At 42.7% G+C, this 144,179-nt stretch overlaps 1 protein-coding gene across 13 annotated transcripts; it reads left to right on the forward strand.

Annotated features, from left to right (window-relative positions):
- The first annotated feature begins 481 nt into the window (after window positions 1-481).
- Window positions 482-87,134, forward strand: pcbp4 (poly(rC) binding protein 4). Of its 13 annotated transcripts, none has more exons than XM_059944461.1 (16): window positions 482-625; window positions 22,338-22,433; window positions 48,618-48,780; window positions 60,495-60,561; window positions 64,491-64,605; window positions 65,515-65,538; window positions 65,648-65,680; window positions 66,917-67,033; window positions 67,943-68,074; window positions 69,733-69,861; window positions 71,336-71,410; window positions 73,746-73,787; window positions 74,913-74,988; window positions 75,715-75,767; window positions 81,056-81,225; window positions 83,341-87,134. In XM_059944461.1, exons 4-16 carry the CDS (start codon window positions 60,551-60,553, stop codon window positions 83,651-83,653), a joined length of 1,290 nt encoding a protein of 429 aa, XP_059800444.1. In that variant the 5' UTR covers window positions 482-625; window positions 22,338-22,433; window positions 48,618-48,780; window positions 60,495-60,550; the 3' UTR covers window positions 83,654-87,134. The 13 variants fall into 13 exon arrangements, 12 of the variants coding, with proteins under 12 accessions (XP_059800444.1, XP_059800443.1, XP_059800442.1 ...); XM_059944460.1 differs by having other exon boundaries at window positions 60,498-60,561; XM_059944459.1 differs by lacking the exon at window positions 48,618-48,780.
- The last annotated feature ends 57,045 nt before the right edge of the window (window positions 87,135-144,179 follow it).

The raw sequence follows: 144,179 nt of genomic DNA on the forward strand, positions 1-144,179 counted from the left end.
CACGAACGCATATAGCAAGGCTGCAGGTCAGCTCGGACGCTGGGTCTGGTGCAGAGAGTGATTCACTTCGAAATACCCGAACTGTCATTTACAAGGAATCAGGGATTGGATCTGGGAAACTAGAGGTGGACATATATTTGCAAACACAGCCTCGACCCCCAATACAGAGGGGTGTTGTCACACAGAGACCATACACACGCACACAAACACATGGATGTCCATACACTCACGCACACAACACGCAAACCACACTCATGCACACACACACGGTGCACACACGTACACGTACACACGGGTATTTATGTGTACACACACACATCCCTCCCTTTGCATGACACAATTTCACATCGAGTACAGCAACCGCTCTGGTTGCGGGAGAATGGGGATAGTTCGGGGGCGCGCAGGGGTAAAGGGGTATGTCCCTTTAAGTCGTGGGGGAGGGAATTATTGCGGCAGGTGCAGCCTCCGGCTCCCGGCTCGTTCCTGGTGCAGCAGCCGCTCGGCCGCCGATTGGCTGAACGCCGTCAACAGCGGATAAATTGCGAAGGGACGGCAGCGCGGAGACAGGCGTTGTGGAGAGAGCGCTCACTGCTTCTGGAACCCTTTCGGGTGCTGCAGTTTTGCGGTAAGTGCCCCAGTCCGGATGACCCTGACACTCACTCTCTCACATCCCTAACCTCCCCTCCATCTCGCTGATTTCCCCCCACTCGGTCCGACCGGGCACGTATTTCCACTTCCTGCGTGGCACCTTTTGTCATACACTGTCTGTCTTCGCTACCCCGCTCCCTGTTGTATCGCCCCTCGCCCTCCTGCGTCTCCTAGGGCGCGTGTGCGACAGAGGGATTGTATGCTCAGAATTTGCCCCCGATAGATTGATGTGTATGTGTACACAGGAAGACTTCCCCCAATTTACCGGCTCTCAGCCGGCCGGGGGAGTTGAAGTTGCGCTTCGGTTGTTCTACAGTTGAAGGACAAAGGATCTTCTGGCTGAGTGTAGGACCAGGCTTGGTTCTGCTATCTGCTCCCTGCAAATGATCATCCTGGAAAACAATGTGACCATTTGGGAGAGGGACGGAAGGCGAATTATTTCAGATTTTTGTATTTGCGATACCTGTTAGTTTGACGCGACTTACTGTTTAATTAGGACTGATGGTCAAACTGATGTTAAGGTCGCTACAGGTTAGATTATAGTTTGGACACCTCACTGTGTTATGAAAGAACTGTCGGGTAGATGTGCTTAAGCCTATTTGCAGTTAAGTTTTTTTTTGCTTTCATGTTGTCACCTACATCATTAATATAACCGATAATGTCATTAATGTGGCAAGCTTACCAACGACACTAAAATTGATTGGATAGTCAAGTCACTTTTTATTGTCATTTCGACCATAACTGCTGGTACAGTACACAGTAAAAAATGAGACAACGTTTTTCAGGACCATGGTGCTACATGGAACAATACAAAAACTACTCTGAACTATGTAAAACAACACCAAAAAACTACACTAGACAACAGACCTACCCAGGACTGCATAAAGTGCACAAAACAGTGCAGGCATTACAATAAATAATAGAAAAGACAATAGGCACAGTAGAGGACAATCAGTTGGTGTCAGTACAGACTCTGGGTACTGAGGAGTCTGATGGCTTGGGGGAAGTGGAGAAGGTGATCTAAGATTACAACAGGATCTTGATCAACTGGGCCAGGGGTCTGAGGAATGGCAGATGGAGCTAATTGGGATAATTGCAGAGCTGTTGCATTTTTGTTAGAACAAACCAGGGCAGGATTGGCACAGTAAATGTTAAGACCATGGACAGTACTGCAGAATGGAGTTGGGGAATGGATACAATTCTTTGGAAGTGGAGACGTGGGTAAGATGGAGGTGAAGGAGCTGGTAGGCGCATGCCTCCAGAGGTTGGGATATTGAGTATGGGAATTTGGACATCATGTTACAGCTGTTCAAAATGTTGCTGTGGAAGTTGTGGCAAGGCAAGGGTTAAGATAATGTCCATGCAAAAGTAAAGTAAGTTTTTAGAAAGGTCTTTGAAGATCATAGCTTCTGTTCGCACAGCAGGGGCCTGGAGCCACGGGAGCCAACTAATGGATAATTACTTCAAAGTATCATTGGTTGTTAGCTTGTAGTGTCCATTGACTTTAACACCTCCATTGATCTTGCAAATAAGGAATTTGAACACTGGCAAGGTTACCACATAGTCAATATCTATAACTGCTTATGGCATTCTCGGTTCAGGCTTCAGAACAATGTAGTGACAAGGGGGCCATGCTGTTCTCCTTGTGCACAAGTGAAATAAAGTGCGGTTGAGGAGTTCAGTTAATTGGCGACAACATTGCTAAGACCCATTGTGAAGGACTGGGTAGAGTTCTAGCTGCCCTGCTGTAGGAAAGGTGTCATTAAACTGGAGAGGCCCAAAAGAAAGGTGTGTGAGGATGTTGCCAGGATCAGAGGATTTAAGTTGTAATGATCAGCTGACTTCCATCCTGCACATCCCCCCCCCCCCAGAATCCTTAGAGGCTTAGGGCTGACCTGATCAAAGTTCAAAGTAAATTTATTATCAAAGTACCTATGTCACCATATGCCACCTTGAGATTCATTTTCTGTGTGAAAGTGTAGAAGTATTTAAAAATATATATAAACATTTATAAAATCATGAAGGGTGCAGATAAGGTAAATGATTGTAGTTTTCTCCCCAGGGTAGGGGAGTCCAAACCTGCAAGGCATAGGCTTAACGTGAGAGGAGAAAGGTTTTAAAAGGACTTGAGGAGCAACCTTTTCTACAGAGTTGTGAGTTTATGGTGTGTGTTGTCAGAGGTGTGTACAGTTGTATTTAAAAGGCATTTGGATGGTTCCAAGGGTAGAGAAGATTGGATATGGGCCAATGTGTACAGATGGGACTATCGCAGTTGAGCAGCTTGAGTGAGCTGGGCCATAGGGCCCCGTTTCATGTTGTATATTGCTGTGACTTTGTGCTGTCACAGAGTTATAAAATGATGGAATTGTTGGACTGAGGGGGTTATGTCAGTTGGAAATGCCAACCTTGACTGTTACCAGGCCAGATCCAACTGAGAATCAGGTGCCAGATGAAATAGTCGATACTACTTTCTTGTTTCTATGCTTTTAAATACTCTAAGAAATGAGTGAATGGCCTGCTGGCCTTTGCCTGGAGAATGGGGACATGGTAGTGTAGCAGTTAGCACATCATCTGACAGTGTTTAGCCAGCAATTAATGATCAGGGTTCAAAGCCACTGCTGCCTGTGATCATGTGGGTTTCCTCTGGGTGCTCCAGTTTCCATCCACAGCCCAAAGACATATGGTTAGGGTTAACGAATTGTGGACATGCTATGTTGGCACTGGAAGCCTAGCGATGGTTGTGGACTCTCAGCACAATCTTCACTGCTGTGTTTAGACACAGATGACACATTTCACTGTATGTGATGATGTACACATGATGAATAATGCTTATCTCTTTATCCCAGGGTGGTCTTGGCATTTCCAGTCACTCCTGTGTCTGACAGCCAGCCTGGTATTCAGGCAGCTGATGAAGAACATCTCCATGATGCCTGATCTCTGGGGTTCAGGAAACCAGGCCTGCCTACCTATTCCAAGAAAGGAGAGAGGTTGGGGATTCAATTCCCAGTTGAGAGACGAGAATATTTAAAAACAAATGTAGACTGTCTTCTTGGTACTGCACTAAAGACGTGCTGCACTGATTCATGCTATGTTGGGATAAAGTTTTGCATCAGCTGGATGTAAGTGATGACAGCAAAGGTGGAGCATTGGTATCTTGGCTGATGTTTGCTATATGTAAATCCTTTGTGCAGCGTTGCATAATTTGGTCGCTTCATACTGCTCTCTGTGATTTATGTTGGCTGCGAGATGGCTTCAGCACTTCCTGCCTAAAAAAATAGTGATTATCTCTTTATGTACTTCAGGTATTCTGGGATTTAAGCCTGAAGCATCACGAGTAGCATCTGTGTGCTGCTGAGTACAAGATCAAATACTCGCTGTACAGAATGGATGCTTTGACATGTCATGCAATAACTTGTGCATTGGAGTATAATTTATCTGACATTTCCAAGTGCCAGACTTGATTGTATAGTGTTGAGGTGTTATCAGCTTGCACGGCTAAACCAGAATGTTGTAAGCTGTGTTCCGTGACTCGTTTATAAAATGTGAGGAATTGTACTCACACGATGAGAGATTAAGCTGAACCTGAAGGGGTTTCCTGCCACTTTAAAGAAGAGTACTACACCAACATAGAAAATTGAACACTACAGCACAGTACCAGCCCTTTGGCCCACAATGCAGTGCCAACCTTTTAACCTACTCTAAGATTAATCTAACCCTTTTCTCTTCTACATAGCCCTCCATTTTTCTACCATCAGGTGCCTATCTAAGAGGTTCTTAAATTCCCTGAATGTATCTGCTTCTACCAGCACCCAACAGGGAGCTCCACACACTCACCACACTCTGGTTTTTATATATTAAAAAAAGTCCTTCTGACACCCTCACTATACTTTCCACCGATCACCTTAAAATAATGCCCCCTTTTATTAGCCCTAGAAAAGTGAGTGGATAGCCAGAAACAATCTATTGCTCCTTAACACCTTGTACACCTCAATCAAAGGTGAGGGGTTCTTCAGCGTGGAGCAGATTGATCAGATGCGTGTCTTAGTTTGTCTGCAAGCCTTGTTTAATTTATCTCAGAAGTAATTATCTTGTTGTGGAGAGCTGTGGAGTGTTTCTGGGATAAAGGTGCTTTATCCAGGAAAGACCCAGATGCTAGTAAATTGTTGGGAGGTATCATTAACATCTTGCTTGCTGCAATGGTTTTGATGTGGATGCATTGTCAAAATGACCTGCCAGTCTTGTACAACGGAGGGAGGTTGGGGTCTGGGGCTTTGGCTAATTCTTTTCTCCTCCACTGAAGTTGTGTTGGGCTAGAACTGGAGGTCGTAGGTGAAAGGGAAAATATTTAAGGGAGCCTCTTCACATGGCAGACAGTGAGAGAATGGAATGAGTTGCCAGGAGAGGTGGCGGATGTGAGTTTGAGAAGGTTGGATATGTACATGGATGAACAGTCAATAAGGTGCAGGTTGACGGGTCTAGGCAAGCATAGTTGGGCATGGAGTAGATGTGCCAAAGGGCCTGTTTCTGTGCTCTAATGCTCAGCCTCTTATGTTTGGAGTAATGATGGAATGTGTCCTTTCGGAGGCTCCTGTCCTGTTTCATTAGCCTGACATTATTTACTGTGTTGTCTGTGGAGTTCAGTCTTCCTCAATATGAGTGTTACCTGTGGATTGCTTTAGAGATGACAATGGTGTGGGGGGGGGGTGCATGGTTACTTGCCCATCTTTTTGTGGATGGGTAGCTTCGTTCAGGGGTGTGAATGCCCCCAGCCGTAATGCAAAGTGAAAGCAGTACATGCTACTCCGCTTTACATTTGGAAGGCCAGCCTTCACTGGAACCATCAAGGTTTTAATTGGATTGAAGTGTTAATCAGTCGGTGGGCTTTCATCACTGACAGACTTCTGAACCAGGGAATATCTGATTCCAGGAAGGAAAAGGATGCTCATTTTCATAAAGCACTTCTGGGTCTAACCATGAGATATAGGAACAGTATTAGGCCATTTGACCCATTGAATCTCCATCATTCAACCATAGCTGATTTTATTCCCCCCTCAACCCTGTTCTCCTTAATCAAGAACTATCAGCCTCCACTTTAAACATTCCAATAACTTGCCCTCCTCAGCCACCCTTGGCAATAAATTCCACAGATTTGCCACCTTTGAGTTAAAGAAATTTCTCCTTTATCTCTGTTCTAAAGCTGCAACATTTGTGTAATTGGACCTGGACCATTTTTTTTGTGTGACTGTATTTTACAGATATTTGATAGATGTGCTTGCTATTTTGTGTGTGCCTTATATTGTGTGTGAATGTTGGTACTGTGTTATGCACCTTGGTTCTGGAGTAACGCAGTTTTGTTTGGCTGCATTCATGTATGGCTGAATGACAGGTAAATTTTAATTTTAAAGGGATGTCCTTGTATTCTGATGCTGTGCCCTCTAGTCAGACTTTTCCGCTATAGGAAAAAACCCACTCCATGTTTGCTCTATCTTGGCTTTTCAATACTCGGTAGCTTTCAATGAGATTCCCCCACCCCCCCAACCCCCCGATTCTAAGCTCCAGTGAGTACAGGCTCTGTTCCTCCTATGTTAACCCAAGGGTCTACTTCTGTGCTTTATTACTCTCGCTATCTAAATGGAGAGGGTCTGCAAGGTTCAACATGGTGGAACATCTGGATATATGCATGCTGTGACTCGAGTGTGGGAAATAACTAGATTTGTGAGGTGGTTAAAGAACATGGGAGGCAAAGGGACAGCACATTTGAACTAACTAATAGGACTGGGGAGCACCCCAGGTCTGTGGCAGTGCTGAACTGTTTGGCAGAGGTAATTTGCAGGTTACCGGAGACGCATTCGGCAGTCCAAGGCCTGAATTTGACCTGGGATAAGATCCAAGGACCCTGGACAGTGTCTCCAATGTTATATAATGTTTTCGAAACGGCTTCTTCCACTCTGCCATCAGGTTTCTCAATAGTCCATGAATGCTACTTCACTGTTTTGATCTTTTTACACCATTTGTATTTAATTTTATGTATTTATGACAGTAACTTGGTAATTTTTTTAACTGTGTAACACTGTACTGCTGCCGCAAAACAACAGATTTCAAGGCATATGTCAGTGATAATAAACCCGATTCCGGTTCACTTTTCAGTCTCAGTATGTGCAGCTGCAACTAGTAAATCGCATTAAGATGCAGAGGGAGGCATGTAATTTGGCCCATTGGGTTTCTGCTAGCTCCCTGAGAGCAATTCCATCAGTTTCTCTCATTTCCTTACAGTCCTGCAACTTGGTCTTTCTCTCCTATGTCGATCCAACTCCCTTTTGAGGGATGTGGTGGGTTGCTGATCTCGCTCCCTGGTCTCTGCAGTCTCGTATATTTCCCTTCTGATTCTCTCACCACCAAGGGGTAATTTGCAGCAGCCACTTAACCAACCCATTCATCTTTGGTACGTGGGTAGAAACCAGGACACCAGAAGAAATGCATACGGTCGCAGGATGAATGTGCAGATTCCATGTGGACCGTGCTAGAGGTCAGAATCAACCCTAGGATGGGCTGAATGGCCTAATTCTGCTCCTTTGTATTGTGGTGCTGTGAGGCAGCAGCACTAACTGCTGCACCACTTGGTCATTTTATTGTCTGCTGTTGTAATTTTTGGAGCATTGCTGCCAATTTGCAGAGAGATTTGCAGTGCTGGATAATCTGAGTGCCAATTGTTGGCAGTGTCACTGGGGAGAACATTTCATTTGTATAATGGAAATATTGGCAAGGAGTTTTTGGCATCCTTGGTTGAGTGTATGCGAAAGACTGTATTTACAATCCCTTCAGTATTACTCAAAGTCAAAGTAAATTCATTATCAAAGTACACACTGAGATTCAGTTTGCCGCAGACAAACACAGGAAGATAAAGAAATGCAACTGAATTTATGGAAAAACACTACATAAACATGGACTGACAAATTATCAATGTGCAAAAGAAGACAAACTGAGCAAATAAAAATGAATGTTACTGAGAACACAAGTTGTAGGGTCCTTGAAAGTAAGTCTGTAGGTTGTGGAATCAGTTCAGATTTGTGGTGAGTGAAATTATTCGTGCCATTTCTGGAACGTAATGGCTGCAGGGTAATAACTGTTCCTGAACCTGATGACGTGGGATGATAATCCAACCCCCCCCCCCCCCAGTATATTGACAGTGACGGTGAATGTCAGGGGTGATATTTGACTCCCCCAGTATATTTACAGTGACGGTGAATGTCAGGGGTGGTAATCCCCCCCCAGTATATTGACATTTCCTGCACCTCCTGCCCAATGGTAGTAGCAAGAAACATGGCCTGAATGCTGGGGGTGCCCCGATGATGGATGCTGCTCCTTGTAAGTGTGTTCAATGGTGGGGAGAGCTTTGCCTGTGATGGACTCTGGTGCCCGTCTAGGTTTGGTGCCCAAGTGGGACAAGAACCCACCGCATTCTTTCTGATCCAGAAGCAAGTGAAGTGCCACTGAGTCACAGCTGAAGCAGTTAAGTGACTCCTGTTAAATGCTGCCTTTCTCTGCAGGGAGATTTTTTTTTAATGCAGAGAGGGAGAGGCTCCAATACAAAGGCCTTTTGGTGAAGAAATGTCTTCAGACAGTCATAATGCTTGACATTTTGAGGGTTGAAGCCTTTATATGTGCAGCTCTAATCAAAACGTCCTGCAAGCCGCCTCCTTAACCAGAGGGTCCTGACCAATGCTAGCTGGAGGGTGTGGCCAATTACGAAAGGTCAGCAGTTTGGAACAGAATGTGTGGGATTGATTGTGAAGAAGTTGCTTGTAATCACCAACAATGCAATGTGCTCAATGGTCCACTGTGAGTTGTAATTTGCAGGTCACAAGGGCACCCAGCTCCTACCTCCTGCACCTCACCACAAGGCTTTGCATTCATATCCTTTCCAGACTAATCCATTGCTTGGTGGGAACTGTGTATGGAGGACTGATTTACCTGACGATAAAACATTAGCAGGAGCAGTGAATGCCCTGGCATTAGGACCGGGCAGAAAATAGTACCCAAGGAAGGCTGCTGTTTGTTGAGTTGTGGTCAGGGCCTTGCAGGCCTGCTGCAGGGTCAGGATGCCTGAACCTGCAATTCAGAATGTTTACAGCTCAGAAGGAGGCCATTTGACCCGTGAGTCCCACTGGTTCCCCATAGAAACATTCCAGTTAGCCCCACCCCACCCAGCAGACTCTTTCCTTCCAACAAGGAGCTGATTGCTGGTCTTCTCTGCCATGTTCTCCAGATTGACCATGTGTGCTTTGTTTAAAACCAGAATTGGCTGCATCAGCCAATCTCCTTTGTTCTGTCTTCGAAGATAGATGGCCTGTTTTGGGTTTGGAAGAATCTGTGTGCGGGTGGGACAGGAGCCATGAAAAGTTATTGGCAAGTATGATTCAAGGCAGAAAATCCCAAGGCATTCTGTACACACAAGAGCAAGAGGATAACTAGGAAGCAGGACCACTCAAGGATAAAGTAGGGAACACGTATTTTTTAGGTGGAGGATGTGGGGGAGGCCCGAAATGAGTACTTTGCATCAGTATTTACCAACGACAAGGATGTGGCGGGTAGCCAGATCTGTGTGTAGTGTGCTAATTTGCTAGGGTATTTTGAAATAATGAAGGTGGTGGATAGATGCTTTATTGATCCCAAAGGAAATTAGTGTCACAGTAGCATTCCAAGTGCACAGATGCACAAGTCTACAAATATTAGAAGAGAAATAAGAAAGAATAAAGATAAGTTTCCTCAAACAGTCATCTCTTCCCCGGCTCATTATATAGCCTGGTGGCTGAGGGTAAGGATGGCCTTGTACCGTGCTCTTTGGAGTAATGCAAGTGCTGCTCTGTTCAGTCAAGGTGGCATGCAGAGTGTGAGAAACATTGTTCGATTTGTCAGGATTTTCCGTAGGGTCTTTGTTCTACCACAGCCTCCAGTATGTCGAATTTGACTCCTATAACAGAGCCATCCTTTCTAATCAGTTTATTGGGCCTGTTGGCATCACCCAGCACCCCACCGCATAGAAGATGCAGCTTTCTTGAAGAAAAGCACCATAGATTGAGTGGACAGCCAGGGACTTTTTCCAAGGGCAGAAATGGCTTGTACAAGTAGATGTAATGTGATTGGATGGAAGTGTAGAGGGGGAATGTCAGAGGTAAGTTTGTGGTAGAGACAGATACATTAAGGATATTTATGAAACACTTGAATGATTGAAAATTGGAGTGTTGTGGGCAGGAGGAAAGGGTTAGATTGATCATGGAGATGGTTAAAAGGTTGGTACACAGTGTAGGCTGAAGAGCTGGCACCATGCTGTGGTGTCCTATGTTCGATGATCTGGCCTTGTTTTGCTGCTTGGTACGTTCTGCTTTGTTGTTCTGCCAAGCATTGTGGACATTCTGTGTTGGCACCAGATTGTGTGGCATCACTCGCAGGCTGCCCCTGGCATATTCTTGGGTTATATTGATTGTTAATGCAAATGTTGCATTTTACTGTGTCAGAATTGGGTTTAGTATCACTGACGTATGTCATGAAATTTATTTTGAGGCAGCAATACAGTGCAATACATAACATTATTAATTACAATAAATATTAATTAAGCAAAAGTCATGTTTTGATATACATGTGATAAATTAATTTGAAACTCCTGGGCCATGGTCACCGGGGGGATTTGTTCCTTTGTTACCCTCCTGACTCTAATGTACTTCAAACCTTTTGGGATTCTCCTTACCAAGGTCTTTTCATGGTCCCTTTTGACCGTTTTTTTAAAAATTTTCTCCTATTTCCCCTGTAAGCTTTGACTTTTTCCAATACCAGTTACCTATCCTTGACGTGCATCTCTTTTCCTTGGTTGATATCTTTTTTTTTTCCCATTCACGGTTACCCTTTTTTTGCCTCTCACCTTTATTTAAAAACCTGCCAACTCTGAACTCCATTTTGCTCCTTCTTACCAAATGCTGTCCTTATTCCCCTCTTCAGCCCCCCCCTCCACCTCTCCCACCGGCAGCTGTTCCCAATCTACCCCCAATCCACCCCCAATCCAGGTGTAGGCACTAACTCAGGGACCTAATTTGCCTTTCCCTACCTCTACCATGAAGCTAGCTGTTCTTTGGTCAAGTTCTTAAACAGTTCCTCTACAGACACTTCAATTACGGTCCAGTGCATCCCCCTCCCTGCTGAATGCATTTTACAAATTCCAGTCCATCTAAGCCTCCTTTAAGGCTTTTTGATTTAATTTTGCAGAGTTAAAATCTTTCAACCACAACCTGTTGCTTTTACGCCCTTCTGTGATGTGCTACCTGTCTGTTCAGATCCCCGTTGACTATTGGTATACCCTGTTGAAGTAATAACAGCCAAGCCAATTCATTGTCAAAAGTACATGCATGTCACTATATACTATTCATTTTCTGTTGGCATTTATGGGGAAAATAAATACAGCAGAATTTCTGGGGGAGAAAAGCATACGTAAACAAAGACTGACAAACAACCAATATCTAGTGCTTATTCTGGATTTCTACTGTAGAGCCTTGCTGGCTGATCCCTTCAGGATTCTTCCCAGAATACTATGGTTAATGGTCTCCCTGATCAACAAAACATTTTTTTTTGCTACCTCTCTGAAGCCTCTATCTTCTGGTATATTGAGCTGCTAGTTCTGCCCCTTCCTTGAACCACGTTTCTGAGATTGCAGCAATATCATAATCCTGTGTACAGATCCACTTGCTCAGCTCATCCGTCTTAATTGTAAGGCTCCTTGCATTAAAGTAAATGTCGTTAAGCTGACAGGCCCTCGTGCATCCCTGCCCATCTTTCGCTGCTGCTCCTACTGGGTTTCTCTGTTCTATTTTATAGTCAAATGAACAGTGGTAGTTTTCTGCAGTGGGGTTGAGCAGGGAATTCCATGGTTTGGCCATAGCGACAATGGATGCATGTTCACATTGGATGGGGTGTGTGTGGCAGTAAGAGTCTTAACTTGTCTGCTCATTGAAAGTTGCTCCCCCATGGGATTGGCCTGTGTAAGGGGCAATACAGGCCTGGCAGACGGTGGCGGTGTGCTACGGTAAAGAGGGCCTGGGTGCACACTTTAGATGAGTATTTGCCACTGTATGTTTAGCCCTCCCCATACTGAGAACATTTACAAGGACCACTGGCACAAGAAAGTGGCATCCATCATTATGGACCCCCAGTATCAGGCCATGTTCACTTCTCACTGATGTCATTAGGCAGGGATACAGGGACCTTGCACCCAACACCAAGTTCTGTAATAACCAATACCCTGCAAGCATCAGGCTGGATAACTTCACTCGTCTCAATTCTGAACTGTTTCAACAAACTACAGACTCTCCTTCAATGACTCGTGTTCTCAGTTTTACCTATTTTTGCACACTAGTTCTCAGTCAGTCTGTGTTTATGTATAGTTCTTCATAAATTCTTAATGAAGGGTCTCAATCCAAAATGTTGACTTGTCAGTCCTTTCACAGATGTTGCCTAAACCGAGTTTCTATAGCACTCCATGTGTGTTAGTGTTCAAAAATTCTATTGTATTTCCTTATTTTCCTGTGAATTCCCGCAGGAAAATGAATTTCAAGGCAATATATGATGATGTATGTATACACGCTTTGATAATTTTCTTTTGGAAGTTTCCTGGCACTTTTGTGGTACAAACGTTACTTGCTACTTAGACCATGTTACGTAGGAGGAGCTGTGCTATTGATGTGTGTTACATTGCACAATTGTCAGCAGGCCTTTCCATTTCTGACCTTGCGATGGGAGAAAGTTCATTGAGGAAGCAGCTGAAGATGGTTGGATCTTGGACACTGCCTTGCAGTACTCTTGTAGTGATATTCTTGCGATGGAATGATTGACTTCCAACCAAAACCATCTTCTAAGCAGTAACTCCAAGCGCTGGACTGTACTCACTTTGCTGCCCATTGTTTTACAAGGGTTCCGCGTGCCCCACTCGATCAGATCCTGTCTTGACACTGAGAGCAGTCGCTCTTGGCTGACTTGTTCAGGTGTGATCTCGTTTCTGAATCCAGAAATGCATTTTGTGTAATTTGTTAGCTGTGGGCTTATTCAGGTGCGTCCATGGTGAGCTGTTTCTGTTTAACATCCATGTAGTTTTCACCCAACTCCTTGGGTTCTGTATCACTCTGACTTTCTTGTCAGCAAACTCGGAAATACTGGCTGTGCTGGCAGGGATTACTAGAGGCAGCAACCGTGGGGTTTGTACCAGCTTCCTTCTCTTTCCTTGTTATTGGTTCAATTGTGTTAAGTCCGATGACCCATTTTGGCTCTTAAACCCTTCGTGCCCTCTGCTCGGGCTTTTGAACAAAGGACTGACTGACTATACCATTTACTGAAAAGCAGTAGTGTTTGCTCACCATAACTTGTAATTCATTAAGATGCAGCGCAGAATAGCCCCTTTCCGGTCATTTGAGCTGTGCCACCCAGCAATTTGCCTGATTTACCCCTAGCCTAGTCATGGGACTATTTACACGGTGCATGGGAGGAAATCGAAGCACCCGGAGGAAACCCACGCGGTCATGGGGATAACGTACAAACTCCTTGCGGACAGTGGCTGGAATTTGACCCGGGTCACTGGTACTGTGGTGTTGTGCTGACCACCATGCTATCATTAGCTCTGGCCCTGGACAGAACAGAGGAACACTCTTTATCTTGGGGCTGGGGAGGGTGGCTGTGGAAGGAGGTTGTGCTTCAGGCAGGCTGCCTTGTTCACAACCCATCTGATGTGTAGATGGAAGGATTCTGCAGGGATTATTTAAACTCTGGTGATAAAGGTCCCTGGTGAGTTGAAAGAAGCAGCCATCTCCAAAAACAAAATAGATTGGTGGTAAATCTCACCAACATGCTTTCTGAGCTTTAAAGGTTAGAGCAAGCTGTTGAAGGTTGTAGAACAGACCTCAGACCTGGCATAAAACCCATGGTTTACCAGGCACCAGTGATCCCTGCCCTCCTTCCTTGAATAGCAACTGTCATCCTCACTCAGCTGACGATTCAATGCCACTCCATGCACAAGAAGGCAAAAATAGTGGAGTAGTCTTCATAGGTTGGTTCATTCTGTTCAGAAATCTTGATGGTAGTGAGGAAGAAGCTATTCCTAAAATGTTGAGTGTTTGTCTTCAGCCTGCTGTAACTCTGTGATGGTAGTATTGAGAGAGCACGCCCTGGGTGGTGGACGTCCTTGATAATGGATGATGCCTTTTGAAGCTGTCTTCGATGGTGGAGAAACTACTGTCAATGTAGCTGGATGAGTTTACAACCCTTTTAGCTTCTGATCCTGTGCAGTGACCCCTCAATTCCTTGAGCATTTTGTGTGCATTACTCTGTTTCCAGGAGCTTCAGAATCTGGAGTTGATGAAAGTGACTTGTCTTCTTGAACCTCTGTAGTCCGTCTGGTGGAAGTGCCCTTGAATGCAGGAAATTGTGACTGGATGGATGGGCACCATGGTTAGCATAGACTTGTTGGGCTGAAGGGCCTGTACTATGGCTCTATGATTGCTCTAAGTGGTGAATGAGATGTTGAGAACTTTAACCATGCATTGGGAGAACAGAAAAGCCATGTAAGCAGAGGAGCATACTGCTTCAGGAATGACTTGCCTTCCCTGCTCAGCACCTACCCTCTGTTTGGAAGGGTCAGTGGTTCCCTTATCAGCCAACGCAGTGGAGACAGATTGTCCTCAAACCCGCGAGGTTGAGAAGGGCAGACAAGTGTCTCTGCGGGTCTTTGAAAACTCTGTGATTGTTGAATTTGAACGCCGCTACTCATCGTGAGCCAGTGTCAGCCAATTGCTGCCCTGTTGCTATCGGTGACATACAGTCTCAGCTGGAGTCAGACTGAACTGTAAAGTGATCTGCACCTGTCACATTGCCTGTCATGACCTGGGAACATTTTTACAACCAAAAAGTAGCCCAAGGATGGCCTGCCGAATGTTGTGCAATGCTATAAGCAAATGCTAACAATAAAATCCAGGGCAGTTTGAGGAAAAACTTCACCCCTAAGCTGAATCAGCAATGACCTGTTAAGGGTTGGGTGCAGGTGAGGCCGAAAAGAGTCGGAGGGTACAGTTGTGGGTAATCATGACAAATGTGTGAAATTTGTTGTTTTGAGGCAGTGGTACAGTACAATACATAAAATGACTAAGTTACAAAACAAGTAGAGCAAAAATAGTGAGTTTGAGTTCGTGGACTGTTTAGAAATTTGATGGCAGAGGTGAGGAAGTTATTCTTAATCTTGAGTGTGTGTCCTCAGGCTTCTGTACCTCCTCTGGCAGTAATGAAAGAGGGCATATCCGGGGTGGTGGGCATCCTTGGTGATGGATGCTACCTTGTTTTGAGGCATTATCTTTTCAAGATGGCCTTGATGATGGGGAGGCTACTGTCCATGATGGAGCTGACTGGGTTTGCAACCCTCTTGCAGCTTTTTCCGATCCTGCACATTGGCATCAGATGGTGATGCAACCAGTTGGAGGCTCTCCGCAGTAAATCTGCAGAAGCAATTATGAAAATGTGCAGCTTGGATGGTTGGATTGAGTTGTTCTCTGATCTTGGCTATCTACCTGAAAACATTTCATCACCAAGCAAGGAGACATCATCAGTGTGCCCTCTGACTATACATAAAGCCCAAGCACTTGGAGAACACCACACAACCAACAATGCACTGACAATGTCTCCTCACGTAGTAATGAAACGCCTGCAAGTAAATTGCCAGATCAGAGAACAACTCAAACCAGACATCTGTAGAAATTTAGTACAGCAGGGATTGGAGGTTGTTGGATGTAGAATCAGTAAATACTAGCCACAGCCCTGCAGGCATTTCCTCAGATCCACACATTCTCCTGTGAGACCTTTTCCATTTACTTGAAGGAGCATATAGTCTTCCTTCTCATCCAGCTAAATGCCATCATATCAGCTGGGCAGCAGCCCAGCACTCGAGTAGTTGGTTTATTATTGTCACATGTGCTGCGATGCAGTGAAAAACTGTTTTGCATACTGGTCACGCCAAACATAAGTACATCGCCGTGATACAAAGGGAAAAGCAATAATAGAATGCAGAATATAGCTTTACAGTTAGAGAAGGTGCAGTGTGAGTACACAACAAGGTACAAGGGTCACAAGTGAGGTAGAGTGTGAATTTAAGTGTTTGTGTACAAGAGTCTTATAACAGCAGGATAGAAGCTTTCCTAGAGTGTGTTTTCAAGCTTTTGTGCCTTTCACCTGCCGGTCAGGGAGAGAAGAGAAAAATGACCAGTGGGGGCTTGATTGTGGTTCCCAAGGCAATGGGAAGTGCAGACAGACTCTGGAGCTAAGGCTGGTTTTTGTGTTAAGTCCCAGAAATATGAATTATGATTGGAAGGCAGAATTGCAGCAAGTCCCATTTGCAGATTTAGTTTTGACGTTTAAGAGAAATTTGGAGGGGGTATGGAAGGGCTATAGTCCAATAGGACTAAGCAGAATAATAGTTTGGCATGGGCTGAAGGTCCTGTTTCTGGGCTATAGTGCTTTATAACTCTAGATTATGTCTGTAGAAGTGGAAGGATTCTCCACTGCCACTCTCTGTTCTTATTGTTTTTCAGTCTTAACCCGGATTTCTTGATGCCACACAAAAAACAACAAAGTGCTGCAGGGGTTCAGCGGACCAGGCAAGCATCTGTGGAGGGAAGTGTACAGTTGATATCTTGGTTTAAAAATTTTTTTTTGAGATACAGCCAGGAATAGACCCATCCGGCCTTTCCAACTGTGCTGACCAGCAATCCCCCAATTTACCCCTAGCCTAATCACAGGACAGTTCACAATAACCAACTAACCTATCAACCAATAAGTCTTTGGACTATGGAAGGAAACTGGAGCACCAAGAGGAAATCCACACAGTCATGGAGAGAACATATAAACTCGGTCGCTGGTACAGTATAGGGTTGTGCTAACTACTATGCTATCCTGCTGCTCAGACGTCCTTCATCCTGTTGCAGATACTAGACTGTATATACTGGAATGTGGAGTAACATGCAGAGTGCTGAATGAACTCAGTGGATCTCAAACCCAAAATCTCAATGGTTCATTTCCTTCCATAGATCGAAGTCCAAATAAATTCACTATCAACTTGCGTATCCATCACTATTTACTACCTTGAGGTTCAGTTTCTTGCAGGCATTTACAGGAAAATAAAGGGATATAACAGAATCAATGGAAAAACTCTACGTAAAGACTGACAAACAACCAATCTGAAAAAAAGCCAAATTGTGCAAATTTAAAAAATAATAAACTAAGAACTTAAGTTGTAGAGTCTATGGGTTGTGGAATCAGTTCAGAGTTGAGGTGAGTGAAGTTATCCACATCCGTTCAGGATCCTGATGGTTGTAGAGTAATAACTCCTCTTGAATTTGGTAGTTCAGGTCCTAAGGCTTCTCTACCTCCTGCTCGATAGCAGTAGTAAGAACAGAGCATAGCCTGATGATGGAGGTCCTTGATGGGTGTTACTTTCCTGCGGCAGCGTTCCTTACAAATGTTCTCAGTGGTAGGGAGGGCTTTGCCTGGAATGGACCAGGATATATCGGCCTCTTTCTGTAAGCTTCTCCGTTCCTGGGTTTTGGGGTTTCCATAAGGCAATGATGCAACTAGTCAGGGTGCTTTCATCTATAGAAGTTTGTCAATGTTTTAGTAGTTTGGACAGATTCAGCATGTCATCTGAGTAAGAAGAGGCCTGTCATGCCTCCTTTGATGGTACTACTTTGTGATGTGTGTTGCCTGATGTGCTGAGTTCCTCCAATGCTTTGTGTGAGCTCTTTATTCTAGATGCCACACAGTTAAATGCTGCTTTAATGTAAAGGGCAGTCTCTCTCACAACTCTGAAATTTGCTCCTTGGGGCCATGATCAAGCATTCCAGGAGAACCTGCTGAAGACCAGGGATTTGTGTACACATGGGTGTGATGGGCCAGAAGGCCAGTTTCTGTGCTGTGCAAGACTGCCTCAGCAAAAGTCAAGGAAAGGAAATGATGCGTCTATCTGTTCAGCCACTTTAAAGTAGTATTCACCCCAATGAGTCTGGTCTGTGGTTTCGTTTCCTCTATCTCCTTTCCTCTTTCACTCGGCTGGGTTCTACCAGGTGTAAAGGGATTTCACTAAATCTGCTGTCTGCTTGTTCTTCCCAAGGAGCCGAGTCAGGAAAACCTAATGTAAGTTTTTCGGCTTCCTGTCACATTATAAATGGTCCATAAAATCGGCTGCTGGAATTTGCCACTCTCTCAATTTGTGTATGATCCAGGATTATGGAGGATTTGCTCTGCGAACTTCTAAGAATCTTGTTTGACAAACTTTATTTTCCAAACGAGCTGCTCTTAACCCTGACCATGTGGCCGATGGGTGAGGGGCTAATGTATTCTCACAGGGCATCCATGCTGACCAGTAGGGCCCAAACTTGTATTGAACCCATCTGCCAGGTTTTGGCCCCTTGCTACCTATGCTGAAGTAATTCAAATACTGGTCTAGACATTTCTTAAATACCAGCAGCAGCTATGTTTCCACCCACTCTGTCCGGAGTGTATTCCGAGTTTTCACGATTCTCTACATGAAGAAGTTCCCCATTGAATCCCCCTCAATCCTTTGCCCCTTATCCTAAGTCTATGTCCTATAACATTACCTGTCTTGGAGGAAAAGAGGATGATTTTTCACTAAATCTAAATTTGCAGAATATTGAAGCTGAATTTGTGTCTGTGACACTTTCCATTACTTTGCAATCTGTGCACAAAATCAAAAGCAGTAAAATGAAGCAGTGATGTTCTGCATCAAGGATAGGCGCAGAAGGTGAAGAAAGCAGAATGACTTTCTGTTCTGGGTAGTGAGCAACAGTAATGTTCCATCGATTGCACACATTACTCTCCTTCCTTCCTCTGACACCATCTGCTCCATTCCATTTATCTACCCCAGGCTGATCCGCAAAGGCTGCATCTCAGCCCCCTGTTGCTGAGGTGATTTTGCAGGCATGCAGTTGATCCCGAGCTGCTCTGATCACTGATTGCCACCACCCACTTCCTTTCACCATCAGTCGGTGAGGGGGATATTTGGCGGGGGATTTGAGGGGGAATACTTCTGATCTAGGAGGATGCGTGTAATCACGGTCAGCATGGACCTGACTGGCTCCGAAGGGCCTGTTTCTGTGCTTTAATGACTGGTTCAGACATACAGTGCCTAGAAAATATATTCACACCCCTTGGAAATTTTCATGTTTTACAACATTGAATCACAATGCATTTAATTTGGCTCTTTTTGATACTGATCAACAGAAAAAGACCCTTTGTTTAAAAGTGAAAATGGATATCTACAAAGTGATCTAAATTAATTACAAATATATGATCAAATTATTTTGTTTTATATGTATTCACCTGTTTCAAGTCAGTATTTAGTAGATGCACTTTTGGCAGCAATTACACCCTTGAGTCTGTGTGGATAGATCTCTATCAGCTTTGCACATCAGGACACTGCAATTTTCCCCCATTCTTCTTTACAAAATTGCTCCAGCTCTGTCAGATTTTATGGGGAACATGAGTGAACAGCCCTTTTGATGTCCAGCCACAAATTCTCAATTAGATTGAGGTCTGAACTCTGTCTTGGCCAGTCCAGGTCATTAACATTGTCTTTAAGCCTTTCCTGTGTAGCTTTGGCTTGATGCTTGGGATCTTGGTCTTGCTGGAAAACAAATCTCCCAAGTCACAGTTCTCTTGCAGACTGCATCAGGTTTTCCTCCAGGATTTCCCTGAATTTTGCTGCGTTCATTTTACTCTCTACCTTTACAAGCCTTCCAGGCTTTTTGATTGATGCTATTTTAAAAACTGTTTGTTCTAAGCATGGTGTAATAGCCACATAAGTACACGTGACTGGTGCTAGTTAGCAAGTGTTTGGCAACAGACACCTACCTCTATTAGGTGGCATAGTGTATCAAATAAACAGAGGAAATCTTGGCTAATTTCTCGATTACTTTTTGTTCTTTAAGAGTTGTCCCAAATAAGCAGCTGCCCCGATTACCCAATGGCCCAATTGACCAGAATCCACTGTATTTCCAAGTTGGAGTGGTGTAAGGGGAACGCTTCAAACGATCATAAGTAATAGGAGCAGAATTGGGCCAGTCATCCTATTGAGTTTTCTTCGCTATTTGATGGCTGATTTATTATCCCTCTCAATCCCATTCTCCTGGTTTCTCCTTGTAAGCTTTGACACTAATAATCGAGAACCTATCAACCTGCTCTTTAAATGACTTGGCCTCCACAGCCATCTGTGGCAATGAATTCTACAGATTCACCACCCTCTGGCTAAAGAACTCCCCCTCCCCCCCCCCCCCCCCCCAATCTGTTCTAAGGGGATGTCTTTGTATTCTGAGGCTTTATTATCTTATCTTCGACTCTCCCATTATTGGAAACCTCATCTCAACACCCTCTTTATGTGGGAGTGCTCTGACACTTGTTCCTTTGTGGAGTGTGTGAGCTCTGCAGAGCCTGAGAGAGTGACTGCAGTGTGTGTTGTGTGTAGTCATCATTGTGCACCATGGTAGAGGTAATGTATGCTTAGGGTGAATGAAGGACTGTCACCCAGTCTCCTGCACTCTTCCGGGCAACTGCAGAGTATTTGATCAACACACACAAAATGCTGAAGGAACTTAACAGGTCAGGCAGCGTCTGTGAAAAAGAGTTGACGTTTTGGGCCACGACTCTTCATCAAGACTGGAAGAAAAGAGAAGTTAGATCAAGAAGGTAGAGGGGTGGGAGAAAGAAGTACAGGGTGATAGGTGAAATGGGGAGTGGGGAGAAACAAAGTAAAGGGCTGGGAAGCTGATAGGTGAAAGAGATAAAGGGCTGGAGAAGGGGGAATCTGATCAGAGAGGGTAGAATACCATGGAAGAAAGGGAGGGGGAGGAGCACCAGAGGGAGGTGCTGGACAGTTAGGAAAATGCAGTGAAAGAGGGAAACATGAATGTTTGGGGAGGTGGGGGTGTGGGAAGTACCAGAAGTTTGAGAAATTGATGTTCATGCAGTCAGGTTGGAGGCTATCCAGACAGAATATAAGGTGTTGCTCCACCAACCTGAGTGTGGCCTCATTGTGCAGTAGAGGAGGCCATGGACTGATGTGTTGGAATGGAAATGGGAAATAGAATTGAAGCAGGTGGCCACCGGAGATCTGTGTCTTTTGGCGCATGGAGTGTGGGTGCTCAGTGATGTGCTCTCCCAATCTATGTTGGGCCTCACCAATATACAGGGGCCACACTGGGAGCACTGGATACAGTAGATGACCTCAGCAAACTCTCAGGTGAAGTGTTGTCTCGTCTGGAAGGACTGTTTGGGGCCCTGAATAGTAGTAAGGGAGGGAGCAGGTGTAGGGGCACATGTAGTGCTTGTTCTGCTTGCAAGGATAAGTGCCTGGAGGGCGATCAGTGGGGAGGGATGAATGGACAAGGGAGTCGCGTAGGGAGTGATCCCTGTGGAAAGTGTGGTTGGGGCGGGGGGAGGAAGATGTGCTTGGAAATAGGATCTTGTTGGAGATGGTGGAAGTTACAGAGAATTGTGCAAGATATTGGACTACTGGGTACTAGGTACAGACAAGAGGAGCCCCATCCCTGATAGGGTGGTGGGAGGAAGGGTGAGGACAGACATGTGAAATGGAGGAGATGCGAGTGAGGACAGCGTTGATGCTGGAGGAAGGAAAACCCTTTCTTTGAAGAAGGAGGACATCTCATTCATTCTGGTATGAAAAGCCTCATCCTGAGAGCAGATGCAGCGAAGATGGAGGAAGTGAGAGAAGGGAATGGCATTTTTACAAGTGACAGTCTGGGAAGTGGAATAGTCCAGGTAACTGTGAGAATGGGTGGGTTTGTAAAAGATAACAGTAGATAAACTGTCTCCTTAGATGGACAGTGAGATTGGGGAGGGGGGTGGTGTCAGAAGTGGACCAGGTAAATCTGAGGGCAGGGTGGAAGTTGGAGGCAAAGTTAATGATATCGATGAGCTCAACATGAGTGCAGGAAGCAGCACCAATAATGCAGTCGTTGATGTAGCGGAGGAAAAGTTGGGAAGTGATACCAATGTAGGATTGGAACATGGACTGTTCCGTGTAGCCAACAAGTAAGCAGGCATAGCTGGGGCCCATTCCTTTTGTTTGGAGGAAGTGGGAGGAGCTGAAGGAGAAATTATTGAAGGAGAGTTCCTCCAGCATTTTGTGTGTTGCTTGGATATCCAGCCTCTGCAGATTTTCTGGCAGAGTATTTGATGTTGATATCTTTGTGACTAGTGGGAAGTCTGAGGAGAGGCATTTCTTGCAGGCATCCCAGCCTCTAACCTTTTTTTTTGTGTCCATCGATGGATCTAGTGAGTTGATGGGACTAGGTAGAATAATAGGTTGGCATGGACTAGATGGGCTGAAGGGCCTGCTTGTATGCTGTAGATATCCCTTCTATGATGTGACATGGCCTGTTCCCATTTCTGATCCCTTGGTGATGGCAATGCCATTGAAGGTCAGGTAGGTGTTTGGACTCTCCTGTTGGAGATGGTCACTGCCAGCCTTGTGCTATGTAAAGCAAGACATCGAACTAAAGTGGAAGCAACCCCTCCCCCCCCATAATACTCACAACTCTGACTCCTCTCCTGTAACTTGTCCATTCCTTTCTACCCTGCAGCCCAGTTGTCTGTTCTCCTGAGTCCCAACAACTTCCACGTGGAGCCCCCTCAGAATCCGTTGGAAAACCGGCTGCACAGTTACTGGACAGCAACAGGTTGGTGACATAAGGGGATACTAAGGACATTGGTCAGGTAAAACTTTCTGACTCTATTCCAGCTGCTGTTAACTGGGTTACTGTACTAATGGTCCGGCAGTTTATTACTGATCAATTCCATTACTTCCCTATTGAATTGAAATAAGGATAATGGATGTGTACGCAGGTAATGTGGAAATCCCATTAGCCTGCTTTGATTCCATTGGGGATACGAGAGTGCAGATTTTGGCTGAAGCCTCCAGCATGCCATTATATTGAGATGAAAACTAATCTCCTTTGCAGCCTTTTAGCTCTGTAGCCGTGTCTGGCGCAGAGCTTAATCCCGGTTCAGCACAACTAGGATTCTGTGTACACAACCCAGGTTTCCACTGAGGTCCTGCCAAGCCAGGAGTACTTGCAGCCCAATGCCATTTTGCACCCCTAGGTGCTGGCTGTGAACTGCTCAGCATGTAGCAAAAGTTGCTTTTTTAAAAAAAATTACCAAAAATTGTGAAAGGTACCAAGATAAGGGAACCTTGGTGGAGAAGTTGATATTGAGGATTTGTTGAACAAAAAGGAACCATGTGGAAGAGCCAGGAGAAGGAGAGAGACCCTTTGTGTACACTGTGGGTAAGATGGCCCTTATGAATTCCCACCGCAGTCTGTAAGGAGTTTGTATGTTCTCCCTGTGACCATGTGTGTTTTTTCCAGTGCTCCGGTTTCCTCCAGCATTCCAAAGGTATATGGGTGAGTAGGTTAATTAGTCACATGCATGAACTTGGGCATATCAGGCCAAAAGGGCCTGTTACTGTGTCGTACCTCTAAATTTTTTTTAATATAAAAAACTTCTGCCTGGAGCTGATTTTGTTTTTAAAAGAAAATAAATCACCTATTTTTATATTTTATGCTTTTCCTGGCTCAAACCACAAGACTGCCATGCTCATTTAAGGATTCCTGTCAATCTCTAAATTAGCAGGAAGGACACAAAGTACAAATCAATGTAGGGATTAGATCAGATCACTCTCCCCAACACCAATCCACATGTCTCAGCTGCGTCATCTGTGCTGGCTCCCTCCAACTCGGCTGTGTAAAAGAAATGTATAATACCAGACGACATGGCTTGAAGATGGAGGTTGGGGGGGCAGGGAGGAGCTTTAAAGGAGATGTGAGGTTTATTTTTAAAGAGTGATAGGCTTCTTGGATTGTGTGTGGGAGGGAGGAAAGGGACTAGCTTTGCTGTTGTAATTTTGTTGCTTGTAGGGTTTATTTAAAGATACAGAACAGGCCTCTCCGACCCAACAAGCCACACCACCCAGCACTGGCCTAATCACAGGGCAATTTATAATGACCAATTAAACTACCAACAGGTACGCCTTTCGACCCTGGGAGGAAACTGGAGCACCCACAGTAAACATGTGGTCACAGAGAGACCATACAAACTCCTTACAGATGCTGCTGCCAATTGAACTCCCGAGGTCTGATTTCCCCCAGGCTGCAATAGCGTTGCAATAACCGCTTTTCTGTGTAGTTCTGCTGGGCGTCGTGAGCCTGTTATGTTGGCATCAGAAAGTGTGGCGACACTTGTGGGCTGCCCCCAGCATGTCGCTATGTTGTGTTGGTTGTTAACACAAATGATGCATCTCACTGTATGTTTCAACGTGTGCATGATCAACTTGAATCAAGCTGTGCTGCCAGGGATGGTGATGGAAGAAGACTTGATAGTGATGTTTCAGAGGCATTTAAACAGGCACATGAACAAAACAGGGAATTCAGAGGTATGAATGATGTGCAGGGAGGTAGGTGTAGTTTAATTTTGCATCCTGGTTAGTACAGACATTGTGGGCCAAAGGGCCTGTTCATGATCTGTTCTACATGATTCATTTTGATTGATTTTTAACTTGAGTTGGCCACTTTTCAATTGCAGTTTATGGCTGATGGTGTCGAGTCTCGAGTCTGACCTTGTCTCTCAGTCAGTCAGGCTGCGCTCGGTATAAGCCCAAGCCTCGGATTTTTCCCTACTCGCGGCCCTGGAAATATCACTATGATATTTCAATGGGGAGTAGAGAAAGGGTCTGCTGCTGGAGAGTCCCTGTGATGTAACCTGCTCAATCCCAGTGTGCTGATAGTGCATTTACTCGAGTCAGGTGTGATGTGAGTGTGCTACCCTTGCTAAAACACTGAATGCTGGCATCTGGAATGTGTCAGCTGCCCAATTCTCACTCACTCCCTCTTTGCAGAGAGAGCTAGCAGCTGCTTCAAAGCTTGTGTGGTCTCCCTATCCTGGACAAAATATCCCTCTTTTTCAAGGAGCTCATAGCATGGCAACAGGTCCTTTGGATAACTTGTCCATGCCTGGCTGTTGTATCCCCCAAACTAGTCACATTTTTCACTGCTTGACCAATTATTCCTCTAAACCCAAATGTGTACTTATCTAAATGTCTTTAAAATGTGTTGTTGTACCTGCCTCAGCCTGTTCCACTGGTACTTCACGCCATCCTCTCCATTAGGTCCCTTTTCAAATTTTCCACCTCCCTCCTTAACCCTATGCCATCCGGTTTTTAATTGACTTTTATACACTTCCAAGGTCACCCCACAATTTCCTACACTCCAAGAAATGGTCCTTCCCGCTGCCCCAATTGCCAAAGCTTCATGGAAATGGTCAAACTGTAGTTTGTCTTTTCTATACTTTAAGTAACAAATTGTTTTAAAAAGAGAACAGAACAAATTAGAACACTATCAATGTTACTACAGTACTATAACACTAAGTTCCTAATAGTTATCAATGGAGGAATTAATCCAGTGTACACTGCCTTGTTCTTTTCATTGAGTGTAAATGAACACAATCAGCGCAGTTACATAGTATAGATAATGGACTGCCTTCAAACAATGCTTCTGACAATTGCATCCTCCAAATCTTTATTTTCATTGTAATATTCAAAATGATTGTCAATACTTTTGAATCTTTTTTGTGGTCCCTAACTTGTTGAAGTAGTGAAATAATTTTGTTTTCACTTCTGGCTGTTTCTGACATTTGTGAGCCTGAATGCTTGAAACCACAACTGTTTGGAATTGTCTTGCTAATTTCTCACTAACTATCAGTGACAAAAATCACTGCTTTTTGAACAGTTACATGCAACTGACACTATTTGAAAACTGTTCATTGGTGCAGTGTCTAACTGCCAGACAAGTACATGTGACTGATGCTAGTTTAGAAACTGCTCAGCAACAGACTTCTGCCCAAATTAACAGACATAAAACCCAAATACATGAAGGCAATCCTGGCAATATTCTTGATTAGCTTTTGGTCTTTAAGAATTGTTCCAGATAAGTGGCTGCTGATTAACTGATGGCCCAATTAATCAGAATCCACTGTGTACATGTACACACATATAGTATGTATGTGTATTGGGTACCTAATAAAGTGGCCACAGAGTATATTTGTGGTCTTCTGCTGTAGCAGTCCATTCACTTCAAGGTTTGACATGCTTTACATTCAAAGGTGCTTTTCTGCACATCACTATTGTAATGCATGATTCTGAGTTATTGTTTCCTTACTGTCAGCTTGAACTAGTTTGGCCATTCTCCTCAGACCACTCTCATTAACAAGGCATTTTCACTCACAACTGCCACTCACTGGGTGTTTCTTTTTGTGTTTCACACCATTCTCTGTAAACTGTAGAGACACTGTGGAAAATCCCAGGAGATCAGCAGTTTCTGAGATACTCAAACCACCCTATCTGGCACCAACAATCATTCCACAGTCAAAGTCACTTGGATCTCATTTCTTCCCCTTTCTGATGTTTGGACTGAATCTCCTGACCATGTCTGCATGTTCTTGTGCATTGAGTTGCTGCCACATGATTGGCTGATTAGATATTTCAATAACAAACAGGTGTACGTGTTTACTTAATAGATGAGTGGCTGGGGAGGAAGGGTCTTTTGGCTACTTTCTCAGGTAGTGAGAACAGTAATGTAAGAGAGGTTGGTTTTCGTGACACTGGTCTGTATCCACAGCTCTTTGTAATATCTTGTAATTTGGGGCAGAGCAGTTGCCATACAAACCTGTGATGCATCCATATAGGATATTTTCTATGGTGCATCTGTTTTTAAAAATAATGTGGGTCAACAGGGATATGTAGAATTCCCTTAACCTTCTGAGGTAGTAAGGTGCTGATGTTTTCTTGGCTGTGGCTTCTATTTCGTTGGACTAGGACAAGCTATTGTTGATACTTGTACCAAGGACCTTGATACTGTCAACTATCTCCACTTCTGCACCATTGGTACATACAAGGACATGTACTCTACCCAGCTTTCTGAAGTCAATGACCAGTTCTTTTGTGCTGCTGACAGAGGGGAATGTCATTGTCTTGCAATTATGCCACTAAGCTTTCTATCCTCGTGGAACTCCCCCTTGAACAGTGCAATAACAGCACTTTCAGAAAGATCACGGTGGTTCAAGTGGGCAGCTCCCCAGTATCCTTCTGAAGCCAATTGGGGATGAGCACTAAATTTTGTCTTTGTTAGGCATTGAACTGCACACTCTTAAAGTTGGAGAGTCAGTTGGAGAGTCAGTTATAGAGCAGGGGGCTCTGATGAAACTTCCAGAACCTTGTCTGCTTGGTCACAATCCAGATCTATATCACAAACTCAGCTCATCTTGCTGGTGGATTTAAACAAATTTTATTGACAATATCCAATATGGCAGTAGTCAGTCAAATGGTCTCCATCTCAAATACTTTCAAAATTCAATTCTCAGTACAGCAATTTGACCACTTTATGCCACAATAGATGCTTCTTAAATAATTGTGTTCCTTCTAGTAGGAATTGTTTTTCTTGTGAAAGCTGTATATTTGATGCTTTATGCCTGTTATGTTTTTCATTGTAACTCTGTGTACTGGTGCACAATAAGACATGGGAGCAGAATTAGGCCATTCAGCCCATCGAGTCTGCTCTGCCATTCCATCATTTCTGATCCTGGAATCCACTCAACCCCATACATCTGCCTTCTCACCATATCCTTTGATGCCCTAACTGATCAGGAAACAATCAACTTCCGCTTTGAGCACACCCACGGAATTGGCCTCCACCACAGTCTGTGGCTGAGTATTCCACAGATTCACTACTTTCTGGCTTTAAAAAAAAAAAGAAGTAATTCTTCCTTGGCTCTGTTCTAAAAGGTTCCCCCTCAATTTTGAAACTGCCCTCTAGTTCTGGATGCCCCCACCGCAGGAAACATCCTCTCCACGTCCACCCTATCTAGTCCTTTCAACATTTAGTAGGTTTCAATGAGATCCCCATGCATTCTTCTAAATTCCGGTGACTATAGGCCTAAAGTTGCCAAATGTTCCTCATATGTTAACCCTTTCATTCCCAGAATCATCCTTGTGAACCTCCTCTGGACTCTCTCCAATGACAATACATTCTTTCTGAGATATGGGGCCCTAAACTGTTGACAATTCTCCAAGTGTGGCCTGACTAGTCTTATAAAGGCTCAGCATCATCTCCTTGCTTTTGTATTCTATGCCCCTTGAAATACATGCCAACATTGCATAGACTCAACCTGTAAATTAACCTTCTGGGAGTCTTGCATGAGGACTCCTCAGTCCCTCTGCACCTCTGACATTTGAACCTTCTCCCCACTTTGATAATAGACCGCACTATTTTCCTTTTACCAAGATGCATTATCATATTTCCCAACACTATATCTGTATAACATTTTTTTGCCCATTGCCAATAAGTCCTGTTGCAATTGCATTGCTTCCTCATCAATGCCTACCCCTCCACCTATCTTCATATCATCTGCAAACTCTGCCACAAAGCCATCAATTCCATTATCCAAATAATTGACAAACAATATGAAAAGTCACAGTCCCAATACTGACTCCTGAGGAACACCATTGGTTACTGGCAGCCAACTAGAAAAGGCCCCTTTTATTCTCCCTCACTGCTTCCTGCCTGACAGCCATTCCTCTATCCATGCCAGTATCTTTCCTGTAAAACCATGGGATTTTATCTTGTTAAACAGCCTCGTGTGTGGCATCTTATCAAATGCCTTCTGAAAATCCAAGTAAGTGACATCCACTGCCTCTCCTTTGTCCACCTGCTTGTTACTTCCTTGAAGGACTCTAACAGATTTGTCAGGCAAGATTTCCCTCTGCCGAAACCATGCTAACTTGACTTATTTTATCATTAGTCTCCAAGGTGAAACCTCATCCTTAATAATAGATTCTAACACTTTCCCAACCACTGAGGTTGGGCTAACTAGCCTATAGTTTCCTTTCTTTTGCCTTCCTCCGTTCTTAGAGGGGAGTGACATTTGCAATCTTCCAGTCCTCTAGAACCATGCCGGAATCAAGTGATTCTTGAAAGATCATGACCAGTGCATGCATTCTCTTCAGCAACCTCTCTTAGGACTCTGAGGATGTAGTCCATCTGGTCCAGCTGACTTGTCCATCTTTGAGTTTTCCCAGCACTTTTCTTTTGAAATAGCAATGGGACTCGCTCTTGAGACTCGTGGACCTCTGACTTATGGCTCGTGTCTTCCAGAGTGAAGACTGATGCAAAGTAGCCATAAGTTCATCTGCCATTTGTTTGTCCCCATTACTACCTCACCAGCATCATTTTCCAACTCTCACCTCCCTTTTATTCTTTATATAACTGAAAAAACTTTTGGTATCCTGCTTTATATTATTGGCTAGTTTGCCCTCGTATTTCATCTTCTCCCTCTTGTAGCATTTTAGTTGCCTTTTATTGCATTTTAAAAGCTTTCCAATCATCCAACTTCCCACTCACTTTTCCTACCTTGTATGCCCTTTCCTTGGCTTTTATGTAGTCCTTAACTTCCCTTATCAGCCATGGTTACCTACTCCTGAGAACTACTACTTATGTGGGACATCTCTATCCTTCACCTTGTGAACTATTTCCAGAAACTTCAGCCACCTTTCTTCTCCCATCATCCCTGCCAGTATCCTCCTCCAATCTACCTGGGCAAGCTCCTCTCTCATGCCTCCGTAATTTCCTTTTATTCCATTGTGATTCTGATACATGTGACTTGTACATCTCCCTCAAATTGCAGGATGAATTGAATCATATAATGATCATGTCTCCTAAGGGTTCTTTTATATTAAGCTCCCTATTACACCATGCCCTATCTAAGATGGCCATTCCCCAAGTGCTTGAGCCTTAGCTGCTCTAAAAAAACCATCTTGTAGACATTCAACAACTTCCCTCTCTTGGGATCTGACATTAACCTGATTTTCCCAATCCCCTTGCATGTTGAAGTCCCCCATTACAATTGTGTTATTACCTTTATTACATGCCTCTTCCAGCTCCATTTGCAATCTCAACCCCACATCTTGGCTACTATTTGGAGGCATATATATGATACCCATAATGGTTCTTTTCACTCTGCAGTTGCTTAACTCCACCCTCAAAGATTCAACATTCTCTGACCCTATATCACCTCTTTCTAAAGATATAATTCCACCTCTTGCCAACAGAGCCACATCACTGCCTATGCCTTCCTGCCTGTCCTTTCGATACAAACTATATCCTTTGATGTTAAGCTCCCAGCTATGGCCTTCTTTTAGCCATGACTAGGTGATGTCCACGATGTCATACTGACCAATCTCTAATTTCACCACGAGTTTATGCACCTTATTCTGAATGTCACACACATTTAAATACTGTATCTTAAATCTTACATTTTTTGCCTTTTTGAATTTTGCCTGTGTGATACAATTGCTCTGTCTGCATTTGTACCCAGTCATTGGCTTGTCCTTCCTTACATGCATGTTACAGCCATTATCTACTTGTAAACCTGCTGGCTCATCCTCACCCTGTTAAACTGGTTCCCATCCCCTTGCCATTTTGGCTTAAGCTACTCCCAACAGCTTTAGTAAACCTGCCTGCACTTGTGCACTTGACAATAAATTCAACTTTAATTCAATAAATTCAACCTCAAAGGAGCACACTTGAGATGGTATTGGAAGTTTGATCAGTGGGGAATTTTAAAGAGTTGCTTGGAGAAGATTGACGAAATCCAAAAGCTTGTGGCCTGAATTGGTGAGCATCAGGGATAGAGACTGGGTGCAGTTGGAGGATTGAGGGACTTGAGGGTTGGAGATGGGAAGAGGCAAAGCCGTGGCGGATTTAAAACTGAGGGATGTTGGGACTGTCTGCCAGTGAGCCTTGGCAAACACAGTGTGAGTTAGACGAGGGCTGAGGAGATGTGGATGATAAGTTCTGTAAGGGTTCTAAAACAGCCCTCTTAACGAATGTCAGAGGTACAGGGAGCTGAGAATCAAAATTAAGGCATTGAAATCTCCACTATGGATCTGATAGATGATCTGCCTCTCCTTCCAGAGATGAATGGGCTGATTGTTATTGACTGTGTGTCTGGAAACGCCTGACTCAAATAACGGCTGGTGCTAAACTAGTATTTGAAGCTAGGGTGATGTTGAATTTGGTTGACACAGCTGCTATTGTGGGGGTCTGAGTTGGTCTCCAGAATGCAAACGTGGCTAAAATTCATTTTTTTTTTGAAGGGAACTGTATTAAAGCCTGCTTGGGATTTGGGTAACAACAACCTTTTACTAATGTACTTCCTTTAATTTAGCTAGAATGTGGGGTTTTGCAGCTGGGTTACCAAACAAAATCCGACTAGGCAGCAAGAGGGTTTTGGGGACGAGGTGTCTGAAAACAAAGCCGACAGGGGCTAGGAATGGAATTCCAGAACTCTGGGTGGTTAGAGTGTGAGGGTTTAGTTGCACCCGGAGGTGATGAAAGTAGTGAGGCAGGCCCAGGACCCACCCTTTGCACTCCATCCTTCATTCTCTGTTGTAGACCGCAAAAAGTAAATCATCAATCCAGTTGTTATCGCATCACAGCCAGGATGATACAGAGTAAGCACGATGGGCCTTGCTTGTTCTTCGTCTAATAATTCCTACATTATTACAGAACCCCGTAGCCCAGCGTGGCAGCAGCTTTGCTCTAGCTGTACCTACTCAGGAAGTGACTGGTGAACAATGCGCCTTCCTCTTTGTTGCTGCTGCCAATTCAATAGCCTATTTGTTTGGAGATGCAGCATAGCATGCCCTACTGGTCGAATGAGCCTTCGATGTCCAATTATACACGTGGTGATTAACCTGCTAACCCATAAATCTTTGGAATGTGGGAGGAAACCGGAGCATCAGGGGAAGCCCACGTGGTCACAGGGAGAAAGTACAAACACTTGCGGGCAGCAGTGGGAATCGAACCTGAATCGCCGGCACTGTTTAATGTTGTGCTCTTGCAGCGCTACAATGCTGCCCACAAACAGGGAAACTAGAGGGGAAGAACACCCAACTGCCAGGGTTTCAAACTCGTGCCTTCAGTAGTGACTGCAACCTAAACATAGCACCTTAGAATGCTGGCCATCCTGACAATTGTTGTCGAATAGTGTTTAGACCACACTGAACTGTTATCAGTTGTCTCCTATTAAGAATAAAATGTAGAGGTACTGAAATGGTTTCTCAACAACAGACATTGTACACCATCCAGAGCACAAGCCTTGGGTCTTTAAGTCGTTGGCTATAATTAAGAATCAGAATATTTTTATTTATCGAGTACTTAAGAGTTCCTGCACAGATGTATGATGGAGTTTGGAGGGGAAGGGTCAACGTGGCGAGAGATTAATTTCCCAAAGTGTTTCATGAGAGGATTGATTGGGAACCTGAAACTGAATATGGGGCAGGAAATGTAATCATCAATTATGCAGGAGACAAGCATGGAGTGGAGATGAGCAGTCTCCTTGCCGATTACCTAATGCACTGCAGTTAGGGGCCTTCTCTTTCTCCTTCTCCCTCTCTCCCGAGGCTCGTCTGAGAATCAGGAGAGGGGGAGGTGATGGAAAGCAACGAGGAAGGCAGTTTCTTGTTTCATTTCCCCTGTTTATTTCCTATAACGGAAGTGACTTTGAAGTTCTGAACAGAAGAATCTTTTTTACTCTTATAACTCCTTCAGAAATACACAAAGTGTTTATGTAGCTTGGAGTTTTACCATCCTGTGCCCCTCTGTCCTTGCCTGTTGCCCTTTCATTCTGGTCCAGCTGCAGCGGAATCATGTGAATACAATGAGTCAGAGGGTCAGTTCCCAGAGCGGATGTTGTTGTGGTAACACATGCGGCCACTCCAGCACAGCAGATCTGTGGGCCACCGCATGCGCCCTGGGAACAAAGCCCCCCAATTGCTCTATCAGGCGGATGCAACTGAATCCAAGGCAGGTATTTAAGAGTAGCCAGGGTATATTTTACCAGTGTTGTAATTGATGTCATTAAAGGAAAACGTAGATTTGTCTGCTTATTGTCGTCTTTTACTCTGTGGCATCTTGCTATGTGCATATGAACTTCCCTGTTTCCAATGTTAGTCATGGAGCACAACAGCACAGAATAGGCCCTTCAGCCGATCTAATCTGTGCCAACCTGTTACTCTACCTAATCCCATCAACCCACATCCAGACCATACCCCTCCCTTTGATATAATTATCCAGGTTTCTCTCCAGTATTGAAATGGAATAAGGGCAGAAGGACCTGTTTCTGTGCTGTACTGTTCCACGTTAAGGCAAAAGTATGCAAGGGTGAAGCATTGATACACTGCCTTGTTTCTATTGTGTGGCTGAGGCAGCATTGATTCTCTTGCCAGCTGGGAGGGGGTGCTGCTTGGCGGTGACCTTTGTGCTTGGGGCCTGTTGACAACCTGGAATGGTTTGTGTAAAGTGCCATAGTTTTTGGCCCTCGCTCGTGTCTGTGTACACAAACTCTCTGCAGCACCTTCCTCCTCTTGCCACACCCTCCCAGCCAGCCAGGTATCTTTGCCAGTTGTCTGGCTTGCCTCAGTTTCTCTGAGCTTTGAGGCCCTGTGGACGGTTGCGGTTTAAAGCTAGATGGGACAAACCGCCTGATGCAGTCCCCAGGAGTGATTGCCTCTGCCCTGCCCATTGGGTAGAGGTTAACAACATGACAGTGTGGCTGAGTAAGACCAGAGAGAACCCCACCCCCCTCCACCCCTCACCCTACAGTTCTCAGTTCTTCCCTACAACTGAGAAGAACCCCTTAGATTCGTTTAACTCGTTGAAAGCCGTGTCACAGCTAGATAAAGGGCTTTAAGCACATTAACCTTCATAAATCAAAGTATTGAGTACAGGAGATGGGACGTTATGTTGAAGTTGTATAAGACCATTTTTTTGTAAAACTTAATTTGACCTATAAATGTGAGGCCTAAATTGGAGTATTGTGTGTGGTTCTGGTCACCTACAGGAAAGATGTCAATAAGATTATTACACGGAAAATTTACAAGGATGCTGCCAGGGACTTGAGGACCTGAGTTGTAGAGAAATGTTGAATAGGTTACGACTCTATACCTTGGACCATAGGAGAATGAAGGGAGATTTCATAAGGGATGCAACAATCATGAGGGGTATAGATAAATTAAATGCAACCAGGCTTTTTCCACTACAACTACAACTAGACATCATGGATAAAGGAGGAAAGGTAAAAATACTTACTTGGAATCCGAAGAGGAAGTTCTCCACTCAGTGATGAGAACTTGCTACCGGTGGGTGTGGGTTTGATTTCAACACTTAAGAGGAGTTTGTATAAGGAGATGGATAAAGGGGGTATGAAGGGCTATGGTCTGGATATAGGTATATGTGATTAGGCAGAATAATAGTTGAACACGGACTAGATGGGCTGAAGGGCCTGTTTCTGTGGTATAGTGGTTTATGACTCTGATTATGGCCAGGTGCCCATTTCCCTTGCTGTTCAGTGTAACCCCCACCTCCACTATCAACATGAAGTTGACCAATGAGGTGTCTATTGTGAAATCAACTCCTGGTAATACTCTGCAGGTTGGGCAGTATCTGTGAAGAGAGAGGTGGTGAACATGTTGGTTTGATCTTTTACCAGAACAGGCACATTATTGGCCTGATTTTAAAAACATGATTGTCTGGCAGTGTCCGTGAAGAGGAGAAGACAGCTAAGTGGTATCTCTGGGTAGGGGTAGAGAGTGGGCAGGTGCTGTTGTACTGATTTACCCCACTGCCTCTGCTTCCAGCTGCTGGAGCCTGAACACTGTCTCCTTCAACCTCCCTGACAAACTGGGGACATCTGAACACACTGACCCCACAGACAGTATCTGTCCTGGCTCACTGGTGAGCACAGCGGTGTGTGCGTGTGCTCTTGCTCTGGACCCTGGGCCAGCTTCAGGATGGGCTGATGCTGCTAATCCTATTCTGCCTGCACGCTCTCAGTGACCTTTTCTCCCCCTGGAGAAGCATGTTCCCGGAGGGGCAGCGGACAGATGTCTCTGCTATTGTTTGGCTCTGGCTGACAGATGGCCTTGCCTGTGGTGTATTGCAGAGCTCTCTGTTGTTCAGTCACAAGGAGGAGTCTGCTGAACCGTGGCCAGCCCAACATATTGCTGAGGACCTGGCCCCACCTGCCCATCCCAGGGCAGCTGGGGCAATAACACCAGGTGACCATGGGACAGGGACTGAGCAGAGAAATAGTATGTACACAGACCCAGGCAATGCAATTTCAAGTCCTGCATTATTCCCGAGGAAGAGCAGGAAACTCTAGCAGTTACCAGGTGACCTGAGGAACATTCTCCAAAATGCAGGCCATTAGCTGCCAAGAGGAGCAGCTTCATTACAAGCTGGGACTGATTCTTACAGGACTGGCAGTGTATTGGAGTTGTAGAACAAGGAGACAGGCCTCTGGCCCAACATTTATGCTAAACTCTTCCATCTGCTTGCATCCGACGTGGATCCCATCCATGTACCTGTCCAAGTACCTTTCGAATGTTATTGTTGTACCTGCCTCGGCTACTTCTGGCATCTTGTTCTATAAGTTTAGTGTACCCTCTGGGTGAAAACAAACTGCCTCTCAGGTGCTTATGAGGTCTTTTCCTCGCACGTTAAATCTATGACCTCTAGCTTTTGATTCCCTGACCTGGGGGGGGGGGGGGGGGAAGGGTTGATTTTTATAGACCTCTAAGATTTTGTCTCATTCCCCTACATTCTAAGCTAAGAAAGTTCTGGCAAAGTTCTTGGAGTATTGATTACCCTGCTACAAGTGTGGTATTACTTAATGTTTTGTCCAACTGCATCATTCTCTCCCATCTCCTATACTCTGTTCCCCTGAGCAATGAAAGCCTGCGTGCCAGAGGCCACCTTCACCACCCCATCTGCATGTGATGGCACTGTGGAAGTTGCAGCAAGGTTAAGATTGTCCTAGTAAGGATAGTTTACAGGTAGTGTGCAGACAATCCAGGCAAATGAGACCTTTGAAAAACCCTTTGTACAGCATGGGGCTAGAGCCGAGGCAAGATGAGGATGCAGATGGAGGATTCTGAGCTATTATTGGCCTTCAATGTGGAGATTCTATTGGCTAATACCCCTATTATTGTAGTGTGATTGGTGATTGATTATACAAATAAGGAGTTTGAACCTGCACAAGGATACCAATTTATCAGTGTCTGTGTCCAATTAGTGTTCAAACCAGAAGAGTTTGGTGACAGGATTGTTCTTTTGTGTAGAAGTAAATAAAGTGTGAATGAGGAACGAGTGTGAGTTTTCAGTCTAGTTTATCGGTGACGAGTGTTTTTAGGAAATTGTTATTGTACTCCACAGCCCTTCTGTTCTACAATATGCCCTAATGCCTGTTCACTGTTTAAATCCTACCCTGGTTTGACTTCTCAAAATGAAGTACCTGTCACTCTACCTTCCTGATCAAGACCTCCTGGAAGTTTACAGTGCCTTCTCTACTGCCTATTTTGGTTTCATCTGCAAGATGTGAATTAAGAGCAACAAATATTAAGAATAAGGGAAGATTTCTCGGTGTGAGGTGACTCCCCTCCAGGAATCGGTGGCAGTGTATGCTGTCACTGTACACTGGGTATTTACAGAATTGCCCTTTGAAGTGGGCACTTGAAAATGTGTTTTGTGTAATGTATGTGGGAATTTCTCAGGACACATTTGATCTGCTTGCACACTTAATGCAGGAGTTGGTTGGCCAAAATGCCCTGTCCCTGTACTGTTAGACTTTGAAAGAATAGGTCATGTGGGCATCAGGAAGTATTTCTTCAGAAAAGCCACTGAGAATCTGGAACTTCCAACAACATACAAGGAAAACAGCTGGGCTCATGTCTCTAAAAGAGCTCCCTGAATTACTGTGTATGAGGCACCTTCACTTAATCAAATCTCAGCCACCCACATCCAAAATACTAGAACAAGGGTTCCCAACCAGAGTCCAGGACCCCCAGTTAATGGTAGCAGTCCATGGCATAAAAAGGGAAGGGCATCACTGTTCTAGAAAGTGGCTCAGGAATGATTTGAGGGCAGACACTTTGACTGAAATATTCAATGCATCAGAAATTAATTTCATTGACCTTTCATGCCTGTGCCTTCAAGAAAAAACCTTTGCCTTCATTGGTCAGAAAATTGAGTACAGGAGTTGGGAATGTCATGTAACAGCAGTACAAAATTCTGATAAGAGTACTACTGACAGCTCTGGTCACAAGGCTATAGGAAGGATGCCATTAAACTGGAGAGGACAAGATCACTACTGGGATTGGAGTTGCTGGATAGACTGGGATACTTCTCTCTAAGGGGCTGAGGTGTTGTAAAACAATTGACAGTAGCCAATTAACCTACCCGGCTACACGACTCGGATGTGGGAGAACATCTGAGCAATCACAAGAACTTGGAAACTCCACGCACCTGACACAGGAGGTCAAGACTGAGCCAGGCACCCAGGACCTGTGAGACGGCAGAGCTAACTGTGGTACCTCTGCTGGAGCTCCCAGCAAAACAAATTTCTTCCCTTCCCCTCCCCCCCCCCCCCCCCCACCTTATCAACTCCCTTCTCCTTATTCCTACCTAATTGAACCCAGACTTTGTCCATGAAACATCCTCTTAATATGGCTGTTCTTCCACCTCCACCCCAGGGAATCTCTCATCTGGATGGCTACACTTTGGAGTGATGCTCCAGATTGGTTCTGGTTGCCTAAATCTAGGAAGGATGTGGAAGTTTTATATTCTGTGGCTGGTCCGGGCCTGATCTCCTTCCCTGAGTGTGGTCAGCTTGAATGTGATGTCCTACAACAGGTGTTGTATCAGGGCTCTGTATGGGGCTTGACAGGGGTTGAAGTAGATTCTAGGCATCTGTGGTGCCTAGAAGCTAGGGTTGTAGTCTCAGAATAGAGGGTTGGCTGTTCAGGACAGAAATGAGGAGAAATGTCAGCACCACAGGTCCAGATTTGTATCTCTAACCTACAGGGCAGCTAGTAAAGCCATTGACTAGGGCTCAGTTCACACCTTGGGTATGAAGTTTGCCCAGTCTCACTGTAACCTCTTGAGTCTCCGGTGTCACTGTTTCCTCCCTCATCCCAGATTAGTGTAGGTTATCAAGCCAATTGGCTATCAAATTGCTTCTGGTGTGTATTGGAGTGGTAAAGTCAGGAGGAGCTGGGATCAGTGTATGATTAGTGTAAATGGAATAATACAGCATGCGTCATTTGGGACCCCCACCACGCAGGGCTTACCCTCTTCTCATTACTACCATCAGGGAGGAGGTATAGGAGCCTGAAGGCACACTCAATGACTTAGGAACAGCTTCTCCCTCAACAACATCAGATTTCTGAATGGTCTATGAACATTCATTAATGTAAATATCAAATCAAACGACCCTCAAAATCGACGGACCCCAACCGCAGACTCTGGTTCATGAATGCAGTCCCCTTTAAGAAAACAGAAGTGAAGAAGGCGTGCTGAGCTACACGGAAACCTTAGACCCCCCCCCCAACACCCAACTATCCTGCTGGCAAACGTACACTCTCTAGAAAATAAAATTGACGACCTCAGAGCAAGATTTCAGTGCCAGAGAGACAGCAAGGATTGCTGTGCACTTTGCTGCATGAAAACATGGCTCTCCTCTGCCATCTTGGACACAGTGCTGCTTCACCATAAACACAGGTCAGCTGAGTCTTTTAAAGGTAAAGGAATGGAGAGTATGCTTTGTGATTAAATCATCATGGTGCACAGATGTAACAGTGCTGTCTCCAGTCCTGCTCACCTGACCTGGAACAGCTAGTGGTCAAGTGTTGAGGGAGCTTTCTGCTATCATCCTGGTAGTAGTGTACCTCCGGCCAATGTCAGGCAGGGACAGAAGGAGCTAAGCACTGTGATCAACAGCCATGAAACAATGCACCCTGATGCCCTCCCTATCATTGTGGGGGGATTTCACCCAGGCCAGCTTAAAGAAATCTCTGAACTACCACCAACATGTCACCTGTGGAATCGAGGGAGCCAACACATTTGACCATAATCAACATGCAGCCCCAATTTGTTTACCCACATTTGCTCCATCTCCCCAATCTAATACAAACTTTAGGGCTAACAACATTTTTAACCTGACACCCCCAATGTCCATGTGTGGCTAGGGGAGAGAATGCCACAACTCACATTGAATAATTCCATTTCTCATTGCAAATCCTTCCTTCTGATTGCAAATCATTATTTTGGGGACAAGGCCTTGGCATCAATACTGATCCAACCATGGAGTCCTGTGCAGTAGCCACAGTTGTTAACCTGGAACTCTTGACCCTCCAGATCAGTGCAGTTTCCTGTTACTACCAAAACGCAATTCTATCTTGAGACAAATGCTCCTAGGGAAGGAGGAATCATAGGTGGGGCAGAAGGGAAATGAGATTGGAAAGCACTCTGATGGCAGAGAAGCAGTTGCAAATATTGAGTGAGGTAAATAGATCAGTTCTGTGCTTGTGAATTGTGTGTAACCCAATCTTCCAGTCAGTAAAGGGCTGGCACTGCTCCAGGAGCACTCAGGATTCTCTACCAGTTAAAGATTAATGCTCTCGACACTGGTGTAACAGCCCAGTAGAAAAATAATTGGTGCATTAAAAAGATTGCCTGCAGTTTCTTTACCTGCTTTTTTTTTAAAAAGGCATTTAATTTAGTAGTTATAAAAACTGATGAAGATGGCGAGGGGTGGGGGGAGAGCGTATTTATCAGACTGGGTATGAACACTGAAGGTCATTCAAAGGAACCACTAGGAAAATCCTTAATTGTAGTAACAGTGTACAGAAACCCTTCTCCACCCCTAACCAGCTCTTTATGCACTTTTCCATTAATTTGCCCTTCTGTTGGGCATTAGGCAGCTTGCTGCAAACAAGAGCAAGGCCTGTTCGTGGAGGTGGAGATCACCCTCCTGCAGGAAGCAGCGGCACACACAGGAACCACAGAAGCAGCAAGATTTACACAAAGGAGGTTTTACAAAGTGTTTTAAAATATCAGGAGAATGTGGAGGGAAAAAGTGGAATTGAGAGAGTGAATGGGAGGCGTTGAGACCTTGGTAGATGAAGGCACAAATCAGTAACAGCGGAGCAGTTCACTCGGGGATGAGCAAGAGAGCAGAACTGGAAGGGCAGACTCCAGAAGACTGAGGCATCGCTAGTGTGTTGGAATAGTTACCGGTAGGAAGTAACAAAGGCATCACGATGATTTCAATAGCAGATGAACAGACAAATTTCAAATGGACATTCTTAGTGATGGTATTATGTCATCCAGAACTCAGTTTATACCTCAATGGGTAAATTGGTTTGTAATGAGTTGTAATGATATACAGTGGAAAAACTGAAATGCTGATCCATAGGTAATATGGATCATCCCATCAATCAGTCCAGTGAGGTGATGCAAAGAAAAACTATTCACAGAATAAAATGATACAGTTACAGAAGTGCAGTGCAGACAGAGTAAGGTGCAAGGCTATGACGAGGTCAAGAATCCACCTTATTGTATAAAGGGGCCATTCAATAGTCATTAAGTCAGGATAGAAGCTGGCCTGAGTCAATGGATATGGGCTGTCAGTCTTTTGTATTCCCTACCCAATGGGAAAGGGGAAGAGAGAGAGAGTGATTTGGGTCAGTAGGCAGCAGGGACACCCCGATTGTAAATGTGCTCCTTCGACCTCCGAGGGATGGAGTTGATGCCAGGGAATGGCATTTGTGGCAGGAACCCAAGACTATTACTCCAACTTTCCCAAAGTTCTTCTCATTAGCAGTGTTTGTCAGACATCAGGCATGGGAATTGTGAAAGATTGGATAGTGGTCTGGTGAAACTGGATGCCAGGGTACATTGGGAAAATTGTTGCTGAATAATATTTGCGGAGGGCCAAGTGTGTTAATGGAATGATCCAAAGATTTGTTCTTGGAAGAATCTAGGTGGAAAGTGTTATGGATGACATCGCAGCAACCAGTCGATGGACAGGAAAGGAGGCAAATGTGCTTGCTCCAAAGTGGGTGTGGGGAAACGATGGAGAACAAAGTGGTGGACAATGCCAAGAGCAATAGATTGAGAAGGACAGATGCTATTTGACAATGCAGCTTTAATGGGAGCTATTTCAGTTGTGTGAGGGCATGCAACTTTTCAACAAAGTTCTGAAAAATGGTTAAGTTCTGGGCACAAACTTTGGAGGCTGGAACCATTCAAGAATTGGAGGAAGTTGTGGAAGGGATAGCATCAGATGACCCAGTCTAAGAGGGAAGATCAAAGTTCAAAATAAAACTTAACAGAGTACATGCATGTCACCATACGACCCTGAGATTCTTTTTCTGAAGGCACTAGCAAATCTATGTAACAGGAACTATAAGCTGTAAACAAACTGCAAATGCAAATAACAAATAAATAGCATGAAATAACAATATAACAGTCCTTAAATGAATCGAGGGACTGATGGTTGAGGGGTAGTAACCGTTCTTGAACCTGGTGGTGCGAGTCCTGAGGCACCTGTATCTTTTACCTGATGGCAGCAGTGAGAAAAGAGCAAGGCCAGGGTGATGAGGATTTTTGATGATGGGTGCTGCTTTTCCACAGCAATGTTTCATGTGGATGTGTTCAATGGTCGGGAGGGTTTTACCTGTGATGTCCTGGGCTGACCCCTCTACCTTTTGTAGAAGTTTTCTGCTCAAAGACATTGGTGTTCTCATACCAGGCCGTAATGCAGCCAGTCAGCACATTTTCCATCACACATCTATAGAGGTTTGCCAAGGTTTTTGATGACATGCTGAACCTCCACAGACTCCTGAGGAAGTAGAGGCACTGTTGTGATTTCTTTGCAATAATATTTGTATGATGGGTCCAGGACAGGACCTGTGAGATGGTGACACACAGAAATTTAAAGTACTGACCCTCTCCACCTCTGATCCTCTGATTAGTGTTAAAATCTGTTAACTCACCCAGAAAAAGGAGCTGGGAAGCAAGAAATGTTCTTTTGGCTTGGGGTAGAGAGAAGGCTGAGGGAGCTGCTCAAGCACAGGGTATGTCATAGGCAATGGATGAAGGAATTGCAGAAATAAGGCTTTAAAACTGGGCCAGTGAATTAACTAACTCGCCTGTTGAAATGGGAAGAGACTGGGTACTAGGAGACCAAGGTCCCAAGTTCAGCACTGGGTGGTTGTTTATAGTGGAGGAGTTTAAGATGTAAGAAGGAATTATTAGCTTAGATTGACCAAAAAGTTTGGAACAGTTGAAGTTTATTGAAGAATTATTGACAAAATTTGTTTCTCCCCAGATTTTTTTTAAAAAAAATCAGTTTCCTGAAGATTGCAGTGTATCAAGTACAGCCTATAGCTTGTAGCTATCCACCAAGTAGCCATATTATGTGTGGGTCTTGGACCTGAAATGCTAACTCTTGACTGGCTTTTTTTTTGCTGTTTTTACTTCAGATTTCCAGCATCTGCAGTTCATCTGGTTTTCATTAGGTGCGGGTCTGTGTCACTGCTCACATGAACACAGGCCAGGCAAATCTCAGCTGGAGTTTGGTTTCACACTAACTGGACCCACTGAGCTCAAAGTGCAATTCTGTACAAGGTTTCCCCCCCAAAGTAAGAACCAGAAGTAGTAGGCCATTGGCTCTTCATATCTACTTCACTATCCTATCCAATCAAATCACAAAGGATCTTTTACCTCGCCCTTTTCCTACAATATATTCACATCCCATGCTTCAATTGATCAATCTTGAGTTTAAATCCAATGAATCCCCACAGTCTTTTCAGCGGGATAAATCTAAATATTCAAACCCTTTAGGTGAAGAAATTCCCTTGGTCCACCCTGCCAGCTTATTTTAAAAACTATGATCTCTGATTCCAGGCACCCCCTCAGGGGAATCCTGTCCTCAACATCTACTTTTCTCTCCTAGGAGAAGATATAGGAGCTTGATGGCCCAGAGGACAAGGCTCTTTGCTACTGCTTTTAGACTTCTGAACCAGTCACCTCTTTCACATCCCCTTCCCAGTGCAACTGCTCATCTGTTATTGGGACTTTAACATTTCTGTTCACACAATGGTCTTTGCACCATTGTTGTTTTGCATTAGTTGTTGTATTTATTATTACTGTGTATACTGTTTACTCTGTGAGCATGGAATTTCATTGCACCCTGGTGTACACAACAATCAAAGAAGTTAAGTAGCTACTTTGTCAAGCCTTGTGAGAATTTTGTGGAGGTTGACCAGTAACTTTTCAGTCTTTACCAAGCTTGGTGAAACCCACCTGGGTGACAGATAGTCCTATGATATAGAATGTTACAGCACAGTACAGGCCCTTCAGCCCACAATGTTGAGCCAACCTTTAATCCACTAAGATCAATCTGCCCTTCCCTCCTACATAGCCCTCTACTTTCCTATCATCCATGTACCTATTTAAGAGTTTTTAAAAATGCCCCAAATGTATCTGCCTCTGACACCATCCACTCCCACATATTTAAAATTATGCTCCCTTGTCTTAGTCCATTTCTGCCCTGGGAAAAAGTCTTTGGATATCCAATGGATCTATGCTTCTTATCCTCTTTTACATCTCTATCAAGTCACCTCTTATCCTTGGCTCCAGAGAGAGAAGCCCAAGCTCACTCAACCTGTCCTCGTATGATGCTCATACGAAGGAGGCATCCTGGTAAATCTGGTCTAAAACTTCCACATCCTTCCAATAATGAGGTGATCAGAACTGAACCCAATATTCCAAGTGTGGTCTAACCATGGTTTTATAGAATTGAAACATTACCACACAGCTTTCCCCCAACTAATGGAGGCCACCACACCTTTTGTCTTACTATCAACTTCCACCTTACCTGTGAGGGATCTATGGACGTAGGCACCAAAATCCTGCTGTTCCTCTGCACCGAGGATCCTGCCACTAACCTGGAACTCTTGCCTTCAAAGTTGACCAGATACATCTGTTTCATACTGTGAGCCTGCCTAGTGATGGGACTGATAATGCAAGACTCAATCGAGACCTGAAGGAAGTTTGTTCACTTTTCAGGGCATCCTGCAAAGTAGACGAGGCCAAGGGGCCCACTCAGAGCAGGATAGACAGCAGAGGAATGGAATTTCTAGTGGATGAAGAGCAGAGAAGTTGTGAATGAGGAATAGGAAAGGGTGATCTAAACAAAAGGCTGTAGAGGCATAAGATTGAAAGTGCTGGAATCTGGAGCAAAACTGAAGTGATGGAGGTATTATGACAATCAGACATCATTTTGTGGAAGGAAATGGACAAATCCAGATGAAGGATCTTGACCCAAAATGTCAACTGTCCATTTCCCTCCATGGATGCTACCTGACTTGAGTTCCACCATCAGTTTGCTTTGCAAAAGACTGCAGATGCTGGAGATCTGAAACAAAACTAGAAAGTGCCAGAGTTCTCAGGGGTCCTCAACCTGAAATCACAACTCCATTCCTCTCTCCACAGATGCTACCTGACCTGCGGGATAAATACTGGTGTTGTTTGAGGGTTGGGGAATTTAAATAGAGTGGAAAGGACCTTGGTAACAATCTCACAAATGCCTTTAATTGTTAACTTATCGGCAGTTATTTTTAATGCGGAAATTATTTTTGTTCATTTGTGAAACTAGTTGTCATCGCCATCTCCGCACTTGATCTCATGTGTAATTGCCGTGTGGGTGGATGTTAGTAAGACTTGTGCACTAATCCATTGATCTATGGGTGATCTTTGAACAGCCTTTGTTCTGACTACTGAAGGGTTAAGGGGGTGAAAAGCAAGAACTTTTGTGACCGCCCACTTTTTTTTTGAGTTGGAAGGGCGGAGCTTTGTTCTCTTTGTTAATTTTAGTGGAACTGTGGCTGTGAGAAAGGCGTGATTGTAGTGTCAGGGGACGGTGTAGCGGAGAATCTGTGTGTACTGAGCAACTAGTCTGTTTTTTATATATTAAAAAAACACCACCCACCTCCCACCTCCCAGGGAGTGAATCGAGCTCTGGGCATCCACTATATTAGCAGCTGCTTCCAGATCAAAGGATAAAGGTAGGGCAGCCTTCGAGCTGGGACAATAGGGTTTGGGTTCCAATCTCAGCCCTGAAACTCTGCCCCCTCCCTCCCTTCTGATCACCCAGTCCCAATATTGTGTAGATCTGTTTAATTCTGCCGGAGGATGCTTTAGCTGCATTACAAGGTTATATAATGGAGTGTGTGTGTTGTGTGATTGCCGGGGCTGAGTTGCAGGGATCTGTAGATTATCGATGTTATATCCCAGGGAGAGACATTCTTGTTTGTGTGGGGGTTGGGGGGAGGAGGAGGTGTGGGGCTGAGAGAGTGGGATTTCTGCTGCAAAAGTAATGTGAAACTTTCAGGCCCCAGGTTTAGATTGGGAGAAATGTGACAGGCACTTTAAACCTGTGAGTTCGACAGAGAGGCCCCTCATGCAACAGTGAATCCAAGTGACAGCTGTAGTGTCAGAATGTGGATAAGCCATCCGATTGAAGGATAAGCCCAAAGGGCACTACGGTCATCTTCCAGCCTCCACCTGCTTCTGCTTTATCTGTTTATCCGCCTCTTCCCCTGGATTCCGATGATTAACCATTACTGGGGTCACTTTCAAAGACAGCACAATCAGCCAATAGCTCATTCAAGAGGGGACAGGAGAGAGGAAAATGGTCACTGCTCTCCCCACCCTTTTCCCTTCCCATCCCATCTCAGTCTCCGAAGAACAGCTTCAACAGAAGGAGCCTTTTATTAGCTGGGTGTTCGCACAAGCTCCAGAGGGCCTTTTCTTTACCCAGCCTCTGAAGCTCAATATGAGGAGTGTTTGATGTCTCTTGGGCCTGTACTCGCTGGAGTAAGGGGAGATCTCATTGAAGCGGATTGAATATTGAAAGGCCTTGATAGAGTGGACATGGAGAGGGTAGTGGAGAAGCTGAGGACTGGGGGCACAGCCTCAGAATATGACAACCCCTTAGAACAGGGATAAGGAGGAATTTCTTTTGTCAGAAGGTGGTGAATTAATTGCCACAAATGGCTATGGAGACCAAGTCATTGGGTGTATTTTAAAGTGGAGGTTGATGGGCTCTTGATTGATAGGGGAGTCAAAAGTTACGGGAGAAAGCATTAGAATGAGGTTTAAGAGGGATAATAAATCAGCCATGATAGAATGGTGGAGCAGATGTGAATGGTTTAATTCTGTTCCTATGTCTTATGAAGTCACCATGTCAGTCTTCGTTGCATGATAGCAACCCACCCTGGTATTCCAGTGCCAAAATGGGTCATATTGATGGGTAATTGATGGTCAACTTGGAGATGATGGGCCAAAAGGCCTCCTTCTCTGCAGTATGGCACTATGACTGAAGATTTACTGGTTGTGTCAGCTTTCCGCTGCCTGGTTAAACGGAAACCTTGTTTCCTCCTTCCTGAATGTAAACAATCCCATATTCTGAAGTTCGGGTATATTGTCATAGACGAGCAGGCTCAGAATATAAACACCATGAAAAACGGCTCTTTGTAGCAGCTGTGCAGTAGATGATAAACTCAAGTTAACACAATAAATTAACATAAGTGTACGTAATGTGCACAACAAGATAAAGACCATAACACCAGTGCAGGGAGGGGGATGTAGAGAGAGGGTCTGAGGCAATGTTGGGGCTTTTCATATTTGAAGGACTTGATGCCAGTGGGGACGAGGATATTGTTGAACACTGGGGTATGGGTCTTCAGGCTTCTGTTCCTTCTGCCTAGTGGAGGCATCAGGAAAAGGGCATGGCCCAGATGGTCAGGGTCCCTAATGACAGGTGTAGCCTTTCTGACACATTACCTTTTGTAGATGTCCTCAGTGGTGGGGAGAGCTATTTGTGATGGAACTGGCAGTGTCCTCTTCAATGTACTCTGAAAGTGCAACACGGGCTGAATTCGCTGCTCTCTCCCAGCTCGGAACAGTCCCATCCAGTCAATAACTTTCCCTGTAACCTACTCCCAAAAAAACTTCTCTGGTGCCTACCATCCTGCCTACAGCAACGGGAATGTATGGTAGCCAATTAGCCTGCCGGCCCAGATGCCTTTAAGATGAGACCAAAGCACATTTTGAATGACCTGCGTCACAGGGAGAACGTGCAGACTCCACAGCTTGAAGGCCGGCATCAAACACGGTAGACCTGTGAGGCAGCAGCAGTTCTACTAGCTGTGCTGCTGTCTGCTCGTGGCACTGCAGAGAAGACCAACGGAGTCCTTGTAATGTCCTGGCTAATGTTCATCTCTCAACTAATATTTGTGGAAGAGGGCAAAATCATTGTGGAGCTTGTTCTCTGCAAATTGGCTTACTTCAGTAATACTGAAAGCACTTGGCAGAGGCTGGAGTTGTGAAAATTGTTTTAGAAATGCAAGTTAGTCTTCTCTTAACCATTTACAATGTTAGTCTGAGCTGTCTGCACTCTGTTTAATCTGACCTCTGATTTGATCTGGTGGCAATCTGTTTTGCTGTGGATTGAGGAAAGAATACTGTATTTTCTCCATAGCAAAGGCAGCTGTAGCTACAGTCAGAATCTCTTTTGCCTTCGATAAGAGTGTGCATTGAAAGAGTGCCACTAGTTGATATCTGGAGGAGGAGGTGGAATCATATACAAGTACTTTTTCTAAGAGTAACATGTGCAAAAATGCTGGAGAAAGTGAGCAGGGTCCTGGTGAAGGGTGTTGGCCCAAAACATCAACACTTTGTTCCTCTCCAGAGAGGTTGCCTGATCTGCTGAGCTCCTCCAGCATTTTGCCTGCTTTGCTCTGGATTTCCAACATCTGCATTGACGCAGACACTAGTTCAAAGCTTAAAAGCAAATTTATTATCAATGTGTATGTACACGTCACTATATACAACCCTGTAGTGGGCATACTCCAATAGCTATAATATAATCAGTGAAAGACTTCACCCAATAGGGTGGACAACCAGTGTGCAAAAGATAACAAACTGTGCAAATACAAAAGGAAAGAGAAAAATAATAATAAAAAAGCAATAATTATCGAGAACAAGAGATGAAGAGTCTTTGGAAGTGAGACCATGGATTGTGGAAACAATTCAATGATGGGGCAAGTGATTTTGAGTGAAGTTACTCCTCTGGTTCAAGAGCCTGATGGTTTGGGGATGATATCTATTCCTGATCCTGGTGCTATGAGTCATGAGGTTCCTGTACCACCTCCCTGATGGCAGCAGCAGGAAGAGAGCATGAACTGGGTGGTGGGGTCCCTGATGGTGGATGCTGCTTTCCTGCTCTGATGCTCTGTGTAAATGTGCTCAGTGGTGAGGAGGGCTTTACTCCTGATGGACTAGGCCATATCCACACCTTTTTATAGGATTCTTCCTTAGTAGGTGAAGCATAGGAAGTCACTGCCCGAGTACAGAAAAATGGGCAAAGGGGTCAGCGTGGATGGGTTGGGCCAAAGTACCGGTTTCTGAGTATGTCTTTAACACTTGATGGTAACAACTTTTATGGTTGAAATGAACGTGACCTGTGGCGTTCGGACTGGCCTTGACTTGTTTATCTTTATTCCGCTCTCTGGTGCAGACTATCACTGGTAACGATGGCTGCTTCGAGCCTATTTCTGTGGGTGTATAATTAAACAGGCTGGAGCGGAGTTAGACAGATCAGCTAAAAGCTGCTTTAGTTCTGACAAAACTAAGGGATTATTTAAGACAGAGCTACAATTACAGTGCCAGGGAATCGGGGGAGATGGGGACTAGCTGGTCCAATTATCTGATATTAGCCAGACAGGGCTAATTTCCATCAGTCTCACAAACTCCATGGTGTAATCTAACTCTTGCTGTGTAATTGTTGCCTCCAACCTTGTATTCCTAAAGCTAAAAACAGACTCACTTATTCCATTTCCTTTGCAGGGTATCCATCAAATTACTCTAGTCTGGATGATTTCAACTCTCATTCCTGACACTTCTCTTGATAGCTACTCCAACAGGGGGCGTGTATAAATCATTAGGAGGGCATCTGAAAGAGTATCCACTCCACATCTGGGCACCACTCTTCAGGAAGGACTCAGCAAAGGTGAGAGGAAGGACTTGCAGGAAAGGCTGTGAATAGGAAGGGAATACTTAGGAATCTTAGATTTTGAAACTGAGGCTTTATAGCAGGGAGGGTCTGCAAATGTTGAAAATGAAAGGCAAAAGAAATAGGAAAAATGGTGCTTTTAGCTGTGAGAACTGTTTGATTGCAAGTTGAGCTTTGGACATCACCAAATGACACCTGCACACCCCAGCAAGACTGCTCCTAAACACAAGAGATTCTGCAGATGCTAGAAGTCCAGAGTATTTTAAACAAAATGCTGGAGGAACTCAAGATGGGTAGCAGCTATGGAAAGGAATAGTGTATACGTTTCAGGTGTAGACCCTTCATCGGTACTCTGCTCCTGTCCCCCTCTCATCTGCTGATCAACCCCTATTGATGCTGTCAGCTCCTGCTCACCCCTTCCTCCATTCACCACAAACTAGAGGGTCATCCAGACCTTTGCTGGTATCCCAACTCCATCTCCAATCCCACTTATTCTGCTGACCTCCATTGGCTCCCAGTTAAGAAGGCTTTGATTTTTGTCTGCACCTTCATGACCTTGTTGTCCATAACAGGACCCAATATTATTATTTGGCATCAGTTCATATCTGTACATTCCAGGAGAAGAATGCATGGTCCATTACTGTATGGAGGGTGGCACCCAGTTTGATCTCCCCATTACCCCTGACAACCTCTGCCTGTTCTCTGTGACCTCACACTCTCCCTATCGTTGTAACTACTTTCAGACTGATTGTGCCCCTTACTCAGTCTTTCCATCTGCCTTTAGACTTGTGCAGTTGCCAGTGTTCTCCTCTGAAAAGCAATGTTAAAAGCTTTCTCAAAAATTTTAATATTTATATCCTGCCTAATCTCTAAGTTTTGGGTGTGTAGTTTAGTGGGATCTGATGTAATTAGTGATTCCTATCAAATGAAAAGTAAATGTTGTGGTAGACTATGCTGTTGATGTATTGTGGGTCCTTGTGTTTTCTACTTGCTGATCTGTACTGAAAGAATAACTTAACCTATTTACATCAGATGCAGTTCTCCCAGTTACTCTAAAATCTAGTGATTAAGGTTAATGATCAAAAAGATGGCCATTCATTATTTAGATTCCAGTCCAATATCTGGTGTCTCTCTAGAATGGAGGACATTCATTCACCTTAGAATCCAAACTCCCCTCCTAAACCTCTTCCGTTGAGGTCTTCTAGGGGAGTCGGTGGAACTGACTAAGGCCAGTGATGTTTTCTCCAGGAGATGGGTGGTGATACTGGGCTGGTCTGTATTCTTGACTCCCTTCCAGCCAGTGCCTTGATTTATGGTATTAATGTGTGCATGTTCTTTCCATTAGATAATTCAATTAGTTCCAAATCTGTACAGAGCAGACAAACAAGGAATAGCATAAATCTAGGTCCAGGCTTCTGGACAATTTAGCAAATTATCCCTGTACAATACTGCTTTGTTTCCTGCCCTGGTGCAGGAGATGGTGTGCAAATTTCTGAGGCGGTCTAAGCAGCAAATAAAAAGGGAATGGGGAGAGGGAGAATGACTGACAAAAGGAAGGAGGCAGATGGGGGGGGGGGAGAGGGGTGACAGTTTGGTCAAGTTTGTTAGATGTGTCCCATGTCACTGAAATTTTTGCCCGGGGCCATAGCAATAGTGTAATGTGATATGGGTTGAATTGGATATATCACAGTCGTTGTGTTGACTGCTGCATTATTCCACTTGCCCTACCCTCCTTGTCAACTGCCTTCCTCACCTATAATTTGTCTGTCAAGTCAGATTACAATCTAAAATTCTGTGACCTCCTGAGGAAAGGACAGGTGTGGATTACTCAGCATTTTTCAGTGTTAGAGTGGTTTATTTTTCTGTGTTATGACAAGCTATCACATCCAATCTAACATAGATTAAAGATTAGCTTTATTTATCACAGAAACATACAGTGAAATGCAAAGCAACACTTTTTTTAAAAAAGGCTGGAGGATCTCGGCAGGTCAACCAGCATCAGTGGAAAAGAGCAAACAGTCGATGTTTCAGGCAGAGACCTTTCCTCGGGACTGAAAAGGAAGGGGGAAGATGCCTGAATAAGGTGGAGAGAGGGGAAGGAGGCAAGCTGGAAGGTGATGGGTGAAGCCAGGTGGGTGGGACAGGACCAGGACTGGAGGAGAAAGAATCTGACAGGAGAGGAGAGTGGATCATAGGAGAAAGCAAGGAGGAAAGGGAAGGACCGGGGGAAGTAATGGGCAGGTGAGAAGTAAAAGGCCAAAGTGGGGAATAGAAGAGGAGAGGAGGTGGGAAAAAGTTTACCAGAAGGAGAAATCTATCAGGTTGGCAGTTACCCAGATGAAATACAAGGTGTTGCCTCAGCAGAAGAGCAGGCCGTGAATCAACTCATAGGAACGGGAGTGGAAATTGGAATTAAAATGTTTGACCACCGGGAAGTCCCATTTGTGGTGGATGGTGCTGAAGTGCTTGACGAAGCGCCCCCCCCCCCCCCAAGTTTATGACGGGGGTCTCACCGACGTAGAGGAGGCTGCATCGGGAGCTCCGGACACTATAGACGACCCCAGCAGATTCACAGGTGGAAATGTTGCCTCACCTGGAAGGACATTTCAGGGCCCTGAATGCAGGTAAGGGAGGAGGTGTAGCACTTGGGCTGCTTGTAGGGGTAAGTCCCTGGAGGGAGATTAATGGGTAGGGACAAATGGGCAAAGGAATCGCGGAGGGGGGAGGAGGTAAAGACATGTTCAGTGGTAGGATCTCTCTGGGGATGGCAGAAGTTGCGGATGATAACGTGTTGGATGCGGAAGGTGATGGGTAAGGACAGCGGGAAGATGGGGTGAATGTGGAGGTACAGGAAATGGAGGTGTGGGTGAGGGCAGCATCAATAGTAAAGGGAAGGAAATCCTGTTCTTTAAGGGAGGAGGGCATCTCAGTTGTCCTCGAAGGGAAGTCATATCCTGGGAACAGATGTGAGGAAACTGAGCAAAGGAATAGCATTTTTACAGGAGATGGGGTGGGAAGAGGTATAGTCGAGGTAACCATGGAAATCAGTAGGCTTATAAAAGATGTTGATTGATAGTCTGTCTTCAGAGATGGAGACAGAGAGATCAAGAAAGGGGAGGGAGGTGTCAGTTGGACCAGGTGAATTATAAGGGCAGGGTGGAAGTTAAGAGGCAAAGTTGGTAAAATTGACAAGCTCGGCATGGGTGCATGAAACAGCACCAATGCAGTTGTCAGTGTACAGAGGAAGAGTTGGGGAGTATAACTGGGGAAGGCTTGGAGCATAGACTGTTCTACATGGCTGATAAAGAGACAGGCATAGCTCGGGCCCATGGATACCTCTCAGGTTTGGAGAAAGTGGGAAGAGCTGCAGGGAAAAATTGTTCCTGGTGAGGACTCGTTCCGCCAGATGAAGCAGGGTGGTGTGGAGGCGGATGGATTGGTTGTTTCTCGAGGAAAGAAGTGGGGTTTTTTGAGGCCTTCCTGGTGGGGACAGAAGTGTATCGGAACTGAGCATCCACAGTGAAAAGGAGGCAGTCAGGGCCAGGGAATTGAAAGTTACTGAGGAGAGCGAGGGCATGAGAAGTATCGTGAATGTAGGTGGGAAGGGATGGAACCAAGGGGGTAGAATGGAATCAAGGTATGAGGATAGGAACTCAGCAGGGCAGGAGCAGGCAGACACAATAGGCCTGCCCAGAAATGCATTGTTTGCATCAAATCAAATCAACAAGGATTGTGCTGGGCAGCTCGCAGGTATTGCATGCCTCCAGCGCCAACATAGCATGGCCATGACCCACAAGCTCTTACCCCATACTGCTTTGGAATGTGGAATGAAAGTGGAGCATGAGGAGGAAACCCACAGGGTCATGGGCAGAACATAAAAACTCCTCGCAGACAGTGGTGGAAGTTGAATGCCATCTTACACCTGTCGCTGTAAATAGTTGCGCTAATCACTACACCATTGTGCCGCCCCATTGCGCAGGTGCAATAAAAAGCATATAACACGAGGCACAATGCACAAAGGGAAAAGTAAATTCTATAGGAATTGCACAAGGAACAACGCTACAGCAAAATAAAACAAAGTTCATTGCTGTGTAAAGTGGTCATAGTGTGCTCAGGCACCATGAGGTAGATTAGATTACCGTGTGAAGACCATCCACACAGGACAGAAGCTGTCTTTGAAGCTAGTGTTTGACTGCTCTCAGGCTTTAGTACCTCTTGCCCAACATGAAGAGGGAGAAGAGAGAATGACCAGGGTAGGAGGGGTCCTTGATTATGTTGGCTGCTCCTCTGAGGCAGTGAGAAGTGTAGACAGCCAGTGGAAGGGACGGTGGTTTTCATGGGCCTTGTTTGCCACTAGCTGGTTGACCTTCTGGCTTAGGAGTGTGGTGTGGTTGGGAAGGGTTGCTTACAGATGTAATGTCTGAGCAGCAAGATGGTTGACTGAGTGAAGGCCCAAACTTGTCACATAGTGCAGGGTGGACTCTGTCTACCATTGCAGAATATCAGCCTAATAAGTGTGGAAGGTGGGGAGGTAAAATGGTCTCTCATATTTTCCCAGGTAACTGAGGTATGTTCTCTTTCAATATTTTCAAGAAGATCTCATGCCTATTTTCTGAAAACTTCCCATACTGTGGGCAAAAGGACCTATACTATGCTGTAATGTTCAATGTTCTTAATCACACACTGTGAAGGATTCAAATATTCAGACTCTGCAGGAGGTCTCAGAGGACACAAGGCTTTTAAAACTTGCCTGGTTCTGTTTAAGAGCAAAAGGGCCATTGATAAATTCTTGAATGATTTCATTGTAACCTCAGCTCCTTCATTCCCACCTGCCTCCAATAATCCCCCTCATTTGGCAAATATCTATTCACCTCTGCCTTAACATATTTTGCAAAGATGAATTCCTGGGTTTAAGACACCTGTGATGACCCCCCTCCCCCTCCCAATTGGCTCTCCTTGATCAAGTAATGAGCAAGAATTTGAAACTGGTGGTCGAACGGATGTTCAGAATAAAGCAACACACAAAATGCTGGTGGAACGGAGCAGGCCAGGTGGCATCTATAGGAAGAAGTACAATCGCCATTTTAGGCTGAGACCCTTCGTCAGGACTAACTGAAAGAATTTCCTCATGGATGTTCAGATTAGCTGTGAAGGAGCAGACTCAGAAGGCTGACCAGTCTTTACCTGTTCCATCATTCCTACTTTGGAGTCCCAGAAGAGGAGTTAACTTGGACCTCTTTACAACCCATCTGAATTGAAAATTAGGAAATTAAGTAGGGTTACAATGTATTAATATACCTGTCCATTTATAGTTATTTCTGTGGATGTGGCGTTGATATGAGGTGCCCTAGAGGGTCCGTTGGTGTTAAAAATCTGAAGCGTGGTATGACTCCTCTTCCATCACTTAGGAGGGGCATGGTCATGGGCACCCATTATGTGTATGAATCTAGAGGTGGGACAAAGATGGGGCTCTGTAGTCAAGTTGATTGTGAAGGGTTTGTGTGCTTTGTTAGTGTGTCTGAGTATCTCCTATTCAAAGTTCTAAGCAAATTTATTAAAGTACACATATGTCATCATAAACTACCTCGAGATTCAATTACTTGCAGACATTTACAGGAAAGTGTAGAAATGGAATAGAATTTATGGAAAAACTATAATAGACTGACTAAACAACCAATGTGCAAAAGAAGTCAATTTGCAAATAATAAAGTAAAAAATACTGAGAACAGATTGTCTTAAAGGTGAGTCTGGAGGTTGTGGAGTCAGTTCAGAGTTGAGGTGAGTGAAGTTATCCATGTTGGTTCAGGAGCCTGATGTTTATAGGGTAATAACTGTTGGAATGGGACCAAAGGACCCATCAGTGAGGAGGAATATAGACAAAAATCAGCTTCTGGGTTATGGTTACAGTACAGAACTTGGTCAAGTTATACACCATCTTGTAGTCAGCTCTGTCAAACCTCCCCTCATTTTCCTACCTCTAACCTATTCAACCTTGCCCCATAACTCAGGTCCTCAAGGCCTGGCAGCATCCTTGTAATTTTCTCTGCACTCTTTCAATCTTAATGATACATTTCCAGTAGGTACAGTAGGTGACCAGAGCCGCACACAATATCCAAATTAGACCTCACCAATATCTCACAACTTCAACATTACACCCTAACTGCTGTATTCAATACTTTGATTTATGAAGTCCAATGTGGCAAAATCTATCTTTATGGCCCTATCCACCTGTGACTCCACTTTCAAGGAATTATGAATCTGTATTCCCAACCCCTCTGTTCTACTGCACTCCGCAGTCCCCTGTCTAAGTCTTCCTCTGGTTTCTTCTCCCAAAGTGCAACACCTTACACTTGACTGCATTATATTACATCTGCCATTTTTTTTCCAACCAGTCCAGATCCTGCTTTAAGCTTTGATAGCTTCCTCACTGTGCACTAAACCTACAGTCACAAAATCATTTGCAACTTTTCTGATCCAAGGCAAGATGAAGTCTCCCTACTGATACAGAGAACTGCAGCCTCCCATGTATTGTTGATGTACAGTCAGCCCTCCTTATCCACGGATTCCATATGCGTGGATTCAATCAACCGCAGACCGGGAAAACCCGGAAGTTCTCTCTCCAGCACTCATTATTTGAGCATGTACAGACTTTTTTTCTTGTCATTACTCCCTAAACAATGCAGTGTAACAACTGTTTACATAGCATTTACATTGTATTAGGTATTATAAGTAATCTAGAAATGACTTAAAAGTACAGGCAGTCCCTGGGTTATGAATGAGTTCCATTCCTGAGTCCGTCTTTAAGTCGGATTTGAAGTCTGAACAGGTACATCTGGTATTATTTAGTATCAGTTAGTCAAATGTTTTTCTTAGTATATATTTTACCTTTTCTATGCATATAAAGCACTTAAGAAACATACATATTTCAATAATTTAACCACTGCGTTGCTTAGTAATAATTGTAGCTGTCATCGGGGCAGGGCCTTTCACATGCTTCATTAAAACTGTTCCGATTGTTGAATGACTGTAGCCTAACACTTTTCCAATGACCGATGGTGTTTCACCTCTTTCCGATCGTGTTATTACTTCCACCTTATTTTCAATCGCAGTTGTGATTACTTTCGTGAACAGAAACACTGCACATTCAGAGCTGCGTTGCCAGATCCTAATGTCCACCGCACGAAGACGTGTTAAATAAAGTCCGGCGTTCTGCTGGGTCCTAAAAACCACCGCGCTGATACATGTTAAATAAGGGACTTGAGCATCCGCGAATTTTGGTATCCGCAGGGGGCCGCGGAACCAATCCCCCGCGGATGAGGAGGGCTGACTGTATATAAATCACCCACTTGTGATGGGGGAAGAGACTGACTGACTGAGGGCAGGATTCTGGAGCTGGAGTTCAATCCTGACCTCTGGGGCTGTGCGGTGTGTAGACAATCTCCCTTTTTGCCCAAGTATTGGATGGGGCGGTGCAGCACAGTTTTGGCCCACAATGTTGTGCTGACTTCATAACCTACTCTAAGATGAATCTAACCCTTCCCTTCTACATAGCCCTCCATTTTTCTATCATCTGAGTTTGTTAAATGCCCCTAAAGCATATGCCTCTACCTTCACCCCTGTTAGGGTGTTCTGTGTATTTGCCACTCTGTAAAAATGCCTCTGTCATTGCAGGTTTAAATCCAGATCGACCTGAAATGTGACTACCCATTTCTCTCCACAGGTGATGGCCTTCACGTTTTGGCATCTACAATCTGTTTACTGATTTATTCACACCACCTCCAGTTGTGTCTATTGTTAGTCACTGTCAGCTCCAGCACCACAAGCAACTTGTCTCTCTTGGGCTCTGTCCGCAAGACAGAGGAAAAGTATTAGGCTGTCTGGCCCATTGAGTTCCTCTGCTACCCCATCATGGCTGATCTATTATCCCTCACAACCCCCATTCTCCTGCCTTCTCACCACAACCTCTGGTGCCCTGACTAATCTAGAACCAATCAACCCAGTCACGGACATAAACGAGAAAATCCTGCAGGTGTTGGAAATCCAAGCAACACACAAAATGCTGGAGGAACTCAACAGGCCAGGCAGCATCTATGGTTTTCCATAGTACAGTCAATGCTTTGGCAGGACTCGAGGAAAAATAGATGAGTAGATTTAAAAGGTGGGTGGGGGAGGGGAGAGAGAAGCGCAAGGTGATGGTGAAACCTGAAGGGGTGGGGGATGAAGTAAAGAGCTGGGAAGTTGATTGGTGAAAGAGATACAGGGCTGGAGAAGGGGAGTGATAGGAGAGGACAGAAGGCCATGGAAGAAAGTAAAAGGAGGGAGGAGCACCAGAGGGAGGCGATGGGCAGGCAAGGAGATAAGGTGCAAGAGGGGAAAGGAGGATGGGAATGGTGAAGGAGGAGGGGGAGGGCAGTACTAGAAGTCGAGGCTAATTTTGAGGCTACCCAGGTGGACTCATCACAACAGTAGAGGAGGCCATGGATTGACATATCGGAATGGGAAGTGGCATTAAAATGGGTGGCCACTGGGAGATCCTGCTCCTTCTGTTGGACAGAGCATATGTGCTTGGTGAAGTCTCCCAATCTAGGTCAGGTCTCAACGAGATATAGGCCGCCATACTGGAAGCACAGGATACAGTATGCGACTCCAACAGACTCACAGGTGAAGTGTCACCTCACTTGGAAGGACTGTTTAGGGCCCTGAATGATAGTGAGGGAGGAGGTGTACAGCAGAGTGTAGCACTTGTTCCACTTGCAAGGATAAGTGCCAATGGGGAGAGCAGTCATCCCCTCCTTTTTCAAAGAAAAGGTTTTCCATGTCTCCACCATCAATGCTGCCCTCAACTGAATCCCTTACATTTCACACACATCTGCTCTTACCCCATCCTCATGCTACCTTACCAGGGATAGGGTTCCTCTTATCCTCACCTACCACCCCACCTGCCTCCGTGTAAGCACATAATTCTCTGGAACGCCATCTCTGATGGGATCCCACCACCAGGCACATCTTTCCCTCCCCTCCTCCTTTCTCCCTTCAGCAGGACTCGCTTGCTACACTGTTCCCTTGTCCACTCATCCCTCCCTACTGATTCCTTCCTGGCACTTATCCTTGCAAGCAGAACAAGTGCTACACTTGCCCTTACACTTCCTCCCTCACCACCATTCAGGGCCCCAGACAGTCCTTCCAGGTGAGGTGACACTTCAGCCCTAAGTCTGTTGGAGTCATCTACTGTGCCCGGTGCTTCCAGTGTGGCCTCCTGTATATCGGTGAGACCCACCGTAGATTGGGAGACCACTTTGTCAAGCACCTATGCTCCGTCTGCCAGAAAAAGTGGGAACTCCCAGTGGCCACCCATTTTAATTCCACTTCCCATTCCGATATGTCAATTCATGGCTGCTTTGACTGTCGCAATGAGACCACACTCGGGTTGGAGGAACAACACCTTGTATTCCATCTGGGTAGCCTCCAGCCTGATGGTGTGAACATTGATTTCTCTAACTTCTGGTAATGTCCCCCCCCCCCCACCTTCTCTTCGAGCCTGCCCATCACTTCATTCTGGTGCTGCTCCCCACCCCCCTTTCTTCCATGGATGTCTGCCATCTCCTATCAGAGTCTTCCCTTCTCCAGCCCTGTATCCCTTTCACCAGCAATTTACTTCCCTCGCCCCCCCCCCCACTCCTTCCTGGTTTCACCTATCATCTTGTATTTCTCTCTCCCCTTCCTCACCTTTCAAATCTACTCCTCATCTTTTTATCCTCCAGTCCTACTGAAGGGTCTTGGACCGAAATGACAACTGTACTCTTTTCCATAGATGCTGCCTGGCCTGCTGAGTTCCTCCAGCATTTTGTGTGTGTTGCCCATCACAGACATCCCCTCTTGTTCCGTCTGCTGCCAATGAACCCTTTCTCTGTAATTTAAACATTCTCTTTTCTAACTTTTTCCAGTTCTGTTTTTGTTTACAGGTTATTAATGTGGTGCTAATAAAAGTAGACAATGCTGGAATCACTCAACAGATCAGGCAGCATCTGTGGAAAAGAAACATTTAATGTTTTGGGTCAGGGACATCTTGCCTGACAAATCTGTTGGGATAAGTTGAGGAAATAGCAGGCTGGATAGATAAAGGAGAGTCTGTTGATGATGATTGCTTGGCTCTGCAGGCCGTTGACGGGGTGCTACACGTGAGCCTTCTAAACAAAATTGGAACCCATGATTTTATGGGAAATATGCTAGCATGAATGGAAGATTGGCTGACTGGTAGGAGGCAAAGAATGAGAATAAAGAGTGCCTTTTCTGATTGGCTGCTGGCAACTAGTGGTGATCTGTGGGATTGCTTCTTTTCATGGTATATGTCAATGGTTTGGATAACAGAATTGATGGCTTTATGGCTAAATTTGGAGACCATACAAAGATGGGTGCAGGGTAAGGTGGTGTTGAGGAAGCAAGGAGTCTGCAGAAGAACTTGACAGATTAGGAGAACGGGCACAGAAGCAGCAAATGGAATATAGTGTAGAAAAGTATACGGCCATGCACTTTGGTTGAAGGAATAAATATTATTTTCTAAATGAGGAAATTCAGAATCCAGAGGTGCTTAGACTTGTAGATGACTCTGGCAAGATTCCCTAATGGTTAACTTGCAGGTTGAATTGGTGGTAAGGAAGGCAAATGCAATGTTGGCATTCATTCATTTCAAAAGAATTTGAATATAAAAGCAAAGATGTAATGCTGGGGCTTTTTAAGGCATAGGTCAGACCACACGGAGCATTGTGAGCAGTTTTAGTTGCCTTATTTAAGAAAGGATGTACTGGCACTGGAGAGAAGGTTCATGAGTGATCCTGGGGATGACAGGGTTAACATATGAGGAGCGTTTGGGTGCTCTGGGTCTTGCTGGAGTTTAGAAGATTTTGTGGGGGGGTTGGAAATCTCATTGAAACCTATCAAATAAGGCCTAGATAGAGTGGATGTGATGTTTCCAACAGTGGGGGGAGTCTAGTTCCAGAGGACACAGCCTCAGAATAGAGGGATGTCCATCTGGAAGGGAGATGCAGTGGAATTTCTTTAGCCATAGGGTGGTGAATCTGTGGAATTCTTTGCCACAGACTGTGGAGGCTTAGTCTTTGGGTATATTTAAAGCAGAGGTTAATGGGTTCTTAATCTTTGACACCCTTACTGGAAGAAGGCAGGAGAATGAGGGTGGGAGGCTTAGTAATCAGCCATGATGGAATGGCTTAATTCTGTTCCTATGTCATCTGGCTTTATTAGAGCTCGCTTTTTCAAATCTGATAAAGGAACTTGGACCCAAAACACTGACTGTTCTCCCTCCACAAATGCCTGTTGGTCTGCTGCATGTTTCCTACGTTTATGTTTTTATTATAAAATCCAGAAATGGCGGTATTTAATTTTGTTTGCTGATGTGAAAGCTAATTCTGACTTGCATTGTTAACGAGATTTCTCAGGATGGAACTGAGGGAAGTGTGAATCAAATTTAGCACAGATGTTCCCACACAAAGCATTGTGTTAGCCAGATTATTACAGTAACACTGACTGTATTTTTCCCACTGTTGAACCACTGAAAACGATTTTGTTTCTGGAATGAAGTAACGCTGGAGGGAGGATGCTTGCGGCGCCGCACTGGGCCGCGGGGGGCGGTAGAGGGGGAGGTCGCGGTTTATGGTGCTACGTGTGAGCGGACGATTGTCGCTGCTTCTTGTCAGCAGGAAGTCGGGGAGGAAGCATTCGGAAAACGGCGGCGGCAGCAACGGCAGTGGCGATGTTGGCGGGGTAAGTGGGGGTAAGGTAGCGGCCGTTGGGCACCGCACGGGGAGCCCAGCTCGCGTGCCTAAGTTGTACTCGAGGCGACACCCGCGGCCTATCGTCGGGGCGGTTTTTCACGCGGCCTCCGATGGGCCTGGCGTCGTAGGCCTCGCGGTCGCATTTCCTCAGACCCGTTCCCCTCCCCCCCACGCCCGAAAGCTCCGGTCTCTGCTCCGTTATCAATCTGTCTTCCCCACAACACACGGTCCCCACCCCCCGGGTCCTTCCAATTCCTTCACCCCGATCCGGGCTCCCTCCGGAGCAGCTCCGCACCTCTTCCCGTCCCATCCCGAATCTACCTCTCCTCTTCCCCCCCCCCCCCCCACGCCGCCCCCCTCATCCTCAATACCCGGTCATTCCATATTCCCCGCCCTCCGTGTTTTTCCAACACTTTTCTCCCTTCCCCCTCGTCCTTCCGACGTCCCCACCCCTCCGCCGGGGCCCTCCTAACTCCACAACTCTTTCCCCCCCCCCCCACTCCCCTCCTGGTCCTTCCAACTCCCCCCCCCCCCCAAAAAAAAAACTCCGGGTCCTTCCAACTTCCCCCTCTTTCCACCACTGGTCTGGCTGCTCCCTTTTTTCATTACATTGATCTGCGCTAATACTCTCTTCTGTTTCTTTCACAGTATGTGTTTTGTCTCTTGTAAAACTCTAGTTGACCATCAGGGGGTTACACTGTCTTGTTCCATTAATTTTCATTATGACGTGATCATATTGAGTGACTACTGAAACTTCTGTGTTGTCTGCAAGCCAGGTGGTCAATGGTGAACTCCATTTGCTTTGTGTAATGCGATTAGTTGGTGATGAGACAAAGCAACTTGAGCAAGGGCCTCTTCGCTGAAGTTGACCTGGACTCCAGGCTGTGAGTCATGGGAGCAGAATTAGTTTACTCAGTCCATCAAGTCGGCTCACCATTCCATCTTGGCTGAGTATCCCCCTCAAACCCCATTCTCTTGCCTTCTCCCTGTAACCGTTAACACACTAAATAATTAAAAAGTTTTCAACCTCTGCTTTAAATATACCCAATGACTTGTCCTCCACAGCCCCCTGTCGCAGTGAATTCCACAGAATCACTACCCTCTGGCTAAAGAAATTGCTCCTAATTTCTGTTCTAAAAGGATGTTATTTTATTCTAAGACTGTGCTCCCTGGTCTGAGACACTCCCACTACAGAAAACAGCCTTTGCACATTGACTCTAATTAGCCCTATCAGTAAGTTTAAATGAGTTTGCTGGTCAGCAGGTCCATGAGAGCTATTGCACGTTCTTTCTGATGTCTATACCCCCCCCCCCCTTTAATTGGGTCAAAATTCTGCTAATTCCTTTCCTAGCAGCACTATTACTCACTGTGTAGTGCTGATTTGTCTCTTAAGGGCATTTACGGATGTGTGATAAACGTTAACTTGGAGACATGAGACTGCAAATGCTGGAATGTGAAGCAAAAATTAAACTGCTGGAAGAAAGTTGTGTGCTGTGATGTTTTGGGTTGACACCCTGCATTAGGGCAGATTGCAGAGTGTATTATCGAGAAGTGAGACTGACTGAGGGATAGCTGGAGGAGGAGGAGGGGGCAGATGAAGCAAGGTGGGAGAGGAGGGGGTGGTAGGTTGAAACACAGCAAGGGCCAATGGGGAAGGGAGGAGGAAGGGTAGAGACAAGGCTGATAGGTGATGATGGAACATTGTGAATGTTAACTTGAGTGGAGCCCACAACCAGAGAGATTGTTTTTTCCAAATAAAAGTAAAATAGATATTTTTATTTAAGATTATAAGTAAATATAGCATATTTTAGTGGTCACAGTTAACCATGGGAAAGATGAGTCTTGATTTAATGTCGCAGTTGAAAGTCGGCATCTCTGCAGTGGTGAGGTGTGGTTCTGAATAGAGTGACTGAGAAAACTGGTGGAAATCCAGTCAGATGTATCTTATCATTTGATGTGGAGAAAATGCAGAGCTTTGATTTCAATACGAAGGCACCAAATTTTGCTTGCCCCCAGTGGCCTGTCTGTCATTGGTCTTGTTAAAATAAGATAAAGATCTAGGCAGAGTGCCAGACAGCTGAGAGAGATCAAAAGGCAGAATGCCTTTACATCTGCTCTCCTGTCATGTAAAGTCCTCTAAACCAACATCTAACACTAAGGACTGGGCTTTGGATTGTTAGCTAATGTTAATCTAGGCAATGTAAATACTGAGATTGGAAGTTCAATGATTATGCTTGTCAGATTTAAAGGTTTCAAAATCACGAAGTACAGAAATTTAATGATAATTGAATAAAGAACCAAGACAAGAAATGATCAGGTTGACATAATTGGAATGTGTTGCCTTAAAGCGGTGAAATTTTTTTAATATAAGGGAATTCCAACAGGAATTGAACACTAAAATTTTAAAGGCTTACAGGGTAAGCATAATAGGAATGATTAGATTGTTAGGATATATTTCTGCCTTTTCCTGTAGTGTTTTTGCAAAATCTGTCAGACATAAGTGGGTTTGATAACAACCATGAGAATGGGACAGTTCTTCATGAGAAACCTCGTGCTGTTTGCTGCTTGTGCTCTGGTTAGAAGGAGTAGACGGTAACCAATCACGTTGATGTCCTAGGCGTGTTTTCAGTCATTGGACTCACAGCACACTCCGGAGAATGTGAAGCTCTTGTCCAATGGCTGTCCACTATAACTATTTTGAGTAGCTGGAAAGACTGGAGAAGGTTTAGAGAAAGCATGAGTGAGGTATATGGAATAAAATGTATACATAAAGTAGACTGCAGAAAACATACCCATTATCGGAGTTGAATAGATGTAGGTTTAGGTAAAGAGTAAACAATTTGAGAGGTGATGAGTACATGGAATGGATGGCAGGAGAGAGTGGTGGAGGGAGAGCTGCTGACAGCATTGAAGTATCTCAACAAGCACTAGGCATAGAAGGCCACAGGCTGAGTGATGGGAGGTACGATCAATATGGATAGATGCCTGCTGCTTAGTGTGGACATTGTGGGCTGATGGCCTGTTTCCATGCTAAATGACTTGTAAAGAGCATTAAAATGTACAGTGATGTGTTTAATATATATTTAGAGGTATTCGACACAGGAATGAATTTTTTTAAAAAAAAAACAGGATTATACGAAGTGTGAGGGCAATGTGTCATTAATACTGGCTCTGAACTAAACATGCTCTTCTATTATTACAAAATACAGATTGTTTTACATTTGTGACCTTACTGCTAAATTCTGAATTTCAGTTATTGTGGAATTATTTGCACCCTTTTTCCTGTTTCTTCTGTGTTTTGAGGTGACCTTAACACCCATAAGACGAGCAGAATTAGGCCATCTTTGCTGCCTTTTTGTCATTTGCTGGGATATATAAATAAGACTATAGCTGTTTCATAATGGTTATGAATTGAGCTGCAGTTTTGAAGGCAGAGGATAAAGGAACAGAATTATCAATACAGGTCATATGTTTCCTGTGGTTTTTGAGTATTTCCAGCATTTTCTGCTTTTATTTCAGGTTATTAACATTCTGTGTTTTGCTCTTTTGCCTTGGCTTCACTTCTGAGCTTGGACTTTGCTCTGTCCAGATAAGAAAAGATTTGGCAATCCTCTTCCCTCTCCCATATGATTAAGTAGACAGGCACTGGGTCAGTTTTGGAGCCTGGTGTTTGCCATCCTCTGTGTAATTGTACCATTATGCTGATGCTAACTATTTTCAGAGACTGGTGTATGAGATCCCTGGTAGATTTCTGACATTGTGATCCAAGGAAATTTATTAGAATATAAACATTGAGTGCTTATTGTCCATTAAGTATTTTTTCACCCCATGCCTTCTGTTAATTCTTTTCCATTCCTGTCTTCTCGAGTCCATGCCATTGCATTTGTATTTGACATTGCAATCTTTCTCTTTGTTTAGTGACAGTTATATGTGCCCTGACCTGGAGGTCCAGACGACAATGGATCAAACTGATTACATGACAGATGGAGCACTGCACGTCACACTGACTCTTCGACTGCTCATGCATGGCAGGGTATGTAACTGAGGGGCTGCAAAGTACAATCAGAACCCAAAGGCCATTTATACATAGTCCTAGTGTGGCACTGCTAGATCTCTTCATCTTGTCACTGGATAGACTCCTGAAGTAGACTCTATTTCGCACCAGAGGGATGCATTGTGGAACATAGAACATTACAGCACACCACAGGCCCTTCAGTCTACAATATTGTGCTGACCCTTTAGCCTAGTCAGTCTTACCCTTCCCTCCTACATAGATAATCCTTCATTTTCCTACCATCCATGTGCCTATCAAAGAGTTTCATAAATGCCCTTAGTGTATCTGTCTCTGCCATCACCCCTGGTAGGATATTCCAAGCACCCACAACTCTGTGTTAAGAAAAAAACACTCTTTGACATCTCCTCCAATACTTTCTTCCAGTTACCTTAAAATTATGAATGTAAATATGTTAGCCACTTTTAAGTTGGGATAAAGTCTGTCTATCTACTCGATCTATGCCTCTAATCACATTGTACACCTCAAGTCACCTCTCGTCCTGTGTACAGCACACTATAGTGTGTGAATAATGTCTGTGTTAATACTGGGCCAATTCAAATTCTGTTTTTTCAGGAAAATTGCTGTATAACTGACATATCAAACTGTTAGATAATCATTGCAAATATTAATTTAAGGATGCAGTTTCACCATGTTTGCCTTGTCTGGCCATACCAACTTGTTTAACTTTTCAATGTTACCTAAAATAGCCTGCTAAGCTTAAGCTGTTCATCCTTAAAAAGAACAATTAGGGTGGACATTATACTAAATTGTTGCTTTTGATTAATATTCAGTCTCAATGTCCCATGTAGCATCTCTACCCAAGCTAATACAACTAGAGTTGGGATCTGGATATATTTTGATTATTGTGTTCCTTCTTTCTCCTCACAGGAGGTTGGTAGCATCATTGGAAAGGTGAGTACCCAACGCACATGTCTTTGTTCACAGATTTGTTTCTGATTCTTAGCCACTGCTGTGGGTTGGGGTGTTTCAGTGATCTCACTCACTTTCTTTTACTTTTCAGAAAGGTGACACAATAAAGCGGATGCGCGAGGAGGTGAGTTATATTGGGACACTAGTCATTAAATATTCACTCTGATCATAGAATTTGTCACTGGGTCGAATGCAAAGGCTGTTGCTTATAACACACAATAATTGTAAGCTCAACCAGCTCCATCATTGGTACTAGTCTGTCTAGCAGCGGCATCTTCAAAAATCGATGCTTTAAAAAGGCCACGTTCATCATTGAGGGCTCCACCATGCCTCCTCATTGCTACGATTAGGAGGTACATACGTGAGTCTGAAGACACCCACTCACATATTAGGAACAGTTTCTTCCCATCTGCTATCAGGTTTCTGAACGGTCAATTAAAAACTACTTCACTATTTTTGCTCTTGTTGCACTAGTTACTCTTTTTGCATTAGCGCTGACAATCTGGCAGGAGCAATGGATGTTGGGAATGGCGAGAGTGTGGACAAGTGGCAAGGAAGGATTGCCAGGGCATGGGTGCAGACATACCCAGGTTATTTGATTCCAAGCAATTGGTTTATTGATCTTTACAAAATGTCACTGATGCATTCCGCTCCCTCCCCTCTCCCTGCCCCCTTCTCACCCTCAGTCCACAATAGACTCCTATCCGAATCAGGTTTATCGTCACTCATGTATGTCATGAAATTTTAATTTTTGTGGCAGCAGTACAGTGCAACACATAGAATTACTACAGTACTGTGCAGAAATCTTGGGCACACTAGGTAATTAAATGCTTGAGACTTTTGCACAGCACTCTTATGTAATTGTAATTTATAGTACATTTTACTGTACTACTGCTGTGAAACGTCAGATTTCACAACATATCTGTGATAAACCTGATTCTGTATCCTCATTCTGGCCACAAAATCAGTTCTACATGGCATGATTGTAGTAACACCCATGAAGGTAAGATTTGCACCAACTTGTTCTTTTGAAGGTGATCTCAGTGAGTTCATTTGTATTGTTGATTCCACAAGAGTTTGGTGTGGACACAGCTGAGGAGTTTACCCTCTCTTGGTCTTTCACTACCTGAATTAGACCCTTCAAACTCCAGACAAGGACTTTAGTTGGTTTGCTTGAAGTAATGTTTACTCAAGATTGCACTACTGGATGCACTGTACTTGATAGTTTTGCACTGTTTGTTTTTAGAATAAATTATATTTGGGACTGGGTGCAAACTGTAATTGAAGCTAGTGATGGCAACATAAATACAGTTTGCCTTGCTGCATGTAACTAAGTTGATGTTTTGTTTCTTTCATGCAGAGCAGCGCACGTATCAATGTGTCTGAGGGCTCATGCCCCGAGCGGATAATCACGATTACTGGTTCAATGGAGGCAGTCTTCAAAGCATTCACAATGATCGCAGGCAAACTAGAAGAGGTGTGTGGTACTGGAGCCTGTGGCCATCTGCGAAGGATGGTGAAAGGCTAACTGGAGATGTTATAGCATTTCCATTTTGTGCAACATTAATGAGGGTGGAGATGAAATATGGGAGCTCCTTGCATTATGGGAGGATTGCATTCCCAGAAAACAGCCCACATTGCAGTTTTTAATAATGCAAAACCACATTACCTCTACATGCATCAAGAAATGCGAACTGAAAATAAAAATGACACAGATTGGACGAGCATGCATTTTATTCCATATTTTAGATGTTTTGCCTGTACCTTGCCAGTGTCCTTAAAAGCAGGAGCCTAAGGTTGGGTACTGAGTGTGGTTCACTTTTAATTACACTAAAGCCAAGTAGGTGAGGTAAGTTCTGCAAAGGCCACATAAAGTGGGTATTGCATTGATTTGCTTTGATAGGATTGGCCACTTTCTGTGACAGATCCATCAATTTTGGGGAGGTGGTCCTCAAACCGCAGATTAGTAAAGTAAGAATCCTCCTGATGAGGAGATGTTTATGATATTTCCCATACTGCTGCTGTCATCGTTGCTTTAGCCTTATCTTCCTGTGTTTCAGATTTTAAAAATCCCTCCATGACCTTCCTATATCTAATCTGTCTTCTGCTTCCTCTCCCTCCCTTGACCATACTCTGCAGAAGTGACTCTTTAAAATTTCCAATTATCCCATAACAGTCTTAAATAATTCCATTGATCAGTCCTTTGGTAATGAATTGAAATCTGGTTTTAGTTATTAATTTCTAGAAAATTCTGTGGAAAAATCTTGGAATACGTTAGTGTGTTACATTTGGTATCTTCCCTCCATTCCCCCCTTTCCTGTTTTCAGTATCTTGAATCTTCTGTCGATGACATTACACCGAAACTCCTCTCTGTCCTTTGTTTCAGGACCTCAGTACCTCCAGCATAAGTGACACGACAAGGAGCAAACCCCCTGTTACACTGCGTCTGGTAATCCCTGCCAGTCAGTGTGGTTCATTGATAGGAAAAGGGGGATCAAAGATCAAGGAGATCAGAGAGGTAAGTTGTTTTGTGTGTAACTCAGTCATAACTTGTGAGAAAAGTAGGAGCTTAGATTCGGTTGTGGGCAATGCATTCACAATATTATGCACTCTAAACCTTCAACAGTACTAATGCAGCTCTTGTTTAAAAGCAAGCAACTAATGCACTACCACATATAGTGGGTATCTATTGACCCACTTCAGTAACTTCAGGTCATGCACCACCAGGTTTAGGAACACCCTACACCCATCAGGTTCCTGAACCAGTATGGATAGCTTAGCTCACCTCAAATCTGAAGTGATGTTTTTCATTTTTATATATATTTGCAGAATTTCTTTTGTATGTTAATTGTCTTTGTGTAGTTTTTCATACGTTTGATTTTATTTTCGTTCTGTCAATGCCTTCAGAAAATGAATCTCAAGATAATATATGGTGACACGAATGTATTTTGATAATTACTTTGAATTTGACCTGTGACAGGTTTAAGATCACAATGGTACAGCCAGAGGAGTAGGCAACTTAAACCCATTTCATACCAGGTGATGCGTGTTCATTGCTCACAGTATGGAAATCAGAAGCTTGCATTGATGAATAGTGGTGCAAACAAGGCATTGAGTGTTAGGGCAAAAGTAAAAACTGCTGTTCGGCTTAATGAAAACTAGAGGCATAGAGGAGAGTTAATGAAGGATTATCATTATGCAGTTACTGGCAAGCACCTAGAATGAGCAATTTTAAATGCAACATAGTAATCTGGCATATATTGGTTGATGGAAGCCAATTCACCAGTAATTTTTTTTTATTAGAATGCAGTCAGTGCCGGGGATAATGAGTTGAATAGTGTAACTGTTTGATCTGGGCTTTGAAATTTTAAATGGGCAATGTTGGAGTTATTCAGTAGGTCAGAAACAGCATTTGTGGAGGAATGAGTGTCATGTCAATGAGCTTTAGTCAGAAATATTCATTTATCAATCCAGATGTGCCTGACTTGTTGAATGTGTCCAACATTTAAGTTTTTATTTCAGATTTCCTGTATCTGTAGCTTTACCTCTGTGACTTAAGTCCATTAGTAGAGGTGAGGGTCCTCCCCACTATTGAGCTTATCTATAATTAATCTTGTAGATTAAGCTACAAGAAAGTAGCTTCTGTCATTAAAGACTCACACTATCCAGGCCATGTTCTGTTCTCACTACTACCATCAGGCAAGAGGTGCAGGACCTTGGATTCTACACCAAGTTCAGGAGTATTTATTACCCTGCAACCATCAGGCTCCTGGAATGGCATGGATAACTTCACTCACCACAACTCCGCACTGATTCCATAACCTACAGACTCAGTTCAAGGACTCTACAACTCGTTCTCAGTATTAAGTTATTTTTTAATTTCAGAATTTGTTGTCTTTTGCACATTGGTTGCTTGTCAGTCATTATTTATGTGTACTTGTTCATCAATCCTAATTTTTTTTATTTTTCTGTAAATGCCTGCAATTAAATGAATCTCGGGTAGTAAATAGTGACATATGTAGTTTGAAAATAAACTTACTTAGATTTCTCTGAGAAATGCATTCATACAAGTTTTTGTGAAGCCAAGATGCCAAGGATTAAGTTTGTACCAACCAGCTGTTGCACATGTCAGACTGATTTAAGCAATTCAAAGCAAATTTCTCTTTGCCTTTACAGACTACTGGAGCTCAGGTCCAGGTAGCTGGTGATCTGCTGCCAAACTCAACAGAGCGTGCAGTCACCATCTCTGGAACCCAGGATGCCATCATCCACTGCATTAGGCAAATTTGTGCAGTTATTCTGGAGGTGAGAATTGTAAACTGTGAAGGCTCAGTGATGGACTCTGGCAAATGATTAACAGGAAAGCAATGAGCAGTTGACACTAAGGGTCACCCGGCAATCTTGATATCCTGGAGCAGAGTGCCTTGTGTTTTGTAGTGGATTCCATATTTGTGTAATAAGTGCTCAGAAAATGATGTACAGATCATAGTTAGTTCTCATTCCTGCGATTCTTTTAGAGCAGTGTGAAAATAATTTATTCCTCTTTCTAACCTGTGCTGAGTTTGTTGCTGGAAACTGTTCCTCTTCTCTGCCATAATATACTGGGGAAGTTGATGAGGTCAGGATTTGAAATCTTCCAGCAAAAGGATAAGAGGGTAGTATAGATTTCAACCCATGCAAAGTGAATAACATTGTTGTAATTATTAGTATAATATGTTTGAGGCTCATAAGTGTTCAGGAGAACTAAGCTTGTTGGCCAGTGGTCAGTAAACTTAACATTTAATTAATTTGAAGAGCGGGTCACAGTATATCACTCTAAAGCCCCTAAGGGACCAGGGCATTGTCCTTAAAGACAGCTGGAAAGAGTTGAGATAAATGTGCAGTGATGATATAGTGCAGCTTGATACTTATAAATCTGCTAGAGGAGGACTGGAGCTTCATAGCTTTTAAGCTGAGATGGTGAGTCTAAAACCTTTCAGCACAATACATTGAATTCTGCCTTGTACCATGATTTAAGCTCGGAACAGTTGTGAGAATGGAGCCGAGGCACGAGTGAGGTTAGGATGTAATGAGAAGACGAGGGCCACTTACCGGAATAAGATGCTTTATTTGCCATGCAGGTCAAGGATTAGCTTCTTGTCATGTACATTGAAGCATACAGTGAAGCGTGATGTTTGTGTCGAATCAAATCAGCGAGGATTGTTTTTGGGGCAGCCCACAAGTGGCACCACGCTTCTAGCACTAACTTAGTATACCCACCACTCACTAACCCTAACTTGTATGTCTTTGGAATGTAGGAAGAAACCCACACGGTCATAGGGAGAATGTACAAACTCCTTACAGGCAGTGAATTAAACTCCTGATTAGTGATTGTGTAAAGCGATTGTACTAACTGCTACACAGAGCTCCTTACAATGGTATCTTTGGGGATTTAATTAGATTTAACAATAGGGGTGGGTTTGAGGTTTTCCTGAATATGTCATGGCTTGAGCAGTTTATTGCTGCAAATTTCCTTCAGCTTGTCCATGCTGGAATCCCACAACTATTATTTGTTAGGGCCAGGTCACCAATTCTCTCCCTTCTGAGCCTGGTCCTGTGTCATCTAGAGCAGTGGGTGATGACACATTCAAGACTTTTTAGCTATTAATGGAATTGATGATATGCAGATAAATAAAAAGAGTTGAAGTAAAGCCACAGACTTATCAAGCGGCATTGAGTCTGTATGGATTCCCCAGAATTTTTAATACTTTATGATATTCCTTGTTTGTCTTGTTTGCAGTCTCCACCTAAAGGTGCCACCATTCCTTACCGTCCCACCCTTGCTCCCGGACCAGTGGTGTTCTCTGGTGGACAGGTAAGCATGATATTAATAGTGACCTGTTCGAATGTGGCCAGTGGCTGTTGTGTGTTTCTTTGTTTCCTGTCAAGAGGGATGCTTGTACAGTGAAATAGCCTTTTAGAGAATTAGCCCTCATCTTGAATGAGCATTTGTGGGCTGGTGGATTCTGCAGTTGAGGAAGTGGTTTCCTTTTAGAGAAAGCCTTGGTGCTATGAGGGTGGAAGTAGGTTTGAGATGAAGGTGATGTCACTAGTGCAGGTTAGCCTTGTCTACTGGGTCTTTTTGGGGATGGGAGTGCAAGCACCTTGCTGGGGTATTAGTGGGATAGGCTACTTCCTAGTTCATTGCTTGGGTTAAAGCTCAACCTTCAGTTTTCGATAGTTGGAAATGGAATTTGGACAGAACCAAATGATTTGCAGCCAGACTTTTTACTACCTGGCACATTTCATCAATCACATCAATCCTAGCAGGACAAGAGTAATGTGTTAGTGTTCTTCTAGTCTCCTTCAGAAACATTGTTCTGTTGTAGGAGAATTTTTGTTATGTGCATACTTGCATGGGTATGCATGTTTCTGGCCAGTGGTGGCGTATTGCATTTTTGAGATACTGCAATTCCTTATTATGGTATATTGCATCTTAGAGCACCATTGCATGATATTCTGTTCCCTTCCCTGTAGATAAGGTTCTCTGGGTCCTTTTTTTTCTAGTTGGTATCAGGGTTAGCAGAACTCATTCATGTATTAGTCACTCTGTACTGTACCGCTAATGTGTTTTGTATTGATGCATCCCTCCTTCGGCTTTTGACACTTTTTTTATGAACGCAATTAGATATAGAAGTAGGTGAGTCAGAATGAATGATCAATTCAGTTAAGTGCTGACTTGCTAATAGGATTTGTGGCAGCGGCTGCGTTTTGGAAGCTGTTTCTATTCTGGTTGAATGTTCATTTCTCTGAATATAAAGCTACCTACCAGGTCCAGCTGTCCTTTGTAGCATTTGACATTACCTCACCATTTAATACTCTGACATGGTTCCCTCAAGAAACTGTGACATGTTTTAGAAATTGACTTTAGAAGTTGTATCACAACTTGATACTTTACTATTCTTCAAGATCTTAATTCCTTTAGTTTAACATGGGATCAATTCTCCAGACAGGAATCCTAAGGAAACTTGCTGAAGATGAATCCCAATGCACAAATATTGGTGAAAGAATAAGCATTAATTCTCATTAACAGGATCAAACCTTTATATTTTTCAATGTTGTTTAGGTTTTTGCACTGCGTACCTTCAGGACAACCCAGTCTTTTTACAGTCAATTAAAATTAAATAATGAAGTATCAATGTGGTTTATTGTAGGAAGCCACCATGCTCTTGGCAAAGTCTCAATGTGATGGTGATCAAATAATTAGTTTATTAACATGGGGAAAATGGCAAGAAAATGAACAGGTTTTATAGTTCAGGGATTGAGGAATAATAATTGGGCTGGGCAATGAGGAGCATTCCCAGGCTTCGAGGCAGTGCTGTTCTTTAACCAACATTTCATCCGATAGTCAGCATCTCTCAGCCTGTTATTTTGTTCATCAGTGGAATGGGATTTAAATCTATGATCTTTGATTTGAGGAAAGTACTGCTGCTGAGCCCTGGCTATATTTTGTTGTGCGCAACTGCCCGGTGTTCTCCTTTGAAGTGCCAGAGTCAGCTGTGGCTGAGTTATAAAAAAGCTTTTAGGGATTTGGTTTAGGAGTCTAGAGCTAGTTTCCTGCAAGGACGTTGAACCAGAAATCTTCACAACATTTACAAAGTGCTTGTTTGAGCTCTTGAACAGCAAAATGTACAAAGCTATGAACTAGCCTGAAGGGATGTATTCAAAGTGCCAAACACCTAGCACCTACAACATTGAACATTACAGCACAGTGCAGGCCCTTGGCCCACGATGTTGTGATGATCTGTTAACCTACTCGAAGATCAATTTAGCCTTACTGCCAGCATTGGCCTCCATTTTTCTTTCATCCATGTGCCTTTCTATCTTGAGAGTCTTAAATATCCCTAATGTTTCTGCCTGTACGATCACCCTGATAAAGGCGTTCCACACACTCAGCATTGGGGGGGGGGGGGGTCCTTCTGACATCTCTTCTATACTTTAACCAATCATCTTAAAATTACACCCCTCATATTAGCTATTTCTGTCCTAGGAAAATAAATCATTGTGACTTAAATTTCTGTAGTTGCATGGTAGGGCAAGAGATTCTAGTCACTTCATTCCAGCTGCTTGGTTGCTAAGCCTTTGAGTGCTTAGCAACTACAGTGAGATGTTTATTCAAACAATGTCTTATGCTTTAAATTTTCTTTCAGGCCTACACTGTCCAGGGACAGTTTGCGGTCCCTCATCCTGATGTAAGTGCAATTCAAATAGTTATAGCTTGTAAACAAAACACTGTTTTGAGAAGTCCTTTGGGATTGGGTATTGAAGTCTGTTGCTGCAGACAAATCCGGTACTGCATCAGAAAAACCTTCGGCTCAAAACAGCAGCTCGGAATAAGTGTTCCATGTTGAATGGATGGAAGGAGTACAATTTCCCAATCTCTTGAACCATTGATGAAAAAGGCACAAGGCAGAAACTGAGATTTTATGTCTATTTGGTCTTGCCAGTCCCACCATCACATTTGGGATAGACACCATTATTCTTTCTGCCTCCCACTTGCTGAACATAATGAAAGCAGGCGTGGGCTGTTCAGCACTTCAGTGCTCTGCCATTCAATAACATCTGTGGCTTCAGGACTTCCCTGTATTGATTTTACGCCCCTTAATTTCCTCTATCCAAAAACCAATCTCTCTGTCTTAAATTCACTCAGTGACTAAGCTTCCATCAACTTCCTAGATAGAGAATTGCAAAGATTTGGCGCCCTTTGGGTGAAGTGTTTTCATATCAGTCCTGAATTACCCCTGGTTTTAAACACCCTTGCCAGGAAACTATCAATCCATCATCTACCCTGCCAGAATTTTGTATGAACATATCATTGTAAAGGTCTTTTGGCCACAATGTTATGCCAGTCTTTTAAACTACACTAAAATCAATCTCTTTCCCTCCTACATAGCTTTCCATTTTTCTATCATCTGTGTGCCTATCTAAGAGTTTCTGAAATGCCCCTAATGTATCTGCCTTTACCATCATCCCTGGTGGTATGTTTAAATAAAACCCACTCTTGTTTCCTGAACTCGACGTTCTGTCATAAGACATCAGCACCAGTGCAACCGCCCCCGCCCCCAGTTCCAGGAACTCACATGACAAATCTTTGTTGCTCACCCTTTTCCACATGCATATCTTCCTTAGCAAAGGAGACCAGACCTGTGACATTTACTCTAGATGCTGTGCTGTATCCCTTACCTTGACAACTCTCCTGTTAAGGGCAGGTGCCCAGTTGATATTACAGAATCAGAAGTTTGAGTGAGACAATCACAAAGTTCGAAACTCAACTCAAAATTAACTTTGGTTGATACCTTCTTGCATTTACTTTGTAGTTGTCCAAGCTTCATCAGTTGGCTGCTCAACATGCTTCCTACAACACAGTGAACCAGTCGTCGTCCTCATTCTCCGGTATGTACAAAGTACTTCGTCAGTTCATTACAGCATGAATCTGCACTCTACCCAGCAGTCATGTATCCGGAACAATAAGCTCTCAGCCAGAAGCCTCTGCTTTATCTGTTTAATCCACTCAGTAGAGTGAGTGGTACTGAACCACATACAGTAGGGACTGAAGCTGTCCATTTGACATAATACCAGTCATTGTGAAAGAATATGGCTGTCTGGTTTGGATGGGGGTCAGGGCAGGGATTATTAGAAACAAGAATACAAGCATATGATGGTGGCTGTGGGGAAATGGGTATATATGAAGAGACTAGGGAATGAAAGCTTCAATAAAGGGGAGTTTGAGGGGGAACTTAACTCAGAGGGTGGCATGAGTGCAGAACTAGCTGCCAGTGGAAGAGGCAGATGCAAGTTTGATTTCAGCATTCAGGAGAAATTAAGTATTTCAGTGGTGTATGGAGAGCTAAGGTCCATGATGGATTGAGGACAAGGAAGAATGACCGTTTGGCATGGAAGATGGCCAAGGGGCCCTGTTTCTGTGCTGCGTTGCTCTACGACTAAAGGAGTCTGTAACATTACATCCCAAGTAATTTGCTCAATTTGCCTGTAAAGCTGTTGGAGAAAACTGGCAAACCTTTTCACTGTCCATTGGGTAAAATTGCATAATGTCTTTGATGGTGATTGAAGCTAGACAGTGCCCTGTCTTCATGCTGGTATGTTCCTTTCTTCCTGCAGGAGTGGACAACAGCGGTCAGACTACATCTCAGGAACTTCTGATTCCAAATGATGTAAGTAGACTTGGGTGTGCTGAGTTTCTGCTGCCCTGCTCTTGGATGTGATCCATTCTCTAATTTGTATATTTTGCCATTCTTGGGACTAACATTCATGTAGCTGCATTCTGGGTCCATGGCCTGACTAGATAATTTGATTGCAAAATTATATAGGCACTTTGCTGATTGATTTACAGGTAGTGCCACATTCTCCAAGGTGAACAAGGCCAACTAGTAAGATTTCTATAGCAAACTATGCCATGGCACATTGAGTCAGTTTCAAGTGTCAGTTTCAGTTTTGCTAACTTGTTGATTTGTATTTTCTGATCTTTTTTTATTTTTCTCTATGCCAGCGGTTGTGTAGTCTGGGGAATGGATAATCACTCTTGCTACTTGTTGTGCCTTCCATGCTCTGCTAGAATTACCAAAGAGTGGGTGGTTGGTGGAGGAGGTTGCTGCACATCCCCGTCCATTACTCTGAGGAAACCTACATGCCATGGCGACACTACGTACACATCACACAACACCAGAGGTCAGGATTGAACCCCAGATGAGACCACAGCTCCACCAGTGTCCTGCCCTCAGTCAGTGAATCTCTTCCCCCATCACAAGTGGGTGATTTGTATACATCAACAATACATGGGAGGCTGCAGCTTTGTATCAGTAGGGTGACTTCGTCTTGCCCTATAGGTGAAATGAATAGCTCAAACTACAACCTGAGGAACTGAACTTGCCACTGATTTGGGATGGGGCATGTAGATGGTGTCACAGCAAATCTGCAGAAAATACTGTTAGCTCAATCATAGGAAGGATGTGGAACCTTTTGAGAGGGTGCAAAGGAGATTTTAGATCTGTCTGAATTAGCATGTCTTATGATGATAGTATGAGTGAGCTTTTCTCTTTGGAACAAAGGAGGGATGAGTGGTGACTATCCTTGTAGAAGTGTACAGGAATGAGTGGACAGCCAGGGCAGAAATGACTAACATCTGGGGCACAATTTGGAAGTAAGCATGAGGGACCACTCCATCAGGCCGGTGGTCGAGGCAGGTACATCAGGGTGTTTAAGAAACTCTTACATAGGCACATGGATGATGGGAAGCATTGAGAATTATGTGAAAAGGAAGGATTAGATTAATCTTAAACAAGATTGAAAGGTTGGCACTGTGCTGTGCTGTAATGTTCTCAATGCCCTGTTTGGACTGAAGTTGGCTAAGCTGTGCTCGTGTGAATCTTTGAGACTGGTACTGCCATTCTGTGATCTGTTATTTTGCTCATGCTGAAGGACAGTGGACAGAAATTGAGCTGCAATTCCTGGCATGTGTTCAATGTGAAGCAGGGTCATAGCCCCTGCGAAGACTGTGCTTATAAATAGTCAGCAGCACCACACAAAACCCAGGAGTGTCAAGTGACAAAGGCAGAAAGGAATGCTGTCCAGACAACATACAGCAAGCTCCTTTTGAAATCCAGGACAAGAATGAACAGCTATCTATTTCACTAAACAGATGCCAGGCCAGAGCTGGAGGGACACTCCAACTCTGCTAGAGGTCAGAGCACATAATGTAGAGTGTACTGAGCATTCTAGAATCTGTAATTTTGAAACCACATCAGGGACATTTGCACTAATATGAAAGGAGGAACCTTGTATTTATACTAAGCCTTTCACAACCCTTCACAACCTTTCACAACCTTTCACAAGCCTTTCACAACCAATAAAAGGACTTCAGCACTCCGTGTTGTAACATAGGAAAAACTGCAGCAAATTTGCTCATAGTCAGTTCCTACAAACTGCAGAGTGACAATGATGAAATAACCTACTTTATTCTTCTCATATTATTGAATATTCGATTAGAGTACAAAAGAGAACTACTCTTCATACTTGTTCCTTGAGACATTTTGCATCATGAATTGAATTGAATTTTGGTTTGTCATTTATTGTCATTGCACAACTGCAATGCAGTTTAAAAAATGAAACAACGTTCCTCCAGAATGATCATGCACAACAAAACAGATTACACCAGAAAATCCACATAACGTTTGGCAATCCCCAGATCCAGAGTCTGGAGAGGCTGCTGCCTATTAATTATCACACTACCATCTATGTGCATTCCCCAGAAAGGAGCTCCAAAACCACCAGACAAAACAAGACTACCCAGACACACCAAATCAGGAGACCAACTCTACCACCCAACAAACCAAAAACTAAAGCTACAAGACCTACACAAAACCACATAGTTACAACAGTGCAAACAATACCATAATTGATTTTTTTTAAAAAAAAGACCATGGGCACAGTAAAAATAGTCCAAAGATGCGAAGACTAAGTTCAAAAGAAACCACCACACAGTTTCCACAAGTCCTCAGGGTCCCGATAGACTCGTCATCCCACGCAGGTGGCAGAAGGGAATACCCCCGCTATGGACTTCCACGGCGCCACCGGACTCAGCCTCACAGACGCAGCACACAGCAAAAGTGCCCTGACTGCATCCGTCGAACCTCCGAGCCTCTAACCATCTCCTCCAGCACAGCCTCTCTGAGCACCATCCCCTGCTGAGCACACTACGACGCCAACCGGCTACGCGACCCCGAGGACTGAGTGCCTGTTCTTCCCAGCAGAGACCCAGACCTCATAACAGCTGCAGCAATGAAGAAGGCCTTGCTGGAGATTTTCAGGTGTTCTCCTGTGCTCCCACGTCCATTTTTCATCAGATTAGGATTGTGCACGGCACCCCGCTTAACAAATAACCGATATCAACTCCGGAGTGGCCGCAGCATACTGCGTCATGCCGCCATCTTGAAGCCATGATGTTCCTGCCTGTGAATAGAGGCCTCAGTTCATTCTCATCTGAAAAGATAGTACATTTGTTCAGGAGTAAGCTTCAGATCTCTTGTTTGGGGTTCTGAGTAGATCATACTTGTACCTTCTAAAGAGGCTGATGACTGGTATTAATTAGCAATGAGATTGAACTGTTTCGGATCTAGGTGGTGTGATGGGGCTGAATCTTCCATCTTCTTACTCAGTAGCTGCAATGTTTTATTCTTACACTATTCAAATCAGGAAGTACTAATAGTTGCTGCTGGACTTGCTGTTAGTAGGTACCCTTGCCAGAGCTGGTCACACTGATGATGAAAGCTGTGTTAAAGGGCAGGTCAATTGGGAAAATCAGGTTGGTAATGGAACTCGAGAGTCAGTTGTGGAATGCCTAGGGGAGTTATAAAACAAATCAAAAATTAGCAATAAGATAGAGGATTGGGAAGCTTTTAAAAACCAACAGAGAGCAACTAAAAAATCATTAGGAAGGAAAAGATAAAATATGAAAGCAAACTACCAAACAATATCAACGTGGATTAGTAAAAGCTTTTTTAAGCATGTTTAAATAAGAGATGAGAGGGCTGCTTAAAAAAAATGAGGATGGAGAAATAACGGGGGCCAAGGACATGGCAGATAAATGAGTATTTTGCACTAGGTTCGTTGTGGAAAGCACCAGCAGTGTGCCAGATGTTGAAGGGTGTGAAGGAAGAGAACGGAATGCAGTTACTATTACAAGGGGGAAGGTACTCAAAAAAAAAACCTGGAAGACCTAAGGGTACACAAGTCACCTGGACCAGATAAACTGCACCCTGGGGTTCCGCAAAAGGTAGTGGTAGAGATTGTGGAGGCATTTTAATGATCTTTCAAAAATCATTGGACTCAGGCATGATGCCATAAGACTGGAAAATTGCAAATGTCACTCCACTCTTTAAGAAAGGAAATTGTAGACCAGTTAGCCAGACCTCAGTGGTTGGGAAGATGTTGGAGTCATTTTTTAAGGACAAGGTTATGGAGTACTTGGTGACATAGAACAAGATAGGACAAAGTCAACATGATTTCCTTAAGGGGAGAATCTTGCCTGATGAACCTTAAGATTACAAGTTCAGTAGATAAAAGAGATGCAGTATGTTTGGATTTTCAGAAGGTGCCACACGAGTCTGCTACCAAGTTAAGAGCTCATGGTATTATGAGAAAGTTACTGGCATGGTTTAAAGCATTGACTGATTGGTAGGATGCAACAAGTGGGAATAAAAGGATCCTTTTCTGGTTGGCTGCCAGTGACTAGTGGTGTTCTGCAGGGATCTGTATTGGGACTGCTTCTTTTTATGGTGTATGTCAATGATTTAGATGATAGCTTTGTTGCTAAGTTTGTAGATGATACGAAGATTGAAGATTATTACTACAAGCAGCTGTGGAGGCCAGGTCTTTGGGTGTTTTTAAAGCAAAAATTGATAGGTTCTTGTTTGGACATGACAGCAAAGGTTGCAGAGGGGAGGGTGGGGGATGTGGAGGATCAGGCACGATTGAATGATGGAGCAGACACAATGAGCCAAATGCTTAATTCTGCTTCTGTTTTCTGGTCTTCTGATTCTGATCATCTGCTTTGTGTGGCATAAAAGCTCAGGTGAGATTTTGGTGCTGTTCCTCCCCCATATCATGCACTATGCACTCAGGAAAGGGGCTTACTAGCGTAGGAACAAGTTATTAACCTGCTTTTTAAAAAGAAACACAGATCTTCCCTTCTCGGCTCCACATTGCTAAGTGTTTTTTGCATAAAATTAGTGAGGATTGTGCTGTGCAGCTTGCAAGTGTCTTCACACATCCAATGCCTTCATAGCATGTCCACGACACTCTAATCTACCGTAGGTCTTTGGAATTTGGGAGGAAACTCAGAGTCAAAGGGAGAAAATACAATCTCCTTACAGTGGTAGGGATCGAAGCCCGGTCTTGGAGCTGGTGCTGTAATAGTGTTAAACTAAGCACTATGCTATCATGATGCAGGGCCTCCCTTATGAAGATTCAACATTGTATGGAGAAAATATACAACATGCTCACGCATATTCTCAAAGGAGCTCAAGATGTTGGTTTTCAGACCAAGCTCCTGTGCATTTGGCTGTTTCAGCCCAGCTCCTGCAGGGTAGATGTTCACTGAGAACAGATCATAATCTTAAGCAATGTGCTTTGAAGACTGGGTCCAAGACAAATGGTTAGTGGTTTGGGCTCAATGTACAAGAGGCTTTACCTTGTGTATAGTGAACATTTGGACATGGGGCGGGGGGGGGGGTGACACATTTGGGGCAGGGTATGGAAGCTCTAAGATTTCTATAACTATAGATGGTGTTAATGGTGATATCTGCTGTCAGAAATGTTTGTGTTCTTTTCCCTGGTACTTTGGCTAGATCACTACCCAAGGATTTTCTTTTTAATAAGAGTAAGAAAGATGTCAGTAGTGGTTTGGTCTTCTCAGTAACTCCTGATCTATTTTCTCCTCCATCAGTTAATAGGTTGCATCATTGGGAGACAGGGCAGTAAAATAAACGAAATCCGGCAGATGTCAGGTGCTCAAATCAAGATCGACAATCAGGTTGACGGTTCGACCGAGAGACTCGTTACAATCACGGGGGGTGCCCTGAACGTCAACTTGGCACAGTACCTCATAAACGCATGGTAAGGAAACCCAGTGGCCTAGCCCAGCACAGTAATGGAAGAGGTAGCACATAAAAGGGACAGGAAGGAAGCTTGCTGGCAGGAGGCACAGGTTTGATGTTGGGTTACGGTGAGCTATGCACAGAGTGAAGGGCACAGTGGATGGAGTCAAGTCAACTCATGTAAGCACCCAGTAAATTAACAGGGTGTATGGGAGGGGGACAGTTAGGAGCACTTGGTTCTCAATATGTACTGAAGTCTTGTTTTGAGCTCACCCGCACATGCTTTCATTTTCCCAGACTCTGCAGGTGTCATTCCACATTAGGAGAATGATCTGAAATCCAGTTCCTCTCCTGCGTTCCTTCCCTTCCCCTCCCCTCCACCCCCCCCCCCCCCCCCCCGTCCATTGGACACAAAGGCCTCTGATCGTTGCCTTCTTGCAAGGATCTTTGCTGGACTGAGTACTGGCACAGTTTGTCCCTTCTCAAACTGATAATCATAGAGACAGCACTGAAATAGGCCCTTCAGCCCACCCAGTCCATGCCAGCCATCAACCAATTATCATTTACATAAATCCTATATTAATCCTATTTTTTTTATTCTCCCCACATTCCCATCAACTTCCCATCCCCTCCCCCCAGATTCTACCCCTCACCTACCCACTAGAGGCAATTTACAGTGGTCAATTAACCTGCCGACCCGCACGCATTTGGGATGTGGGAGGAAACTGCAACACCTGGAGGAAACCCACACGGTCACAGGGAGAACGTGCAAACTCCACACAGACAGCACCGGAGGTCAGGATTGAACCTGAGTCTCTGGAGCTGTGAGACAGTGGCTGTACCAGCAGTGCCACTACGTTGGGATGTTTGGGGAAATGCTTCAGCTCTGTGGTTAGTTTCTTATTTTCTCCCCTCCTGTATTGGGGTACAGTTTCACAAATACTGTTTACCCTCTAGTAACCCACCTAAGTGATAGCACTGATGTATCAAAAGGACTGTTTGTCATTATGCATTGTTTAAAGGTGCAGGTCAAGTGTGCTCTGGCTCAGTCACAGGCTAAAACTTGGCGTAAGTTACCCCAACTTGAACCTCTTTATCCTTCTATCCCAGCCAGGCCTTTAACACTGATGGCTGTTTAATTGGCTGATACTGGTTCAATCAGCTGACAGTAGGGATTGAACCTGAGACTGTATTGGTTGGTGAGGTTTGGGTCTGTCCATTGTTGGTGAAGCTGTGAGAGACTTAAGATTACAGACACTGAATGTTCAGGTTCCCTTGGCTACTCTAATGAGTTCACCAACCTTTCTTAGAACACTTAAAATTTAAGATAAAATGGTCAGTATTGCAATGTTTTATCTTCTATTTGCTTTTCCACTCCCCTAAGCCATGCACCAATCTTTGGTCAAATTTGGCATTGTGCCCTGTCACTAGGTTTGTCATTGAGAAGCCCAAATAAAGTAGTCAAGGCTAGTGGGCACAGATCATCATCAAGGACCCTTTTCAGACAAACAATCTGGCCTTTAAAGAAACAGATCGCCAGACTGAAGAAATGTGAATTGTATAGTTACCTTTATTTGGAAGGCACAGGGTGTGTCCAGTAAAGGAATAACTGGGATGAGAGAAGAGACCAAAATGTGTAGCGAGAGCAAAAACCCTTTCTGATGCAGCTTTCCAGCCAGTTTATCCCTCTTTCATGGGTTTTATAGAAGATGGACATAACTTGAAGAGCTTTCTAACCAGAAGTGCCTGTTCTGTGCTTGGGGTGAAGAGAATGGTTTGCCCACCAAGCCATTTCCTCAGCTGAGATTTGAGTAGATGTTTGTGGCTGTCTACTGGTCGGTGACAGGACCCAAGGCTGAAACTGGCTGAGTGTGGCTCCATTCTGTGTACCCTTCATAAGATGGGGTGTCTTAGGTGGTTGAAGGTCATTGAGCTGAGAATGCCCCCCTTGCATGTGTTTATTGCCTTGTGTATGTGTGTGTTTTAATTCAATACTGAAGTATTGAACCTGTGGCATAATGTATCCTTACATTTGTTTTAATATCATCCTTCACCACCCCTCCTTAACTCAATCTTCTTCAATTCCTCTCACCTAATATAACCCTGACCTCTCTCCACCTCTCTTTCTTTACAGTTTAGAGATGGCTAAAACCACCTCCCAGAATGCTTCCATCACGACCCCAGTTGACCTCAACATGACCTTCTCTCAGCCTGCCAACCCTGCCTCTTCCCCACTGGCATCGATGAGCTCCGCCCTCCCATCCTCTCTGCTGAATGCCCCCTATGCCATTCCCATCTCCAGCCTCCTTGGCATGAAAAATGTTCCCTTCCTGGCATTGTCTGCAGCCAGCTCGGGGCCTTCTGGGAGCATGTCAGCTTACACAGCCAAAATCCCCTCATCCAATGGGGTTAAGAAGTCTGAGCGACAGAAGTTCTCACCGTATTGAGAGGATGGTGCAGCTGCCCAGACCCTGTGTAGAACTAGTGAGGTAACGAGTGAACGGGAAGGAGTCATGGGGAGAACCATTCAGATTTGTGAATATTGTTATTTAGGAGGTCTGTTTTCATGCAAGTCTGTACCTGCAAATCAACCCCAACCCCTTAGAGTGGCTGAATAGTCTTTATTTGATTCCCTTGGCATTTACAAAAAAAAACTAACATTCTTAACAGCTGGTGCTGTTCAATGATTTTAAATTTCCCATTGGTTAAATTAATCACAATCAAGACAGTGGCTCAGTGGGTTGCATACACTGCCTGATGAATAACTGAGCCACTGGGCCAAGCATTCCTTGCATTCACTTTCAAGGCAGGATGGCAGTGATCCTCGGTGACCAGAGTGGGCGAGCAGGGGAGACATCTGTCTGTGTTTCCATTCCTGAACGGCATCAGTGACCTCTGCTGGAACAAGCATCAGAAGGCAGATCGACCAGTGGGTGGGATGAGGGTGCAGAGGGGACATCCAAGCCAAGTTTGCTCAACCCTCATCTCTCCTGGCACCAGCAGGGTCAACTACTGTCTGATGATTAACTGACCTGTAGGTGTAGGAGTGGGGTTTGTCTGTTAGCTCCTACAGACCTTTATCCCAGCTAAGTCACTGCCTCTCAGAAGAGAAGGGAGTAATGTGGAATGTGAACATGTTAATTAATATTTGGAGGGGGTGGCATTGTTTATACTGATAACAGCTTGCTGTGCATTTTGGATATCGGGAAGATGTATTGGAAGTCACTGGACATTTGGGGCTTGGTGCATTCTGTCAATCGAACCACTTCTGTGCTGTATTTTGCATTATTCAGATGTTTAAGGAGTTTAGTTATACCTGATAACTTCAGGCAATATTTCAACTTTGAATAATTACAATGGAATTATTTTGGTTTTCTCTCCAAGTATGAAATGACCACAGTAACTGCTGAGGCATAGTGAGGGGAACAGCCAGTAAACACCTCTGGTCCAACCTCAAGAAGTTTTCAAGTGTCTCATACCAGTTCCATGTATCTAATCCCTGACCCTTAGCGCACATAATGAAAATTAAACATTAACTGACTATGCAAAGTTACACATAGACTTAATTTTTTAAAACTTACAAATATATCTGATTTGACTAATGCAGCCATCCCCAGAGGACAGATTTCTGTAAACTGTTGGAACTGGACCTTTTCTGGTTTATTTAGAAAAATGAATCATATTTTCCCAGTTCCTATGCGGCTCCAATGTTCCCAGTGCAGAATGGAGCATAGCAGGACAGACATGAAGGAAAAAGTTCTTTGTACAGGCTATAGTAGTGGTTGCCAACCAGTCGGTCGCGATCGACCGGTCGACCTTTGAGACTTCCCCGGTAGATCCTGGGGGAAAAAATGTGCACCGGGCAGAAAAGACTGGAAACAAAGCCCTGCAACCGGGAAACAACCTCTCCCCTCAAACAGCTGTCTGCAGCAGGAGCACTGCTATATCACCATTATCCTAATTGGCATCAACCTATCTTTATAATGCAGACATCCCACCTCTCCCAGAAGTTCCAGGAGTTTCCCGCATATTGATAGCGGCTCCCTGATGCCTGCAAATTTATATACAATATCCCTGAAATCTTTTTTAAAAGAGAGCACACTATGGCAGAGTTTTCCAAGAAAAGGAAAATATAAAATGTATTTCATCCCAGACTACACTAAAGTGTACCCCTGCCTAATAGGGGTCAAAAATAATGACAGTATTGCTCGCTGCACTGTTTGCAACAGTGACTTTTCTATTGCCCATGGTGGGTTAAAATGTAAAAGACATGTTGAGGTGAGTTTAATAGGTGTCATTAGCATAGCTAACATTATTTAAACTAGCTTGCTAGCTGCTAAGGAGCCACTTTATTGCAGACATCCCACCTCTCCTGGGAGTCTCCCACAAATTCCCCACCTCCCTGAAATGAGTTTTTGCAGGGTGGGATGTCTGATAATGCTCACATTACAATACTTCTCCCCCTTTAAATTCCAATGTTCCCCAAATGTAAAAGAACTGGGAAACAAAAACCAGTGATGTCATAAGCTTGCGAACCTCTGAAACTTATACCACAGACTCAGTAACAATACAAAACATCTGGAAAAACCTGGCAGGTTCAGCATTCAGTCTAACAAAGGGAACTGTCCATTCAAATATTCAGTCTGTCACTGCTGAGGGTGCTGTGCTGCAGCAGATGAAAATTATTAAATCTAAGTACATGAGCTGTCTTACTGACAGACACCTCACAGATTGTGTCAGACTGGCTGGCTGTAGTTTGAACCAAATCTCAGGGAACTGACAAAGTATTCAGCCCCAGTCATCACACTGAGTGCAACAGTCAGTCAGTTAAGATAATGGTAACGTAACAACACTCCCGCTACAGAAAGCTGCCTGCAAAGAGAGGCTGCTTCCGGGGCTGCGGGGCTCCACTTCTGGTCCTTCTGCCTGGTGCGCATGCATGTGTCCAAACAATTTAGTAGGGTTGATCTTGCCTTTCATTAAGACCAAGTAGGGGATCTTGGGCTTAAAAAGGTTGGTGACCACTAGGCTACAGGATTGCAACACATCTCATGAAGATGCACACACCCACACAGGCACAATAATACACCACACAGTCTCACATCACACTTGACAGCTTCTACATTAGACATTCCACTCCCTTGCACGTGGGCCATTCACTGGACACCAGTTTTGCCAGGTAGAAGGCGGTGTTGGTGTTAGAATTGGAATGCAAAAATGCTGGTTTCCAGCAGTACAACATGCTCAAGGCCTTGCTTACACCAAGTGCAGTCTTGCATTCTGCCTGACTCGGGCATATGTTGGAGATGGGTGCTGTGAGGTGCACTCTTCAAATGCAGTGTGGGAGGACTCTATCTGCCCTGGGAGTGGGCGGTAGGACAGTGTAGGGCAGACAAGTTCCTTACCCTCAGAGCAGGTCCCATGAAGCGTTCATATTTGCCTCCTCTAGGCTGTTCTCTGAATGCCAGTGGCGTCCTCGTTGACCTGGGACGCAAGACCTCGCAGGAAGGTTGGACAAAGCCTGCAATTCCGCTCCGTAGAGCTTGAAGCGCTGTGATTGACGTGATGACGTTGCCCTCACTTGAGATGGTATTGAGGGTACTTGTTTAGATGAGCCAGTGTGCTGAGTCCTTGACTGAAGAAAGTTTTGTGTAATGATACAGGCGGAGCCTCTGTGCGTGTGCACACAGGGTTCTGGGCAGATGGCCATGTTTAAAATTACAGACCCAGATCTTCGTTCCCCCTTCCCACCTCTGTCTTCATCCCGCCTCTGTCCTCATCTTCTTGTGTTGTGGTGTTCAAATTCGCTCTCCATTTTCCTTTGCAGTTGTTTCTTTTATATTTCCTGTTATGTTTCGTTAAATAAAAGTTTTTTATGCAACACAAATTCCTTTTATAAAATCTTAATAAAAGTTTTTTGGCACATTACAGGAGTTTTCTGTGACATTTTTTCTTTGAGATTTCAAAGATTCCTACAAGAACAAATATAGTAGGTGGTGAGTTGTGGAATCTGAATGGGCTGGGTTCACACTGAAGGCCTGTCCATTGGTAGCAATGGCAAAGGGCTCACTATAAGTAGCTATCAGGTAATGAGTGCAGGCTCATTTCATTCCTCAGTGATGCCACTGGGAAAACAGTCATCCACCAACTCAAAAGGGGCAGTGATAAATATTGTGTCGCAACCTTGGGTTAGTTGGACCTATACCATCTGCATTTTTTGTAAAAGCCTGGGTCAACTCTAGGATTATCCTCTCTCCTGGTTTCAGTGCAAGTTTGTATTGAGGCTTAATAATAGTTCCTATGCTTGCTCCTTTCCTGTTAATGCAGCGATTTCCATTCTTTTAAATTGCTAGTGATTTCAAACTCTGATCTAGCTTGCACTCAGGAGACACTCCCTGTTCCTTCCTTTCTGGATGCTTGGGCCCTGGATGTTACTCACACTTACTATGCAGCCAAAGCCCATGTGCCAGCCTCATGTATATCACTTCCTGAGCAAAGAAATATCAGACCCGGGGCTAATGCCTTTCAGAGTTGGGGTGCTGTGTTCATTTGCAACCAGGAGCAGATTGGCTGTTCCAACTCAGCACAGCCTGGGACATATGAGTCAGGCTGTTGGTTGTGTATGAGTTTGCCTCTTCAGTCTGGGACTGTCCTCGCCACTTTTCTAATCAGTCTTGGATCTTAAAACCATAAGATTTTGGAGCAGAATTCAGCCCTCTATTTGATCATGGCTGATTTATTTTCCCTTTCAACCCCATTCTTGTGTTTTCTCCCCATAACCTTTTAACACCCTTACTAAGTACATACCAATCTCTGCTTTAAGTATACTGAATGACCTCCCTCTAGAGCTGTTTTTTGAAATAAATTCCACTGATTTACCATGTTCTGGCAAAAGAACTTCTCGTCCCTGTTCTAAAGGACTGTCCTGTTATGAGGCTGTGCCCTCTGGTCCTAGACTCCCCCGATGTTGGAAATGTGCTTTACATGTCCACATGATCTAGTCCTTACAATATTGGGTTGGTCTCAGTGCTGTCCCCCTGCCCCCATTCTTCTAAACTGCAGTGGATACAGGCCTGGAACCATCAAACACACTTCATATGTTAAACCTTTTGTTCCCAGGTTCATTTTTGTAACCCTCTGGGCCCTCTACAATGCTGGACATACATTCTTACATATGGGGCCGAAAACTGCTCACAATATTCCAAATATGGTCTGATTGAATGCCTTAGAAAGCCTCAACTTTATTACTTAAAAGTAACTGGAGCTGCAATTTGACCTTCCAGGAATTGTTCACTAGTGTTCAGTCCCTGTGCATCTGATTTCTGAATTTGCTCCCCATTTAGAAGATAGTCTATGCCTTCATTCCTTGTACCAAGGTGCATGACCTTACACTTCCCTCCACTGTATTCCATGTGCTGCAGATCTCCGGCTTCCTCCCTACTACCTGCCCCTCTACTTGTCATTGCATCATCAGCAAACTTGGCCACAAATTCCTCAGTTCTGTTTAACGTATAACATGAAAGTAATAGACTAAACATCAACCCCTGCGGAACATCATCTTGCCAGATCATTACTCCTGACCTTGTTCCTCTGCCAGTCAGCCAGTGCCCATGCTAGTATATTTCCTGTGATACCATAGGCTTTCCTTTGTCTATTCTGCCTGTTACTTCATCAGAGTACCCATAGACTTATCAGGCAACATTTCCCCTTGAGGAAGCTGTGCTGACTGACCTATTTTATCATGTACCCGGAAACCTCATGTTTCATAGTGGACTGTACCATCTTGCCAATCAGAAAAATCAAGCTAACTAGGCTATAGTTTCCTGTGTTTGCCTCCCTCCCATTTACATGACAAATGTTGCCATCCGATTCCACTCCCCAAAGGATGTCCCCTGAGCACAATGCAGTTTTCAAATATCCATTTCACAGCACCACATTCTATCACGTACCCCATGTACAATACCTACATCCCACGGTGAATCACTGTTCATTGTTCCCATGATTGAGAAGTTGCAGCAACTGAGCACCTGTACCACCCTCTGCAATTGGATCCTCGACATCCTAAGCGGAAGACCACAATCTGTGCAGATTGGTGATAACATCTCCTCAGTGATGATCAACACTGCTGCATCTCAGGTGTGTGATCTCTATATATCCATGACTGTGGCTAGGCATACTTTAAATAACATTATGAATTTGCTGACAATACAATCATTGTTGGTAGAATCTCAGGTGCTGACGCGAGGGTATAAGATATACCAACTAGTGGAGTGGTGCCGCAGCAACAACCTGGCACTCAACATCAGTAAGATGAAAGAGCTGATTGTGGACTTTAGGATGGGTAAAATGAAGGAACACATGCCAATCCTCACAGGGATCAGAAGTACAGAGTGGGCAGTTTCAGTTTCCTGGGTGTCGAGATCTCTGAGGATCTAACCTAGTCCCAACATATCAATGCAGTTATAAAGAAGGCAAGACAGTGACTACTTCATTGGGAGTTTGAAGAGATTTGGTATGTCAATAAGTACATTCAAAAACTTCTTTAGATGTACTGTGGAGAGCATTCTGACAGGCTGCATCACTGTCTGGTATGGGAGGACCGAAAGAAGCTGCAGAGGGTTGTAAATTTAGTCAGCTCCATCGTGGTTACTAGCCTACAAAGCACCCAGGGCATCTTCAAGGAGCAGTGTCTCAGAAAGATGGCATCCATTATTAAGGACCTTCATTACCACACAGCGTGCCCTTTTCTCACTGTTACCATCAGGTAAGAGATACAGAAGCCTGAAGGCACACACTCAGCGATTCAGGAACAGCTTCTTCCCCTCTGCCATCCGATTCCTAAATGAACATTAAACCCTTGGACGCTACCTCACTTTTTAAAAAATATATAGTATTTCTGTTTTTTTTGCACAACTTTTAATCTATTCAATTTACATATACCATAATAGATTTACTTATTTATATATTATTATTTTATTGTGTTTTTAATATGTATTGCATTGAACTGCTGCTGCTAAGTTAACAAATTTCACATCACATGTCGGTGATGATAAATCTGATTCTGATTCTGGTTTCACTTGCTATCGAGAGAGTTCAAATGAGCAGGGCATTCAATTATCCAAATTCTGAGCCTTGTTTGTCAGGTTCTATGTTTGCTGATCCCTCTTCTTGTATCTTAGGGGGATGTTATGTTCCAATTAATTTCCCTAGCTGCTGGAAATCCTTAGCTGTATGAAACTTTGGCCAGGCCACATTAAGCGTATTGTGCACAGTTCTGGGCATGGAAGAGATTTATCAGGATGCCACCTGGATTGGAGAGTAGTGGCTATATGGAGAGGTTGGATAAGCTTATGTTGTTTTTCTCCTGAGCATTAGAAGACCAGAAAACAGGAGCAGAATTAATCTCTGATGCCCTTACTAATCAAGAACCTATCAACCTCTGCTTTTAAATATACCAAATGGCTTGGCCTCCACAGCTGTCTGTTGCGATGATTTCCACAGATTCACTACCCTCTGGCTAAAGAAATTTTTCCTCATAGAGTAAATAGAAACAGGCCCTTCAGTCCATCCAGCTGTGCTGAAAAAAGTATTCTGCCTAGCCCCATTGACATGCACCCAGAACCCGTAGCCCTCCATACCTCTCCCATCAATGTATCTATCTAAATGTCTCAAATGTTGAAATCAAACACACATTCACCATTTACACAGGCAACTCATTCCACACTCACCACCTTCTGAGCGAAGAAGTCCCTCCTAATGTTCCCCTTAAACATTTCACCTTTCCCCTTAACTCTTGACCTCTAGTTCTAATCTCACTCAACCTCAGTGGAAAAAGCCTACTGGCATTTACCCTATCTATACCCCTCTTAATTTTGTATACCTCTATCAAATCTCCCCTTATTGCCTTAGACCACAGGAAAAAGTCCTAACTCATTCAATTTTTCCCTATAAATTAGGTTCTCAAGTCCTGCAACAAACTTGTAAATTTTCCCTGCGTTCTTTCAATCTTATTGACATCTTTTCTGTAGGTAGGTGGCCAGCACTGCACACAATGCTCTAAATTTGGCCTCACCAACGTCTTACATAACTTCAACATAACATCCCAACTCCTGAACTCAATACTTTGATTTATGAAGGTTAATGTGTAAAAATTTCTTTACAACCCTCTTACCTGTGATATCATTTTCAAGGAATTAACGGATCTATATCCCCAGATTCTTCTGTTCTACCACACTCTACAGTACCACTTACCATTGCATGTCCTACCCTAGCTGTCCTTCAAAAATGCAACATCTCTCACTTGACTGCATTAAATACCATTGGCCATTTTTCCAGCTAGTCAAGATCCTGCTGAAAGCTTTGATACCCTTCCTCACTGTCCACTACACCTCCAAATTTACAGAATCAATTTATTGTGTATCAGCCAGATTGTTAATAGATGACAAACAACAGCGGACTCAGAACAAATCCCTGCAGCACACCACTAGTCACAGACCTCTAGTCAGAGAGACAACCATATACTACCATTCTCTGGCCAATGTCTAATCCAATTTAATACCTTATCCTGAAAACCAAGCATCAGCCATGATCTCAAAATGGTGGTGCAGGCTCGAAGGGCCGAATGGTCTACTTCTGCACCTATTGTCTATTGTCTATTGTCAATCTCCCATGCAGGACCTTCTAGTCCCATCTAGACAACATCCACCACCTTTCCTAGTTCCATACGATCAGTTGGACATGACCTACCACAAACAAAGATATGTTGACTACCCCTAATCAGTTTCTGTCTATCCAAATACTTAGATAACAGTCCCTTAGACTACCCACCTTGATGTTAGCCTCACTGGCTTTTGATTTCCAGGCCTATTCTTAGAGCCTTTTTTAAACAGTGGAACACCATTAGCAATCCTCCAACACCTCACCCATGACTGAGGAGATTTTGAGCACCTCTGCTATGGCCCTTGCAATTTCTCTTCTAGCCACCCACATAGTGTGAGGGAACGCCTTGTTAGGCCCTGGGGATTCATCCACCCTGATTTGCCTCTAGAAAGCAAACACCTCCTCCTCTGTAATCTGGTCTACGAACTTACTAATGAAGGGTCTTGGCATGAAACGTCACCTGTTTACTGTTTTCCATAGATGCTGTTGCCTACTGAGTTCCTCCAACATTTTGTGTGTATTGCTATGAACTCACTGCTGTTTTGCCTCACGGAGACATGGCTGCAGGGAGATCAGACCTGGGAAATGAATGTACAAGGGTATACGTGCTATCGTAGGGACAGAAATGTGGGCAGAGGGGGTGGGGTGGCCATGTTGGTGAGGAATGAGATTCAGTCCTTTGCAAGGGGGGACATAGGGTCAGGAGAAGTAGAGTCTGTGTGGGTAGAACTGAGGAACAGTAAGGGCAAAAGGACCCAAATTGGTAAATGTTGTTTACCAAGGGTAAATCATGCTTGACTAATCTGTTGGAGTTTTTCGAGGAAGTAACCAGAAAGTTAGATGGGGGAGATCGAGTGGATGTAGCGTACCTCGATTTTCAGAAGGCATTTGGTAAGGTCCCACATAGAAGATTGGTGGGTAAAATCAAAGCTCATGGCATTGGGGGGAAGGCACTGACATGGATAGAAAACTGGTTGGCAGATAGAAAGCAAAGGGTAGCAGTGAATGGGTGTTTCTCAGAATGGCAGGTGGTGACTAGTGGGGTGCCACAGGGCTCGGTATTGGGACCACAGCTGTTTACCATTTAAGTTAACAATTTAGATGAAGGCATTGAGAATAACATCAGCAAATTTGCTGATGATACTAAGCTGGGTGGCAGTGTGACGTGATGAGGATGTTAGAAGAATTCAGGGTGACTTGGATAGGCTGGGGGAGTGGGCGGATACTTGGCAGATGGCGTTTAATGTGAATAAGTGTGAGGTTATCCACTTTGGGAGTAAGAACAGGAAGGCAGATTATTATCTGAACGGTGTAGAGCTAGGTAAGGGAGAAATACAAAGAGATCTAGGAGTCCTTGTTCATCAATCACTGAAGGTGAATGAGCAAGTGCAGCAGGCAGTGAAGAAGGCTAATGGAATGTTGGCCTTTATTACAAAGGGAATTGAGTACAAGAGCAAGGAAATCCTCTTGCATTTGTACAGAGCCCTGGTGAGACCACACCTGGAGTATTGTGTACAGTTTTGGTCTCCAGGGTTAAGGAAAGACATCCTGGCTGTAGAGGAAGTGCAGCGTAGATTCACGAGGTTAATTCCTGGGATGTCTGGACTGTCTTACGCAGAGAGGTTAGAGAGTCTGGGCTTGTACATGCTGGAATTAAGGAGATTGAGAGGGGATCTGATTGAAACATATAAGATTATTAAGGGATTGGACAAGATAGAGGCAGGAAATATGTTCCAGATGCTGGGAGAGTCCAGTACCAGAGGGCATTGTTTGAGAATAAGGGGTAGGTCATTTAGGACAGAGTTAAGGAAAAACTTTTCCCAGAGAGTTGTGGGGGTCTGGAATGCACTGCCTCGGAAGGTAGTGGAGGCCAATTCTCTGGATGCTTTCAAGAAGGAGCTAGATAGGTAACTTATGGATAGGGGAATCAAGGGATATGGGGACAAGGCAGGAACCGGGTATTGATAGTAATTGATCAGCCATGATCTCAAAATGGCGGTGCAGGCTCGAAGAGCCGAATGGTCTACTTCTGCACCTATTGTCTATTGTCTCACTTCTTTTGACTCTGTGTCTGTCTCCTGAGTAAATGGAAGTCTCTAATATCTCCCTCATCACAGCCAGCTCCATGCATATATGACCACTCTGATCTTCAAGTGGACCAATTATGTCTATTGCAATCCTATTGCTCTTAATATATCTGTAGAAACCCTCAGGATTCTCTTTCACCTTATGTTAAAAAAAACTTCACTCCTTCTTTTAGCTCTCCTGCTTCCTAAGCGTTCTGTTGCTTTTCTTATACTGCTCAAGCACCTCATTTGTTCCTTCCTATGCACCTTCTTAACCAGGGCTTCAATATCTCTCAAATACCAAAGTTCCCTAAACCTGTTGGCTTTGCCTTTTATTCTGACAGGAACATACAAACTCTAGAATGTTCACTTTTGAAGGCCTGCCACTTAACAAGTACACCTTTGCCAGAAAACAGCCTGTCTCAATCCACACTTGCCAGATCCTTTCTGATATCCTCAAAATTGGTCTTTCTCCAATTTAGAATCTCTACCTGAGGACCAGACCTATTCTTTTTCACAATTACCTTGAAACTAATGGAGTTACAGTTATTAAGTGCAAAGTGTTTCCCCTACATGGACTTCTGTCACCTGCCCTTCTCATTCCCTAGTAAGAGATCTAGTATCACACTCTGTCAAATTTGGGACTTCTATTAAGGAAACTTCCCTGAACACTCTTGACAAACTCTATCCCATATAGCCCCTTTACAGTATGGGAGTCCCAGTCAATATATTGGAAGTTAAAATCATCTACTATCACAACCTTGTGTTTCTTGAAACTGTGCAACCTCTACAAATTTCATCCTCTAAATCCTATTATAGGTGGTCTATAATCCCATTAAAGTTCAAAGTACATTTATTATCAAAGTATGTATGCAGCATATAATCCTGAGATTAATGTTGACATCCCTTTCTTATTCTGCAGTTCCACTCATATAGCTTCAGTAGATGTGCTGTCCAGTTCATTCTCATTGAGAACAGCTGTGACATTTTCCCTGACTGTTAATGCCACCCCTCCCCCTCTGTGATGTTTTTTAAAAAATTTTTTTATTAGTTTTTCAAAACATTTTACAAATTAAAAACCCCAAATCCCAATGAGGAACATTAAAACAGTGCAAAATTAAGCATACAATAACAATATGCTACAAAGGAAGAGAATTTAGCAAAAAAAAGCACCTGAATTAAGGACAAGTAAGCTTAGTGTCCTCCCCAAGCCCCACAACACAAGAAAAAAACAACAGCAACTCCAGACCAACCACAACACAATATAGAGAGTATAAGTCAGGACAGCCAAACTCCCAGACTGTGAATACACTCAGCAACAGAGGGTAATAATGCCTTCTAACAGAAAAAAAAAGGAGCTGAAAGCAAGGGACCGAAAAGGAAAAAAAAACCCTAGTGAAGAGGAAGGTTATGAGAAAGTACTCGATAAAAGGTCCCCAGACCTTATGGAACTTTAGATCCGAATTGAGAACTGAATAATGAATTTTTTCGAGGTCCAAACAGGCCATGATGTCGTTAAGCCATTGAGCATGAGTGGGCGGGGCAACATCTCTCCATCTGAGGAGGATCAAGCGTCTAGCCAGGAGAGAGGCAAAGGATAATATTCGGCATTTGGTCGGACCCAGACATAAATCTGTCTCGCCCCAAAAATCAAACAGAGCAATTAAGGGGTTTGGTTCTAGGTGCTGATTCAGAATACACGATAACGTAGTGAAGACATCTTTCCAGAATTTCTCCAAGCTTGGACAGAACCAGTACATATGGATGAGAGAGGCCACGCCCCTCTTGCATTTATCACAGAGCGGACTAACGCTAGGGTAGAATCGAGATAGTTTAGATTTAGACATATGGGCTCTATGAACAATCTTAAACTGTAAAAGGCAGTGGCGAGCACAAAGAGAGGTTGAGTTAACCGATTTGAGAACTGAATCCCAGCTCTCCTCAGATAAGGAGATATTTAAATCCTGCTCCCAGGCCATTTTGATTTTATCCATGGGGGCCCGTCGTAAGGCTGCTAGTTTATCTCGGATGATTGATATTAAGCCTTTACCTAGTGGATTCATGGAAAGAAATAGGTCCATAGCATTTTTCGCAGGCATTTCAGGAAAGTTAGGAATTAAAGGAGCAATAAAGTGTTGGATTTGGAGATATCTGAAAAAATGAGCATTGGGCAGATTGAACTTAACAGAGAGCTGCTGAAAAGAAGCGAAGCGATTATCAATTAAAAGATCTTCAAAATGTCTAATGCCCTTCCTATACCAAACCTGGAATGCTGAATCGTATGTAGTAGGTAAAAAAAGGTGATTATGAGCAATAGGGCTGGAAACGGAAAACCCCTGGAAACCATAGCATTTCCTGATCTGAGCCCATATACGCGTGTAAAAATAAAGTGTATATAAAGTGTGTCTAAAGACACATATAAAGTGTGTCTAACAAGAGGATTAGCTATTGATCTGGGCAGACTACTAGGGAGTGCAGAGCCAAGAAGTGCAGAGATAGATAATTCTTTAGTGGAGCTCAGCTGCATCGCCACCCAGTTAGGGCATTCAGGTTGGCCATGGAAGAAAGACCAGAAGGTAGCACAACGTATATTAGCTGCCCAATAATATAAACGAAAGTTAGGTAAAGCCATGCCACCCTCTTTTTTAGATTTTTGGAGATGGATTTTATTAATTCTAGAGCACTTATTCTGCCACAGATATGACAAAATAATAGAGTCTAAGGAATCAAAAAAAGATTTAGGAATAAAAATTGGGATAGATTGAAATAGGTATAAAAATTTGGGGAGAACATACATTTTAACAACATTAATACGACCTACCAAAGACATAGATAGAGGTGACCATTGTACCAGACTCTGTTTTATAGCATATGAAAGATTGGCAAAGTTTTCACGAAAGAGATCTTTAAACTTCCTTGTGACTGTAATTCCAAGATAAGTAAATTGATTATGGACTACTTTAAAAGGGAGATCATGAAATGTTAGTTCTTGTGCTTCTTTATTAATTGGGAGAAGTTCACTCTTATGTAAATTAAGTTTATAGCCAGAGATCTGGCTAAACTGGTCAAGAAGTGAAAACATTAAAGGTAAGGATGTAGACAGATTTGAGAGAAAGAGTAATAAGTCATCAGCATAGAGAGAAACTTTATGCTCAACACCCCCTCTCCAAATCCCAGTCAATTCAGGGCAGTTTTGAAATGCTATCGCCAGAGGTTCCATAGCCAAATCAAAGAGAAAGGGACTTAAGGGGCATCCCTGGCAGGTGCCACGTTTGAGATTAAATACTTGGGATTTCTGAAAATTGGTTAAAACAGAGGCAGTAGGACACAGGTACAGCAATTGGATCCAAGAGATGAAACTTTGACCAAGGTCAAATTTTTCTAAAACTGCAAAAAGGTAGTTCCACTCTATATGATCAAATGCTTTCTCTGCATCGAGGGAAATAACACATTCAGGAATCCCAGTTGGAGGTGAGTATAAGATATTAAATAGACGCCAAATGAATGGCCTATGTTTTCCGCTCCTATGCCTTATGAGGCTTGGCATTTGCCTGTGAATTGGCATCTATTTAAACCCTTCAGTGTCACCTCTGAGCCTCTTACTAAAGGTTAACGAAGGATGGACTTCCATTATAAGTCATCAATGGCAACTTGGAGACATCCCAAGACAAGCCATGATGCATTGAGATGGGAATAACTCCATCTGCCCTCTGTGGAAAGTCGGGGTTGGGGTAAGTAATGGATCCTGTTAAGTATGTGCAGAGTAAGAATGACAATGGAGTAGTAGGATTAAACATTTTTACAAAGTCATGTTAGCCAGGGTACGTGCTAGGCAATTACAATGTGGGAGCGACGAACCAAGCCCATTGAGACAGAAGCATATGCACTCCAAAGCCTGCACAAAAAGAGAATGCCTCACGCTAGTACAGAGGTTCCCAACCCCATGGTCCACGAACCCTTTGGTTAACAGTAGGGGTCCACGGCATTAAAAAAGTAGGGAATGCCTGCGCTAGTAGGAGGCCCAACTGATTCACCATGTGAACAATCAGCTGTATGTGCACTTGCAGGCTAATTCTACTCCTATGTCTCATAGTCTTGCCACATTCTCACAAACTGATACAGTTCAGTACCCTGTTCTCTTTTGGAATTGAGGTGATTAGAGAGATGGAAGTGAAGGAACTCTTAGGAGGCAGTGATCATAACATGATTGAGTTCACTGTGAAATTTGAGAAAGTGAAGCCAAAATCCGATGTGTCGGTATTTCAGTGGAGTAAAGGAAATTACAGTGGCATGAGAGAGGAACTGGCCAAAGTTGACTGGAAAGGGACACTAGCGGGAAGGACGGCAGAGCAGCAGTGGCTGGAGTTTATGCGAGAAGTGAGGAAGGTGCAAGACAGATATATTCCAAAGAAGAAGAAATTTTTGAATGGAAAAAGGATGCAACTGTGGCTGTCAAGAGAAGTCAAAGCCAAAGTAAAAGTAAAGCAGAGGGCATACAAGGAAGCAAAAATTAGTGGGAAGACAGAGGATTGGGAAGTTTTTAAAAGCTTACAAAAGGAAACTAAGAAGGTCATTAAGAGGGAAAAGATTAACTATGAAAGGAAGCTAGCAAATAATATCAAAGAGGATACTAAAAGCTTTTTCAAGTATATAGAGAGTAAAAGACAGTTGAGAGTAGATATAGGACTGATAGAAAATGATGCTGAAGAAATTGTAATGGGAGATAAGGAGATGGTGGAGGAACTGAACGAGTATTTTACATCAGTCTTCACTGAGGAAGACATCAGCAATATACCGGACATTCAAGGATGTCAGGGAAGAGAAATATGCGCAGTCAAAATTACGACAGAGAAAGTACTCAGCTGAGCAGTCTAAGGGTAGATAAATCTCCTGGACCAAATGGAATGCACCCTTGTGTTCTGAAGGAAGTAGCAGTGAAGATTGTGGAGGCATTAACAATGATCTTTCAAAAGTCAATAGATTCTGGCCTGGTTCCAGAGGACTGGAAGGTTGCAAATTTCACTCTGCTATTTAAGAAGAGGGCAAGGAAGCAAAAAGGAAATTATAGACCTGTTAGCTTGACATCGGTGGTTGGGAAGTTGTTGGAGTCGATTGTCAAGGATGAGGTTATGGAGTACCTGGAGGAATATGACATGATAGGCAGAACTCAGCATGGTTTCCTTAAAGGAAAATCCTGCCTGACAAACCTAATGCAATTTTTTGAGGAAATTACAAGTAGGCTAGACAAGGGAAATGTAGTGGATGTTATGTATTTGGATTTTCAGAAGGCCTTTGACAAGGTGTCGCTCATGAGGCTGCTAAACAAGTTAAGAGCCCACGGGATTACGGGAAAGTTACATACGTGGATAGAGTGTTGGTTAATTGGCAGGAAACAGAGAGTGGGAATAAAGGGAACCCATTCTGGTTACGTTGTATATCAACAATTTGGATTACGGAATAGATGGCTTTGTGGCTAAGTTTGCTGATGATACAAAGATAGGTGGAGGGGCCTGTAGTGCAGAGGAAACAGAGAGTCTGCAGAGAGACTTGGATTGATTGGGGGAATGGGCAAGGAAGTGGCAAATGAATTACAATGTCAGAAAGTGTACGGTCATGCACTTTGGTAGAAGAAATAAACAGGCAGACTATTATGTAAATGGGGAGATAATTCAAAGTTCTGAGATGCAACGGGACTTGGGAGTCCTCATGCAGGATACCCTTAAGGTTAACCTCCAGGTTGAGTCAGTGGTGAAGAAGGCGAATGCAATGTTGGCATTCATTTCTAGAGGAATAGAGTATAGGAGTAGGGATGTGATGTTGAGGCTCTATAAGGCACTGGTAAGATCTCACTTGGAATACTGTGTGCAGTTTTGAGCTCCTTATTTAAGAAAGGATGTGCTGACATTGGAGAGGGTTCAGAGAAGATTCACTGGAATGATTCTGGGAATGAGAAGGTTAATATATGAGGAACGTTTGACCACTCTTAGACTGTACTCCTTGGAGTTTAGAAGAATGATGGGGGACCTCATAGAAACATTTCTAATGTTGAAAGGCATGGACAGAGTGGATGAGGCAAAGTTGTTTCCCATGGTAGGGGAGTCTAGTACGAGAGGACATGACTTGAGGATTGCAGGGCGCCCATTCAGAACAGAGATGCGAAAAGAATTTTTTAGCCAGAGGGTGGTGAATCTATGGAATTTGTTGCCACGGGCAGCAGTGGAGATAAGTCATTGGGTGCATTTAAGGCAGAGATTGATAGGTATCTGAGTAGTCAGCGCATCAAAGGTTATGGTAAGAAGGCGGGGGAATGGGACTAAAGAGGAGATTGGATCAGCTCATGATGAAATGGCAGAGCAGACGATGGGCCGAATAGCTGACTTCTGCTCCTTTGTCTTATGGTCTTATGGCATTGACCCCCACACCACCCCCTCACCCCTGGTTTGCTCCCTCTGTTATCCAGCAGTTTGACCTTTGACTCAAGGACAACTGCCTTCCTTCCTCCACATGAACAGACTGCAGCTTTGAGGGGCAGCACAATGCCAGGCTCTGAGTTCATGGTGATGTCGGGTACTACAGCCCAACACACCACAACTCCTGCATCGGGGTGTTGTAGTTCTTTGCAGCAGTCTGTCTTCTGAATAAACGGCACTTCAACACCCATTCACTTACAGCACTGTGGTGGAACCCAAAACCTGTGTGTGTCTTTGATCAGAGGAGGGATTTAAGAGAGTTTGATTATCTCACAGAAAAGATTAGACCCCGATCCTTCACACAAAGTCAAAATAAACGTATTATCAAAGTATGCATATGTTACCTTATCTGACCTAGAGATTTATTTTCTTGCAGGCATTTACAAGAAATACAATAGAATTTCTGGAAAACTATATATATACAAAGACTAATAAAAATCCAATGTGCAAAAGAAGACAAATAGTGCAAATAAAATATAAATAACATGGAGAATGTGAGTTGCAGAGTCCTTCCATGTAAATGTGCTCAATGGTGGGGAGGACTTTGTCTGTGATAGACTGGCAGTATCCACTGCTTTCTGTAGACTTTTCTATTCCTGGGCATTGCTGCTCCTAAACCATTCTGTGATGAAACCATTATGATACTCTCCAGTATTTATAGAAGTTTGTCAAAGCTTTAGATGATCTGTTGAATCTACAGAAACTTCTAAGAAAGTAGAGGTACTGCTATCCCTTTTTCTGGCCCCAGGGCAGATCTTCTGATATTCTAATATAACACAGTTTTTCGTATTTACCCCACCACCACAAGCCAATTCTTTTCCAGTCAAAAGGGTGGTGTTACTCAGAGTAGAGTGGTTCTTGGGTTGATGTGATTACAGCCCTGCAGCAGGAGTCCTTGGATCATGTTCTCTTCAAAGGCAGTCTTGATAGCTGAAACAGAATTTCCAGGAGGACAAGAAGCTCAGGTTTTAAATTCCCAAAAATCAGTGTAACCAAATGCAGAAATTACACCTGAGGTTCTAAAGGGGTTTGACTGGGTGGTGTTACGAACCCTGTAACTGGGTCACTTACCAGCAAAGATAGAGAGGTCCGTTGAAGTCTGATGGTACTATTTTTAACAGTATTTATTAGTAAAAATACACAAAAATAATATCAATGCAAATATACAGATAATATATGTCGTCAATACTAAATCTAAAAGTGCAGGTATAATAATAATCAATAAGAAGTAAGCTCTATCGTTGTCTAGGGGATAATGTATTGTCCAATGGAAATATAAAAGTCACTCAGTTCATGCAGGCTGCAGCCTTTGGGGACCACTGGGTTTGCAATGGTTGGAGAGAGAGAGAGTTTTGGGAGAAAAACTTGCCGATTCCTTTTATGATTTCGATCCATCAGAGTCTCGTTGGTGTGGCCGTTCACTTGTGGCCTCTCCTTTAGCTAAGCCGTTCTTCCGTGGTGAGCCCGCCAATCCCAGGCAAGGGAAGGACACACACGAGCCCCCCACCGGCTGTCACTATTAAATGCTGTCACGGGATTTCTAGCGTTTCTCCTGGTGCGTCTAAAGGGGTTGTTCCCCAGCCCCTCTTTTATCCTTACTCACGGGGTCTCAGATGTCAATCAGGTTGGGATGATGCATTCCCTCAACCAGCCCACTCTGGTCGTCCCCTGAGGGGCTTCAATGAATAGTACAGTACTCAATACACAATTCCATCTCCAGGAGACAATAGCCATTATCAGGGGTTTTTGTTTCGCTGAGGCCAGGACACATTCCAAACCTTGTGGATTCTCTCTCATTTCCTGGGTCCCAGACCCGAATTAATAGCGATCTTGCGATTCTCAAAAAGGAGGGGGCGACTTTGTACCCTTCGGCCCCTCAGAGTTGTGGCACATTCGTAACACCCCCTTCCTTCTAAGATTTTTACCACCAGTAAAAATGAATTAATACAGAGTCTTACAGGATTTCAGAATCTAACACAATACAAAGGAGTTTTTTTTTCACTACAGAGTAATACAGTTATACATTCAATTCAGTTAGTGATTACATTGTCACTCCCTTTAATATCTTAACATCTTGTACCTTAATAAATTTTTGTAGCATCAGACTCCAATTTGATAACCACCTATTTTTATTCCTTTTCTTCAGCAAACAAAAACTAAAGAGTTGTGATCTTAGCTTACGTGTATATTACAAAAGTTCATGCAAATACTAATCTGTAGGTTACTTTCAAACTTAACAGTCAATCTTCCATGGGGTTGTCTTTATTATTCACATGCGTTGTCGAAATCCCTTAAAACCGGATCCTGTTGTTTAAAATGGCATCCTGTCAACCCTCGCCCCTTTTCCAGTTAACTCCCACGTGGTTAACTTGTATCCCAGTGTGGAATAGGCTTTTGCATGCTACTTTCATAGGAGTTATTTTATCAACAATGTGTTCCAAACTTAGATCATTTTCCAATTTTCCACACAATTCTTTAATTTTAAGCAAGTTGTTAGTTTTATCTTCAGGACCCTTCATGCTATTAGTTTTCAGTTTAAACTCTGCAAGTGATCTCTCTTTGTTCAAACAGCATTTCAAATTCTGCCTCTTCACAGCACTCTCTTGAATAACAATAGTGTGTGGGGCACCTTTACATTCCAAATCAACCTGTAATTGATTCGCAGGCATAGTGTTACCAAGCCATTGTCTCTGTAGCCTGGTTGCTGCTTCTGACATCAATCCAGACTTTAAATTTTCTTCATTCAATTTTGGAATACTTTTCCCTTTCCCTTCAATAATAATATTCACCTCACCACCTTTTATCTCCTCACTAACTTTTAACACCCCTTCGAACACAAACAACTAGGAATTCTCACTTCCCACTAATACCAAGGTTAACCCTTTCTTCACTGAACCAAGTCCATCTGACCCACAAGGACTGCATTCCTTTTCGACTGAATCAAATACCTCAGACTTTTTCTGAGTTCCGTTACTAGGTTCAGTACCACGTGCATCCACATCTTGAACACATTCAAACGGGATATTTGCCTCGTCCAGGCTTTCAATACCCGTACCCTTTTCAGATTCTAAATTCCCCTGATCCTCCCAGCTACTCTCTGGGCAACTCCCTTCCAGAGTAAACTCAACCCCGTGGGCTGAAACAACCTCATCTGCCAACCCAGCAGACTTCTTCAAGGTAATGGCATCCTTTTCATCTAGGACTGCCCTCATTTCATTATTGGGAACACATTTAAAATTTTCAACTTCTTCAAACAGTTCTGCCAAACCAGACAGATCATCCATGTCCAACCCTGGACCTTTTAACAGCCTTATCGTTTCTCATCTTTACTCTGTGCCTCTATAAATTTCTGCCTGGCTAAGGGCAGGACTACCTCCTCTCCCTTACTCTATTTCACTTTCCTATTCTCCATTTTACCACCCTCTAACTCCTCTTGGTACAGGGTCGGTAAAAACGTCTCGGCCAAATTGATACTGGCCTGATTTAAACTGGTCTAGTTCTCAGCTGCCTTTCTCGACATGCTGTGAGTGATCGCGCATGCGGGATAGATCTTGGAATCTAGGGGAGGGTCCTCAACACTTACAGGCTGGCTCGTCAGCTCCATGGCCGACCAAACGTCACCACCAGCTAAATCGTTACACAGAAGGAGGTCTACGTCAGTTCTTGGGAATTTGGATCGCACCCCTATTTCAACTGGTCCAGATACCAGCTCACAATTTATAATGATCCTATGCAAGGGCACCGCTTCTGTCCCTTTTCCTATGCCTCTCAAAGCTACCTCTCCAGTCTTGCGACCAAAACCTAGTACCTTACTGTGAATCAATGACAGCTCAGCTCCCATGTCTCTCCAGATACGCACTGGAACTGGTGTGTCTCCCTCTTTCACAGACACGGTTCCTTCTGAAATACATTTCTCAGACCCCTCTCGTATTCTGTCTACCTGGGGCTTTCTCGTCGATTTACTGATCACCACAATACATCCTGTAGGGACTGCTGCTCTCCATTTTCCTGTCTCCTTCCTCAGAGCAAGGAACTTAGATGCAATATGACCCACCTTTCCACAATTAAAACAGGTCAAGCCAGGACCTCTCCTGCCGAATTGCCTTTCCTCCTCCTTAATTTTACCATTAGCTCCCAGCTGAATCTCTGCCTCAGCTGGCGGGCTTTCTCTACCGTTCCCACGGTCTCTCTGGTAACTTTTATTCAAGGAAAACTTTGTCTTGTGGGTTAGGGCATATTCATCTGTGAACCTAGCAAACTTGGATATGGACTTATTCGGCTTCTCATTCAAATACATCTGGATATCATTCGAAACACAACCTTTAAATTCCTCAATCAGAATCAACTCCCTGAGACGCCAAAAATCTTCTTCCACTATTTCTGCTGCACACCAATGATCCAAGAGCACACCCTTCTCATAAGCAAACTCTGCATATGTCTGATTCCACCCTTTCTTTAAATTTCTGAACTTTTGTCTATAGGCTTCAGGTACCAATTCGTAGGCCCGAAGAATGGCCTCCTTTACTTTCTCATAATTCTCAGACTCCTTCTCCTCCATAGACAACGCTGCATATGGCCATTGTGCCTTCCCTTTTAACACACTTTGTAACAACGCCACCCACTGATCTTTGGGCCACTTCTGACTCACTGCCACCTTTTCAAAATGCAAGAAATAACTATCAACGTCCGTCTCCTCAAACGGAGGTACTAACCTAAACTCCTGACTAACATTAAACCGCTCCTCTCGGTCTGGCCCTTGAGCTCTTCGCTCTTGCCTTAGCTTCTCCATGTCTAAGTCTTGTTGCCTCTGTTTCTCCTTCTCATACTCCCTCTCCTTTTCAGCTCTCTCCTTCTCTTTTTCGGCCCTTTCTTTCTCTTTTTCTGCTGCTTCCAGCTGTTTTAACTGAATTTCATGCTCCCTCTGTTTCTCCGCTCTGTCCTGCTCTTTTTCCTTTTCGGCCCTTTCCTTCTCTTTTTCAGCTGCTTCCAGCTGTTTTAACTTAATTTCATGCTCCAACCTTAATTCCTCCAACTCTAACTGAGCCGTCCCACTAGCTGGTGCCTTTTCAGGGATATTTTCCAATACCTCAGCCGAAAACACATTCTTCACAATATAATACTGAGTTATGGCCCTTCGCACCTTCCGCCTTTTCATCAACAACCTCACCTCTGCGAGATTTAGTCCTTTCGCAATATTTATCAAGTCCGACTTTGTGGCCACCTCTAGCGCCTCCAGAGTCAGCTTTTCTATAAATTCGTCAACGTCCATCTTTGCTGGTTTCCCATCTGGTTACCCGCGCAACCAGACCCACGTTTGGACTTAAAAGCCCGATTCACTGGCCCTCCAATTTGGGATCAAATCTTGAGATGAGGCCCCCACTTTGTTATGAACCCCGTAACTGGGTCACTTACCAGCAAAGATAGGGAGGTCCGTTGAAGTCTGATGGTACTATTTTTAACAGTATTTATTAGTAAAAATACACAAAAATAATATCAATGCAAATATACAGATAATATACATCATCAATACTAAATCTAAAAGTGCGGGTATAATAATAATCAATAAGAAATAAGCTCTATCATTGTCTAGGGGATAATGTATTATCCGATGGAAATATAAAGTTCATGCAGGCTGCAGCCTTTGGGGACCACTGGGTTTGCAATGGTTGGAGAGAGAGAGTTTTGGGAGAAAAACTTGCCGATTTCTTTTATGATTTCGATCCGTCGGAGTCTTGTTGGGGTGCCGTTCACTTGTGGCCTCTCCTTTAGCTAAGCCGTTCTTCCGTGGTGAGCTCGCCAATCCCAGGCAAAGGAAGGACGCACACGAGCCCCCACTGGCTGTCACTATTAAACACTGTCACGGGATTTCTAGTGTTTCTCCTGGTGCGTCTAAAGGGATTGTTCCCCAGACCCTCTTTTATCCTTACTCACGGGGTCTCAGATGTCAATCAGGTTGGGTTGATGCAATCCCTCAACCAGCCCACTCTGGTCGTCCCCTGAGGGGCTTCAATGAATAGTACAGTACTCAATACACAATTCCGTCTCCAAGAGACAATAGCCGTTATCAATGGTTTTGTTTCACTGAGGCCTGGACACTTTCGAAACCTTATGGATTCTCTCTCATTTCCTGGGTCCCAGACCCAAATTAATAGCGATCTTGCGATTCTCAAAAAGGAGGGGGCGACTTTGTATCCTCAGAGTTGCGGCACATTTGTAACAGTGGATGCTGGGATATTTTCATCCCAGCTGGGAGAAACACAATCAAGAGCAGCATTTAGAATAGGCTTCTCATTTAAAAGCAAGATGTATAGAAAGTTCTTCTCTTGAAGGTGGTAAATCTCTGGATTTCTGCCTTTGAGGATGGAGGAGGCTGGATCATTTTATATATATATTTGAAATATTGGCGTCACAGGGGAACTGACACATGGCTGCATGGACTGGATAGTGGCATCACGTAGAGGTGGAGACTTGCAAGTTCTGTCTGTTATGCTTTGAAACATCTGGTAGTTCAGTGTCATCTGTTCTACTTTTTCTCCACCATCATCTCCACCTCTGGCTAACATCAAGCTGGCACTGGAGGAGATTAGCACTTTGATCACCAGCCACGAATCAGCATCCCTAATGCCTTCCCAATCATTACAGGGCTCTTCAACCTGGCTAGCTTGAGGACGCCTCTGACTAACTGCATCCAACATACCGTTAGAACCAGAGGAGTCAATACACCTAATTGCTGTTACACCATGATGAAGAATGCCTACAGTGCCATTCCACACTTATGCTTTGGCAAGTCCAATCATCTGGCTGTACTTCTACTGCTGGCAGATAGGCAGAGACTAAGAACCATAGCTCCAGAGGTGAAGATGGAGAGGGAGGCAGAGGTATATTTACAAGACTGATTTGAACTACTCGACTGGACCATCCATATTCCGGGATTCATCACCAGTTTTTAATGAATATGACACAGCTGTCTGTGCCTTCATTGAGCAATGTGGACAAATGTACAGTATGCTTCTGAGGACATACCAAGTCTTTCCAAACTAGAAGCTCTGGATGAACCATGAGATTCAGAGTTTGCTGAGGTCTAAATCTGTGGCATTCAAGAATAGTGATCCAGAACCCTATAAGAAGTTATGGAAGGCCTTCGTGAGAGTCAAAAGACAATTCTGTATGAAGTTTGAGACATTATCAGGTATATAACAGCTGTGGCAGGGTTTGCATGTTGGGCAAAACCTAACAGCATAAATTGCAGTGATGTTTCACTCCACGGTGAGCTCAATTCCTTTTGTGCATGTTTTGAAGGGCAGAATAAGGCCAAATCCTACAGTATCTGGTGACCCTGTATTCTTTGTCTCAAGCGGCCAATGTCCGAACATAACTTTGAGAGAGTGAACCTTCGCAGGGCGTCAGCTTGATGGTGTACCTAGCTGGATACTGAAAACCTATGCCAACCAACTAGTTGGAGTGTACGAGGGCATCTTCAACCTCTCACTGTTGCAGTTGGTGGTTCCCATCTGCCCCAAAAGGGGATCAATCTACCAGTCCCAAGAAGAGCAGGTGAGCTGCCTCAATGACTGTTGTCTGGTGTGCAGTCACATCAACTGCAACAAAGTGCTTTGGAAAGTTGGCTATAGTTAAAGTTAACTTCTGTTAAAGGAGCTGGACCTGCTGCAACTTGCCCACCCTCACGCTAGGTGCAATCTCACTGGCTCTCCAGTCAACCACAAAACAGATTATTGTTTATCGATTACAGCTCAGCGTTCAACATCATCATCCTCTCAGTACTAATCAACAAGCTTCAAAATCAGGGTCTCTACATTCCCTCTGCAACTGGGTCTTCAACTTCCTCACTGGGAGACGGCAGTCAACACGGGTTGGAAATAATGTCTCCTCACTGGCAACCAATGCATATTTAGCCCACTGCTCAACTCTCTTTACATTCACGACTGTGTGACTATACACAGCTCAAACTCCATCTGAAAACTCACCAGTGACAGCAATGTTGCTAGAAAAATCACAGATGGTTGGTTGCACAATGTTGCAACAGCAGTCTTACACTCATCATCAGTGAGAGCAAAGAAATTATTTTAGACTTCAGGAAAGGGAAGTCTGGAGAAAGCACACCAGTCCTCAGCATGGGATCAGCATTGGAAAGGATGAGCAGCTTTAAGTTCCTGGGTCAGAGCATCTATCCTAGGACCAACACAAAGAAGGTGTGTCAGCAGCAATATTTCATTAGGAGTTTGAGGAGATTTGGTATGTCACCGAAGACTAAGCACAGCTCCAGTGCCATACTGAAGTTTGCTGTTGATGTCACTGTTGTAGGCCAATTAAAGGTGGTGATGAATCAGCATATAGGAGGGAGATTGAAAATCTGGCTGAGAGGTGCCTTAACAGCAAACTCTTACTCAACGTCAGCAAGACCAAGGAGCTGATTATTGACTTCAGGAGGAGAAAACCAGAGGTCCATGAGCCAGTCCTCATCGGAGGATCAGCAATTTAAAATTCCTCAGTGTTATTACTTTGGAGGATCTGTCCTAGCTCCCGTGCATAAGTTCAATTACGAAGAAAGCCAGCAGCACCTCTACTTCCTTAGGAATTTGCAAAGATTTGGCATGACATCAAAAACTTCGACAAACTTCTATAGATGTGTAGTGGAGAGTATTTTGACTGACTGCATCACAGTCTGATAAGGAAATACCAATGCCCTAGAATGGAAAATCCTACAAAAAGTAGTGGATATAGTCCAGTCCATCAGGGTAAAGCCCTCCCCACCATTAAGCACATCTACATGAAGTGCTGTTGCAGGAAAGCAGCATCCATCATCAAACACCCTCACCACAGGACCTGCTCTCTTTCCCCATGGCTACCTTCAGGGAGAAGGTGCAGGAGCCTCAGGAATCACATCACCAGGTTCAGGAATAGTATTACCCCTCAACCATCAGGCTCTTGAACCAGGGGTTTAACTTCACTCATCTTCTTTTGCCCTGTAACTGAAATGTTCCCACAATCAATGGACTCTTCATCTCATATTCCTGATATTTATTGCTTATTTATTTATTATTATTTCTTGATTTTTATATTTGCACAGTTTGTTGCCTTTTGTACACTGGTTGAATGCAGTCTTCCATTGATTCTGTTATTGGTATTATTCTATGGATTTATTGAGAATGCCCGCAAGAAAATGAACCTCAGGGCTGTATATGGTGACATATATGCACTCTGATAATAAGCTTACTTCGAACAGTTGGCCAGAAGGAACTATAGTCTACAAATTTGTGAATTTGGTTAAACAAGGACATGGGAAGCAGACAAACCAATTGTCTTTGTTTTCCTTCCTCCACCATCAAAGTTGCCTTCAACCGCACTTCATCCATTTCATGCATGTCTGCTCTTACCCCATCCTCCCGCTACCCTACCAGGGATAGGGTTCCACTTGTCCCACCAGCCTCCACATGCAACTCCCTTGTCCATTCATCCCTTCCCACTGATCTCCCTCCTGTTACTTATCCTTGAAAGCGGAACAAGTTCTACACCTGCCCCTACACCTCCTCTCTCTCTACTATCCAAAGCCCTAAACAGTCCTTCCAGGTGAGGTGACACTTCACCTGTGAGTCTGTTGGGGTCATTTACTGTGTTCGGTGCTCCCAGTGTGGCCATTGGTCACTGGGTAGACTAGGAGACTACTTCACCAAGCACCTACGCTCCATCCACCAGAGCAATAGCCACTCATTCCACTTCCCATTCCCATTCTGATATGTCCATCCATGGCCTCCTCCACTCTCATGATGAGGCCACATTTAAGTTGGAGAGCAACGCCTTATATTTTGTTTGGGTAGCCTCCAACCTGATGGCACGAACATTGATTTCTCAAACTTCCAGTAATGTCCCCCAAACCCCCCCCCCCACCCTTCATTTCTCATACCCTTTCCCCTCCTTCACCTCATCTCACCAACCAACTTCCCAGCATTTTACATCATCCCTCCCCCTTCAGGTTTCACCTAGCACCTGGTGGTTTTCTCTCCCCTCACCCCACCATTTAAATCTTCTCCAGTCCTCACAAAGGGTCTCAGCCCTAAATGTCGACTGTACTTTTTTCTATAGATGCTGCCTGGCCTGCCAAATTCCTCCAGCATTTTATGTGTGCTGCCCGGATTTCCAGCATCAGCAGATTTTCTCTTATTTATCTTTTTTTTCCCCCCATTTTGTGAATTCTTAACTAATTCTTGCTCTGGGACAATGCAATCAGAGCAATTGAATGTGGGCACAAGGAATTTCAGGTAATGACCTGCTCAGACAATGCCATTCTCAGACAAGTAGCTATTTATTATGCAAAATGCCATACCTACCGAAGAAGCAATCTGTAATCTCAATAGACTCTGTTTGGGTTGCCTAGTTTAACTGGTTTGGACCAGTCAGAGTTGAATGACACAAATACATAAAGCTGGAGAGGAGAGTAGTGAGCAGAAGCATGAAACGATGTTGGTTGTAGCTCTGGACTAGAACCAGTAAAAAGGTGACCTTGAGACAATGGGATGGAGATTTACCAGTTCAACTGATGAGGACCACTATGTGAGTCAGGAGCTCCAAATATGTAACAGAGATAACTCTGCAGAGACCAACCATCGCGGTTAAGGGGGTCTCCATCAGGATCACGGATCAGGACCACAGTTAGACTCCTTTTCTCTTCATTGACTGTTCATGGAGTTTCGAGGATTCTAGTAGGATGAACACAAGTAGTTAGCTTGTGAACCCATATGATTTTTTAGTTGAGACAATATAAGTTACTTGTTGATAATTTTAGATTTTCTGTGCTTTACTGATCATTATTACAAGGGGTGATTCTTGTAACAGAATATTTGCATCCCTGTTGGAGGCTTGAGGATACATCTTTGTTCTCCAGTAGACTCAAGTTGGACTATATAGGTGAGGGACAGAGAAATATGGGGCTGGGTAGTTAGCAGTTACTAACCCAGAATGAAGAATTCAGGAAATTTTGCAAGTCTAAAGGACTTGGATTGTTTTGATTGGAGGGAATACCTCCAGAACTATGTGTTGGGGAAGTGACCACAATACGTGGAGTTTGTCGGTCCCTCTGGCTGCAAAGGGAAAACTGCTGGGAATGCCCTTTGGAAAATTGCCCAAGGGAAGCTGTTAGGCAGGAGGTTTAACCAATAACAAAAAACAGTAGCAGAGCTGGCTGTTGAATTGAGGATTTGATAGAATTAGAACAGATTGGGAGGAAGAAGGAACGACAGATTAAGGTTATGGATCTAACAGAGGAGCAGAAGAAAGATAAAGAATTTTTTAAATTAATAGAAGGAGCAGGTTCTGAAATATACAAGGAGCAGGGGAGTGTTTGTCAAAGATGGAGTAGTTCTATATGAAGGAAAGCTTGTGGGTCTGGAGGGAGGAAGAAACCAGATGATCTATCGGTACAATGATCTATGGGGACAGCAGGGGTGCAAAAGCACTGAAAAAGATTGAGGAAGCGGGCTGGTGGCCTCAGATAAAGGATGATGTGGAGCATTATGTCAAAAATTGCTTGATCTGTGCACAATATAATCTTGACAGAAATGTAAAGAAAGCAGCCCTTAAACACACCAGGTTAGTGGAAGGGCTTTGGACTAATGGTTTATGTTGGTGCCTTACTGCCCATCCCAGGAGGGTACAAACATACTCTGGTAGTAATAGATACCTTTATGATGTTAGTGCAAGCTTTCCCGGCTAAGACGGAGACAACAAGGGCCATTGCAAAAATCTAATTGGAAAGGATTTGGACTCACTGGGGACTACCCCGGAGTTTCAAATTGGATCAAGGCACACATTTCACAGCCCAGTACTGACTCCTCCTGTTAAAAGTGGGTGGTACTATATCAACCAGCTGAAATTGGTGGGGGAGAAACAGGAATGTTATCACCATCGACGCATAACAATTGATGTACATGATAACCTTGATTTGGGAGACATGAGGATGGAACAACTGTTCCAAGAAGGTGGGGACAGGTCCTATCAAAGGGGTAATTTTCAGTTCCCTTGTCCTGAGAACCAGGGGAGTTTTATCAAAAAAATCAAAGGAAAAGGAAAATATGCTAATGCTTGTCTCTCCTGACCCAAAACAATACTGGGTGAGGAAAAAATGGACGCCTTGTGTCCAAGACAGTTTGGAGTCTGGATTGGATGGTCTGGAAAAACAAATAGAAAATATGGATTTAAAATAATTTAAGATTTAAACTGGAAGTAAGAGCAGAGATTACTTGTGTGTGGTACAGGTTTAAATCAACATGGAGAGAATAATGTACAAACGTTTTCAATGGAATTAACTATGACTAGGGCTGTGCTCCTAAACCATTAGGGCGAACAATGTTTCAACAGTGAGGTTGTTACTTGGAGAACACTCAGTGAACAATAACAAATCTTCTCCATGGACATGGGTAATGTGGGCTAACAAAGGAGAAATGGAAGATTCAAATTTGGGTTAGATGCCTTGACATGCGTGGATATAACCCTAGGAATTCCAGATCAAAGGTACAGTTCCTATGCAATAAAATTCTAGAGGTGACATTATTTAATATCCCAGAGGGCATAATCATAAGTCAGTCTTTAGGTCCAACTACTAAGCAGCCTTCAGGTTATGATGGCCCCAGTAAGATTACAGTTCTGTCAGATCACACACAGGTGAATATTGAGTGGGGCCCTGATCTACACAAGAGGTATATTGTGGTGAACTACATATACCTGTCTGGACACGCCCCCCTGCTGACTGCTCCTGTGGCTCCTCCCACTGACCCCGGTATAAAGGCGATTGGAGGCACAGCCCCGGCCTCAGTCTCCAGGATGTTGTGGTCACTTGCTGCTTGTTCTTTCTTCCAGCCAATAAAAGCCTATTGGCTGGAAGTTTTAAAACATGGAGAGTATTTTACATCTGGAAAAATTAGACTTGGACCCTCAAGCTCCAGAAGCAGCTCTTGCCTTTGAACTTTGGCTTGTATGCTTCCAATCATACTTGGAAGTGATTCCCCTGACTGAGCCTGCTACAATGCACAAAATCCTCCTTTCCAGGATCAGCCCTAAAGTATTCTCCCTTATCAGGGACCTGCCAACCTACCAAGGGGCACTGGACGCACTCAAAAGACAGTACCTGCGGCTGGTGAACACCATCTATGCAAGAAATCGCTTAGCGACGCGACATCAGCGAACTGGCGAGTCGAGCGGGGAGTTTCTCCGATCCCTACAGACACTCGTTTGGGCCTGCAACTGCAAGGGACTGACGGCGGAACAGCATGCGGAGCTTCTGTTACGAGACGCCCCCATTACGGGGATCAGGTCAGTGTACGTGCACCAGCGGCTGCTAGAAAATGCTGATCTTATCTTACGCTCTGCGATCAAGACTGCTGACACGCTGGAGGCTGCTCTGCACAATGCTGACGCTGTCCAGCCGCGCGATCCCCCACTGGTTCCGTGGACGCTGCAGACCCCGCCACCCGTGAGTGAAATGCTGCCAGGCCTGAGAAGCGACCTGCTCCAGCTGCGGAAAGAAGGGCCATTTCGCCAAGGTCTGTAAGTCTAAACCATGAGCGGGGTCGGGCAGAGCCGCGTGTGAGATATGGGGGCGGCCATCTTTGTCGGCACCACCTCGCCCCGCCCCCAAACCACGGGTGCTTATTGGGCACCAAGACGGCAATTCAACTCTGGCCTCTGTAACCCTCGACCAAAGTGCCCCACACCAGCTTGCAAGGTCAGTGATGGATATCCTGGTGGAGGGTCACAGGACTAGCTGCCTGTTTGACACGGGCAGCACTGAGAGTTTTATTCACCCGGACACGGTGCAATGCTGCAGACTCGTGACACGGCCGGTCAACCAGAGGGTCACAATGGCTTCTGGGTCGCATTCCACAGACATCCAGGGGGGTTGTGTAGCGACAATGGTGTTGCAGGGCACAGAATATTGGGACTTTGCACTACTGGTCATGTCTCAACTGTGCGCGCCTGTGCTATTGGGGCTGGACTTCCAGAGCTACCTCAAAAGTGTGACTATGGCATATGACGGGCCCCTCCCACCACTCACTGTCAGGAATCCTCAGTTTTGTTGGACTTCATCATATACCCCACTACTGACCACACATCCTACCCAGCATCATGCCGACAGCTGCGCTACTGACACCACTTGCAGCCTCTCCACCCTCAAGATCCCTCCCCCACCGCTGTTCGCCAACCTGACCCCCAACTGTAAACAATAGACAATAGATGTAGACCATTCGGCCCTTCAAGCCTGCACCACCATTCTGAGATCATGGCTGATCATCTACTATCAATACCCGGTTCCTGCCTTGTCCCCAAATCCCTTGATTCCCCTATCCATAAGATACCTATCTAGCTCCTTCTTGAAAGCATCCAGAGAATTGGCCTCCACTACCTTCCGAGGCAGTGCATTCCAGACTCCCACAACTCTCTGGGAGAAGAAGTTCTTCCTTAACCCTGTCCTAAATTACCTACCCATTATTTTCAAACCATACCCTCTGGTACTGGACTCTCCCAGCATCTGGAACATATTTCCCGCCTCTATCTTGTCCAATCCCTTAATAATCTTATATGTTTCAATCAGATCCCCTTTCAATCTCCTTAATTCCAGCGTGTACAAGCCCAGTCTCTCTAACCTCTCTGCGTAAGACAGTCCAGACATCCCAGGAATTAACCTCGTGAATCTACGCTGCACTTCCTCTATAGCCAGGATGTCCTTCCTTAAACCTGGAGATCAAAACTGTACACAATACTCCAGGTGTGGTCTCACCAGGGCTCTGTACAAATGCAAGAGGATTTCCTTGCTCTTGTACTCAATTCCCTTTGTAATAAAGGCCAACATTCCATTAGCCTTCTTCACTGCCTGCTGCACTTGCTCATTCACCTTCAGTGACTGATGAACAAGGACTCCTATATCTCTTTGTATTTCTCCCTTACCTAACTCTACACCATTCAGATAATAATCTGCCTTCTTATTCCCAAAGTGGATAACTTCACACTAATTCATATTAAACACCATCTGCCAAGTATCTGTCCACTCCCCCAGCCTATCCAAGTCACCCTGAATTCTCCTAACATCCTCATCATATGTCACACTGCCACCCAGCTTAGTATCATCAGCAAATTTGCTGATGTTATTCTCAATGCCTTCATCTAAATCGTTGATGTAAATTGTAAACAGCTGTGGTCCCAATACCGAGCTCTGTGGCACCCCACTAGTCACCACCTGCCATTCCGAGAAACACCCATTCACCGCTACCCTTTGCTTTCTATCTGCCAACCAGTTTTCTATCCACGTTAACGTCTTCCCCCCAATGCCCTGAGCTTTGATTTTACCCACCAATCACCTATGTGGGACCTGATCAAATGCCTTCTGAAAATTGAGGTACAATACATCCACTGGATCTCCCCGTCTAACTTCCTGGTTACATCCTCGAAAAACTCCAACAGATTAGTCAAGCATGATTTACCCTTGGTAAATCCATGCTGGCTCGGCCCAATCCTATCACTGCTATCTAGATATGCCACTATTTCATCTTTAATAATGGACTCTAGCATCTTCCTCACCACCGATGTCAGGGTGACAGGTCGATAGTTCTCTGTTTTCTCCCTCCCTCCTTTCTTAAAAAGTGGGATAACATTAACCATTCTCCAATCCTCAGGAACTGATCCTGAATCTAAGGAACATTGGAAAATGATTACCAATGCATCCACAATTTCCAGGGCCACCTCCTTTAGTACCTTAGGATGCAGACCATCTGGACCTGGGGATTTGTCAGCCTTCAGTCCCATCAGTCCACTCATAACCGTTTCCTTCCCAATGTCAATGTGTTTCATTTCCTCTGTTACCCTATGTCCTTGGCCCATCCATACATCTGGGAGATTGCTTGTGTTTTCCTTAGTGAAAAGAGATCTAAAGTACTCAATAAATTCTTCTGCCATTTCTCTGTTTCCCATAACAATTCCACTCAAATCATTCTTCAAGGGCCCAACATTGTTCTTAACTATCTTCTTTCTCTTCACATACCTAAAAAAGCTTTTGCTATCTTCCTTTATATTCCTGGCTAGCTTGCGTTCGTACCTCATTTTTTCTCCCCGTATTGCCTTTTTAGTTAAGTTCAGTTGTTCCTTAAAAACTTCCCAATCATCTGTCCTCCCACTCACCTTAGCTCTGTCATATTTCCTTTTTTCTTAATGCTATGCAATCTCTGACTTCCTTTGCCAACCACTGTGGCCCCTTCCCCCCTTTGAATCCTTCCTTCTCCGGGGGATGAACTGATTTTGCACCTCGTGCATTATTCCCAAGAATACCTGCCATTGCTGTTCCACTGTCTTTTCTGCTAGGCTATCCATCCAGTTAACTTTGGCCAGCTCTTCCCTCATGGCTCCATAGTTTCCCCTGTTCATCTGCAACACTGATACCTCTGAGCTGACCCTTATCCTTCTCAAATTGCAGATAAAAGCTTATCATATTATGGTCACTACCTCCTAATGTCTCCTTTACTTCAAGATCGCTTATCAAATCCTGTTCATTACATAACACTAAATCCAGATTAGTCTTGTCCCTGGTCGGCTCTCATACAAGCTGTTCCAAGAATGCATCCCTTAGGCACTCTCCAAACTCCCTATCCTGTGGTCCAGCACCAACCTGATTCTCCCAGTTCACCTGCATGTTGAAATCCCCCATAACTACTGCGACATTACCTTTACCACATGCCAATGTTAACTCCCTATTCAACTTGCACCCAATATCCATGCTACTGTTCGGTGGCCTGTAGGCAACACTTCAATTTTGCTGAAAACTAGCATCTGCAAACATGATGTAAACATTATTATACTCACCATGTGATTTAGAGTAGTCTGCAAACAATGTTCTGAGTGTTACACCTAAGTTCAAGAACTTACTTTCAGTATCATCACGTTTTCTACCCACTGGATCTTTAGCATTTGCAGAACCAAACCAAGTCGAAGGCTGTTCCGGTGTAAATGGCACCAGGTCGGTTACTGAATTCAGCTTGCATTGCAGTATTCCATGGCACTGAGCACTCTACATGCAATATCCATACAATTCAAAATCAGCCTGAGTAGTTATCTACACAAATTTATCACAAAATGCATTGAATAGAAAGTAATGCATTCAACTCAATGCAGTGTATAGTTCAATTATGCTGAAAACTAGCATGTGCTAACATGATGTAAACCTTATTATTATACTCACCATGTGATTTAGAGTAGTCTGCCACCAATCTTCTGAGTGTTACACCTAAGTTCTAGAAGTTACTTTCAGTAACATCACGTTTTCCACACAGTTTAACTTTAGCGTTTGCAGAAGGAAACCCAGTCAAAGGCTGTTCCACTGTAAATGGTACCAGGTAGGTTACTGAATTCAGCTTACATTGGAGTATTCCATGGCACTGAGCAATCTATATGCAATATCTATACAGTTTCAAATCACCCTGAGTAGTTTTGTACACATCCATATAACAAAATGGATTGAATAGAAAGTATTGCATTCAACTCAATGCAGTGTATAGTTCAATTATGCTGAAAACTAGTATGTGCTAACATGATGTAAACATTATTATACTCACCATGTGATTTAGAGTAGTCTGCAACCAATCTTCTGAGTGTTACACCTAAGTTCTAGAAGTTACTTTCAGTAACATCACGTTTTCCACACAGTTTAACATTAGCGTTTGCAGAACGAAACCCAGTGAAAGGCTGTTCCACTGTAAATGGTACCAGGTAGGTTACTGAACTCAGCTTACATTGGAGTACACCATTGCACTGAGTACTCTACATGCAATATCTATACAGGTCCACACCATCCTGAGTAGTTATATACACAAAATGAAATGAATAGAAAGTAACTCATTCAACTCAATGGTATAGTTCAATTATGCTGAAAACTAGTATGTGCTAACATGATGTAAACCTTAATATTATGCTCACCATGTGAGTTAGAGTAGACGGCAACCAATGTTCTGTGTGTTACACCTAAGTTCCAGAATTTACTTTCAGTAACATGACGTTTTCTACCCAGTGGATCTTTAGCGTTTGCAGGACCAAACCAAGTCAAAGGCTGTTCCGTTGTAAATGGCACCAGGTCGGTTACTGAATTCAGCTTACATTGGAGTATTCCATGGCACTGGCACTCTATATGCAATATCCAAACAGTTTCAAATCACCCTGAGTAGTTACGTACACAAATGTATCACAAAATGCATTGAATAGAAAGTAATGCATGCAACTCAATGCAGTGTATAGTTCAATTATGCTGAAAACTAGCATGTGCTAACATGATGTAAACCTTATTATTATACTCCCCATATGATTTAGAGTAGCCTGCAACCAATTTTATGAGTGTGCTACCTAAACTCCTGAAGTTACTTTCAGTAACATCAAGTTTTCTACACAGTTTAACATTAGCGTTTGCAGAACGAAACCCAGTCAAAGGCAGTTCCACTGTAAATGGTAGCAGGTAGGTTACTAAATTCAGCTTGCATTGGAGTATACCATGGCACTGAGTACCCTACATGCAATATCTATACAGTTCCACATCATCCTGAGTAGTTATGTACACAACCTTCTCAGAAAATGCATTGAACAGAAGGCAATGCTTTCAACTCAATGCAGTGTATAGTTCAATTATGCTGAAAACTAGTATGTGCTAACATGTTGTAAACCTTATTATTATACTCACCATGTGATTTAGAGTAGTCTGCAACCAATCTTCTGAGTGTTACACCTAAGTTCTAGAAGTTACTGTCAGTAACATCACGTTTTCCACACAGTTTAACATCAGCGTTTGCAGAACGAAATCCAGTCAAAGGCTGTTCCACTGTAAATGATACCAGGTAGGTTACTGAATTCAGCTTACATTGGAGTATTCCATGTCACTGAGCAATCTATATGCAATATCTATACAGTTTCAAATCACCCTGAGCAGTTTTGTACACATCCATATCACAAATTGGATTGAATAGAAAGTATTGCATTCAACTCAATGCAGTGTATAGTTCAATTATCCTGAAAACTAGTATGTGCTAACATGATGTAAACCTAATTATTATTCTCACCATATGATTTGGAGTAGTCTGCAACCAATTCTATGAGTGTGCTACCTAAGGTACGGAAGTGACTTTCAGTAACATCACGTTTTCTACACTGTTTAACATTAGCGTTTGCAGAACGAAACGAAGTCAAAGGCTGTTCCACTGTAAATGGTACCAGGTAACTGACTAAATTCAGCTTACAATGGAGTATACCAATGCACTGAGTACCCTACATGCATTATCTATACATTTCCAAATCATTCTGAGTAGTTATGTACACAACCTTATCACAAAATGCATTGATGAGAAAGCAAAGCATTCAACTCAATGCAGTGTATAGTTCAATTATCCTGAAAACTAGCATGTGCTAACATGATGTAAACCTTATTATTATACTCACCATATGATTTAGAGTAGTCTGCAACCAATGTTCTGAGTGTTACATCTAAGTTCAAGAATTTACTTTCAGTACCATCACGTTTACTACACAGTTTGACATTAGCGTTTGCAGAACGAAACCAAGTCAAAGGCTGTTCCACTGTAAATGGTACCAGGTAGGTTACTGAATGCAGCTTACATTGGAGTATACCAATGCACTGAGTACCCTACATGCAATATCTATAGAGTTCCAAATCATCCTGAGTAGTTATGTACACAGCCTTATCACAAAATGCATTGAACAGAAACCAAAGCATTGAAGTGTATAGTTAAATTTTGCTGAAAACTAGTATGTTCCAACATGATGTAAACATTATTATACTCACCATGTGATTTACAGTAGTCTGCAACCAATGTTCTGAATGTTACACCTAAGTTCCAGAAGTTACTTTCGGTAACATTACTTTTTCTACCCGGTGGATCTTTAGCCTTTGCAGAACCAAACCCAGTCAAAGGCCGTTCCACTGTAAATGGTACCAGGTAGGTTACTGAAGTCAGCTTACATTGGAGTATACCAATGCACTGAGTACCCTACATGCAATATCTATACAGTTCCAAATCATCCTGAGTAGTTATGTACACAACCTTATCACAAAATGCATTCATCAGAAAGCAAAGCATTCAACTCAATGCAGTGTGTAGTTCAATTATGCTGAAAACTAGCATGTGCTAACATGATGTAAACATTATTATTATATTCCCCATATGATTTAGAGTAGCCTGCAACCAATTTTATGAGTGTGCTACCTAAACTCCTGAAGTTACTTTCAGTAACATCACGTTTTCTACACAGTTTAACATTAGCGTTTGCAGAACGAAACCCAGTCAAAGGCAGTTCCACTGTAAATGGTAGCAGGTAGGTTACTAAATTCAGCTTGCATTGGAGTATTCCATGGCACTGAGTACCCTACATGCAATATCTATACAGTTCCACATCATCCTGAGTAGTTATGTACACAACTTTCTCAGAAAATGCATTGAACAGAAGGCAATGCTTTCAACTCAATGCAGTGTATAGTTCAATTATGCTGAAAACTAGTATGTGCTAACATGTTGTAAACCTTATTATTATACTCACCATGTGATTTAGAGTAGTCTGCAACTAATCTTCTGAGTGTTACTCCTAAGTTCTAGAAGTTACTTTCAGTACCATCACGTTTACTACACAGTTTGACATTAGCGTTTGCAGAACGAAACCAAGTCAAAGGCTGTTCCGTTGTAAATGGCACCAGGTCGGTTACTGAATTCAGCTTACATTGGAGTATTCCATGGCACTGGCACTCTATATGCAATATCCAAACAGTTTCAAATCACCCTGAGTAGCTATGTACACAACCTTATCACAAAATGCATTGAACAGAAACCAAAGCATTGAAGTGTATAGTTAAATTTTGCTGAAAACTAGTGTGTTCCAACATGATGTAAACATTATTATGCTCACCATGTGATTTAGAGTAGTCTGCAACCAATGTTCAGAGTGTTACATCTAAGTCCTAGAAGTTACTTTCAGTAACATCACGTTTTCTACCCAGTGGATCTTTAGCGTTTGCAAGACCAAACCAAGTCAAAGGATGCTCCGGTGTAAATGGCACCAGGTCGCTAACCGAATTCAGCTTATATTGGAGTATTCCATGGCACTGGCACTCTAAATGCGATATACAAACAGCTTCAAATCACCCTGAGTAGTTATGTACACAAATTTATCTCAAAATGCATTGAATAGAAAGTATTGCATTCAACTCAATGCAGTGTATAGTTCAATTATGCTGAAAGCTAGTATGTGATAACATGATGTAAACCTAATTATTATTCTCACCATATGATTTTAGAGTAGTCTGCAACCAATTCTATGAGTGTGCTACCTAAGGTACGGAAGTGACTTTCAGTAACATCACGTTTTCTACACTGTTTAACATTAGCGTTTGCAGAACGAAACGAAGTCAAGGGCTGTTCCACTGTAAATGGTACCAGGTAGCTGACTAAATTCAGCTTACAATGGAGTATACCAATGCACTGAGTACCCTACATGCAATATCTATACATTTCCAAATCATCCTGAGTAGTTATGTACACAACCTTATCACAAAATGCATTGTTCAGAAAGCAAAGCATTCAACTCAATGCAGTGTATAGTCCAATTATGCTGAAAACTAGCATGTGCTAACATGATGTAAACATTATTATACTGAACATGTGATATAGAGTAGTCTGCAACCAATGTTCTGAGTGTTACACCTAAGTTCTAGAAGTTACTTTCAGTAACATCACGTTTTCCACACAGTTTAACATTAGCGTTTGCAGAACGAAACCCAGTCAAAGGCTGTTCCACTGGATATGGTACCAGGTAGGTTACTGAATTCAGCTTACATTGGAGTATTCCATGGCACTGAGCACTCTACATGCCATATTTCTACAGTTCCAAATCAGCCAGAGTAGTTATGTACACATCCATATCACAAAATGCATTGAATAGAAAGTCATGCTTGCAACTCAATACAGTGTATAGTTCAATTATACTGAAAACTAGCATGTGCTAACATGATGTAAACATTATTATACCCACCATGTGATTTAGAGTAGTCTGCAACCTATGTTCAGAGTGTTACATCTAAATTCTAGAAGTTACTTTCAGTAACATCACGTTTTCCACACAGTTTAACATTAGCATTTGCAGAACGAAACCCAGTGAAAGGCTTTTCCACTGTAAATGGTACCAGGTAGGTTACTGAACTCAGCTTACATTGGAGTATACCATGGCACTGAGTACTCTACATGCAATATCTATACAGTTCCAAATCATCCTGAGTAGTTATGTACACAACCTTATCACAAAATGCATTGAACAGAAAGCAAAGCATTCAACTCAATGCAGTGTATAGTTCAATTTTGCTGAAAACTAGCATGTGCTAACATGATGTAAACATTATTATACTGAACATGTGATTTAGAGTAGTCTGCAACCAATGTTCTGAGTGTTACACCTAAGTTCAAGAATTTACTTTCAGTATCATCACATTTTCTACCCAGTGGATATTTAGCGTTTGCAGAACAAAACCAGCTCAAAGGCTGTTCCGGTGTAAATGGCACCAGGTCAGTTACTGAATTCAGCTTATATTGGAGTATTCCATGGCTCTGGCACTCTACATGCAATATCCAAACAGTTTCGAATCACCCTGAGTAGTTATGTACACAAATTTATCTCAAAATGCATTGAATAGAAAGTAACTCATTCAACTCAATGGAGTGTATAGTTCAATTATGCTGAAAACTAGTATGTGCTAACATGATGTAAACATTATTATACTCACCATGTGATTTAGAGTAGTCTGCAACCAATCATCTGAGTGTTACACCTGTTCTAGAAGTTACTTTCAGTAACCACGTTTTCTACACTGTTTAACATTAGCGTTTGCAGAACGAAACGAAGTCAAGGGCTGTTCCACTGTAAATGGTACCAGGTAGCTGACTAAATTCAGCTTACAATGGAGTATACCAATGCACTGAGTACCCTACATGCAATATCTATACATTTCCAAATCATTCTGAGTAGTTATGTACACAACCTTATCACAAAATGCATTGATGAGAAAGCAAAGCATTCAACTCATTGCAGTGTATAGTTCAATTATCCTGAAAACTAGCATGTGCTAACATGATGTAACCCTTATTATTATACTCACCATATGATTTGGAGTAGTCTGCAACCAATGTTCTGAGTGTTACATCTAAGTTCAAGAATTTACTTTCAGTACCATCACGTTTACTACACAGTTTGACATTAGCGTTTGCAGAACGAAACCAAGTCAAAGGCTGTTCCACTGTAAATGGTACCAGGTAGGTTACTGAATTCAGCTTACATTGGAGTATACCAATGCACTGAGTACCCTACATGCAATACCTATAGAGTTCCAAATCATCCTGAGTAGTTATGTACACAGCCTTATCACAAAATGCTTTGAACAGAAACCAAAGCATTGAAGTGTATAGTTAAATTTTGCTGAAAACTAGTATGTTCCAACATGATGTAAACATTATTATGCTCACCATGTGATTTAGAGTAGTCTGCAACCAATGTTCAGAGTGTTACATCTAAGTTCTAGAAGTTACTTTCAGTAACATCACGTTTTCTACCAAGTGGATCTTTAGAGTTTGCAAGACCAAACCAAGTCAAAAGATGCTCCGGTGTAAATGGCACCAGGTCGCTTACCGAATTCAGCTTATATTGGAGTATTCCATGGCACTGGCACTCTAAATGCAATATCCAAACAGCTTCAAATCACCTTGAGTAGTTATGTACACAAATGTATCTCAAAATGCATTGATTAGAAAGTATTGCATTCAACTCAATGCAGTGTATAGTTCAATTATGCTGAAAGCTAGTATGTGCTGACATGATGTAAACCTAATTATTATTCTCACCATATGATTTAGAGTAGTCTGCAACCAATTCTATGAGTGTGCTACCTAAGGTACGGAAGTGACTTTCAGAAACACCACGTTTTCTATACTGTTTAACATTAGCGTTTGCAGAACGAAACGAAGTCAAAGGCTGTTCCACTGTAAATGGTACCAGGTAGCTGACTAAATTCAGCTTACATTGGAGTATACCAATGCACTGAGTACCCTACATGCAATATCTATACAGTTCCAAATCATCCTGAGTAGTTATGTACACAACCTTATCACAAAATGAATTGTTCAGAAAGCAAAGCATTCAACTCAATGCAGTGTATAGTTCATTATGCTGAAAACTAGCATATGCTAACATGATGTAAACATTATTATACTGAACATGTGATATAGAGTAGTCTGCAACCAATGTTCTGAGTGTTACACCTAAGTTCTAGAAGTTACTTTCAGTAACATCACGTTTTCCACACAGTTTAACATTAACGTTTGCAGAACGAAACCCAGTCAAAGGCTGTTCCACTGTAAATGGTACCAGGTAGGTTACTGAATTCAGCTTACATTGGAGTATTCCATGGCACTGAGCACTCTACATGCAATATTTTTACAGTTCCAAATCAGCCAGAGTAGTTATGTACACATCCATATCACAAAATGCATTGAATAGAAAGTCATGCCTGCAACTCAATACAGTGTATAGTTCAATTATACTGAAAACTAGTATGTGCTAACATGATGTAAACATTATTATACCCACCATGTGATTTAGAGTAGTCTGCAACCTATGTTCAGAGTGTTACATCTAAGTTCTAGAAGTTACTTTCAGTAACATCACGTTTTCTACACTGTTTAACATTAGCGTTTGCAAAACGAAACGAAGTCAAAGGCTGTTCCACTGTAAATGGTACCAGGTAGCTGACTGAATTCAGCTTACATTGGAGTATACCAATGCACTGAGTACCCTACATGCAATATCTATACAGTTCCAAATCATCCTGAGTAGTTATGTACACAACCTTATCACAAAATGCATTCATCAGAAAGCAAAGCATTCAACTCAATGCAGTGTATAGTTCAATTATGCTGAAAACTAGCATGTGCTAACATGATGTAAACATTATTATACTGAACATGTGATTTAGAGTAGTCTGCAACCAATGTTCTGAGTGTTACACCTAAGTTCAAGAATTTACTTTCAGTATCATCACATTTTCTACCCAGTGGATATTTAGCGTTTGCAGAACAAAACTAGCTCAAAGGCTGTTCCGGTGTAAATGGCACCAGGTCAGTTACTGAATTCAGCTTATATTGGAGTATTCCATGGCACTGGCACTCTATATGCAATATCCAAACAGTTTCAAATCACCCTGAGTAGTTACGTACACAAATGTATCACAAAATGCATTGAATAGAAAGTAATGCATGCAACTCAATGCAGTGTATTGTTCAATTATGCTGAAAACTAGCATGTGCTAACATGATGTAATCCTTATTATTATACTCACCATATGATATAGAGTAGCCTGCAACCAATTTTCTGAGTGTGCTACTAAACTCCTGAAGTTACTTTCAGTAACATCACGTTTTCTACACATTATAACATTAGCGTTTGCAGAACGAAACCCAGTCAAAGGCAGTTCCACTGTAAATGGTAGCAGGTAGGTTACTTAAATCAGCTTGCGTTGGAGTACACCATGGCACTGAGTACTCTACATGCAATATCTATACAGTTCCACATCATCCTGAGTATTTATGTACACAACCTTCTCAGAAAATGCATTGAACAGAAGTCAATGCATTCAACTCAATGCAGTGTATAGTTCAATTATGCTGAAAACCAGTATGTGCTAACATGTTGTAAACCTTATTATTATATTCACCATGTGATTTAGAGTAGTCTGGAACCAATTCTATGAGTGTACTACCTAAGCTCCGGAAGTGACTTTCAGTAACATCACGTTTTCTACACTGTTTAACATTAGCGTTTGCAAAACGAAACGAAGTCAAAGGCTGTTCCACTGTAAATGGTACCAGGTAGCTGACTGAATTCAGCTTACATTGGAGTATACCAATGCACTGAGTACCCTACATGCAATATCTATACAGTTCCAAATCATCCTGAGTAGTTATGTACACAACCTTATCACAAAATGCATTCATCAGAAAGCAAAGCATTCAACTCAATGCAGTGTATAGTTCAATTATGCTGAAAACTAGCATGTGCTAACATGATGTAAACATTATTATACTGAACATGTGATTTAGAGTAGTCTGCAACCAATGTTCTGAGTGTTACACCTAAGTTCAAGAATTTACTTTCAGTATCATCACATTTTCTACCCAGTGGATATTTAGCGTTTGCAGAACAAAACCAGCTCAAAGGCTGTTCCGGTTTAAATGGCACCAGGTCAGTTACTGAATTCAGCTGATATTGGAGTATTCCATTGCACTGGCACTCTACATGCAATATCCAAACAGTTTCAAATCACCCTGAGTAGTTATGTACACAAATTTATCTCAAAATGCATTGAATAGAAAGTAACTCATTCAACTCAATGGAGTGAATAGTTCAATTATGCTGAAAACTAGTATGTGCTAACATGATGTAAACATTATTATACTCACCATGTGATTTAGAGTAGTCTGCAACCAATGTTCTGAGTCTTACACCTAAGTTCTAGAAGTTACTTTCAGTAACATCACGTTTTCCACACAGTTTAACATTAGCGTTTGCAGAACGAAACCCAGTGAAACGCTGTTCTACTGTAAATGGTACCAGGTAGGTTACTGAATTCAGCTTACATTGGAGTACACCATGGCACTGAGTACTCTACATGCAATATCTATACAGGTCCACACCATCCTGAGTAGTTATATACACAAAATGCAATGAACAGAAAGTAACGCATTCAACTCAATGGTATAGTTCAATTATGCTGAAAACTAGTATGTGCTAACATGATGTAAACCTTATTATTATGCTCACCATGTGATTTAGAGTAGACGGCAACCAATGTTCTGTGTGTTACACCTAAGTTCCAGAATTTTCTTTCAGTAACATGACGTTTTCTACCCAGTGGATCTTTAGCGTTTGCAGGACCAAACCAAGTCAAAGGCTGTTCCGTTGTAAATGGCACCAGGTCGGTTACTGAATTCAGCTTACATTGGAGTATTCCATGGCACTGGCACTCTATATGCAATATCCAAACAGTTTCAAATCACCCTGAGTAGTTACGTACACAAATGTATCACAAAATGCATTCAATAGAAAGTAATGCATGCAACTCAATGCAGTGTATTGTTCAATTATGCTGAAAACTAGCATGTGCTAACATGATGTAAACCTTATTATTATACTCCACATATGATTTAGAGTAGCCTGCAACCAATTTTATGAGTGTGCTACCTAAACTCCTGAAGTTACTTTCAGTAACATCACGTTTTCTACACAGTTTAACATTAGCGTTTGCAGAACGAAACCCAGTCAAAGGCAGTTCCACTGTAAATGGTGCCAGGTAGGTTACTGAATTCAGCTTACATTGGAGTATACCAATGCACTGAGTACCCTACATGCAATATCTATACAGTTCCACATCATCCTGAGTAGTTATTTACACAACCTTCTCAGAAAATGCATTGAACAGAAGGCAATGCTTTCAACTCAATGCAGTGTGTAGTTCAATTACGCTGAAAACTAGTATGTGCTAACATGTTGTAAACATTATTATTCACACCATGTGATTTAGAGTAGTCTGCAACCAATCTTCTGAGTGTTACACCTAAGTTCTAGAAGTTACTTTCAGTAACATCACGTTTTCCACACAGTTTAACATTAGCGTTTGCAGAACGAAATCCAGTCAAAGGCTGTTCCACTGTAAATGATACCAGGTAGGTTACTGAATTCAGCTTACGTTGGAGTATTCCATGTCACTGAGCAATCTATACGCAATATCTATACAGTTTCAAATCACCCTGAGCAGTTTTGTACACATCCATATCACAAATTGGATTGAATAGAAAGTATTGCATTCAAATCAATGCAGTGTATAGTTCAATTATCCTGAAAACTAGCATGTGCTAACATGATGTAAACCTTATTATTATACTCACCATATGATTTGGAGTAGTCTGCAACCAATGTTCTGAGTGTTACATCTAAGTTCAAGAATTTACTTTCAGTACCATCACGTTTACTACACAGTTCGACATTAGCGTTTGCAGAACGAAACCAAGTGAAAGGCTGTTCCACTGTAAATGGTACCAAGTAGGTTACTGAATTCAGCTTACATTGGAGTATTCCATGGCACTGAGCGCTCTACATGCAATATTTCTACAGTTCCAAATCAGCCAGAGTAGTTATGTACACATCCATATCACAAAATACATTGAATAGAAAGTAATGCCTGCAACTCAATACAGTGTATAGTTCAATTATCCTGAAAAGTAGCATGTGCTAACATGATGTAAACCTTATTATTATACTCACCATATGATTTAGAGTAGACCGCAACCAATTCTATGAGTGTGCTACCTAAGGTCCGGAAGTGACTTTCAGTAACATCACGTTTTCTACACTGTTTAACATTAGCGTTTGCAGAACGAAACCAAGTCAAAGGCTGTTCCACTGTAAATGGTACCAAGTAGGTTATCGATTTCCGCTTGCATTGCAGTATTCCATGGCACTGAGAACTCTACATGCAATATGTCTACAGTTCCAAATCACACAGAGTAGTTATGTACACAACCTTATCACAAAATGCATTGAATAGAAAGTAACTCATTCAACTCAATGGAGTGTATAGTTCAATTATGCTGAAAACTAGTGTGTGCTAACATGATGTAAACCTTATTATTATACTCACCATATGATTTGGAGTAGTCTGCAACCAATGTTCTGAGTGTTACATCTAAGTTCAAGAATTTACTTTCAGTATCATCACCAATTCTATGAGTGTGCTACCTAAGGTCCGGAAGTGACTTTCAGTAACATCACGTTTACTACACAGTTCGACATTAGCGTTTGCAGAACGAAACCAAGTGAAAGGCTGTTCCACTGGATATGGTACCAGGTAGGTTACTGAATTCAGCTGACATTGGAGTATTCCATGGCACTGAGTACTCTACATGCAATATCTATACAGTTCCACATCATCCTGAGTAGTTATGTACACAATCTTCTCAGAAAATGCATTGAACAGAAGGCAATGCATAAACTCAATGCAGTGTATAGTACAATTATGCTGAAAACTAGTATGTGCTAACATGTTGTAAACCTTATTATTATACTCACCATGTGATTTAGAGTAGTCTGCAACCAATCTTCTGAGTGTTACACCTAAGTTCTAGAAGTTACTTTCAGTAACATTAGGTTTTCCACACAGTTTAACATTAGCGTTTGCAGAACGAAACCCAGTCAAAGGCTGTTCCACTGTAAATGGTACCAGGTAGGTTACTGAATTCAGCTTACATTGGAGTATTCCATGGCACTGAGCAATCTATATGCAATATCTATACAGTTTCAAATCACCCTGTGTAGTTATGTACACATCCTTAACACAAAATGGATTGAATAGAAAGTATTGCATTCAACTCAATGCAGTGTATAGTTCAATTATGCTGAAAACAAGTATGTGCTAACATGTTGAAAACCTTATTATTATACTCACCATGTGATCTAGAGTAGTCTGCAACCAATCTTCTGAGTGTTACACCTAAGTTCTAGAAGTTACTTTCAGTAACATCACGTTTTCCACACAGTTTAACATCAGCGTTTGCAGAACGAAACCAAGTCAAAGGTTGTTCCACTGTAAATGGTACCAGGCAGGTTACTGAATTCAGCTTGCATTGGAGTATTCCATGCAACTGAGCACATTATATGCAATATCTAAACACTTCCAAATCACCCTGTGTAGTTATGTACACATCCTTAACACAAAATGGATTGAATAGAAAGTAATGCATTCAACTCAATGCAGTGTATAGTTCAATTATGCTGAAAACTAGTATGTGCTAACATGTTGTAAACCTTATTATTATACTCACCATGTGATTTAGAGTAGTCTGCAACCAATGATCTGAGTGTTACACGTAAGTTCTAGAAGTTACTTTCAGTAACATCACGTTTTCCACACAGTTTAACATTAGTGTTTGCAGAACGAAACCCAGTCAAAGGCTGTTCCACTGTAAATGGTACCAGGTAGGTTACTGAATTGAGCTTACATTGGAGTATTCCATGGCACTGAGCACTCTACATGCAATATTTCTACAGTTCCAAATCAGCCAGAGTAGTTATATACACATCCATATCACAAAATGCATTGAATAGAAAGTAATGCCTGCAACTCAATACAGTGTATAGTTCAATTATCCTGAAAAGTAGCATGTGCTAACATGATGTAAACCTTGTTATTATACTCACCATATGATTTACAGTAGTCTGCAACCAATTTTATGAGTGTGCTACTTAAACTCCTGATGTTACTTTCAGTAACATCACGTTTTCTACACTGTTTGACATAAGCGTTTGCATTACGAAACCAAGTCAAAGGCTGTTCCACTGTAAATGGTACCAGGTAGGTTACTGAATTCAGCTTACATTGGAGTATACCAATGCACTGAGTACCCTACATGCAATATCTATACAGTTCCAAATCATCCTGAGTAGTTATGTACACAACCTTATCACAAAATGCATTGAACAGAAAGCAAAGCATTCAACTCAATGAAGTGTATAGTTAAATTTTGCTGAAAACTAGTATGTGCTAACATGATGTAAACATTATTATACTCACCATGTGATTTAGAGTAGTCTGCAACCGAAGTTCTGAGTGTAACAACTAAGTTCCAGAATTTACTTTCAGTAACATCACGTTTTCTACCAAGTGGATCTTTAGCCTTTGCAGAAGCAAACAAAGTCAAAGGCTGTTCCAGTGTAAATGGCACCAGGTAGGTTACTGAATTCAGCTTGCATTCTAGTATTCCATGCAACTGAGCACTTTATATGCAATATCTAAAGAGTTCCAAATCACACTGAATAGTTATGTACACATCCTTATCACAGAATGGATTGAATAGAAAGTAATGCCTTCATCTCAATGCAGTGTATAGTTCAATGATGCTGAAAACTAGCATGTGCTAACATGATGTAAACATTAATATACTCACCATTTGATTTAGAATAGTCTGCAACCAATGATCTGAGGGTTACACCTAAGTTCTAGAAGTTACTTTCAGTAACATCACGTTTTCTACACAGTTTAACATTAGCGTTTGCAGAACGAAACGCAGTCAAAGGCAGTTCCACTGTAAATGGTAGCAGGTAGGTTACTGAATTCAGCTTACATTGGAGTATTCCATGGCACTGAGCAATCTATATGCAATATCTATACAGTTTCAAATCACCTTGTGTGGTTATGTACACATCCTTAACACAAAATGGATTGAATAGAAAGTATTGCATTCAACTCAATGCAGTGTATAGTTCAATTATGCTGAAAACAAGTATGTGCTAACATGTTGAAAACCTTATTATTATACTCACCATGTGATCTAGAGTAGTCTGCAACCAATCTTCTGAGTGTTACACCTAAGTTCTAGAAGTTACTTTCAGTAACATCTCGTTTTCCACACAGTTTAACATCAGCGTTTGCAGAACGAAACCAAGTCAAAGGTTGTTCCACTGTAAATGGTACCAGGCAGGTTACTGAATTCAGCTTGCATTGGAGTATTCCATGCAACTGAGCACATTATATGCAATATCTAAACACTTCCAAATCACCCTGTGTAGTTATGTACACATCCTTAACACAAAATGGATTGAATAGAAAGTAATGCATTCAACTCAATGCAGTGTATAGTTCAATTATGCTGAAAACTAGTATGTGCTAACATGTTGTAAACCTTATTATTATACTCACCATGTGATTTAGAGTAGTCTGCAGCCAATGATCTGAGTGTTACACGTAAGTTCTAGAAGTTACTTTCAGTAACATCACGTTTTCCACACAGTTTAACATTAGTGTTTGCAGAACGAAACCCAGTCAAAGGCTGTTCCACTGTAAATGGTACCAGGTAGGTTACTGAATTGAGCTTACATTGGAGTATTCCATGGCACTGAGCACTCTACATGCAATATTTCTACAGTTCCAAATCAGCCAGAGTAGTTATGTACACATCCATATCACAAAATGCATTGAATAGAAAGTAATGCCTGCAACTCAATACAGTGTATAGTTCAATTATCCTGAAAAGTAGCATGTGCTAACATGATGTAAACCTTGTTATTATACTCACCATATGATTTACAGTAGTCTGCAACCAATTTTATGAGTGTGCTACTTAAACTCCTGATGTTACTTTCAGTAACATCACGTTTTCTACACTGTTTGACATAAGCGTTTGCATTACGAAACCAAGTCAAAGGCTGTTCCACTGTAAATGGTACCAGGTAGGTTACTGAATTCAGCTTACATTGGAGTATACCAATGCACTGAGTACCCTACATGCAATATCTATACAGTTCCAAATCATCCTGAGTAGTTATGTACACAACCTTATCACAAAATGCATTGAACAGAAAGCAAAGCATTCAACTCAATGAAGTGTATAGTTAAATTTTGCTGAAAACTAGTATGTGCTAACATGATGTAAACATTATTATACTCACCATGTGATTTAGAGTAGTCTGCAACCGAAGTTCTGAGTGTAACAGCTAAGTTCCAGAATTTACTTTCAGTAACATCACGTTTTCTACCCAGTGGATCTTTAGCCTTTGCAGAAGCAAACAAAGTCAAAGGCTGTTCCAGTGTAAATGGCACCAGGTAGGTTACTGAATTCAGCTTGCATTCTAGTATTCCATGCAACTGAGCACTTTATATGCAATATCTAAAGAGTTCCAAATCACACTGAATAGTTATGTACACATCCTTATCACAGAATGGATTGAATAGAAAGTAATGCCTTCATCTCAATGCAGTGTATAGTTCAATTATGCTGAAAGCTAGCATGTGCTAACATGATGTAAACATTAATATACTCACCATTTGATTTAGAATAGTCTGCAACCAATGATCTGAGTGTTACACCTAAGTTCTAGAAGTTACTTTCAGTAACATCACGTTTTCTACACAGTTTAACATTAGCGTTTGCAGAACGAAACGCAGTCAAAGGCAGTTCCACTGTAAATGGTAGCAGGTAGGTTACTGAATTCAGCTTGCATTGGAGTATACCATGGCACTGAATACTCTACATGCAATATCTATACAGTTCCAAATCATCCTGAGTAGTTATGTACACAACCTTATCACAAAATGCATTGAACAGAAAGCAAAGCATTCAACTCAATGAAGTGTACATTTCAATTATGTTGAAAACTAGTATGTGCTAACATGTTGTAAACCTTATTATTATACTCACCATGTGATTTAGAGTAGTCTGCAACCAATGTTCAGAGTGTTACATCTAAGTTCTAGGAGTTACTTTCAGTAACATCACGTTTTCCACACAGTTTAACATTAGTGTTTGCAGAACGAAACCCAGTCAAAGGCTGTTCCACTGTAAATGGTACCAGGTAGGTTACTGAATTGAGCTTACATTGGAGTATTCCATGGCACTGAGCACTCTACATGCAATATTTCTACAGTTCCAAATCAGCCAGAGTAGTTATGTACACATCCATATCACAAAATGCATTGAATAGAAAGTAATGCCTGCAACTCAATACAGTGTATAGTTCAATTATCCTGAAAAGTAGCATGTGCTAACATGATGTAAACCTTGTTATTATACTCACCATATGATTTACAGTAGTCTGCAACCAATTTTATGAGTGTGCTACTTAAACTCCTGATGTTACTTTCAGTTACATCACGTTTTCTACACTGTTTGACATAAGCGTTTGCATTACGAAACCAAGTCAAAGGCTGTTCCACTGTAAATGGTACCAGGTAGGTTACTGAATTCAGCTTACATTGGAGTATACCAATGCACTGAGTACCCTACATGCAATATCTATACAGTTCCAAATCATCCTGAGTAGTTATGTACACAACCTTATCACAAAATGCATTGAACAGAAAGCAAAGCATTCAACTCAATGAAGTGTATAGTTAAATTTTGCTGAAAACTAGTATGTGCTAACATGATGTAAACATTATTATACTCACCATGTGATTTAGAGTAGTCTGCAACCAATGTTCAGAGTGTTACATCTAAGTTCTAGAAGTTACTTTCAGTAACATCACGTTTTCTACCCAGTGGATCTTTAGCATTTGCAGGACCAAACCAAGTCAAAGGATGCTCCGGTGTAAATGGCACCAGGTCGCTTACTGAATTCAGCTTATATTGGAGTATTCCATGGCACTGGCACTCTAATTCCAATATCCAAACAGATTCAAATCACCCTGAGTAGTTATGTACACAAGTTTATCTCAAAATGCATTGAATATAAAGTATTGCATTCAACTCAATGCAGTGTATAGTTCAATTATGCTGAAAGCTAGTATGTGCTAACATGATGTAAACCTTATTATTATGCTCACCATGTGATTTAGAGTAGACGGCAACCAATGTTCTGTGTGTTACTCCCAAGATCCAGAATTTACTTTCAGTAACATCAAGTTTTCTACCCAGTGGATCTTTAGCGTTTGCAGGACCAAACCAAGTCAAAGGCTGTTCCGTTGTAAATGGCACCACGTCGGTTACTGAATTCAGCTTACATTGGAGCATTCCATGGCACTGGCACTCTATATGCAATATCCAAACAGTTTCAAATCACCCTGAGTAGTTACGTACACAAATGTATCACAAAATGCATTGAATAGAAAGTAATGCATGCAACTCAATGCAGTGTATAGTTCAATTATGCTGAAAACTAGCATGTGCTGACATGATGTAAACCTTATTATTATACTTACCATATGATTTAGAGTAGCCTGCAACCAATTTTCTGAGTGTGCTACCTAAACTCCTGAAGTTACTTTCAGTAACATCACGTTTTCCACACAGTTTAACATCAGCGTTTGCAGAACGAAACCAAGTCAAAGGTTGTTCCACTATAAATGGTACCAGGTAGGTTACTGAATTCAGCTTGCATTGGAGTATTCCATGCAACTGAGCACATTATATGCAATATCTAAACAGTTCCAAATCACACTGAATAGTTATGTACACATCCTTATCACAAAATGGATTGAATAGAAAGTAATGCATTCATCTCAATGCAGTGTATTGTTCAATTATGCTGAAAACTAGTATGTGCTAACATGTTGTAAACCTTATTATTATACTCACCATGTGATTTAGAGTAGTCTGCAACCAATGTTCTGAGTGTTACACCTAATTTCCAGAAGTTACTTTCAGTAACATCACGTTTTCTACCCAGTGGATCTTCAGCTTTTGCAGAACCAAACCAGCCCAAAGGCTGTTCCAGTGTAAATGGCACCAGGTTGGTTACTGAATTGAGCTTGCATTGGAGTATACCATGGCACAGAGCACTCTACATGCAATATCTATACAGTTCCAAATCATCCTGAGTAGTTATGTACACATCCTTATCACAAAATGCATTGAATAGAAAGTATTGCATTCAACTCAATACAGTGTATATTTCAATTATGCTGAAAGCTAGTATGTGCTAACATGATGTAAACCTTATTAGTATACTCACCATATGATTTAGAGTAGTCTGCAACCAATTCTATGAGTGTGCTACCTAAGGTCCAGAAGTGACTTTCAGTAACAATCACGTTTTCTACACTGTTTAACATTAGCGTTTGCAGAACAAAACCATGTCAGCGGCTGTTCCACTGTAAATGGTACCAGGTAGCTAACTGAATTCAGCTTACATTGGAGTGTACCAATGCACTGAGTACCCTACATGCAATATCTATGCAGTTCCAAATCATCCTGAGTAGTTATGTACACAACCTTATCACAAAATGCATTGAACAGAAAGCAAAGCATTCAACTCAATGAAGTGTATAGTTAAATTTTGCTGAAAACTAGTATGTGCTAACATGATGTAAACATTATTATACTCACCATGTGATTTAGAGTAGTCTGCAACCGAAGTTCTGAGTGTAACAACTAAGTTCCAGAATTTACTTTCAGTAACATCACGTTTTCTACCCAGTGGATCTTTAGCCTTTGCAGAAGCAAACAAAGTCAAAGGCTGTTCCAGTGTAAATGGCACCAGGTAGGTTACTGAATTCAGCTTGCATTCTAGTATTCCATGCAACTGAGCACTTTATATGCAATATCTAAAGAGTTCCAAATCACACTGAATAGTTATGTACACATCCTTATCACAGAATGGATTGAATAGAAAGTAATGCCTTCATCTCAATGCAGTGTATAGTTCAATTATGCTGAAAGCTAGCATGTGCTAACATGATGTAAACATTAATATACTCACCATTTGATTTAGAATAGTCTGCAACCAATGATCTGAGTGTTACACCTAAGTTCTAGAAGTTACTTTCAGTAACATCACGTTTTCTACACAGTTTAACATTAGCGTTTGCAGAACGAAACGCAGTCAAAGGCAGTTCCACTGTAAATGGTAGCAGGTAGGTTACTGAATTCAGCTTGCATTGGAGTATACCATGGCACTGAATACTCTACATGCAATATCTATACAGTTCCAAATCATCCTGAGTAGTTATGTACACAACCTTATCACAAAATGCATTGAACAGAAAGCAAAGCATTCAACTCAATGAAGTGTACATTTCAATTATGTTGAAAACTAGTATGTGCTAACATGTTGTAAACCTTATTATTATACTCACCATGTGATTTAGAGTAGTCTGCAACCAATTTTATGAGTGTGCTACCTAAACTCCTGAAGTTACTTTCAGTACCATTACGTTATCTACACAGTTTAACATTAGCGTTGGCAGAACGAAACCAAGTCAAAGGCTGTTACGCTGTAAATGGTACCAGGTAGGTTACTGAACTCAGCTTACATTGGAGTATACCATGGCACTGAGTACTCTACATGCAATATCTATACAGCTCCACATCATCCTGAGTAGTTATATACACAAATTTATCACAAAATGCATTGAATAGAAAGTATAGCATTCAACTCAATGCAGTGTATATTTCAATTATGCTGAAAACTAGTATGTGCTAACATGATGTAAACATTATTATACTCACCATGTGATTTAGAGTAGACGGCAACCAATGTTCTGTGTGTTACTCCCAAGATCCAGAATTTACTTTCAGTAACATCAAGTTTTCTACCCAGTGGATCTTTAGCGTTTGCAGAACGAAACCAAGTCAAAGGTTGTTCCACTATAAATGGTACCAGGTAGGTTACTGAATTCAGCTTGCATTGGAGTATTCCATGCAACTGAGAACTTTATATGCAATACCTAAAGAGTTCCAAATCACACTGAATAGTTATGTACACGTCCTTATCACAAAATGGATTGAATAGAAAGTAATGCATTCATCTCAATGCAGTGTATAGTTCAATTATGCTGAAAACTAGTATGTGCTAACATGTTGTAAACCTTATTATTATACTCACCATGTGATTTAGAGTAGTCTGCAACCAATGTTCTGAGTGTTACACCTAATTTCCAGAAGTTACTTTCAGTAACATCACGTTTTCTACCCAGTGATCTTTAGCTTTTGCAGAACCAAACCAGGCCAAAGGCTGTTCCAGTTTAAATGGCACCAGGTTGGTTACTGAATTGAGCTTGCATTGGAGTATACCATGGTACAGAGCACTCTACATGCAATATCTATACAGTTCCAAATCATCCTGAGTAGTTATGTACACATCCTTATCACAAAATGCATTGAACAGAAAGTATTGCATTCAACTCAATACAGTGTATATTTCAATTATGCTGAAAGCTAGTATGTGCTAACATGATATAAACCTTATCAGTATACTCACCATATGATTTAGAGTAGTCTGCAACCAATTCTATGAGTGTGCTACCTAAGGTCCGGAAGTGACCTTCAGTAACATCACGTTTTCTACACTGTTTAACATTAGCGTTTGCAGAACAAAACCATGTCAGCGGCTGTTCCACTGTAAATGGTACCAGGTAGCTCACTGAATTCAGCTTACATTGGAGTGTACCAATGCACTGAGTACCCTACATGCAATATCTATGGAGTTCCAAATCATCCTGAGTAGTTATGTACACAACCTTATCACAAAATGCATTGTTCAGAAAGCAAAGCATTCAACTCAATGGAGTGTATATTTCAATTATGCTGAAAACTAGCATGTGCTAACATGATGTAAACATTATTATACTCACTATCTGATTTAGATTAGTCTGCAACCAATGTTCTGAGTGTTACACCAAACCAAACCAAGTTAAAGGCTGTTACACTGTAAATGGTACCAGGTAGGTTACTGAACTCAGCTCACATTGGAGTATACCATGGCACTGAGTACTCTACATGCAATATCTATACAGTTCCACATCATCCTGAGTAGTTATATACACAAATTTATCACAAAATGCAATGAAGAGAAAGTATTGCATTCAACTCAATGGTATAGTTCAATTATGCTGAAAACTAGCTTGTGCTAACATGTTGTAAACCAGATTATTATACTCACCATACGATTTAGAGTAGTCTGCAACGGAAGTTCTGAGTGTAACAACTAAGTTCCAGAATTTACTTTCAGTAACATCACGTTTTCTACCCAGTGGATCTTTAGCCTTTACAGAAGCAAACAAAGTCAAAGGCGGTTCCGGTGTAAATGGCACCAGGCAGGTTACTGAATTCAGCTTGCATGCTAGTATTCCATGGAACTGAGCACTTTATATGCAATATCTAAAGAGTTCCAAATCACACTGAATAGTTATGTACACATCCTTATCACAGAATGGATTGAATAGAAAGTAATGCCGTCATCTCAATGCAGTGTATAGTTCAATTATGCTGAAAACTAGCATATGCTAACATGATGTAATCATTAATATACTCACCATGTGATTTAGAATAGTCTGCAACCAATGATCTGAGTGTTACACCTAAGTTCTAGAAGTTACTTTCAGTAACATCACGTTTTCTACACAGTTTAACATTACCGTTTGCAGAACGAAACGCAGTCAAAGGCAGTTCCACTGTAAATGGTAGCAGGTAGGTTACTGAATTCAGCTTGCATTGGAGTATACCATGGCACTGAGTTCTCTACATGCAATATCTATACAGTTCCACATCATCCTCAGTAGTTATGTACACAATCTTCTCAGAAAATGCATTGAATATAAAGTAATGCATTCATGTCAATGCAGTGTATAGTTCAATTATGCTGAAAACTAGCTTGTGCTAACCTGTTGTAAACCAGATTATTATACTCACCATATGATTTAGAGTAGTCTGCAACCAATGTTCTGAGTGTTACACCTAATTTCCAGAAGTTACTTTCAGTAACATCACGTTTTTTACCCAGTGGATCTTTTGCTTTTGCAGAACCAAACCAGGCCAAAGGCTGTTCCAGTGTAAATGGCACCAGGTAGGTTACTGAATTGAGCTTGCATTGGAGTATACCATGGCACAGAGCACTCTACATGCTATATCTATACAGTTCCAAATCATCCTGAGTAGTTATGTACACAACCTTATCACAAAATGCATTGAACAGAAAGCAAAGCATTCAACTCAATGAAGTGTACATTTCAATTATGTTGAAAACTAGTATGTGCTAACATGTTGTAAACCTTATTATTATACTCACCATGTGATTTAGAGTAGTCTGCAACCAATTTTATGAGTGTGCTACCTAAACTCCTGAAGTTACTTTCAGTACCATTACGTTATCTACACAGTTTAACATTAGCGTTGGCAGAACGAAACCAAGTCAAAGGCTGTTACGCTGTAAATGGTACCAGGTAGGTTACTGAACTCAGCTTACATTGGAGTATACCATGGCACTGAGTACTCTACATGCAATATCTATACAGCTCCACATCATCCTGAGTAGTTATATACACAAATTTATCACAAAATGCATTGAATAGAAAGTATAGCATTCAACTCAATGCAGTGTATATTTCAATTATGCTGAAAACTAGTATGTGCTAACATGATGTAAACATTATTATACTCACCATGTGATTTAGAGTAGTCTGCAACCAATGTTCAGAGTGTTACATCTAAGTTCTAGAAGTTACTTTCAGTAACATCACGTTTTCTACCCAGTGGATCTTTAGCGTTTGCAGGACCAAACCAAGTCAAAGGATGCTCCGGTGTAAATGGCACCAGGTTGCTTACTGAATTCAGCTTATATTGGAGTATTCCATGGCACTGGCACTCTAATTCCAATATCCAAACAGATTCAAATCACCCTGAGTAGTTATGTACACAAGTTTATCTCAAAATGCATTGAATATAAAGTATTGCATTCAACTCAATGCAGTGTATAGTTCAATTATGCTGAAAGCTAGTATGTGCTAACATGATGTAAACCTTATTATTATACTCACCATATGATTTAGAGTAATCCACAACCAATTCTATGAGTGTGCTACCTAAGGTCCGGAAGTGACTTTCAGTAACATCACGTTTTCTTCACTGTTTAACATTAGCGTTTGCAGAACGAAACCAAGTCAAAGGCTGTTCCACTGTAAATGGTACCAAGTAGGTTACCGATTTCAGCTTGCATTGCAGTATTCCATGGCACTGAGAACTCTACATGCAATATGTCTACAGTTCCAAATCACCCTGAGTAGTTATGTACACAACCTTTTCACAAAATGCATTGAATAGAAAGTAACTAATTCAACTCAATGGAGTGTATTGTTCAATTATGCTGAAAACTAGTATGTGCTAACATGATGTAAACCTTATTATTATGCTCACCATGTGATTTAGAGTAGTCTGCAACCAATGTTCTGTGTGTTACACCCAAGATCCAGAATTTACTTTCAGTAACATCAAGTTTTCTACCCAGTGGATCTTTAGAGTTTGCAGGACCAAACCAAGTCAAAGGATGCTCCGTTGTAAATGGCACCACGTCGGTTACTGAATTCAGCTTACATTGGAGTATTCCATGGCACTGGCACTCTATATGCAATATCCAAACAGTTTCAAATCACCCTGAGTAGTTACGTACACAAATGTATCACAAAATGCATTGAATAGAAAGTAATGCATGCAACTCAATGCAGTGTATAGTTCAATTATGCTGAAAACTAGCATGTGCTGACATGATGTAAACCTTATTATTATACTCACCATATGATTTAGAGTAGCCTGCAACCAATTTTCTGAGTGTGCTACCTAAACTCCTGAAGTTACTTTCAGTAACATCAGGTTATCTACACAGTTTAACATTAGCGTTTGCAGAACGAAACCCAGTCAAAGGCTGTTCCACTGTAAATGGTACCAGGTAGGTTTCTGAATTCAGCTTACATTGGAGTATACCAATGCACTGAGTACCCTACATGCAATATCTATACAGTTCCAAATCATCCTGAGTAGTTATGTACACAAACTTATCACAAAATGCATTGAACAGAAAGCAAAGCATTCAACTCAATAAAGTCTACATTTCAATTATGCTGAAAACTAGTATGTGCTAACATGTTGTACACCTTATTATTATACTCACCATGTGATTTAGAGTAGTCTGCAACCAATCTTCTGAGTGTTACACCTAAGTTCTAGAAGTTACTTTCAGTAACATCACGTTTTCCACACAGTTTAACATCAGCGTTTGTAGAACGAAACCAAGTCAAAGGTTGTTCCACTGTAAATGGTACCAGGTAGGTTACTGAATTCAGCTTGCATTGGAGTATTCCATGCAACTGAGCACATTATATGCAATATCTAAACAGTTCCAAATCACACTGAATAGTTATGTACACATCCTTATCACAAAATGGATTGAATAGAAAGTAATGCATTCATCTCAATGCAGTGTATTGTTCAATTATGCTGAAAACTAGTATGTGCTAACATGTTGTAAACCTTATTATTATACTCACCATGTGATTTAGAGTAGTCTGCAACCAATCTTCTGAGTGTTACACCTAAGTTCTAGAAGTTACTTTCAGTAACATTACGTTTTCCACACAGTTTAACTTTAGCGTTTGCAGAACGAAACCCAGTCAAAGGCTGTTCCACTGTAAATGGTACCAGGTAGGTTACTGAATTCAGCTTACATTGGAGTATTCCATGGCACTGAGCAATCTATATGAAATATCTATACAGTTTCAAATCACCCTGAGTAGTTATGTACACATCGTTAACACAAAATGTATTGAATAGAAAGTATTGCATTCAACTCAATGCAGTGTATAGTTCAATTATACTGAAAACTAGTATGTGCTAACATGATGCAAACCTTATTATTATACTCACCATATGATTTAGAGTAGTCTGCAACCAATTATATGAGTGTACTTTCTAAGCTCCGGAAGTGACTTTCAGTAACATCACGTTTATTACAGTGTTTAACATCAGCGTTTGCAGAACGAAAGCAAGTCAAAGGCTGTTCCACTGTAAATGGTACCAGGTAGGTTACTGAATTCAGCTTGCATTGGAGTATTCCATGCAACTGAGCACTTTATATGCAACATCTAAACCGTTCCAAATCACACTGAATAGTTATGTACACATCCTTATCACAAAATGGATTGAATAGAAAGTAATGCATTCATCTCAATGCAGTGTATAGTTCAATTATGCTGAAAACTAGCTTGTGCTAACCTGTTGTAAACCAGATTATTATACTCACCATATGATTTAGAGTAGTCTGCAACCAATGTTCTGAGTGTTACACCTAATTTCCAGAAGTTACTTTCAGTAACATCACGTTTTCTACCCAGTGGATCTTTTGCTTTTGCAGAACCAAACCAGGCCAAAGGCTGTTCCAGTGTAAATGGCACCAGGTAGGTTACTGAATTGAGCTTGCATTGGAGTATACCATGGCACAGAGCACTCTACATGCTATATCTATACAGTTCCAAATCATCCTGAGTAGTTATGTACACAACCTTATCACAAAATGCATTGAACAGAAAGCAAAGCATTCAACTCAATGAAGTGTACATTTCAATTATGTTGAAAACTAGTATGTGCTAACATGTTGTAAACCTTATTATTATACTCACCATGTGATTTAGAGTAGTCTGCAACCAATTTTATGAGTGTGCTACCTAAACTCCTGAAGTTACTTTCAGTACCATTACGTTATCTACACAGTTTAACATTAGCGTTGGCAGAACGAAACCAAGTCAAAGGCTGTTACACTGTAAATGGTACCAGGTAGGTTACTGAACTCAGCTTACATTGGAGTATACCATGGCACTGAGTACTCTACATGCAATATCTATACAGCTCCACATCATCCTGAGTAGTTATATACACAAATTTATCACAAAATGCATTGAATAGGAAGTATAGCATTCAACTCAATGCAGTGTATATTTCAATTATGCTGAAAACTAGTATGTGCTAACATGATGTAAACATTATTATACTCACCATGTGATTTAGAGTAGTCTGCAACCAATGTTCAGAGTGTTACATCTAAGTTCTAGAAGTTACTTTCAGTAACATCACGTTTTCTACCCAGTGGATCTTTAGCGTTTGCAGGACCAAACCAAGTCAAAGGATGCTCCATTGTAAATGGCACCACGTCGGTTACTGAATTCAGCTTACATTGGAGTATTCCATGGCACTGGCACTCTATATGCAATATCCAAACAGTTTCAAATCACCCTGAGTAGTTACGTACACAAATGTATCACAAAATGCATTGAATAGAAAGTAATGCATGCAACTCAATGCAGTGTATAGTTCAATTATGCTGAAAACTAGCATGTGCTGACATGATGTAAACCTTATTATTATACTCACCATATGATTTAGAGT

This window comes from Hypanus sabinus, chromosome 19 (assembly GCF_030144855.1).
Source record: "Hypanus sabinus isolate sHypSab1 chromosome 19, sHypSab1.hap1, whole genome shotgun sequence".
Lineage (NCBI taxonomy): Eukaryota > Metazoa > Chordata > Chondrichthyes > Myliobatiformes > Dasyatidae > Hypanus > Hypanus sabinus.

Excerpts from the sequence above, each read along its gene's own strand:
- pcbp4 (XM_059944457.1), top strand. The coding sequence starts at position 51,365 with ATGTTGCCTCACCTGGAAGGACATTTCAGGGCCCTGAATGCAG. Across the intron at positions 64,606-65,514 it reads GACTGCTCATGCATGGCAGG|GAGGTTGGTAGCATCATTGG; the intron begins GTATGTAACTGA and ends TTCTCCTCACAG. Across the intron at positions 67,034-67,942 it reads TCGCAGGCAAACTAGAAGAG|GACCTCAGTACCTCCAGCAT; the intron begins GTGTGTGGTACT and ends CCTTTGTTTCAG.